Below are 105,351 nucleotides of genomic sequence, written 5' to 3'. Positions count from 1 at the left end.
ACCAGCAGTTAGAAGGGCAATCCGTTCTGAGGTGTAAAGATTCTTTACAGTCGGTAATTGATTTGTGCGTACCGTATCCAGTACGATCACAAACGCTTTTTTGCTGGCTGGTGAAAACAGACCCCACATTTCGCGCTTTCCTGTTGGGGATACGTGTTGGTAAATGAATATCTTTCGCATATTCACCCCACTATTTGTCGAGTTCGTTAAGTACGGTGCAGAAGAAATTGAACGCATTTCGAGTTGTTGTATGTTGAACGAATCTAGATCTTTCGTTGCCAATGCTGCTAGCGCCCTAGCTTCTGATCGTTGAACTGCACATACACAACCCAGTTCCATGAGAGCACGAAATTCCAGTGTCATCTGGGTTTCATAAATGCCCTCAATATCAGGCGTGGCAAGATCAGCAAGCAAGCCCAAACGATTATCGCGAAATATCTGCTCTGGTACCACGTACTGGTAAAGATGACAAACCGGTCGAGCGCGAGGCAACACGCGGTGTACTTTCTTCCACATCGATTTGGATCCGTTCGCTGTTCCATCGTTTTCAGGAGGAGCCGGTGTTCGTTGATTGACGTAAAAGATTCGTGGTACCGAGAGTCGAATTTTGTGCAACTCTTCCCCTACCATAGCCCAAACGGTAAAGTTGCCCAGGTCGTCTACCGGCAAAATCTGTATAACCTGCCAGCTTTGTTCAATTAATGAGCGTTGCGTTTTGCGCAAGAAACCGCCTAAAGTTACAGCTCGAGTTGGTGCTGCCATACCGACACTACCTTCATCGGCAGCAGTACGAATCCGCTTGCTGTTACGAACATCACGATGGTGACGATCGCGTTGAGTTATTTGCCAGCGCCATTTGCGCTTGTGAAATCGCAGCCATTCAATCAACTCTGCCTTATTTGTACCAGGTGATGGAGGATCTCCCAGAGCCTCACGCCATGTTTTCGCAACCGTTTCATTATCTGGACTTTCTTCCTGATCTTCGGAACCTTCGCGACGACGTTTATGTGTAACGGGAATACCCGTTAAGGCTCTTTTGGCCTGTTTGCGAACTAAATCTTCTACGTCAGTAAGCCCACTATTGCTGGCTGATGCTGGTTTTGGTGGTGCTACGCTAAACATTTCACTTATGCGCCGTTGCTTTAAGGTATCATTTTTTTCCAACATTTTCTTATGCAACCAATCGGGATGTTGAACACGGGGGACCGGATTGTTCAACCCCTGCAATGCGGCCGGAATGGTAATGATTTTTTGAATCGTTCCTCCCAAACGTTCGATGTAATAGTTCCAATCGAGTACGTCCCGAATGTCTGCATCGCCCATAGTATTGTCCTTCAGCCAGCGTCGCAAATAGTGTCGCCGTACACTTACTTCCGATTGAAATATTGCCAGTGGTATAGCTCTCTCTGTGACGGGGGCCCCTTCTGGTTTACGCGAAATGATAAACTTACACGCCAGCCCAGCGTCTTTTACCATCTGATCACCTAAAAACTCGGCTAACCGTTTCGCCGTGGAGATGGAAGTAGATTTCTGTTCCCCATAGTCTTCCAGCTTCCGTGACATTGAGCGGTTTTCTGCAATCAGTTCGAATAGTTCGCTATCCGGCATATTGTGCCCTTTGCTGTATAATACATCAAGCCAGTAGTCAGCGATTTTTGCCACGGACGCATAACACTGCTCCAGAGTAGTCCCTTGCAAAAACGCTTCGAAAACGGAGGATTGAAAAATTTTAATCAGTTGTAGCTCTCCTCGTCGCTTCACCTCGAAACCCTTCAGCTCCGCCAATGACCCATCAAAGTTGAATACCGCATACCGTTTCTTCAGCTTTTTACCTTCCTCTTTGGCCGCTGGAAGCACCATTGCCAAGTACGGTCCATCAACCTCGAAGAAGATCGAGTTTTCTGATCGAATGGAATACTCGGCTCCCTGTCCGTCGGCAGAATTGGTTCGATCCAGCACATGATACTGCTCATTGGTAAAATGATCCTTTACCATAGTATTCAATACAGCGTTGGGGTATGACACGTTGAGAGTTTTCTTTTTCTGATGGTTTGTTCGAAGGGTAAACTCTTGAGGAAATGATGCCGGTAAAATGCACCATATACCGTCGGTATCCAGCTCAAGTGGTCTTCCAACGCGTTCGATAATTTCTCGCGCTTTCGTAATAATGTTCGAGCCTGTCAAACAGACAATTCCTGCCATTGGCATACTGTGCCACCGGGCACCCTTACGCATCACATATCCATAGAACGAATTTAGAATGCATTTGTGTGCAAGTTGCAGTGAGTCGTACAGTACTTCACGTCCTTTGGCGGCCTTTACTTCACCAGCATCACCACTCTTCACTGCCGCTGTCACAGCTGCTTTGGCAACCTTCGTTAATGCTTTATATTCATAGCGTCGATCGCGGAACGCACGCACTGTGTCGACGTAAAAACTATTCTCCTTCTGGCAGATGGTAGATGTTCGCGTCTCCAATCTCGTCACTTTTGTTTTCTTGTACGCCTTTCGGCAGTAATCAGACAGCCTTTTTTTCTCGTAATTTGCTTGATCCTCTCGTGACAGTTCGTGAAAGGCACGCTGAGGGCCCCCAGGGAATAGTGGTGGAAATTTTTCCGTCTCTAGTTGCTGCTGAATGCGCTGAAATTCGTTTCGACTCGCTGGTAGCATTTCTCCGCGCCACAACCATTCCATGTCCCGTTTGCAACGTGCACCCGGTTTATTGTAATCGCAAGCTGCACAATCCGCATCGCTCACCATGGACGACGGTTGAAGACGATTTGTAAGGATAATATTCGGGTACATAGCTCCGACATCGAGATGGTAAATGACCGGCTGTTCTAGGCGAGTTGGTATATCGTGTAATTGCTGGAGTGCCGATAGTATTTCTGACTTAACTTCTTCAAAATTAACCACGTCCGATATTGGAACGCCTTCTTCAACAACGATTGCATGCTCCAGTACCTTCTCAACGTTCCCTTGCAGTTGTTTGATCATATCAGGATCGAGTCGAAAGCGAGTGCTGATATCAGCCCGAAACACGCCTGATTCGAGTGCCTCCACGTGTCCTCCGACGTACGTTTCTGAGTCCAGTACATGCCCATCATTTGAAAGCTTATTCAGCTCAGAAACTTGCTTGTTGGGAAATACGATATTAACCTTGAACGCTTCTTTCATAAGTAACGATTCACAAAGCGTCCCTGAGCCTTTCCGCAGGATTTCATCAGGTTCCATCGGAATAATTGTTGCCAATGCGAAGATGAATGGATGAACGTATTTCATGTATAGATAGTACGTGGCCACCGCATCTGAAACAGAATAGTTTGCCAATACCTGTGGTTGCTCGACTGCCATACGACACATTTCCTCAGGGTCCAACTCGACGGGGTCGTATCGAAGCTTACTCTTAGCGACTGCTTTTAATCCTTGCGAACCGACCGGGAGATACGAATCACGTTTCACCCAACACAAGCAATCAAGATGCATCGCCGGCCGACACAAGTAATTACCATCGCGTCCATTTACCTTCGAAAATCCTATCTCTCGCCGCATGTCCAAATCATACACAGCTGCCCGCGTTTCAACGAAAGGCCAATCGAAAAAGTCGCCATTATACGTTACGAAAATGTGCGGTTTCACCTCCAGTATATGGTCGAAGAACTTTTGTAACAGCCCAAGCTCGTTAGATTCGTTGAAAACAATAAAATTGCCTTCGAACTCCGGTTTTGGTGTGTACTCGAAATCATCTACGTCGCCACTGATGATCTCACGGTTGGTGATCAAATATCCTTGGCCGTCTATCATGTAGGAAATCATCATGATTTGATCAGTTTGCGCATCTGGGAATTTTAGCGGGAGCTTTGTTGTTTCAATATCGAACGCTAGTATGACTGGTTCAGGACGATCAAGGATGTCTGGTCGTGGTGTGATAACCGGCGGCTCATCTCCTCCACGACATCGAACTGAATACCATGAGCCGCAGAATATATTCAAATCAATAGACACGCGAACGTGGTACGGAACGTCATGTTCTCGCATATCGATAATATAATCGTAAAAATCCACATTCTGGTTTGGTACGCTTCCTTCGCTTTCAGTGCCGCCGTCGAAGCGAATTGCCGTGGATAAAGACGTACTTAACATTTGCATGTAGTATGTATTGGCTTTTTCACGCTCGCGGTTCTTGCGTACTGCGCTGTTCAAATCACGCTTTACCTTATTCATTTGGGTCATATTGGGAAAGCTCAATTTCAACAAATTCTGCTTCAAACCGCTAAGATGGTTCGGCAAATCAAGATCTTCTTTTTGGATGTGTTCAATGCCTAGCAACTGACCGGAATACTTTTTACCTAAAAACTTGGCCACCTCCAGTGATGTTCCATCGTGCGTGATCAGTAGAAGATAGGGAGCATAAATGACGGTCGTTTTATACCGACTTCCATCCATTTGTAAGAAATACATATCTAACGCGGCTACCAGTCGACGGTCATCGTTCAAAACTTCAGTCTGCAAAGAGAATATGTGGGAGAGTAAAAATTAGATCGGCGTTTTGAAAACATACCTTTTGCTGCTTACCGAGTGTATGTTGATGAGGTAGCCTATGCGTTCTTGCGTATCTTTTACCCGTTCGAATCCATACTTCAGGTCGATTTGATCATTCTCCCGTGATTGCCGATAACCGATCTCGTTGGTATCATCACTGAGGGATTACAACGGAAATGCATCACATACACAGTTATCTCGAACGTAACTGCATATTTTAATCTTACCCGTCCGCTTTTTCGGCATTATATTTTCCAGTGTTTGTAGAGAACATTTTCAGAAGCTTGCGATTTCTGTGTACAAGTAGCAAAATAACACCGTTGCAAGCCCAACATGACAGACACATTTGCGCGCCAAACGGAGGGACAGTTTTGTCAACGTGACTTCTCTGCGGAGTATCCACAACGATTAGCCGCAATATATATTTGGTTGATTAAGTGCGTTGTTCGGTACTAAAATGCGTAAGAAATTAACGTAAGGGATGATACACATTTCTATATTAGTTTTGTTTGTTAATTTCCAACAAAGTCTCCTGGTTGGGGGATTGCTTTTGATTGTCAATGTTCGATGTGAAAATGACAGCAGCGATCAGAATTTTTGACAAGCTGGTGTATAACCAGCTATCAACGCCAAGGCGCGCAAATGGTCGCTTGACAGCGTGTGGATTTGGCTTTGTGAAACATAACAATAAACAAAATGAGCGAAATATCTCGATTGAAATCACAAATAACTAGCCGGTTTTCTCTCGGTGGTTTCCAGATTCGAAGGTAAATTTGTGTATAGTTTAGTTTTACGCCGTTTCAACCTCAGTTCTTTTTTTACAGTGAAGCAAGCACATTCCTTGCCCAACAGCTGCTGCTACTTGATGCGACGGAACACAAGAAATGGATTACGAATGTGGCAAATCATGTGCAAGGTCAATGTTTAACCCTTCCTGTAGTTGAAAGGCAACATATAGAGCTGGCTATTAAGGAAGCAAACAATACGGGGTTAGATGATACAGAGACGATATTCAGAGTTATTAGTGCATTCGACGTGCCTTCGTTCGTGTACTGTGAAGAGAAAAAGAAGTTTCTCCCAGACACGAATAAGAAAAGTTTGTTGGCTTTATCGGATGCGAAGTCAAACTACATTCGCGAACGGTACTGGCTGCTGTGGCAAAAGACATGTCGTCACGATACGTTTTCCCGACGGGTCGCACCGGGCACGGCTGAGATAGGAAAGAAAAACAGAATGACTCTACGTAAAGTGGAGAATATTCTCTCAACGTCTAAGATGAACGATGTTGCCCTTTTGGGACTATTGACGCAGCTCACAGAAAGCCGCTATTACATGGAAGATCCTACTGGGTCCGTACCGATTGATATTACCACGGCCAAATTCTCGTCCGGCTTGTTTTGTGAGGGAAGTTTTCTGCTTGTATATGGGAAGTATAGCGACGGTATTTTGAAAGTAGATGAGATTCGTTTTCCATTTCCGGAGCTTGCGGCAGATAGCAGAGCATTTTTCGGATCCGTCAACAGTTGGGGAGGTCCTTCGAAAACGCTCCTGAAATACTCCAGCAATTTGACTGAATTGGAGAATGCTAATGTTGAGCATAGTATAGTATTTTTATCCGATTGTTGGCTGGATAGTCCGGTGGTAATGGAAAAACTGAATCATTTACTAAGGGGGTACGATGAATTCCCTCCCGTAGCAATAGTTTTGATGGGACCTTTCGCAAGAACCAACGAAAATATGTACTCGTTGAAACCCCTCTTTTTGAAGCTCGGTGAAATATTGACGGAGTGTGAGAAGCTTATTTCGCAAACCGATTTAGTTATAGTGCCGTCCATCGATGACCCTGCTGCGGCGAACATATTACCCCGGCCGCCAATACCAGATGCACTAACAGAGGAGCTAAAAAAGCGATTCCCCAGAACAATTCTTACTACAAATCCCTGCCGCCTGCAGTACTGTACGCAACAGATCGTAGTTTGTCGCGCCGATTTAGTAACTAAACTGTGTCGCAATACAATACATTTTCCCAAAGAAGGACTGTTGGAGGAACATGTGAGTCATTGCAAAACAAATATTACATATATTTCAGCAAACCATATTGATCATGTGTCGCATCACCATTTTGTTCACAGTTTGCCCGGACTATTACACAACAACATACCCTAGCGCCGCTAACTCCTATTGCATTTCCAACACACTGGAACTATGACGCAGCACTGTCTCTCTATCCATTACCGGACTTAATCGTTATAGGCGACCCATGCCAAGGGTTTCACACTACTGAGCAAAACTGTACGGTGATGAACGTAGGATCCTTTCCAAAATCGAAGTTTGCGTTTAAAGTGTACTATCCTTCTAGTAATACAGTTGAAGATTCACAGATACCCGATGAAGAATAAACATAAAGTTCACAGCTGGAGTAATAGTGTAGGCTACAAATATATTTGATAATGTTTCAAAGATTACCATCAGCATTTTTGTTTTCAAACAGCGTCGAGTTGAACCCATTGGATCAACTATTTGACGATTTCGTTTAAAACAAACACGAAATCGATATAGAAGAATTATCTAGAGTTATACAGCTAAATATTTGAAAGTAACTGAACAACTTATTTTTGAAATAGGCTTACAACTGTTTTATCTTTGATTCTTCAACTTATACCTATCGTTATTTGAATAGTTATTACAATGATGTTGTTGTTATCTGGTGCTTCAACCGCTTCGCGGTCTTGGCCTGCTGCAGGAGTCCTCTAAACCGCTCACGGTCGAGCACTTTCGTCTGCCAATCCAATATCCCGCCCTTTCTGACGGGCATCACTCCATCGCAGTTTGGGCCTACCACGCCTCCTCTGTCCATGTGGGCGACCTAACAGGACTTTACGGGCTGGGTGGTCCGGTTGCATTCTCATGACGTGACCAGCCCACTGGAGCCTGGTGATTCTAATCCGCTGTACAACAGTAAATTCATAGACCTCGTTATTGTAGCGGCTCCTCCATTGTCCTTCCATACATACGGGGCAAAGATCCTTTTAAGCATCTTTCTCTCGAACGCCCTCTCGAAGAGGGTTTCGTCAGTTTTGCACAAAATTCATGTCTCAGAGGCGTATGCGAGTACTGGAACTATATAAGTTCTATATAGTCCCAGCTTCGTTCGTCGCGACAGGTGTGTTGAGCCAGCAGCCCTAACGCGTATTTCAACATCAATGTTATTGTCGGTGCTGACTTTTGACCCAAGATAGGAGAAATTTTGGACGACTTCGAAAGACCCCTGCGTTGGTTAGGATGTGTTAGCACGGGCCGCTGGTGGTGCCACCAACAACTTAGGTTTTGCCTCGTTAATCTTCAACCCGAGGTTTTCTGCCGCCTGCTCAATCAGCGTCATCAGCATATGCCAAGATCTGGATTGACTTATAGAAGATGATCTCTGAAGTTTCCACCTCCGAGTCGCGGATGGCACTCTCTAGCACTAGGTTGAAGAGTAGACAAGCAAGCCCATCTCCTTGCTGCAGACCCTTGGTGGTAGCAAAGGGCTCTGAAAGTTTTCCATCCACCATTCCATCCCCCGTTGTGACGTTGGTCAATGTGATTCGTACTAGTCTGGTAAGTTTGGCCGGGATTCCAAAAGAACTCATTGTGTTGTAAAGTTTTACCCAGGCTATGCGGTCGAATGCGTCCTTGAAGTCGATGAAGAGATGGAAGAAGTGTGGCTGCTGCTCCACCATCTTCTCCAAGATTTGTCGCATGGTAAAGATCTGATCAGTGATTGATTTTCCGTTTCTGAATCCCCTCTGATAGTTTCCAACTACTGGTTTCGTCAATGTTAGGTGGCAGTAGCATGATATCATCTGCTAGTGGAGCTTCTAGCAGCTCGTTGAACTGATCGTTTAATAATTCATCAAAATACTGAGCCCATCGCGAGATGACCTCTGGCCGGTAACTGAGCAGATCTCCATCCTTATTTCGACAACAGGTCACCTTAGGTCTGAAGTATTTCGGTGACCTGCTGTCTCTTGGTAAAACATTCTTCCGGATCCGTAACGCACTCTGATTTCTTTAAGTTCCCGCGCCGCTGTTTCTCCCAGATTTGATTCTTGGTGCGGTGAACTTTTTTCTTCTCCCGTCTGAGCCGTGTCTATTCATCTGCCGTGTGCATGCCCGCGTTCTATACCGCTGCTGCATTGTTCGGTATGCGCAGTTCTTACGTTCCGTCACATGTCTGCATTCTTCGTCGAACCGGCCATATCTGACGTTGCCCCGACGTGGTGGGATAGTGGCATTAGCACAGTTGGTGATATTCGTTTTTAGAGCGTTCCACCTTTCGCTCGTAGTTGTGTATGCATTTTCCGGTAGCAGAGCCTCATTTATGGCGGTTGCGAAAGCCTGTTGGACATTGCTGTCCTTTAGGGAGTCCGTGTTGAGTCGGACCTACGTGTTTACTTCATCCCCATTGGCGCGGGGGCGAGCAATTCTGCAACGTATCACTAGGCCAAACAAGTAGTGATCGGAATTGATGTTGGCACCTCGATTTGTTCTGACATTTGACAGGCTTGATTGTCTTCGGCGGCTTATCAACACGTGGTCGATCTAATTGCTGGTGGCTCCATCCGGGGATACCCATGTGGCTTTGTGGATATCCCGACGCGCTAAATTTTGTACTTCCAAGAAACAGATTGCTTGCTGTTGCAAACTGGACCAATCTACTACCATTGTCATTACTGTGCTCATGTAGACTGTGACTACCAATGCATTGGCGGTACATTGGTTCCCCACCGATTTTAGCATTGAAGTCCCCCAGGATGATTTTATGGTCATTGGTAGGACATTGGTCTATGGTTTTTGTGAGGCGCTCGTAAAACAGGTCCTTCTCTTCTTCGCCCTTGTCTTCGGTAGGGGCGTGAACGTTAATGAGGCTGATGTTGAAGAATCTGCCTTGCATGCACAGGGTGCATGGCTTGTCATCAATAGCCTTGATGCCGATGATCATCAAGTTGCTGCCACGTCTGTTCTGCACATCTTTCCCTAGCCACCGGATTTTTTGTAGAGCTACGAGGTCCATGTTCGGTGTGGCTAGGGCGTCATCCGGTTGCTTTAAGGCTCCGGCTCTAGAAAGAGTGCGTACGTTCCATGAGCCCTTACAAATCGTAGTCCGGAGGCGTAGCGTGGGTCGTATTCCGGTAAGTCCGTTTCGATTCTTGTTCCTGTGGCTTTCCGTAGTCACTGTGTTATTTGAGGCAGGGTAACTGGTCCTGCGCCCAAGCCCCCAAGTACCTCTGGAGGGCCTCACAGCTTAGATAGCGTCTGGTTGTCCCCCCGACGTACAGGTAGCCCAGAGAATTGGACCACCCACCCCCTTCTGTTTTGCCATGTGCCACCATCCAGAGGTTGGGACAAGCCCGTGTACCCAACCTTGAATATGCGGTGTCACATGTTACCACTCTGCACGACAAAGACGTGGCGGAATAGGAGTTGAGTAGGAGAGCCTGTGGAACCTTCGAGAGGTTTCGGATCCTACCCCGTTACAGAGCACTTACTACAATGTTGGGGTTAAAATTCTGTACTCTTTCTTTACTTTGTGAATTATTAATTCTGTCAATTCTATAAATTTATGTACTGTATTTATACTTATGTTTTCATGGGGTTTAACCCTATTTGCTTAACTTTGTTTAACACATGTTTCGCCGTGTCAAACATAACATAAAAGTGTTTAGGGATTTCCATGAGCATTGCCCGAAATCGGGTGATGCAGCCTTCAACGTGTTAAAGTTTCTGTGTGCCCTTGATTTATTCGATGATTTCTGCTTAAAGCCGGGGCCACCTTTTTGTTTGTTGTACAACATTTACTGATTTGACAAATTCGCTTCTGAAAAGCTCTTTTTTAAACCGTTTGTTTTCGTGATGAGATTCGTTTGCAGGTTATATTGGTTTTTGAATATTTCCCAAACAATGGTATCGTACTGTTCCTAGCCGAAGTTTCCTATATCCAACGGTAACGGATCGGTTCCTATCTAATCTATCTTTATCTTAATAGTAATTCGAACTAACATAGATGAAAACTAAGAAGTCGCGTTCTTCTTGTGTGTTGAAGGATCATGAAATAGCATGAATTCTTGCATCAAATTAAAATAACCGCGGACGTCTCAGCTTGTAAAGTTTCTTCTGAACGTAACATAACGTTTTTTTTTTAATTTACCGTCAGTCCGACCTGTCAATCTGTGTAGGGCTAGCTGGTATGAGATATGATCGTATATCGTTCGGATTATTAGACCGAATGCTTCAGCTTTCTGTATCCTCAGAGGACAGCCCTGAACTTCTCAATGTGCATATGTGAAAAGAAAACAATCAAGATATGTGATCATTTATCAAGAGTTCCAAGACATCCATATATACAATCGAGTGAAGTGTTTAAATAGTCTATTGATGTTTATTTAAATTGTAAATTGCAAGATTGAATGAAGCGTGAGTTTATTTAATATGAAGCGTTTGATTCATCTAAAATTGTTTTGTAAATTGTACCTTGAACACAGGTTGGTTATGAAATCGATTAATTTTATTTTTTGTTTTGGGATATAAGAAATTTTATGATATGAAACATTCGTTATAAATTATCACCAATTGTTAATAATGTAGATGCAGCAAAACGGATTTCGTAGTACAGAACAAAAACTCAACAGGTAACGTTTTGCCTTCTACCCAGATGTTTAGCACCTGGTCAAACAATTTCTTTTAAGTACATTTTCTGTTCCCGGTAATGTGTCAACTTGTGGATGTATTAAAGTGACGATATGCGTCATCCATCGTCATGAGAAAATGTAATGTAATATTTTTTTTAATTTACAATATACGGTACCATATACGAGCAACCCTGTGAGTTAGCCGTTTAAAAACTTAAATTAAATTTCTTTGTACGGTTTTGAGAGACTGCAGACAAACTTTTTCCTTAGTCACTTTATTTAATATTAGTCCAAAGTGTAGATTCAGCTTGTTTGTAGATAATAAAGTTTAATCAGATGTATCGTTGCTGAAATCGCAGAAAATTCGCCGAAAAGCTTCCTGTGCTAGTACAATAACATGCTGTCCACGAGGGTAAGAATCTGTTCGAAGTATAAAACACCTTCAACCCGTTCAATAGCACGTGTGGCTAGAATAGTAGACACGCAACATCGTTTGAAAAAAGCGCAATAACAAATCGAAAACCAAAAACGGAAAATGAAATTTTTATCCATTTTCGTTGCTGCAGTGTCAATGGTGTCACTGGTATTTTTCGCAGTCGAAACCAGGGCGGATATGATTTGCGGTGAAATTCTACCTTCCGCTGGAGCAATCATTTGCCCTCTGCGATGTAACGATTTGAAATTTAAAGGAGGCCGCTGCGTAAATAGTTCATGTGTTTGCAATTAAGTTAACTGCTAGGTAGCTGCTACATTAAACAGCAAATAAAAAAAATAATAAAAGAAAATCAAACTGTGGCGTTTCAATTCTTTCCCTCTTGCTACTCATCCAGTACATACGGAGTTGACTGAGAATGGATTATCCAACAAACCAGAAACAATGAAAGTATTTACATCGCTAATTGTAACGAAGTCTTATAAATAAATAGGAAGTTCGCTAAAACTTTAGTTAGCGGGTACATTTTCCTACATTTCATATTTAACTGCGTCTCGGATTATTCTTTTATCAGAATAAGTTAGTGCTCTGGGATGCTTGTCTGGATGTGATATGATCCACAATCATTGGCATATTAAACCCAATGTTAAGACAATAGTTCGTGTGTCCACTTCTTGTTACTGGGAACAGTATTTCTACAAAGTAATTGTATCGTACAATTTTCCAGCAGTAGATGTTTCTTGTTTTATTGTCAGGAATGCTCATAACCGCGATGGTTAAATAATTTCGCACGCATATAGAAGGCGATCATTAGCAGTGTTAAATACGTATTTCAAATAAACACACATTCTAGATTCGACCATACTTTCGGATTAACAAGAATGGTTCTAGGAACTGGGAAGAATTAGCTAACGCCCGTATTATTTCACACTGTTATGTAGTTGTATCTTCTTTTAACGCTTTGTAATAATTATATTACTCTTCGATTGAACGTATCGCTCAAAATGACACGCAGCATGGGGATTTTCCATGAGCGACACACTTTTTGCGTGTCTGAAAAGTAGACACGGTTAAGTTGTTTGCACAATTGGAAGCTGGATATCACGCGGTCCATCGGTAGATAAGTTGACACATGTACCGATGGCTCGAACAGTACCATATACGTGGCACTTTCCATACACCATATAAACGGGAGCACTTGGCAGTCTTGAACCATTTGCAAAGGAAGTAAAGCCAGCAAAAGTGCTCCACGATGAAATTCTCCGTCGGTTTTCTGTTTGTTCTCGTGGCCGTGTGCTCGCTGTTCGGTGCAGCAATCAGTGCGGGTGTATGTGAAAGCAAAAATGCAAAGGCCGCCGCTCAGGCCTGCACATTACGATGCCGTGCCAAGGACTTCGAAGAGGGAAAATGCGTCAAGAACGACTGCGTGTGCAGCAAACCCCGTGAAAACTAAACTCCCAGCGAAGGATGCACGACAATAGAATCAGTCTACTCGATGCAATAAAGCAATAAACTACTTTCTCTGGCAACAAAAAACGATCAAGCAATAGTGTTAATTACTTTCCATTGTAATTTGTAGGACAAATTTGAGAATATCGATAAATCGAGAAAATCGACGCTATACTTTTAGAGCTGTAAATTAAATACACCATCTTTGCTTCGCATTAAGATCATGCAAGAATTTGCAACCGTTCGAGGATCACTCACTTAGTGGACTCCATCGATGACTTGCACACGATGAATTGTACAGCTTAAAACGATGCATTATGTTTGATAGTATCAAAATCATCAGTTTCAGCGAATCGAATTTTGTTGCCCTGTTCCAAAAAGGAAGGAAACGAATTGCATTTTTGATTCTCACATATCATAAAATAACACTCCCTGTGCGTCTTCAACTGGGTATAACATGTTGTACTTATATGCAAATGTCTTCTTTTTATCAGATTCTATATTACAACCAAGCGCAGATATAGCGCAACCTAGGATAAAACATTATTTTCACGATCCATTCGAGATTTGAACAAACATTGGGTGCGTGGTTGGGTTTGGTGATCGCGATTTTACTAACTGATCGCTCAGACCGCAAGAAAATAAATGAAACCAAAAGTTTCGAGCTGTTTTACTGTGAGTAAGTAGCTGTGAGTAAGTGTTACTCGAACTCGAACTCGAACCTAATTTCGACTCGAGATATTTTCTTAAGTTAAAATCACTGAATCAATGGCTGGAATCTCTTATCAATGGACTATGTAATCTAGCTACAATAAAGACCGGACAAAGACAATAAAGACTACTTTCTCGAGAGACCCCTTGTGGTACACTTCGGGGCCCATCTAGGATCCGGAGAGGGTTAAAGCGACGATTTTCGGGCCCATTTCTGCCACAATTCATACAGTTTTTCTTGTTAAACAGCTTTTTTTGGGGCCCCCAACATGGCGGGGCCTTAGGCGGTCGCCTACTTCGCCTACCGTTAGATCCGCCACTACGCATCAAACTCATTCATTATTTCATTCATAAAAACACTTGTTCTTCATACATGCAAGTGAGTACCCTGTCAGCATCCGATCTGATCAGACGTATCTAATCGTGCTGCGGCTAAGCAAAGCAAAACAAATAACGAGCAAGGTAATCAAAATCACAGTGAGAGGAAAAGAAAGCCTCCTCGGCTCATCGCGAGCCGATGTAGGAGAAAGATACTACAGGGCGATGCCATCGCCACGTGCTCTTATTCCACTTCTTCCCCGGGAATCAGTACCAGCAACAATTATGACATCCTTAGTGACGAGGAGGAGGCTCCTTCGACGCCCTTACAAGTTCCATCTGCCAGTGCTAAGCTGGTAAAAGCCAAAATTCCTCCAGATGTGCATAAAAAATCACCTCCGTAGGTGTAGTAAACTACACTACGAACTGTACGCGAAAAGGCATCGTGGTAAGCACTACCACATCGAAAGATTTCAAACTTGTAGATGTTTTAGAGAAACACAAAAAAGCCTTTTTTTACTCACCAACTGCCGGAGGAAAGAACTACGAAGGTGGTAATCTTTGGATTACCGAATCATGAAACAGAGTACGTTAAAAGTGCACTCACAGAATGCAAAATCACACCAAGTGCAATAAAAAAGCTCGAAATCAAGAAGAAACGCTTTGACGACCAAACTCTATATCTTTTTCACTTTCCACGGGGATCCATCACTCTAAGCGAGCTGAAACAGGTGAGAGCAGTTGATCACCATCGTGTATACTTTGAGTACTACACAAACAAAATGGTCCCCTGCAGTGCACAAACTGCCAACGCTATGGTCAAGGCAGTGCAAACTGCTACCTTGCTCCTGTGTGCGTGAAGTGCGCCGAAAAACACGTATCTAAATCCTGCCCACTAAGCTCAACCATTACCAGCCCAGATGGCAAAATCGCTGCGTCAAAACTCAAGTGTGCAAACTGTGGTGAACATTACACGGCAAAATTTCTCCGGCTGCCAGGCAAGAACACAGCAAAAAAAAGGTAACTCCAACACTTTCTCGTGTAAGAGACTACAACTATAACAAAACATCGTTTCCACGTCTTCACAACACATCAACTCGACCTTCTCCTACTTCACATCAAATGAACTTTACTAATTTGTTTAACAAACCACAAATGCGCACAAACAACATTGATTTTGACTTGAACGAGATAGGTCAAATCGTAGAAGATGTGTTTTCTAATCTGAGCAAGTGCAGCGCCAAAAAAAAATTATCGCAGTAATAGTGCAAATATCAGCTAAATACTGCTTTCCCCATCTTAAATAGTACGATAAAAATCAATCCCTGAAATGCTAATGGCATTTTAAACAAAAATGAAGAGTTCTTTAACAATTTTTTAAAAAAAGATAATCAAATTGCTGCGCTAAACGAAACATTCCTTAATAATAGTGTCCGCTTTACACATCCGAACTATAACACATACAGACTAGACAGACCTCAAGGCGACAAAGGTGGTGTGGCTTAATTGTATAAAAAATAACCCATGAATTAATGTGCCATTTCAACTTGAAAGTATTAGAAGCTATTGGAATTGCGATTAATACCCCGACTGGGACATTAACCATAATTTCAATTTATAACCCAGGTCCAAACACCGACTACGAAAGCTTTAGAAAAGACATTAGGAAACTAACCAATCTTCCAAACCATTTCATCATTTGAGGCGACTTTAACGCACGACACCGATTTTGGAATTGTAGTAAGGCAAATCAGATGGGAAAAACCCTCGTTGATGAAAACCAAAGAGGAAGTTTTTCAATTGTCGATCCTAAAGAGCATACTCATTATCCAGGTGATAATGAAAGTAAGAGAATTCATTGAAAAACGTAGAACTCCACGGTGCCCTTAGAGGTGTTTGTAAATATTTAGGTTTATTTAATAGGGTTAATAACTTAGGTTGTAAGATAAGATGAAATTATTCATAAAGGTTTGTTTCCTCCAATTTTTTCCAATTTAAACCTTCTATATCTGTAGAAATTATATCACAATTTCGTAATGCGCGCTACACTCCAACATATTGAGTTAAGGTCTAAAGAGCGGTACCGATAACAAATTAAAATTGTAAAACAAAAGCTATCAACAAACATGCACTGCTACTATTACTACTACTGCTACATACATGCAAACAAGATACAATATACAGCACTAAGCCAAACATAAGGAAGACGAGGTCACACAGACAAAACATTAGTTCGGCAACATTTAAAAATCACCCTGATGTAGGCTACATTCGAGCATTTGTAAATTGTTATTCATACTCAATATTTACCTTCAGTTTTATAACTTTTATTCCAAATAGCTTGGTGAAGTTATATGCTAAGCTAGTAGCGACTGGGTTTCCCAATCTATGAAACTTACATAAATGTTATATAGTTATGAAAGAGAATCATAATTTAAATTAAATTTCGAGCCCTACAATTTGTTTTTTTTTTTATGAATACAGAAACATATTAGGTTTCTTTTAATGATTTTTCACTCTCGAAGGAGTAATACAATTAATCCAACAAATTTGTCCTGAATGAATGTATTTCATAGCTGCTGTAGGCTTCTTAAGTGTTTTAACCCTATAAATGGAATTAATAACCACTGACAGGGTAATAAACGGTCGTGTAATGAAGCCGTAAGGATCTCGCGAGCATCAATCAGTGGCACTTGATTATGAATTATAGTTTGAGCCCTATCAACACCGAACGAATGTCATCAACGGACATTGTCTGCGGACCTCGGGGGAAGTGTATTCGATGGTCAGGTTATTGCACAGCAGCACAACAAGTTTGAAGCACGCGAATATAGCACAAGGGGCTATGTGGCAGAGCTTAATTAAATTCTTTCTTCTGGTAATGCAGCAAACAAACAAAAAAACAAACGAAATAGTTCACGTTCCCGAAGGTTCAAATTGGAAATTTCTGAAAACATAAATTTGACATGCTGATTCAAAGGTTCAAATTGGAAATTTCTAAAAACATGAATTGGCCATGCTGATGTATGGAAATGTTAAAAATTAATCCTGATGTTCATTGCGATGTTTTTCGTTATATTGAGAGAAGAAACGCTTTAGTGGCCCGGTGGCATGATAGTAGCGGCGCCGGTCTTCTTACGAACGGACCGGACCAAAATCCCATCCGGACCACAATCCCCCCGTAGCAAGGACTGTGACTATCCGGCTACGTGGCAAAATAAGTGGATACGGCCAAGTCGTTTTAACGAAAAAAAGAGAAGAAATGCTACACGAAACCAACCAGAACAAAGTCGGCGATGTGGCAACAGATTTGAATTGTGGTATGTCTAATATGATTTAACGATTTGATCATATTTTCAATTTTCCACTCACTTTACATCTATTCCGCACCGAGTTAAGTTTGGAGTAGGAAAATATTTGCTGTGTGGATAAAAAAAAATGTCAAAAGTGTGAGGAAACCTTCTAGTACAGTAACATGTTCTACGGCATGGAATCAAATACATGTAAATTACATTGCAAGTTGTATGTTGGCTCCACCGCAAGTGGGGGGAAATGATGATGGTTTCACACCCGCCGAAAGATGAACGCTCTTCCTTTTTAAGTTATTACTGCTTCCGAAGGCATTTCCATAACGGGCTTTGTAGGGCACAGGATGGAACAAGCAGCATCAACACGCATAGCAATTGAGCGGTTCACAACCTCGCTTCTTCGTAGCAAACGCAACCGTATCGCGGCAAGTGAAGAGAAGGGTTTACTTATCTCTCAAGGATATTGCTTGTCGTATCATTTTGGCATTCCATGGTACAAGAGCGTTAAACATGCGTCGTTGTTGCCGCTTTGTGGCAGGGAGTTGGTTTAAACAAATGGAGATAAATTGAGTGGTTGAAAGGTTTCCGAGTTTCGAGTGGTATTGGTACACATCGATTGGATTTTGCATGGTGTGGTTGCTACAGAGACCTTCTAATCTTGGAGTGCCGAACCAGTCGATTGGAAGAGTTTCGGGATTTGTTGAGTAAATAATAATTTTTCCAATGCACGTTCGTTTGAAAGTGGAACGAACACGGAGTGGGAATGAAAAATCTCCTGCATTGGGAAAGTAATTGATCTGAAGCAAGAGATTAAAGAATTATGTTTGATGTGTTGTTTGTGTGTCGGGTTACATGTTCATTTGAGCATGTGGAATATGTTTTAGAACAGCAATTTGAAGCGATGTTAAGTTTTTAAAGTCAAAAATAAAAATACACCAGGTTTTTATGGGAATGGTAGGGAATTGGATGAAAAATGGAGGTGTTTTTCCGAGATGGTGATCGTTTTATTAAAATTGCTGCAACTTCATTTTTTAGAAATAATCCTGTTGATGACGGCTTACTAAAATCTTTTAACATCTTCTACATCTGCCTAGTGGACAACTTTACGCGAATAATTCAAGATAGAAATTTACTGTTATGGCCCACTGACATGTATAACGTTAATTATTCAAAGAGACAAAGAATTCTATAGAAATTTCGGCCTAGTTGATCATATTTGTAATCGTCATACTTACCAAAGGTTCGTGTATGCCAATGAATTTATTAAGTATAAAGTTAGCAAAATAGTAAAGTAACAGAGTAATTTGAAAATTATATCTGATGTCCATAAATTTCCACTCATGAGACACAATCGTATTCAGTCTTCAAAAATAAGTAAATGTAGCCATTTGACAGGGCCATACCTTCATCACGGTTGTAAACGAAAGAATGTCATGTTGGAATGTCAAGAGCAGTAAAATACAGTCTGCCAACAGAAGGCGTCACATTCCTATTGCTTTAAAGTGTAAGCGAGAATTTGTTTTTTTTTTATTATTTGTGAAGAATGGCCAGGCCATACCATTAAACAAACAATTGATGAACGATATTGCAAGTACAGTTGGAATTTAACACAGCATGGACTGAAACGTCGTTTAGTACACAGCATGCCAGAAAATTACTTTCCATCGTTAGATTGTGTCACATTAAATCAAGTATTTGTTTAACAAAGTGTACGCAACTCTTTACACCTAGCGCACCTTCAATCCTTTTTCGTGCTACATCGAGCTTTCGGTTGATAAACGACAACAAGTAAAACATGAATTCAAAAGCCTCATCAAGCCTGCGGCCAAAGATTTCTACGGTTTCACCCGCTTTTGCAACGACTTTGCGCAAGAGAATTCAATCAAGCGAGTTAGTTGCCTGGAAGTGAAAAATAACTCATCAACTTACTTCTTCTGTCATCGTTCGGAAAAAAAAATTATTCGCGCAAGTATGCCGGCAGGATGTGTATTAATTGTACAGTCTGTATTTAGCATCCTGCCAATAATAATGATGGCGTAGACGAAAATCTTTCCAAAAGTTTCGGCAAGTATATACACCGGTCCACCGGGACGGGGTGCCGTTATCTTTACCTGTCTATCTGGAATGTCACTGGAACTATAACCAACCGTAATTAGAGTATCTGCGGGGTAAAAATGTTCATCGCTCATAATTTAAGCACTTTCCATCGGCTTCCCCGTAGCGTGCTCAAAACTTTCTTTCATATTTCTATCTTTTAAAAGTTTTGCCCGTTTCGCCTACGGATGTTAGTTTGGTGATACCTTCGCAAGGAATGCTCACAGAGTCAGAGTGTCTTTGAAGAGTGGAAATTAGTTTTTGAAAGAATTATTCAGTTATATAAAACAAGCTTAGGTTATCAACAGTTGTAATATAACGTTTTGCAGACTTAAAAATGAACAAAGACTGTACCATTTTTTAAAATAACATCCAAAACAAAGTGATATTGTGAATTTATTTGAATAATCTTTACTCTTACTACAACTTTCTTCAAAGAGTACTGTTTAATTTTGGTCGCAAATTTTGGGGTTGTGGTTTTGATTAGACACGTGGTTTGTATATTGAACGAAGCATGAGAAAAACTTGAGCCTGCTTAATTTGCTGGCATTTCAAGCATCGAGATGGGTGATAATGCGAGATATCGTAAAGTTTGGCTGCAAACCAAACGATGGGTTGAGTGTACTTCAGCAAAACTCTTAGTGTTGTCTATCTAACCGTATTACACAATAGTATATCTGCAGTTCGCTCTGTGAGATGAGTACATGCGTTCAACTTATTTGGCTTAAGCTGCTTCATTTTTTCGCTACAGTCACAGTGACCGCTAATTAATTGAAGAACCTTCGTAAAGGATTCGATTGGTGGTGTATGAGCGTTGTTATATCACAGTTCTCAAGGATCGGGAATAGATGCAGGCAACATATAATGATGAGCACGTACGGGGATACTTTCAAGCTGGATGATAAGCACACATAATTAGTTTTAGGAATGAATGTTTTCCTTGATAATCGATTGGCTATATTCAGCAAAAGTGGCACTTTGTGTTTATTATGGTGCTATCGAAAGAAAAGTAACATTACGGCACAATTAGTTGAATTGCGCTTAAATTTTAGTCAAGATTAAGTTTATTTAACGACACCATTTACAAACGTTCTACTACGCTAACACACTTCACTCGTGCATGGTACCACTTACGGATCCGAAGCTGTTACGGCGCGAGTTTAATTCAGTGTTTGGTAAATTAGCATTTTCACGTAGTGACATCTAGAGAAGAAACAATCACAACTGTTTGCCTTCGCTAATTTTCGACGTAGGTGGCTTTTAGTACACATCACCGAATTGCGCCCAATGCTCGCTCGGCGGCGAAGTAACTGTTGCTCGGCAATGGTGGTTATTTTATTTTTTGCATGAATCTTTCTATCAGAGCAGAAATGAATATCATTCCCCTAGGTTCCTTGTAGGACATGGTTCGGACGGACATGCGTACGAGTGTGTCATTCGTCGGGACATTGCGTCGTATATGAGACGTGTTGTGTTGGATAGCAGCGTCATTGGGCCACAGTTTGCAAGGGTTGTTGATAATAAACGCATCTTGTTGTCGTTAGAAAAAAAACCTGACTGAAACGAAAAAATGCAACCCATTGTAAATATGTTGGATGATGGTTATACCTACAGGTTTGTACATGGCATGGTTACCAATCGTATCCCGAATGCCAATATAATTTTATCAGTAATACCTGGCTGACTGACACATACAAACACTCTCGTCATTTGCTTCCGTTTTACGTTGTGCGCGCGACATAGCAATTCGAATCGTCGGGTATGGAACAGACATTGCAGCCGTTAGTTGCTACAGTTTATTTAGTCTATTTTTGTACTTGATGACATCGATATCGTCCATCAGATCGAAGCGTGGTTGGTTTAGCGATGTTGCATTTACAGTGCCCGCCATTGATGCTTGCTGGTAAGGGTCCACGTTAAATTTGGGATACTTTTGACGGATAGCTTTACTGCTGTTGTTGCTAATGCTGCTGATACTGTTGTGTTTTGGCCGCAGTCTGTTTTTGAGCTGTTGCTGTAATTGTTGCCCGTATAACGAGTCAAACGGATCAAAATTGTTCGACTGCTGGGTGCTGTAAGGGTCCTCAATGCTTTCTGGTTGGTCACGTTTTCTGCAGGTGAAAAACTGTCCCATGCTACCGAGTGCGTTGTGAATTTCAACCCCCGATACGTAGATATATAGAGCGACGGCCGATGCAAGGATGAATAGAACAATAAACACACCACTTAGCGCTATCCATAGTGCAATCGTTGCATTCGGCAGGTTCACTATAGGCAATGTTGATGGGTCTGTCGTAGGATTGTCCGTAATGTTGGTTGGATTAGTTTCTGTCGTGGTGGACATATTCCAGGGTGTTGGTGGGTTAGATATTCTGGTCGTGAGCAGTGCGGACGTCGTGGACGTGATGGCACTGATCGGCGTAGACGTTGTACTCGAAAGAATTGCACTGGTAGATGTGAGGGAAGTAATAGGAAGAGCGGTGGATGTTGTGCTGGTAATGGAGCCACTGGTTGGTTTTGTTGTTGTTGTTTGTATTATGGATGTTGTTGGTGTTGTTGTTTTCGGTGTACTTGATACAGTGGTAGTGGTAGATGTTGTTGATACCATAGGAACACTGGTTGTTGGCAACGTTTGCGTTAAATCGGAATAGTTTGTAATAGTAGTAGAAGTGGGCGTTGATTTCTCTGCAGTCGTACTAGTACGTCGTCTTCTCGTCGTGGTGTACATTTCAGTGGTGCTGGTATAAGTCGGTTCAGGTGATTTGGTGTTCGATAGTGTTGTATTTATAATCGATGGGGTCATGTACGTGGTAGTAGTGTTTGGAGCTGCGGGGTTTGTTGTAAAAAATGTAATCGGTGTTGTTGAGGTAACGAAAGCAGTTGTGCTTGTCAAAGAAGAATTAATTGTTGTGAAGCTAGTAGGAGACTTACTTGAGGTAGTAATTGTTGTCATCGGGTTGGTAATGACGTTAGACGTAGTAGTGGTGACCGGTATCGTGGTAGTTGTACGAACTGGGGTCGCAGTGGAAGGAGTTACAGTAGAAGTGGTTATTAAATTAGTAGAAGCAGTCCTAGTAGTGGAAGGAATGGTCGTGGTAGTAGTAATAGTCGAAGAGGTAATAATAACAGTAGTCGACGGAGTTGTTGTACTGATAGTAGTAGAAGGTGTCGTAGTTGTGGTAGTAGTGGATGGGGTCGTGGTGGTGGTAGTAGTGGAAGAGGCAGTAGTTGAAGTAGAAGTAGAAATGGTCGAAATCGTGTAAGTAGAGAAAGGGGTTGCAGTAGTGGTGGAAGGAGTCGTCCCGATGGTAGTGGTAGAAGGTATCGTAGTGGAGGTAGTAGTGGATGAAGTCGTGGTGGTTATTAAAGGCGTCGTAGTACTAGTTGAAGTAGTAGATGGTGTCGTAGTAGTTGCAATAGTAGGTGGAAACGTAATAGTGCTAGGAGGGGAAGCAGTAGTTGTGGTAGTAGTTGGTAAGGTAGTAGTTGATGTGCTAGTGGAAGAAGGAGTAGCAGTAGTTGTAGTAGTAGGTGGCAAAGTAGTAGTGACTGGTGTTGTAGGCGTTGTTCTGGTAGTAGATGTAGTAGTACTTCGGGTTCGCCTCGTGGTTGTATACGGAATCGAAGTTGTCCTTGTGGTAGGTCTGGTGCTGGATATGGTGCTTAGTTCAGGAGTTGTATAAAACTCATCTAACACCATACAGAACTCTTCTAACACCAGAGGATTAAACACTGTTATATACTCTATCGCCAGTTCTCCATCTGCGCTCATGTCTGCCTGGAGCTGTATTCTTGCACGTCTTATTTCTCGTTCCACCTTTCCCACAAATAAACTCCACGTGGATGTTTGGGCGCGTGTTGTCCAATTCTGCGCTAATAGTGGCTCTCCGTACTGATCCGTCATGTCCAAATCGTACACCATGAGCGTTAGTAAGCAAGGGCTTCTAAACATTAGCTGATAAATCATTCGAATCTCCGTGAAAGCGTTCATGTAGAAACTGTTTATCGATTCCGTGCAGCTAATGCCACGCACATCGTTCGAGAGGAAATAGGTAACGCTCTCTCGAAACGGTCGAAACAATGGCGACGAAGCGTATGCCCTCAGGCGAAAGATCTCGCGTACTGGCCCTGAACACTGTTGCACTTTCCACGTATTTATATCGTTGAAGTCTATTCGCTCACAAATCGAATCGGCCGCAGTTGATGTACGCACTATGATAATGAAAATAAGCACTATCGCGATCAGTATAGTTCCACCCCAACGAGTTTGTGTTGGATAGGCACCCATGTCGCATTGGATACGTTTGCGCAACAAACGTATCTTTCTTTTACGTTGGGTCGTTTCGAAGGTTCGCGCATGAACTAAATTTTTGTCTGGGTTCATAGATCCGCAAGCATGGAAAATTATCTTCATTTACTCATTGCCCACCAAAACATGGACGTTGCGATAGGTGCGATCGAAGATGGAAGATGTCAGATAAAATCGGTCAAAACGAAGTGGAGCTATGTTTGCCGCTGAAGTTGTGATAAAATTCTTGAAAGGTTACCCGACAAGAGAAACGGTGCCTTCTAACACATTCATTGCAGAACTGACAATATAAACATGACGAAATAGACGAGCAGCGGTGTCCAACTCAATCAAGAACGTAAGCTCGTGACAGATTAACGAACACATATAGCATAAATTCGGTATATTTTAAGATATTAAACGTAATCTGTAAAATGTAAGTTTGAATTCAATGGCTTCTTCAATGATTTATATGATCATGTCATATGCCATGTATGTAAATATATGGCCAGAATTAATCCGTTAAAGGTTTAAATCGATAAAGTATCGGGTAACAAAATCATTGTACTGCAGCGTGGGGAGTAGAACTTGATCGTTGTTTTGTCTTACTGGTTCTATGCAAAGATATTGATTATCTAGATCTAGGTTCTAGCAAAGATATTGATATTGTACGGACGTGAACTGTAGCGCGATGTTTGATGTGTCGTACTGGCTCAAAGCAGTACAGCTTTTTACTTGATTTACGTTAAACATACAGTACTCTGTGAAGATTTTGATTGTCCAGTTACTGATTTATCGACGTTGAAATAACTTCAAGGCCCACCAAATAAATGGGTGACTTGCTGACCAAATAAATGGGTGAATTTTAGAAGTAAGAATAAAAATTAAGCAAAAAACGGACAAAGGGTTAATGTACCTGTATACCTGAAAGCATTTATTCCCCAATCAATTAATCACCAGCGGAAGTTCAGTTCCAGGAAAAAATAGATTTATGTTTATTTTTTGGTTTATGTCTTATGCATTATGTATGGTCAGCTAAGCTAGATACATTTGACACCTTTGAATATAAGTTTCATTACCTAGGAACTGAAGAACAAATGTGTTTAGCAATCAATTATTTTATTCTTAACACAAAAACGAAAATCTTTCTGCAACTTTCAGCAACAATATAGCAACAACGTAGGAATATTCAAGGTTTAATTTAATTAAAGTGAATTAATTTAACTCGTTTACTCGTATATTTCAGTTATCTAGCATAGATTTAAACACATAAGAATAATATAGGGACCGCCAGAAAATTTATCTTAAACAATTCTTAATTAACCGTCCTATTCATATCAACTAAATTGCTTGTAATGTAATTTATGTTTCCATCATTTGAATGATAGGGTCGCCAGCACTATGTGTTGAACACAATTCAGGATGTGAACTGTTTTAAGGGCTCATATACACATTTACATATTGGTGGTTTTTGAGTGATGAATGTCAAACGCAATTTATCATAGACGTTTTAAGCCACTGATTTGACTTATTTAGTGGCCTTATTAAATGTAATTTTAAAAGTGGTCCAAAATCTTTATAATTTAAACATGCTTGTAAAACAAAGAAATTAAGCGAACAATAATTACCACTATGTAGCTTTGCTAACTGTAAAGCATCGCGATCAACGAGAATTATTTATTGCAGAAAATCTGCTCTAGTTAGCATTATTTATTTAAAACTAAAAATCTTATCTCTGAAACTCGTTACGAACATGATAAAAAATGTATCTTGTTTCGTTCGTGTTCGTTCTAGGTGCACTATAAAATTGATGGATAGAAAAAATAATGGAAGCTACATTAAAAATGATACGCAAGGTTTACGCATACCTTTCTTATCAAAAATGAAAAAAAGAAAAAAAAAACCGCTGAAAGTAGTAAGTTTAGTTGTAGTAAGTTTAATTCAATTTCCTTGCCACTGTACAGCTTATGCTAAAATGTAATGTTGATATTTGTGCTATGTGCATTGCTGTGGCATAGGATTGTGTATGTGCATCTTAATGAGAAGAAACTCATTCCAGTTTATACACAAATCCTCTGAAAATGAAGCACTCCACCCAATGCGTTTCTTCCTTTTCTATCTCACCAGCTGTATCGTGACCGGCAATGTAAAACATGTTCACCCGTACGTGAAGGAAACTCTTGACAAACTAGTGCTTTGTCCTGAGACGTGTAATAAATAATCACACCATCGTATGTGACGTAACGATTAACATCTGTACGAGCGGGTCGAAGGATCATAACAAATGATATCCCCAACACATGAACGTTAACACAGCACATGTGAAATGTTGAATATGTACGACTGTAGTAGAGTGCTGTATGCAATATGCCGCAGCCTGGACGAGGAATTAATTTGAAGGTTGTGTATAACAACACAGACGAGCAAAACGGGGTACGATAAATTATTCTTCATGGTACACTACCAACACACATGTAATTAATATGCAAGATGCGCTAGCATTGATTGAAGGTACTCGAATTTTGAAATACATCTGTAAGGAAGCTGATATTTAACAAACATGGAACGAGACATTTAAAAAATGTTTCTATTCTGTTGTAAAAAGGTATCAAATTACAAAAATTATTAAAACTGTTGCCTAAACACAGTAATAAGTGCCACAAGATGTAATGATCGAGATGCGTTAATGGTGTTTCTAAAAGTCGGAAGCTTGTCTAATGGAAAAATGACCAGAGTAGTAAATATATTTAAATATGGACGGCCTAGTCTTTCTTGCAAGAATAAAATTTGTCTCTAAATAAACCTAGAAAACATGAAAACAATAAATGAAACCATTATACAAAGTTGCACATAAAGTTTTTGCCGCCAAAAATAATACATTGCAGAGTTGAAGCCAAATTTCCCCTCAACGAGTTCATGCACGTGTTCATTGCGTAGTCTTTGTTAGAATATCATCAGTCTTTCTTGGACATTCTACAGCTGATGGTTCCGCTTTTCCAGTCAGCTTCAACATTTCCCTGGCCTCCATTTGTACCGGATTCATTCAATCTTCCTAACAATGTTCATTTTCCCCGACGAAATAACATGTTCACCACCAAAACCCGAACGCTTTGGTCGTTGGACGCCGAAGATCTTGTAAGCTGATGAAGGCAGTTCCCCGTCGCATATGTCACACAAGCAATCGGATGTCCTTCGTGCACAATGAGCCAGTTAGTAACGAGCTTTCGGCAGACGATGTTCCTGGCAGTAACGGTAACGTCAAGGATCGATTATCCTGCGTCGAGTATGGTGTTGCTGACTGTCTTAAAACTGACTCTTTACTAATCCTGACATGCAGCAGGATTCCGTTTCTCTCTTCAGCCTTACCAACCAATAGAGCAAGAAGGTCCGAAAACGTGGAACAGTATGAAGAAGTGTGGGAGTGACCGGGGAGAAAAGTGTCGTTTGTGAATACAGCTAAAGATCATTTTCTGCACATTGTTGCACGAACGCTGTGCACACTAGCTGTGTGAGTTTCTATCGTGTAGCGCTTCTCCATTGAAAGCCACGTGGTGAATGAGGTCTCGGATTAAGCTATAAAACACAAGTGTCACGATTCACAGGAAACCCTTTGGCGTGATGTAGCAAATGTGGCATTAAAACAAACCAACATTACCGTTGTCCTCCAATACCAACACCAGCTATGTCGGTCGCAATGTCTCAACGGACGTCGGTGTCATAAGCTCGGAACTTTGGCAATGTGTAATGGTGATAGGTCAGTGGAGCGGCTAGTGTCGAATGATGCTAGAGAATGTTACCAGGGCGAACTTTGGCGGGAAAGGCTGCGATTGTAATCTTGACAGCTTTTGAATAAAAGATGAGACGCTGTTGCGTGCCCACGTGTCAGTTAGTTTGCGGCGGCCGGGCACAGCAACGGGATGTATACAGTGAGATTAAGGCTCTATCTAGCCGCCAGTATTAACACTCCATAACGATGCGTGTGTACGCGCATATTTGAACAGTGCGTCTAAATTATGTGCGTTCCATCAGTTCGTGCGCCGAACGTAGAGGAGGGCGATTTCACACGAATCGGAAAATTACATCTACTTTGCACTTTTACGATTTTGCCCTGCGAGCATCTCTCGACTATTACCGGGCAGCGAAACTACTAACAGCAACCGCCCTGGCAAAACGGAACAGTATAACAGATGGTTTTAGAACAGCAACACGCAAAGTGCATTGCATCGATCGGAGGAGAACACAAAAGTTTCATATCAATTTATTATCCACAGTGCATGTCAGTGAAACCGATGCAGTTTTTTTGTTTTATTTCTTACTAATCTATCTTTGTTCATGTTCGGTAAAAAGAATGTCCAGCTTCGACGTTTCCTTCTCTGCTAGCGTTCTCCTTCTTCCTGATAGACGACGTATGAAGTTAAGTGAACAAAAAACGCAATATCACGCTAGAACGCTAGGGAAGGATTTTCAATAAACTTGGCAACTACTACTACTTGCTACTACCTTCACATCTAAACGCCAGTTCTCAACTCGTAAGAGTTGTGCTGCTGTTCCGGAAGTAAGCATTGGATCCAGTGGGTGAACAACAGCGCGAGTGACGAAAAAAAAACGAGACTGAAACAGCCAACATCGCTCGGGCATCGAAAATCGACAAAAGAAGACACAACTTTTTCATCAACAGCACATGGTTCTGATACGATGTGACGAAAATGCGATTTCCTCAATCGCACAATCCAGTTTCAAGCGTCAGGAAGAGACCCCCGGGGGTGTCTCGATGTGTGAATGAAAGCAAGTTTTAGTGATTTCCATTCGGCAAAAAGGCTCGTAACGCAAAGTTTGCAAATTCGTGTGTATGTGTGTTTGTTGGTGTGTGTGTGTGTGTGTGTGTGTGAAAATAAAAAAAAAACGGAATGAAACTTTTCGTGCTTCCCGCATCGCTTACCGACACGGCCATACAGGAACAACTGCTGCTTGCGGAGTCATCACAATCGTTTCAATCACGTTGCGTTGTGCCCGTCGTTGTGCTGCCCGACAGAATGCTGAACCCAAGAAAGGGTTACCGCTTGGAGCAAACTTATGGAAACATCAGCACTAACACGAAAGGAAAATGCTTACCCGTTCTGGTGGAAAGATTGTTTCACCGGAAGGCAAAGTTCGACGCCGTGTTGTACAAAGCGTGAAAATCGAAATCAGGAACAAGAAACAAAAATGCCTGCTGGAGCCAGCAATGCAGGCCGGGGTGTAGAAGCAGGAAGCACCCAATAAGACTGCCGAAGTTTTAATTCCCATAGTCATTATTATGAGTATAATCTTTAGGAGATCCTCAATTTGGTCATTTCTGCGATGTTTTGTTGCAACGAATGTAACGATTGGCAAAGCTTGCAACCAAACCTTTGTTATAATGCGATTAAGAATAGAACAGAAAAAAATCCATTTTGATCCATTTTGAAATCTTCTTCTAGTTTTCTTACAACATACTCTCGTCAGAGTGTGCAAAATTTTGATAGTTCTCTTCGTCTTGATAAAATCACTAGAATTTGGCTTAACATTCACAGCAGCATTTTTTAATAAATTTACAGAAGAATCGTGATGGTGAACAGTGCGCGAAACTAGTTCATGTGGTTTGTGAATTGTTAAATAATAGAAAGCAACCATTACCAGAATGTAAAAATGTATACCATTCGCATGATGCATTTCACACCATTTAATTTGGTGTGGAAAATCGCGCCAGTACTGCTACAAAACTAAGGGTGATCGTGTCCTATTTCGATAAATGCATCAGGTTGCATATGTGTATGTGTGTGTGTAACTAAAGCCTCAAGTACATCTGGAGGCAAAGCTATAACTAGCAAGAGTAGCAGCGGCAGTAGCGTTAAGGGGAGAAACGAACCATCATTCGATACGAAGCCAATTCCCGCCAGGATGGACATCGATATCATCGACATCCGGACACTAGGCTACCTTTCCAGTACAAGCACGGTAAAGTTGGATATTTGGTTTTCGATTTGACAGCATCTATGTAGTTGTGGTATTCATATATCCCGGCACAGTGTTATAAGGATGGTTACAGCACACAAAAACGAATGTACCGCCGGCAGAAAGGATAATATTTACTTTTTCCCACTACCCTATCTGCACTTTTGACGTGTTGGCAATACCTGTGCCAATTCAATCAATCACATATTCGGTCGTACAGGCAGCATCATGAAACACTGTTTCGATTCTACAGCTACCCAAAATCCGACGTAAAGCCGAATGAATTTGATTTTATAATTCCATATAATCCTTACGCTTTGCTTCTGCTTCATGAACGCAATTGGAACGCGAGTCGAATTCTATCGTTAGCGATGAAATAAGTCATAACATAAAAAGTAAAACTAAAGGTTTACTGTGCTGTGGTACACAATATTTTACCTATTTATATATGGATTTTCTTTCCGGTAAACACTTGACCCTGGACAGGGAAGTAATATCGAAAATATCAAATGATTTGTTAAAATTAAATTTATTCATCATATCTCATTGAATTGAAATTGCTACGAAAGAAGGATAACAACACGGAAAAAGTCTTTCTTCACAGATCGATGGGAATAAGATCAATATGAAATAAAGTGGAAATCAAGTTAATAGACTCGTTAAAGAGCTGTACATGCTGGATAAGGTATATTGGTAATGTGATTGGAATATCGTCTACGGTACTGTAGTCTTCGTTTTGTCTGTACTACTTTATAAGTACCGTGTAACTCGCATCAATCGTAAAACATTGTAATTTTCATAAATACAATTCATTATATTTGATAATTTAGAAAAGTTTGAACCCTAACAGTAGCAGCAATGTAACGTTAACATGATTTTCTAACTACTTGCGGAAAGTAATGGCTAGGAATGGGTTTTGTCAGACACTTATTTGTCCAATTTGATGAGTGTTTTGTATGCAAAATTAGCTTCTGGCGCCTTGGTTGAGTGAATGAGCGAAAAGTTATTTTGTGAACTTTACTTCACAGGCCCAGTCCCAGGGTATAGAAATCATAATAATTATACCAGGCGCCTCCATGGTGGCTGCAATCAGTGCTTCATTACCATTATTTATTCGATACCGCTATTTCTTTCGGACTTCGGGATAGCTCTGGCAGAATAAAAATGAAGCAAAAGAAGCGGCTCTATGCCACCGTAGTACCACCGAAAGCCAAACGAATGCCGGAACCATGTTGGAGGGTCCTTCTCGATATGCGTCTTGTGAAAATTCTCGCTAATGTAGTAGAAAAGTAGAATGAATGAAAGGAATTATCATCAATTAACTTGCGACTGAAACGATACCGGGATAACAGCAACAGATGGATGGGCGCGCGAAAAAGGGAAGGCGAACAAGATAATTTGTTTATCTGGTTGCGCATAAATCGTGGTCAGATTTTTCTTTCTACAAATTTCTCAGTTGAAGCATGTGATGGAACACCATCGCCACTGGGATGATAGCTCTGCAAATATCCAAAATTGTGTGATGAGAATTGCACCTCAGTTTGTTTCTCGGGCAAAGGAAGAATCTTTCCGAAACGCAAAGAGAAAACCGATTTTCCAGTTCGCACTGTTTTGTAAGATTAAAAGTGGCGAGTGTTATTGGTAGCATATTTATCATCATCATCTCTGACATCAATGAGGGTCATAATTTTGATTCCCTTCGGCTTTGTGACTTTCGCTCCTCTGGATGGACCACAGCCATTGGTTTCGCTGCATCCCCGAGGTCCATTAGCGGAAACGAAAGCACGTCCTGTTTTTAATGGTGCCTAGTGTGGCTTTCTGTGTCCCATGCTAAACATTGCTGGAGGAGATGGTAATCTACGGCAACCTTCATATTTCGCCGTCATCGCCTCTCATGGTTTGTAAAACTACGGGAACCAAAAAGAAGCTCGCAAAGAGGATGTAAAATAGGGCTTGTCGGAGGAAGATTTTTGTTTGTTGGAGATTCTTTTATTTCAAATGATAGCACGCAAATTGACTGTCCAAACAACAGGCGGATGTGGCCAGGTGTTAAACTGTTGCCGGTTACAGCTTAGTTTTATTGAACTTTTAATTGCTTTCTGGCTGTCTGTCCGTGTCGAAGTGTCGTTTTCGTTGAACGTTGTGCAGCCGTTTCGTGTGGACAGTTTTTTTTAAGTTTTTTATAGCCATTAAAAAATGCGCTCTAGAAACTTTCACTTCCGAACTTTGTGTCGCGTGTTTTACGCGCCATGCCATCCACGGCCGGCTATCATCCATCTTCCTTCGGTCTATTAATGTTTATGTTGTAATCGGCTCGAGAATATGTTCAATTGGCATCGATTGGCGATACAGTCGTCAGCAAGGACATAAATTTTCTCTCGGTGCAAAAATGATATACTGCCAATTTAGCACGTGAGGGGCGAAATTTGAATCCATTTGTCATTTGATTCCGATCGTGTTTGCTTAGCCGTCGAACTGTGTTTGTATCGATGGCAATCTGGTTGACGTAGTGAATAGTAAATTAAAGGTCAAAAGTGCTTTATTTGGTACAAAAGGGAAGATTGTTTTGTTCTGTTCTTTTTTTTGCATTGGAGAAGGGTTTCAAAAATATCAAATTACTGAGCTTTTCATTTGTTTGAATTCTCTTACTTTTAGGATAAAACAATACCTCACAGGGAATTGTGGGTAGTAGGGAGCTTTAGCTACCTGTATCTGTATCAATTTAGCTATCTTTAGCTATCTGTAACAATACAATATGCATCTAAGAATAAAAAACCTACCTATTTGATCTGTATTCGCAATTCGTAAAATATTCGCTATTCATTCCATGAAACAACGAAATTTGCTCTGGGTCGTTCCAACCGGAAGACGTCCCACGTAACGAAGTTACGGTAAACATTACCGTGCAGCTGAATAAGATTTGCTCTGTAAAACAGCCCAAACCAAATGTGTCACGCAATAAATTTGCAACCTTCGCATGTTATTTTTTTTTCTCGCACCATTCGCAACGCTCCGAGACGATGAAGGATATACTTGAGGTAACGAGTTTCGTTCAATTCGTTCTAAAGAGCTATTTGGATAAGCAGTAAGTTTTGTTGGGTCGCGATCGTGCAGCGCATTGCCGTATTTTAATCAATCAAACGCAATTCCACTCTTCTGCCCTTCACTCGTACCTCGTATGGTGGATTGCAAAGGAAAGAGGAAAGAAAGCAGCTACGGTAAAAGCAAAAATACCGGTACGACAAACTGTACGATGGCCGACTCTTTGCTGCTACCACCAGAGACCTCTGGTTCAAATGCTTTTAATATAATTTTAAAGCGAAACGGCACTGAATGTGAATGTTTCGAAGAACATTCAACAGAAAGTAGGTCAAACAAACATGCATCAGTTTTTGGGTGGTCTGTTGTAAACGGCTACACCCGTGTGTAACGGTGTAACGCCGATGGAAGCAATCTAAAATGATCCTGACAGCGGTGCTCCGAATGGTAGACGAATTGACGTTTAATTTCCTCCTAATTGCTGGCAGTGTCATGACATCAACGGTTCGCTCGTTGTGGTGGTGGTTTGAAATCCGTCCACCAATGTGAGGTCGACGCTCGGTTTTCGAAGCACGCCCGAAATGTGAAAGAAATTTGAAACGCTCAAACGTCTGTGTACAAAAATGTGTACGACCGAAAAGAAACGCCAAGAATGGCTGTCGAGAACCCACCGGGAGGTCCATTGGAATCTGGGAAAAGTATCTATTGATAAATAATAAAAAAGGACAGTAATGACTTTTCGCTTCCGGTTCGCCCTAATGGTAGATATGTGTGCACCAGGACGAAGAACTTTGCTGAGGAAGGCTTTGAAGCCACACGAGGCAAGCCACTGGTATCCGCTTCACACCACTTTCCGTGATCATATTCTACAGGCTCGATGTGCTGCGCAGTGTAGCGAATAAACGAACCATCAATCAGTGTATATGTATTTTTTATTTTTTATCTTTTATGTGCGCGCTGGAAGCCGGAAGAAACAATGTATGTTGATAGTGGCAGCGCTGCAACGAGAGGCCTAGGGTTACGGTTGCTTTGCCGTTGATTGACGATTGATTAAAATGCGCAACGGACGAGAAAATAGAGAAAACGCTCTCGCTTCACAGCGATTGGCATGTAGGGGGCAGAAAATATACTACCAAACATAAATTACAAAGTTTAGCTCGTTGCCACGCATTGTTTCAAACTGCGGGCAGAGAGAAAGGGTATAAACTTATATTTATCGTATTATATGTGTCTAATTTGTAGCAAATCATGTGATCACCGAGTGGGTGTTCACCGTGCAGCATAAATCATTCCGCGAATACAACTCCAAAAAAGGACATTATTCATTGGTAGTGATTACATTTCGTTTGCCCAAACCATGCTCGTTCTGTAATCGAATTGGTTTCTAAACTGAGTTTTGAATACCGCATCCCATGTCAGACGAAAAGATGATTGAATACCTTTGGAATAAGATTAGTGTACACCGCGGGTGCTACACAGCATACTGTTCAGGCTTACGACTTGGATGTGAATGTAGCAATGCAGTTACAAAGGATTGCACTTTTTCTATCGTGCATACGGATGGGACGACACATTTTGTCGGATTTTAGCAGCAGCTTTGACACTACTGATATACCTTCTTTAGAATACTTTGGTGTACGTATAGAAGTAGCAAGTACCGTAATCCCATCTTTTTGGCTCCATATGTTAATCTCGTAATCTTTTACAACCCCCGAAACTGTGCATCCTTTGCGCGGGTTCCATATTTAGCATGTGGCAAAGTTCCTCGCGCTTATCGGTACAATCCAAATAGTATAAGTGAGCAAACGTTTTGAAGTGAAGCTGTGAGGGCACTAATGCCGGATGGTACACGGCGAAAGAAGAGGACAAATGTTCCCACTTACATACGGTGCTAAAGCATGGTGGGAAAGTTTGCCATAGTACTTGTCAGATACTAGTATGAATGCACTAGGACCGACACAGCTGCCAGCGCAGGTGTAGGTAACGTTTTTATGCACAAGAGCTTTAGCACGGGCGGTTGAATTTGTGAAGTTTTTTTTTTGTATTTGTGCATGGATACATGTTTAACTTTCTTCCTTCAGTAACGTAGCATTCGAACCGCACAAGCATGGGACTTTGACACTAAAGGTAGCGAACTTTTCAATCAGATTAGGCGAAAATTCATTTTGATTTAACTATCGATCGACTTTCGTTTGTGAATGGGAACTCATTGGGGCTAGACACTGAGCTTCTACGTTGCGATTTTTTCCTCTAGGTTCTCACGCTTCTCGCGATACTTCAAGGCGGAAACAATGGAAACGCGTGTATAAACATTGCTTGCCTGAAGCTTAACCAGCGGTTGTCTGTTTAATTAGTATAATGCCGGATAGAAGCATGTCGATAAAAATTTTCTCATCGCATGCTATTTAACTGTAAGTTTTGCGTTGCCTTTACGATGCAATAGAGCGATTGTATCGCAAATTAACATGTACGAAGCCCAGAAGCACTATTTGGATCTATTATGGTTAGACTTTGTGCCATATTCTAACCAAAAAATTTAGAGTTTTTTTCGATTGCTGAGAACTACGAATTTTTGATAAGTGTTAATCCTTTTTTGTTTTTGTAAAACTCAGTAGACTCAAAACAACAAGTTTGGCAGTTGGGTTTGGATTTTGTTTTGTTTTCATTCTGTTTTTTTCAGAAGAACAGTCTCCATGTTCACGCATAATTAACTCCATTCTGTTAGAGATTACAAAAGGGCAGTACAGCGCATTTTTTCCAAACACATTGAACGCGCTTAACTGCAGCGTAGCTTCACACGCGCAGGAAAGCCTTTCGCTCGTGGGCCTTCATCGGAATCGGGAATAAAAAAAAAGGATTTTAATTAAAATTCCAACGTCAAGAGCCGCATGAAACGGGTTGGCATTAGTACTCGGGAAAGCAATTTAGCATAAGATTGGCTCGTTAGCGAATTCACTTTAGCACTGAACGAAAAACATTGCCCTCGTACGTGCGCCAAACATGCGATAACCATCGAACAGAGACACCAAATTTCAGAGTGTGCTGGAGCACAAATCTGGGAAAATGTTTCCCCATTTCCGAAAGAGGATTACCTCCTGGGAATAGTTTCCGCCATTGAGTGAGATTTAAAATCACTAACCGGTCAGTGGGACTGCCCTTGTGTTAGCTTTCGAACAGCCCGTTGACGACGGTTAGCACTTAAGTATTGGTTATGCTGAATGAGGGCGGCGGTAGTTTCCACACGGGGAGCATTCAAATTATGTATTGCACACGCGGTGGAAGAGTTGCGGATGTAACCTGCCGCGAAACGTCACCTAAAAGTTATACCATACGTCATGATTCCGTGCTTGGATAGAGGATAGCGTTTCCGAATTGCTTGCTGTACGTCCGATGCAGGCATGTATGTTTTTCATCACACCCGTCCAAGTCAGCGATGCTTAAAATAACGAATGCACAAAACATCCCATCCAGTCTCAAATGCACCCTTCGAACGGGGTTAGGAATTGATTCAAACGATGAACATATTCCATACACGCACCGAACGTGTGCATGGCGTTGGTTGAGCCCTCTTCTCAATGAGGTCCCTGATGGCGAATAACCATTCTGGTTTCTCCCACGATTGCACTTCATTGTGCCGAAATGGACGAACACTTGGCATGAACCATGCGATACTCTCGCTGTGCAGCAGCCACTTTCGGTTTAGGTTTATTGGAAATTTGTCGAAAATCCTTCCCTGCAACAGACTGCCTGATGAGACAGTCGGTTCGAAAGAGTGAATGTTTCTAGGAAACAAAGAATTTGGAAGATTGACCGTGGGTGGACGATGGGATAGGGTGTGAAGACTTTTCACATTTCCATCGGCGCACTCTCGGTGCACAGTACCAGTTGCAAGCTGATACCGCACGTGCACGTACTGGAAACAGGGTACGAGGACCTCAATGGACTGGCTCCGTATGGTTTGACAAGTGACGTGTAAAGAAAGCTCGCCAGAAACATGCTACCATATGCTTTCACGGGTAGTTTGCGATGTCAATAAGCTAGAATGCACCAATAGATATGGCACATGCAACTATGTCAATCTAAAACACATGCACATGAACGTTGAGGGAAGCTATGCCATTGTTTATACACGAAGGTAAGCACGGGAACATCCAGTGGAAGTAATAAAACTTGAATCGAACTAGTTCTCGCAAATAAGCTTTTAGCGGGTATGTTATAACATAATATATGCTCACTTCGATCGTTTGTTAAAAACATTATAATGTTTTACAAAAAATCGTTCGGTTATACAAAAAATATTTGTTGTTCAGACCGTAAAAATAAGTTGTTTATCCTTTGATTCACAAGTATTAGCAAAATTTTCTCCAATGTGTGCATATAGTGCTATAACATAGAAAATGAGTAAAAAAAAAACAGAAGTAAACATCGATCAAGAGGCAACTAATTTACCATGCCTCGTGTGAGTGAAGAGTGAGCATTGAGATGTTTTGCATTTATTGCAGCATGTTGTGATTCTCATATCAAGTGCAGCTCCTCCTGGGCTGTAGAGATGAGGTTGAAGTGGTACACTGGTGGAAATAAGTGTAGACTTAGGAGGCTGGATGGAAATGATTATTAGAAATCCGTAAAATTATGTTCTTTATGTCTTTGGTTTTAATGAAGGAGAATCCCGAAAGAACTGCTTGAGCCAGAAACTGAAGTCAGATGCATGACAAATGCACCTTTTGTTAAAACGTTATGCTGAAAAATCATGTTTCATAGCATATGTTTCTTAGAAAATTATGTTAGAACTTGGAACAGTGAAATGGTTTGAAATGACGTATGTGCAATTTCAATTGAAATGAATCAAATTCTTGTAGCCATGCTTGCTGAAATCACGAGAGTACTTTCACCTTCATTCCGAATTAGTCCCGTTAGTTATTATCGTGTTTAATCTTCTTGCCATACAAGTAAAAATTCATGCAAGATTTGTTCTATTAATCCTGCGTCCTGTTAAAAATATGTTCATCTAGATTCAATATCTTCCGATTTGAAAAAAAAAACACTTTCAGTGTTGCCTATTTTCTTTCGTATAAAATATTGTACCGACTTCAAGTCGGTTACATATTGTTATATTTTTTTTTATTTAACATATTTCGCAAAGCCATATATATCTTAATAGAACGTCAAAAAGATGCTCAGTAAACTGGGAGTTCCATTTAAATGTTATGTTTATTTTCAGAGTATCAGATGCACAAATAAATGCTGGATACTGTAGTAAACAAAAGTTTCGTTGGCGTATTTTGTACACAAATCTGATCACTTCATGAACTATTCATGTCGTTCATGATACTTAATGGGCATCGCAGATGACGTGTTTACGTGTTTGCTTGTAAACAACTTGAAAAATCTTGGTATTCACATTAACATAGAAAATGCAAGCTATATATAGCATGTAAAAGGATAAATTGCTATCAGAAATGGAAGAAGAAAATTAAAACGATTATTTTATTTTCCGGTATTCATATTTAACCGTAGAGATTTGCAAAACACCGGTGGGTAAGTACAGCATAACAGCAGTATTATTAATAAAGAAAGGGTTGTTTCAACAATAACATTGTCAGAGTGACGGAGTATAAATTCTTCTGCATGAGTTCTGATGTTCACTCGTGTGCGAATTTCACTGTTCAGGACAATTTTAAGATCCTTCTTCAATGTCCTTTATGTGTCAGTGCAATGGGGCATTAGAGCAGATACACAGATATCTTGCTAAACCACAACTACGGAGAAAAGATATTTTGGTTTGTCTACTCCATACGGTGTCTAGTCGAAGAAGCGATAATGCTTCAGCATAATAACATTGTGCGGTTAGATGAGGATCAATCAGGAAAAATCGTAACGTGTTCCGTTCGTTGCTTCCGGTCCGACTCGTATCAATCGACGAGCGGACGTAAATGTCGATGACTGTCCCCGACAACTCGTTACACTCCGGATTCATTGTTCAATCAGTGTTTCAGAAGACGTTTCGTTGTGTCTTATGTTCCTTCCGCGTCGTACGGTTGTCACGTGAGCCCTGCAGCATTGACTATCGACAGCCGATCCATATTTGCTTGGGACGCTTTTTTCATCATCCACAAAACGGTATAACTCTACGTAACCATTCAGTGAAGGCGTTATAGCGTTGTCGATTGTTCGACCTCTTTATTACCTTCTTCGTTTTTGGTTATAATATATCGTAAGAAGATCTTCTGCAACAAAATTGCCACCTTGGGGCTAGCCCGCAAGCCATATCTTTACGAGTTTCTCTTTGCATTCAATACGCCACAGTTTCCGTGATTCACTAGAGGTTATAAATAAAAATAGCTGTTGAAGGCTAAAAGTAAACCAGAAACCATATCTTTCTGCACTAACACTTTGAACGGTTCATAATAAAACTTTATTATATCCAGCAATGCTGGTTATAAAATAATGCTTTGTAATGTTGTGCGTACGATGGACAGGGATCACTTTATCTGCGGTGGATTCATTCATACTCGTACCATGCGTAATTACATAATTGGAGTACTCGTTATACCGATCGCAAAACATTAATACGAGAACGGGATTTATGCATCAAGAATTTGTGTACGAAACTTATGCCAGTCTTGTAAATTAAATGCGTACATATGTAGATTATTTGACAACTACTATTTTCGACGATGTAAAAGCAGTGTTGCATGTTGCGTGCGTGCTAATATCGATCAATTCTGAAACAATTTCCTACCACACCGCAACGTCATTATGTGCGTGAAAAGCAATAAGAGCACGTACCTGTCATAATTAGCAATCAATTAGATGACAATCTACTAATTCTACTAACACACATGTCTTTCGGGTGTTGGGTTCAGCCGATTTCCTCTCTGTGAAAATCTGGTCTTGCTGGTGATTCTTGGTTCTTTGCACCACGGTTGACATTACCTACACAACGGAAATCACTCACTGCTCGGTTAGCAGTAATGTTTGTCCACATCCCAAATGTCGCTGAGTTGCAGACTGGTGTGCGTATGCGTGTGTGCGGAATCCATCTTCATTAACGTAAGTTGTCAACGTTGGGTGGTGGTATTCCCCACATATGACACTTCGTGGCCGCTTGGCACATAACATATTACATCACCAGCGTCAGCATGTTTAATCGAAAACAGCAACACGCAGCGGTGCAGCTTGTGGTGTTTAGCCAATGATAAATTTATTCAAATACGCACCTGTACGAATAGGTTTGCGACCAACTGAAGTGCTTTTCGCCCATCCTCACCGACCAGTATGGTTTCAAATCTCAGTAACCAGAATCACACAGCAAAGGCTTCGGCGAGCTGGCTTTGCACCCAGTGGAAATTTCACTGATATGACGATCATGGTCTGGACGTTGGACGTCCTGTTCTCGTATGTTGCTGTTATTGCGGTCTAATGAAATTAATTACGGCTCATCATCATAATTTATTAACCGCGATCTCAACGCCCGAACCATAATTCCGCGTGACCTGCTAAAAGCCGGCGGTGGTAACACTGTGGTCGAGTGCTAAATCCCCAGATGTCCAGCGCTAAACATTGCATAGTTGAACGGGGTTTCAGTTACACACGACCGAGTAGGAATTGCTCCTTTTAGGTGCCAATCTTGCCGAAATAGCCAAGAGGAGTCAAATAATAAATAAATAGCCGTGCTTGGGGAGACGCGAGAAGAATTCCATTTGCTGTAACGTTGAACCTGGTAATGAGTTTCATGGTTCTTCGGTTGACTATCAATGGCTATCGATGGGAATTGATGCTATGAATAATCCATAACTAAAAGAGCTAACCGAATGTGCAATGTGTGCATAGAGGATTTTTTCTCCATGAAACGAACACTTTTCTACCCCAACATCACAACCGTGTGAAATAGGCTTATGATACTGCCGTTGAATGTGCCATATGGCCGGTAGCTGCTGTAATATTTACAAAAGGCCACAACAGATTCCAGCTCAAAAAACAAAAGCCCTCATAGTGCAAAAAAATCCACAGACAAATCCGCAGGCGATTAGCATCAATCAGCTATGCCTCACTACCGGTGACGCCGCTTCTTTGCATAGGTATTTGGCTCACACTCTGTGTTTCGTTGCGAAAGGAACCGTCCTGTATTGGATCTAGATGACCGTAGAAATTCTTCGTGTCAAAATCTGCTAGCTCAGAAGAAAAAATCACTATCATCAAGGCCAGTGAGGGTGTAAAAAGCGTGTGCTGAAAAATAAACGATTTTTACTCTTATTCTCGCTTCTGCCGTACACAAAAACTTTTGTGCCATGGGTTTTGTTCTTGCTCTTCCTATGTGAGCAAGAGTGTATGTGCATTTGGTTTTTTTTATGAAGTTTGCTTTGGATTTTAGGTAGATGAAAACGTTCATCAATCATTCCCACACAGCCAAAGCCAACATGACAGGACAGGATACCGGGCCAAACAACGAAAAAAGAGCCCGGCACGAACAAAAAAGCCTTTTGTTATACGTAGTAAGCTCCTTTAGGGTAGGGCATATACAACTCCGTGCGTTCATTGAGATTGTTCAGTTAATTTTTGTTTTATGCATTTGCTATCAAGAAAACAAGAACTTTTTCTTCAGCAGACAGGCTTTCTTCGATCGATGCATGAACAAATTACACTTCTATACTACGACATGCTCCAAATCTTGACCTTTTGCGTCCGCGGCGTTTACGCTTGTTGGTTGTTTGTAGTCGTAACTGCTCCATTAGCAGGTCAATTAAACGTATGGTGCTGCTTACAACGTACCAGCCGATGATACGGTAGGTAGGTCACTCAAATCGTAATTACTTATTAATCTTTTCAACACTTTTGTAATTAAAAAAAACATTGATTCAATATGCTGCAACTTTAATAAAACGTCTTAATGGTCTAATCGTGTAACGTGTGATGTCAACATTTACCACTTTTTATATATGTATTTTGTTATACATGTTGTGTTATACATGGTAATTTTGTAATAATGGTTTGAAACAAATGAAACTATCACATAAGTTCATACGGACTCTCTGTTTCATAAAATCGTCGCACTAGGACATGTTGATTTATGGTTAAATTGAATGTCTTCTAACTTAGACAGTAATTGAAACGTGAAATAAAACGAAAATAAAAGACGATTACAAATTGAACTAATGTGAAGCACGCTATTTTGCTCTTAAAAAGTTTGCACTGTTAAAATGAATCATGTCAAGTTGTCAAAGTACTGATGTTTGTTGGATGTCGAGTAAAAAATTTATCACAAACTACCACAGCTTACATTCAAGATTAGTGTTGTAGAACACAGCACGATCCACGAGATATACTGCTGTTCATTGGGACCTTTTTTGGCCTATGGCGGGTGAAAAATTTATTACGGAACCAACTTGGTTCCATCAGGACAATCTGGACGTTATTTCGTTTTTCGATGCATTCATCTAACGAACGACTATATTTGGTTGCCTGTGGGCTCAAATCAAATTGGAATTCTAGTGCACGGTGCAGCAAGCATGAAGCAAGTAGTTGAACGCCTGTAGAGCGTCTAGTCGATATTACAGCAGAAGTATATCATCGAGCCGACATGGAGAAGCATTCACTAGGATGCGACAGCAACGCATCACATACACGTCAGCCCAACATGGTCATAGTAGGTGGTAGGACCCAGCATGTTCCAGCACCGTTTTTCTGGTGTCGGAAATCATTGCCAGTTTTGCTCGTCATTCAATCATAACCACATTAAGGTATTTGACAGCCTGGGTGTGGCAAAGTAATGGAATAACGTTACGTCCTTAGCAGGTCGTACAGTAGAAGCTTACGAAAAATCGTCGATAAGAACCCTTTCACCCTAAGTGCAACCAGCAGACTCATGGGAGTCCTAGCATGCACTCAAATTGAACATACCGGTCTTAATGAATTTTGATGCCAGTTTTCTAAAGGCTGACCAGTGTTTTCTAGTAGCATCCCAAAACGGATGCTAAACTACGTTTGGAGTGAACCTCGGGGACACGGAACCATATTTACACGAAGTGTTGGTAAAAGTTGTACGGCTTACATTTTCCCATCATCACTTCTTTTAACTATCATTCTTGGTGTCGTCATCCATCATTACCATCCATGCACGCTGCTCTGCTAGGATACGCCATGTTTCCCCCGTCCCATACTACTCTGGAATTCAAACAATCGATATCTTTGCTCTCATTCAGTATCAGAAGACGAACGGAACATTGGTTCAGGAGCTCGTTAAGAAAATGTCCTTTAAGTGGCATCAAATATGAATCGCCAATTGAATTGGACATAAATAGCGGCGTTAGTGTGTTTGTACTCGTGCAATTCAGCATTTCACCTTATCTGTTGACAGGTTGTCATACGCTGCATGGCACTAAAGAAGCCATCAATGTACGGCACACCACGAAAGCTTTTAACGAGCTCTTTCAAACCACGAATCATGGCTCCGTTGTGCTAAGTTTGTAGTGATTGGTGCTGTTTCATTGTGCTGCGAAGCATTCACCAAACGAACAAATTGGAGACTGAATTGGCTCTAGTCGGAAATTCTCTGTGCCGTTTAGTTGTGTTGGACGTTTGTTATAACAAAAGGTAACTAATGCTCGGAGCGATAGATTTTCACCACATGGCATGGCAGCATGGCAGATAAAGTAAACAGGGATTTTTCCAATCGATTCGAAGCTGCACCAAACTTACTGTAATGTTTATTGATCGTCTATAAATTGTCATAGATAAATGATGAATTATCAAGTGTACCGGAAAGTTTTCGGCCGTTGTTTTAGCGATGTTTAGAACTTTCTGCATGGCTAATATAAACAAATTATTTTCATCGTAAAGTAATTACAATTTTTTATTAGTTCATCACATATCTAGTGCTTGCTCCATTTTTTATAACTCGACTTCTGAGAGATCTTGACCAACTGGAGCAGTAGACAAGATTCGTCCTCTAGATCAGGGGTCTCCATACTTTTCAGCCTACACGATAGCGTGGGGGCAACTAACGCATTATCTTACGGGTAATTTACACAGATGTTGCGATTGAGATGGTATATTTTTCACAACTATTAGTATTTAATGTAACAGACTATTAAAGTAATGAATATTTGAACAGTTAAAAAATATAACTTTTTTTTTAATTAGACAATTTCTTAAAATGGTAACAACAGCGAGGAAGGCTCTCGAGGGCCGCATTCGTCCCGCTGGCCGTAGTTTGGAGATGTTCTAGATGTCACTGCTCTAGATGTTAGTCTGGAGGTGCTTAGTTCAGTGGCTAAAAGCGGAAAGAGATTTTTCTCGTTGTTCTATGGAAAGATTATATTTGTTGTTCGTAAAGTTTTATATTTACTGTCAGTTCCATACCCAGAAATTCGTAATAAACAATTCCCAAGCCATTGCACTAAATCTGCAATATTGCTTTGTTATAGCGGATATGGAAGTTACTGGAGGAAAGTGGTTAAGACATGTAGTATTTTTCTTAACAAATAGGAAAAAACCCTCAAAAAATGAGTACAAATAAAGACAACTAAACTTGGGCGAGCGAGAAGAGTTTAGACCGGTTGATCTGGATACTATTCAGACAAAACATTCACCTCATCAATTTCTTGATTTGAGCGTCCCCCTACACAAGGCAAGTTAAAAATTTAATTGTTTTTAAAATTTAATTGTAAATGTTCAATTTAGATAGTGACCTTTCCCATTGGATCCAAACCCTCGTACGCAGGACTGACTACCTGGCTACGGGTAAATAAAGTCAAAGAAAGCCAGATATGAACCAGACCACTTGTTTGAGGTTGTTGTGTCGATAAATAAGAAAAAGTTCAATTTAGCTACTTTATGATTGAAGAATGGATGTATCCACAAAGACGGTCCAGATGAAACTCATTTATTCCAAAGTCTATATTGTTCATCGTACTTCATTTCTAATCATTTCCCTTATCCGGTTCTATAGCCTTGTTCCTATCCATAGCCCTAGTTGTTTGAACTAAGAGAAGAGATAAATCTATTAAAGGTATTTAAATGATCGCCTGCACGATAGATACCATATATAATTATGAGTTTGCGAAACCTGTGAAGTATGATCACATGTTCAATAGTGTTACAGATATTATTAGAAATGAAAGCTGTTATACATCATTACGCAAACATAATTAATTCATAATGTCGAAAAAATACCACTGAAAAAATCTGACATTGATTGACATTGATTAGATATACAATTTTATTACACGTTTTGATATTTGTATGTAAAAGATGGTGCTTTCATGTGCTCCCATTCTAAAAATTACACTATCGTTATGTTCAATGTGTTGAGAAATATGAAGGTTGTCAATGTGCCCTAGGATAATATTTCCAAAAAGTTCCTTGTACAATGCACAAGGCTGTTTGCGGTCATGGTCAAGATTATGGTCGACACAAAATGGTTGCGAAAATCGTTTGTTACATTTATTTTACTAACACATCCCTGATAGTTTGCATAATCTGGAACAGTGCCCAACAGCAATGCCTTAAAAATGAAACCGCACGGTATTCATAATTCAAAGAATTTTCCTTGCATCCCTCTCGTACTATCCTTGACCGGTGTTGAAGTATCTCTTTAAGTGACTAGACTCTGGTTTTCATTTTATCCGCCACCATTCCCATGCTTTCAAAAGTCTACACTTCCTGCAGGGATAACTTCATAGTAGCCAAGGATATGAATGTTTGGAAATGTTTTTGTTGGCAGTCGACATCTATCTTCGTTCTGTGTTGAAAACTCTCCCTCTTACCCTCTTTCTCTGCCTTCCACGTTCGCTCTTTCCATTTACACATGGCCTATCAGGACTATCTGCATCGGAATTTCTAGCCTTTCAAGGACAGCACAACCAATATTAAATGCTGCACAGCAACTGAATGGAAGTGCATACTCATTTCAATACAGTTTTTGGGAATTCCCCAAAATAAGCATAATGGTTACGAGCAAATCCGCCTCTCATCTAATTCAACTGTAGTCTCATTCAAATAGAAGCATTATGATATATTAAAAAAATAGATGTAGCATAGTATTCCTAGTTTTTACAATAATTGTTCGGCTTTTTTTCTTGTGCAAAAAATATGTTATGTTTGAGATAATAATATATGTGAAGCAATATCGAAATATCTTTCAAATCTAAATTCATTTTATGCTTGATATTTGTATCGCTATGCTCGTTACGTATGTCATAGCTGTCAGTGTTCTGTTTCGTTGTTGAAGTTTCGATTCCAGAAACAGTGCGAGCTGCCAGCCTAATGGCAAACATGCGCTTCATTTTGCTCAGTGCTGGATTTTCTTCACCAAGCGTAACATGAAAGTACGCAAGATAAATTGCAGTCATGCGTTGTGCCATAAAATTTTAATAACTCAAAGTTTCCCTGCTGATCTCACATAATCGTTCGTATGTCGTCACGCGTTCTGGTAGCTAGGAGAGATGGAGACACGAAATTCTATTTACCAATACCCGATCTACATTTGGGCATGTGAAGAAAACATAAAATTCATTTCTATCAACAGTAATGAAGAACCAAACTTTTTATCAATAATTTTTTGTCGCACGTGTAACATATCACATGTAAAATATAACATATAACATATCAAAGGAAATTTCTGCAATTACAAAGTTCTTCTTTAAAATCGACAATCCAACCAAATTGTACAAGTATCTTCTTCTTCTTCTTCTGGCGACAGTGTTTTCCTCCTATGATGCCAGGTTGGATAGCAACCAGGGTTTGACGTCTCTGTAGAGTAAACCTGTCACTCTATTTCTCTCTTTTTTTTCGTTTTGGTTTAAGGTTATTTGGTGTCTTTTTTCTTCCTGTCTATCTATTTCCTTTTCCGACTTTTGTTTGTTCTATTGGTCTTCTATTCTGTTATTGCTTTCTTTTCATTTGTTGATCTTCTAAATTTATGCTTTGATCTTTTTTCAACTATCATGTATTTTGCTATGCAAAAGACATGTAGTAGAGTATCTGCCTAGCTTTCTTGTTAATGTTTGTTTATTTTTTTTTCATTGTTTATAGTATTTTGTTCATTGTTTTCGTTTGTTTGGTGTTAATGTTGATGTCTTTGTGCCAGATTTGGAAAGGGAATTGGTTTTGGATATCAAAGAATTTTTTTCCTTTGTTTTTTGATAGTGCACTATACCATTTTTTTGGTTCATTTTCCATTTCTGTTTGGAACAATTTGGTGGCATCTACGTATCTAAGCTTGTTTTCTATCTTTTGATCCGATATGATGCCCATATCTGCTAGACTATATGCTGTTTCGTTTCTTTTGTTTCCGACGTGTGACGGTATCCATACTATTGTTGCCTGTGTTTCGTTATCCTTTTTTAATATGTTATATACTGTTTCTTCTAGTTGTAATTCCGATTGGGCTTTTTCTAATATCTGTATAATATAATATATATCCCTCAGGCTGTCTGTGTATATTGTTAGTTTGTTTAGTTTGTATATATCTGCCAGGTCAAGCGCTTTTTCAATTGTTGTTAGTTAATTGTCGTTGTCGATGGTATGTTTTTTAGGTTATATTCGTGGTATATGAGTCTATGTTTGTTTTTTATGTATTGGATATGGCTTTTGAAATTTAGCGGTTTGTTTATGATTGTTCCTAGGTATTTGTACGAGTTTGTTTTTTCGATAGTGTTATTTCGTATTTTTAGATTGATATTATTTGTTAGTTTGTTGTTGAAAATTATGTACTTTGTTTTGTGTATGTTAATTAGGAATTTAAAGAGTTCAATTTCTTGCACGAAATGATTTAGAGCTATTTGTAGCTTGATTTGTAGGTCAGTGTAGGTTTTAGCCACTTCCTAGTATTACGAAATCATCTGTGTATTGGATTATCTTGATATTGTTGTTTTCTATTTTTTTGTGTATGTCATTGGTGTAGATGTTAAAGAGAGTGGGGGACATAACGTCTCTTTGGGGTAATCCGTCTGTGACTAGCATCTTGATTATTTTTTTACTTTCGATTTCAATCGTTCTGTTTTTTAGGAAGGCACTTACCCACATGGTTATTTGCGTGGGTATCTTCGATTCAATTATTTATCCTATTAGTGTTCTTGTTTTTACGTTAATGCATGCTTTTTCCAAGTCTAGAAAGATCACTCCACTTATTTTGTTTTTTCGTTTGTTTTGATATTTTTTGATATATATTTGATATATTGTACAAGTAACTTAACTTTTTCGCTTTCATTATAAGGACAACATGATAATCTTGCAATCAAGTCAAAAGCTAAAGCTCAGCATTTCTAATGTTAGATTGTAACGTGACTAGATAGATACGTTTGTAACATTTGCCAGAGACAGAGACGATAATAAGTGTTAAAAGACCTTCCGTCGTACAAGAAAGGCACATTTAATGCGATTAGTAACGATAGTTTCTTACATTTCTTCTCCCTGGAGTCATAGGATCTAAGGGTAAAGATAAATGAATTTATCGATAATTTTGAAACGCATCGGGTTAACGAGACAGCACCAGCAATTAAGGATAGCATTCTATAATATAGAATAAAGCATACAGAATATCTCAAGCATTTAAGCGGCGTAGATGACCTTAATGGACTCGACGAAAAAACAGCATTACATGGAAAAGACAACATAAATTACATCAAAGTGCAAAACAACAGCACAAGGCACAAAGATGCTATCGCTAACGATTTAGTCAATGAGTTAAAAGCTGTTGCTAAAGTTTGCAAATAGGATAGCTGTTAAATATATTCCAGTTTTAATATATTGTTATAAGGTTTCATAATAGTTATGATTAACATTTGTTACGTTAAATCAAACAAAATAACTCATTTTTATAGCTAGGTAACATTGCAATGAGATCTTATTAGTTACGAATCTAATCTTATGTGTCGCCTTCTAATGAGGAATTACGTTGGCAATATCCATAAGAATGAAAAGAGTGCCAGTACAAACGGCTTTTGCGTAAGATCCATTAAAGGTATCCTCACATTTCGAAATTATTTCATTGGATCTTCAACGATCTTAACGGAAACTTGGACGAGCCATGGTCCAGTTTTACTTTTTTTAACGAGTCAAACACAAGGAAATACAGCAAAAGCATTTTCAACAGTTTGCTTTCGGCTTAGTGTACGTATAAGTTTGCACAAAATGGGACGGTAAAACTTTTTAATTACTCTCTCTGCGCTTGGAACTTTTAAAACTCTAACGCTAAATTGTACTAGGGTTAAAAATCATACAGGAGCAAATGCTGCTCTAATGAGAAGTATAAAAAACTACTGCCACTATTACCCAGCATTACCGGTTTCCTTCACATAAGTGATAACACTTCTCAAAACAATGAAGACACTCTTTGCGTTTGCCATTTTACCAATTATAATCGTCACGAGAGCTACTTGAAAGCACACTGCTTAACGGCCTTGTAGCATACAACTTTAATCAGACACAAAATGCTTAAAAATCTGTCAATTATTCATTTCGCTACAAATATGAATTGAATTTAAAAATTTTAGTATATTCATGAGCATGTATATATATATATATATATATTTTTGTGGTATAGGATTATTTTTATGTTACAACAGTTACATCGTTTCTCGCAATGTACCAAATTTTTACTAAAAACACAAGCACGTTTAGCGCGTAATAGAATTTACGATACCATGAATTGTGCAGCTAGCGCTTTTTTGTACAATGATTGCAAACCTATGGCATCTCAAAACTGAACTAGAATAGCGTCGGCTAACTTCTGTTGAAGCACGGTGTTGTTTGGGGAAAACGAACGCAACCGTTTGAAATGAATGAAGTTTCTGTTTTCTGCACAGTGCCGAACCGTTCGCTCATACATAATTCATTTTTGATAGATCCCATTAGGCAGGTGTAAGCGAGGTAACAGCAACAGGACACACATGGCGGTGGTACACTGCTTGGTATGGGGAATGTACCGTACAGTCCAGCAGAATAGGTTAGAATTCTGTAATACCATGCACGGAAAGGTTTGGGCAATTCTTTTCACGTTACGTAAACTGTTCGTTGAATTCCAACTATTCTTTCACTCCATCGTCTCGTACCACCAAACGGTGCGTGTTAAAGTCCTAACAGTGTTTTATATTACGTTTTTGCCGTTTACTACATGCCACAGCAAACGGTACTCTGATCAACCTGCTGCAACATTGGCGCTGTGGTATAATAGACGCCCACGTATTATGCTGGAATGCAGTGTTGTATGCGAAGTTCGATACGAATCGGTTCCCTTGAAAGTTCGGTTACGTGATGGGAGCCTAACATTGCAGAAGAAAGGTTTGAGAAATGCAGGAATGCGTGCAGCTTGGCATTATAAGGCAAACTGTCAAGGGGCCTAGAGGTAAACTGACTCGGAGTTACACATGATAGGCAGATAAAACATGTCACCAGTTTAGAGTGCACGTGCATGAATAATTTATGAGCATTTTTTCGAAGGCAAGGTTCATGACAGAAAGTCAGTGTAGCAATTGGGCGTGAATGCATATAGAGATTTCGTAAAACACGCCATCAATTAAACAATTATTTAGATGCCATGGGTATAACATCTATCGTAGTAAATACTGGCGATGGGGGTTCTCGCAAGTAATCCCCCATTAAGCACATTAAAATTCTGACTGAAGAAATGTTCGCTAAGTTGGCAATGAATGGAATGTTATGATTATTTTACATCATAAATCAATTAGAATGCCTCACGAGGTGCCAAGTCGTGGAGTGAAAGTCTACCTCACTGCAATCATGTTTAAAACAAATCAACAATGATGAAGTTTTAATATAACATTCTAATTTATTTTCTACAGCAACCCCAAAAGGTGCTTACTATAACCGGAGATATTCGGGCTAACGTTAATGTCAAACCATAGTTACCCTTACGTTTTATTTGAAGCCCTAAAAATCGAAAATATAATCTTCCACTTGGAATAGTTTGAAATCTTTTGATAGACATAATTAGTAAGCAACCGAAAGTAGTTTTCCAATTGGAAATGCAAAGTTTATTTACTGAAACTAGAACGTATAGCAAATGTTGTACAAATTGCCCCAGAGATTGTGCAAGAAAATATTGATTCTGTTTTGCAAGTGTTTCCAGCAGGTAGACAAATACTAGACCTTTACATTGCCAAAGCATGGTACCGGTGTGATAAAGTTTTCTGTGAACTTTCCCGCTTCTACTGTTGATTGAAAAGGCCCCCTACGGTTTTGAGTACGGAGCGAATTTCCAAATCCTTGAGAGCTTCGGGATTTAGGTGGCGAAAGTTTACTGCACCATCATACCTGTCGTCGTTCATCCATGATGAGGAAATATATTGAAATAAGAATTTCATAGTGAACTGCAGCTGTGTAGTGGTAGTGGGAGTAGTGGGTGAATATAGCTAGTGTGGGACTCAATGCGCTGTTAGGATGCATCGCATTGCCCCCAGGTGCAGTCGTCCTGGAAAGTTCGGAATAATCGGCATGTCACAGGGGGGGCAATGTAAATTTCATTAAATTTAGGAGAACAACGGTTGTTCCCGTTTATCCCGTTGTTAAAAAGCATCAAGCTGCTGGTTCTACCACGGCGTGAAGAGCAATTTTATTCACTTTACCAGTTCTTTAAAGTTGAATCACTCGCAAACACGGCAACTACAGCAACTAACATTACTGTCTCATGAATGTATTATACAGTGAACCGTACTCCATACTACAAAGAGGTAACGTCATGCGGGATACATCAGGAAGCTTTTCTGTACGGTTCTTATGTTTAGCTTCCTTTACCTCCCTTTCCATCAAAATACACCTTACCTCTTTCAGCAATTGATTGGTTGAGTAACGTTGTGTACCATTCGGTGCTTTGGACTAGGTGACAAGCAAATGATATGCATAATTAATCTCAAACAGGCAGAAGCTTTGGGGATGCTGAAGTATAGTTGCAGGGCACGGTGACAAACCAAAACCTAACACCTTAGTTTTCTCTCACTAGAGTTGCAGAACATTATTTTGTCACTTTGCATCAAACCGAACCGACATTTCTTTGCATCGAACCGAACCGGAATTCTACTCAATAGGAAGAGCTTTAAGTGTAGGTAGCTTAAATAAATTTAATCCTACCATTTTTCACGTTAGTTACACACACGTTAGTTTACTCCATTTTTGATCGATAAATGTATGAATGAGTTCGTGTTACCAATATCTATAACATTTTTATTGAGTCTCCTACGCCCACGGAAACACGAAGCTTAATAGCATAAGTTGATGTTCTTGAACCGCTATCCGCTAAAAAATGCTAACAAATAGTAGCTTACAACACTCAAGTCCCATCGACCCATTAACGGTAGAGAGTGCATGAGGGTTTACATCGGCCCACGTTCCTATGTTTCCACTAACTTTTACTTAAAATTCACCGGGTTTACCTTCTTCATCAACCTGCTTATCTGATACTCAAGCCGGGATCTAATTACATTTCGTATCTGGTGCCCCCAAAAGCAGCGTGCTTCTTAGATTGAGCGTGTACCTTTGCACGGGAGGAGGGAAATAAATTCTTTAAATCTCCACAACATGATTATCGGGACGAGATTTCAATCAAGCAGCTTCACTGTGGCGAAACATCTGAACCCTCAGCAGTTAACCCACATTGCTCGTTCCCCACTCTTAAATGGCTGACACAAACTGACGGCGAAACGATGGCATTGAGTTAATGAGCTAAATTTATCCCTTCCTTTTGACGAGCGCAGTACGACGACAAGTTCGATCCCAAGGACTGAGTATCACCGAATTGCCCAGAGTGGAACGGGTTTGCAGCGGAGGCAAAATCCGTCCCTGGCTGAAAATGGGTTCTTCGTTCATCGAATCATTTGCGTCCGCCCTTTACTTCTAGTCTTCTCACGCACTCTTGGCTTTCCATCTATCTGGGTACCACCGCTTTCTCCTGCTCCCGCCACGAACCAACCCATTCCATCCCAGCCCTACTGCTGCCTCAAACACACGTACACACACATTCGTCTATCAGCCCTGTAATGTGCTTCAACGCACTGGAGAGTTCCCATGCGTAAGCGACAAGACACGAGAACGATGATTCTGATCGAATCACTACCGCTCAGCAAGCACGGAAAAACTCCTTCGACCGGAAAATGTTGAATCTTTTTCCGGAACCAACAAACGAAGCTAACATGCTGCTATAGTGTTACTGTAGGACGATGTTCTTTTTTCCAGTATCACCCTGTTCGTACAATTTCCATGAACCGGTTGGTCTCGAGCCGGGGAAGGACATTACGGGGTTTTAGCACCACAAATGATCAATATCTAAGCAGTACTTGTCAGAGTGGGAACTTATTGGAATAATCACAACTGCTTATATACCATTGTCAAGCAACAGGAGGGTGGTAGGATTTTAGCAAAAATCAGCAACAATTACTTGGAATTTTTTTGGTGGTGCCAACAAAAACAACGTGCGTGTTCATGTTCATACCTGAGGTGAATTTATGACAGTTCGTTTTTCGTTCCTTTATTGCGGTTGGTCGCACAGCGCTTGTCGCCATTTGTTCGTTTATCAGTTGGCAATGTTCGCCTTTTTCATTTCGTTTCCTAGTTTACTTTTTCAACACCAGCCATTCTTCATTCCAGTAACGACCGAAAGCGACTGTCAACGCTCAGCCGAATGACAAGGTTTGTGGGAAATTGGAAATGAGGAAAGCGTGAAATAAATTCAATCTCAGACTAAACCTACAGTCTTCGTGGATGAAATGTTTTTCATCGCTTCTTCGCACAGCGAAAAGTGAGTCTTCAGTGGTTGAGACTCGTTCATACCCATACTACAATTTCCCTTCCCGTACGCATCGCACCCTTTCCGTTCGACCCTTAGGACAAGCAGACACGGTTAGAAAATAGGCACTCCCGCTCGGCTTGGTTGCGGAAATGATGCAAAGTGGATGGAAGGGCATGCGGCTGAAGTAAAATTTACAAGGTTTCCGACCAATTTTCACACCTGACTAGCGATTGAATTAAAGATGGGACGAGACAGTGAGCCTTCGTACGAGAATGCCAATGGGGAAATGTTTCAGTTCTGTGGATGAAGATACGGCTTGATAGAGGATAGCGCCATGCTCTCAAGCCGAGTCCGTTTGGTTGGCATTCGAGAAGAAACGAGCCAAGAAACGTGTCATGATGATGAAAAATATGCGGGTTTTTTCACTGCATTTTTATTCTCTATATTTTATTCTCACCTTCACCTTAGCATTTTACCATTATTATTACCCTGCCTTTCAACATTCGCACCGATGTTCGGAAGACATAAATTCCTTTGATCAACCATGCGGTGCTGTTCGATCGTCAAGTTTTCTGCATTGGCTTCCTGCTCGAAAGCCGATGCCCTCGGTCGCCTAGATGAAGTGGATGGATGTTTCAAGACATTGAAAAATAGGAAAAATCAATGTCTAGAACGAGAAGAACATCCCGGATACTTTGGAACAAGTGCCATAGCCTTGGTGCGTGCGTAAGGACCTCTTCCAATCGGGGCTTCGATCTTAAGGTCGATTGGGAAGTAGTAGATCTGCTCTGGAATTTCGGGGAACTCGGCAAGGATTTTAAAACGTTTTCGTAATGGGATCAATTTATAACTTAATAGAGTAATGGAATGTGGCACCTTTTCACGTTTTCCCCAATTTACTATCGGTCGGTTCAAGTACGACCAACTCGTTTTATATTGTTTATTCCCCCGTAACTCACCAAGAGATGAGTTACCTTGTTGGCTCTGTATATTGTATGTCAGTATGTATATTATATTGTAATTATTTAACTGCGATGGTTTGGTATGAAGGTTAATTACTGAGAAATATTGTATGTATTTGTAATATTTCTAATATTATTAATACCTTTGTACATGTATTTATTTAACTATTTTTTACCCCCATTCTGGACACCGTGCTTATACTTTTACCTGTGGTGTGTAACAAGGTCAAATTAGAATCAATATGTATAAAGAACTTGTCATGTCAAATAAATCTCTAGCTGATGAAAATTCTTTCGTTACGTAATTTTGGTCAGGTGAAAAACTACGACTTATGTTTACTATGTTTTAATAAATAAAATTCTATTAGGAAGATGAAAGGCTTGAAAGTATGATATTATATATTGAGGTGCGCATCATCATGGTGCAAAATATATAAAAAAAACGTCACGTATAAACGCATCAAATTATCAAATATTTATATTTAATATTCTTCCTAAAATTCGTCATTTCATTCAAGTGAAACAGTTTTAGAAAAAACGTTAAAGAAATTAAAATGAAGGATTTCAGAGAGAAATTTAAAACGAAAACTTGTTTTTATCGACATGATAGTACAGAACAAAATAAATTGACTAACTTTCGTATTAAGTGTACTTGAAATGCGGAATGTAAAATTGATTTTGCTACGATGCTCGCGAATGCTCGCTGCAGTGGAAAATAATAAGATCTATCGCAAATATTGTAACAGCTTTTAAATTCGCACGGTGAGTTGCATGTCATTTTGTGTGGCCGCAAATGCACTTCTTTCGCGTTCCCGTACTCGTACACTTACTCAAGTGGGAGGGCAAATTTAAATTTCGTTCCGGTTGCACTAACAAGAAAGCTGGAAGCTTGTTGGAGCTGTGAAAAAAGTAGTTTGAATTGCTACAAAATGGATTTGAGGTGACGATTGAAATGTAAATTCAGCTGCAAGGATAAATAAAACACTTTGGCACATTCACGCTTACACACACACCCAAACACTCACCAATGCACATGGACACAGTTCCGGGAAAAGAATTCCGTAACCAAAGACGACAGTTGGCAAGATTCCACGGTCATGATGAGACCATCATCGTGCCGTGCCAGCTAATTATGGTGCGACTTCAACTTACAAGAGAGCGGTTTTTTGTTATAAACTCTTCGTCATCTTTGTCAGCACGGTCATTGAGGTTGGCGGTTCATGATGATTGACACCAAATGCTATCGCTTTGCACGCTGGAAACGCTGGAAAAGCTTTCAGTGCTAACCGCATTTGACATAGTTTTTAATTCACTTCCGAAGCCATACCGTATGCTGAAATGTCAGAATCCATTTGCTGTTCTTCTGTTCCGTCTTGTGCACTAGACAATCAAACCTAGGTAAATCGGAGAAAATAATAAAACAACCTCACAGGTCTTAACGAGTCGCGCGGTTATGGTAATGGAAGCAAAAGTACGCTTCATGCTCTACACCCTTGTGCAGCCACCATTTCGTGTCATGAAACATTCTTCAGCGTGTTCTGGTTCTGGTTCTGGTCTGCATCACGTTGTGTGGAATTGAACTTACGTATTTGTAAGCTGCATGTTAAAATTTAGTAGTCATTCTGTACAGCTTGTAAATTCGCCACGACTTTTATTCCTGTGTGGTGCACCCCCACAACCAGAACCAAAACATTTCTTTCCACTCTGTCGAAGTCCGTTTCTCAGCCTTTTGTCACAAGTATATTTTTGTTTTGTGGTTTCAACGTTTGAGGTTTTTTTGTTAGCAAATTTACATTTTCATGTTTGCAATGTTTTGGCAAAGTATCTGTGCAGTGCTTTTTGAGTTACGAGTTAAAAGGTTCGTATTATTTTTACGAGCGTCTGGTAGAAAATATGATACGAAGGATGCGTAAAAACCCATTCAATGCAAATGCATTTCGGCTAAGCCGGTCCTTTTTCTGTGCTCCTTACAGCAGGCAATGCTGTTGTAGATGGTTTATTTTCCTTTTTTGCTTCATTCTTCTTGCAAAAGTTTAACATTTCCGGATATAGAAAAAAAAGCACACCTCATTCAGGTGAATTCAATCTCTATTGGCCGTTCGTTCCACACATTTGCTACATTTCACATGTAGCATGAGGGCAGTTCATGTGTTTCGTATTATACGAAAATATCCTCGCAAGGGTTCTTCTCCGTTTTCGTCGACGAACATTGACTCGTTTATGTTTCCATTCTTTACTTTCTTCTGCCTCCTTATCCACATCAATGTTTATTTATTTGAAACTACGCAAAGTAAATCTATGACTTCTTGTCTTGTTTGACATTGATAAAGTTAGGAAAAAATAAAATTTAAATTTGCATATGTTACTGAATAGAACAGGAAATAAGAGAACAGTTATCTAAAAACAACCACATGACCGTTGTGGTGTGCAATGTTCAACGTATGTGTTAATATCCAGCATACGTTGGACTGGTGTTTGAAGCGTTGGGTTATCTTTTATTCAACATGTTTCCTTTACCGTAACTACGGAATCGTAATGGGCGCTTTATTGCCTCGATTCGAGAGTGGGTGGAAGACCACACGTTCGCAAAAAAGCTACTGAATTTATCAACATCTGAATATCTAGGTAACGGAAAATACGGAAGATTCCGTATCATTTAATCTTTAAGCTGTACGTGCATACTACAAGTAAACATTAATTTGATGGAAAATATATATTTCTTATCAACATTACACATAAAAACTAAAATAATTTAAAAATAATGTCAAATCTCCACAATCTAACAATTTATCAATTTATCAAACATTATAAATTAGAAATAATGGCAAACTCCACAATCTTACAATTTATCAGTCATTGGGAGCATGCAGATGTAACAACACTAAAAGTATTATTACTGCTCTTAGATACAAATTTCAAGCAGCGATAAGCTGCATCCTTTTTAACACGGCTCGTTTTCAACGCTCCTGGCCGCCTTGAGCTAGTCTCTGTATATTTAACGACGCTCGTGACTTTAACTTTTGCACCTGTGCAACTGAAATTTACACAGATAATTATCTCAAAATAATTAAGTCCTCCACGTGGGTTCTGTCTGGGCACAGTGTTGCTCCTGTGAGCTTTAAACGGTCGTAGTATACCGGAGCGCGTTTGACATTACGGCGAAACAGCAACTAGGAGATAGAAGGAATAGGGCCAAACGGATGTATACCTTTGGGCACGGACGGATACACGCAAGCCAAGTATACTAAAGAAAGGAAGCACCATCAACAGTGTTAATGTGAAGCCAACACCCTCAGACGCGACTGGGAGATAAGTGATACTCATCCATTCCCTAACCGTATTCTCTAACTGCCACAAACCGACCGTGACCGTTGGTCGAGTGGAGTCGAGCTAAGGAAAAGGAACGGTGCTCGCTCAGATGACATTGTTGATGCGGAACGGCAAAATCTCAAGTTACCACCCTTACATACATTATGTTGTCTCGTACGATCAAAAGAAAAATCTGTTTTATGCTGTGATGTACCCTACTTAAATGCAAACAGTCGGTCGTTCAAACAAAAGAAATACTGAAAAATCCCACACACTCTTAGCGATTAGTTTGAGAAAAGAAATTGAAACAACCAAAGTTCCTAACTTAAATGAGCCCTGTGCTCACCATGTATTGTGCAATGCTTTAAAAACGAGCCAATTTTTCTTATACTACGGTGTCAACAAGTTTTTGATTTGGAGTTTGTAAGTAAATACGATAAATTTTAGCATATTTGTAACGTCAGGCAGTTGGGCAAAAACCAGACAAACAAACATCAGTCAAATTCGCCTATGTAAGCATCGCAAAGTCCAAATGGAATTTAAATTTCATGAATGAATTGTAGGCGGTTTACTCACAGCAATCGGATACATGATGATATAATCCCAAGAAAAGATCCTTTAAATGAGGCCAAAAGTTTACACTTGTGTACTAACATCAAAATGAGAGAACCCCAAAGTGATCCCCATAAATTAGTTGATGATGCCAATGATGATGGCGTCGTTGATTACGCTACACACGGATGTTGCTGACAAGGAGTGTTGAAAAGGTCTTTCTTTATCTCATTTCAGTGTTGAACGGGAGGGAAAAGTTTGGCAAATGAAAGTGGGAATATATTTTCGTGCTGCCCTTCCGGAATCGACGTTTCTGTAGCAGAACGGGTTGAAAAACTTTTTTTTCACCAGTGAAAGAGGTTTACCTTTGCTACCAGCTTTCCACTTCGTAACTTTTTTAGGTTCCTCTATTCGGCAATAGATCTCTCTTTCACAAACTGAAGGAACCGTAACCATTGAACTAAATTGACTGACACATCGAATTATGATTATTAGAAAAAAAGGATCAGTTTTTTTGTTCGTTTATCAGCAACCTTTCTGTAATCGTTTGTATTGACGAAGATTTTCTGAAGTAAATGAAGCAAGATGAAATCCAAATATTCGATTAATATTTCTGTTGATCAAATTATGTTTCTTATGGGTCTGGCATTGGTTATAAGCAGGCGATTGAATTTTTCTTAATAAGCTCCTTTTAAGTGAAAGCTTGCGAAAGCGATTTCAATGATTTTTTCTGTGACAATAGACAGGTTTTTTTTAATAGAACAAATTTGCAAACCAAGATATATAATACATTCTGAGTTTATAAATAATAAACAAACCACAAATGGCAAGACATCACGGCTCGATTGCGTGATGGAACTATAAAATGTAAGCAAAAAAAATTGAGGAAAAAAACTATAACCATTTCCGTTTTGACATTGCTGATGATCTCGGAGGCTCTTTGGATTCGGAAGATTCTTTGTTATATTTCGAGAACTGTTGTGGGCAGTAGCATGCTTACAGTGGTTTAACCGAGAAGATAGGGACGCTTTTGTTTGAGTCCGTGGATACTTACAGAGTAATGCTATGAAAATGGTTAGAAAAATTGCATGGTAATGTTGTCTAATAATCCAAGTACCTCTATCCTCTACCTCTAGTACCAATACAGCATAAACTCACCAAGGACACCCGAACAGTAACACCAAACACCCAAATGGCCAATATTGAATAGTACATAAGATACGTTTACGACTTAGGCAGGACGGACCCGGTTAAACAACAAAGTCTTACGGACAAAAGATGAATTTCTTATCGCCCATCAAATTGCTCCCTGGTCGCATATTGAATACGATACGAATGAAAAGTGTATGAGAGTGAAAATGTGGTATAGTAAATAAAAAAAATACCACCACAAATGATGACGCACTTTTTTTCGGCTGCAATTGGATTTGTTATGTGTAAAAATGGCTGCCATCTATCATACCAGCTTTCGGATTAACTTTACGATGCAGCACCAAATATTTTTTTGATGGCATTTGAATCATTTGAATTACGATATGAAATTGATGACATGCGTTGGTTGACTGACAAAAATGGCATTTTGTTGCATAATTTCGTGCACATACTATAAACTACTATAACTACTATAAACTTCAATGAACTATAATATCAACTTACTACGCTTTTATCTAAATATTTCCACGAAGCAAATCACGCTCTCATAAGTTCCCAGAATCATTAATATTATGGTTAATTGCCACAATCGCTCTGTAAGTGACAAATCGTTTCTAACACAGCCACAGTTACCCATTAGTGATGCTGTCACTGTGGGTTAACGACAGTTGGGCAATGATTGCATTCTATTTCGTTGATGCTTGATGTTCTCCACACGCTTCAAAATTATTCTCTGCCTTCTTGAAGGATGCAGTTCCATCCATCACTTAGACTGCGGCTGTGCCAAAACAAAAAAGGTCGCCTCCCGGTCTGTCGGTGTTACGATAAATAATTATCCTCGAGCTGGTGTGACTGCAACATTAATTAACGCCGAATGGTTGAACGTTTGGGCCCAACTTCCTGTGCTAAGCAGAAATGCAAAACCTCCATCTCCTGTTGTGCTAGTTTTTTTCTTTATCTTTCTCCCTCTCTTTCTCTCTCTCTCACTCTCTCTCACACACACACACACAACCCATTGAAGCATAACACTATTCCGTCCTCGTTTTTCATACTCGGTATCTTCCTCGTGAGCTTACAGAGTTCTCCGCTGTTAGTTGGTGCATTGACTAAAAATTTTATCCGTTTCCTGACCCGGATAAGACAATCAAAAGGCACCCACAATCAGAATTCTGAAGTTCATTGTCAGCCATTCATTTCTCACTCTCGACGAAACTTCCCACTGTTACAACGGGCGTATTTTTAATGAACCTTCCCAGATTTAGAGCAGCCAACAGAGGGAAGCGAATCTAGAACGGAAGCAATTCTATCTTTAGGGTAGAACAAATAGAGTGAATGCTCCTTACAATGTATGCTTCATGGGAACAGACACGTTTTCCTCGTCTGCTTGTTTGTGTTTGATTGTACGCATCTTTTCATATGACATTTAAAATCGATGATTGTTTCCCCGAACTTAATCTGCAGCTATTACAATGGATTTGTTGTAAACTGTAATTCATTCCAGCGATTTGAAACACTTTCAGCATTTTTAAATCATATTAAATATTGTTTATTATTGTGAAATAGTTGATTGAAATATAGCTTTCTCTTTAACTAATGCTTTGTTTCTAGTTCATTAAGGGTTCCGGAAATTCGAACAACAAATCATTGGTTTCGTAGAATAATTTATGTGAGCTTCCAACAAATTATGCAATAGAAAAACATGACCGCTTGCCAATGCATCCTCAACCTGTGTTCAACATTGTTAAAATATTATAAACATTTCCCTCGTGAACAATGTTGCTGCTAGCAAAACCCTGACAAAAATTCGCCGTGATTTACGGTTATTGACAAATACTGCTGCCAAGGGTGTTTAAATGCCACCCTATACTACCCGACGGATCTACTAATAGAGCAAAGTTATTGGGCTTTTGCCTGAATGAGACGTTTTTAATTCCACAAATAGTCTCAGTAAGCTTATTTCCCATCCCACTCGTGGTCCGTGGCCACAAATCTAAGCATAAACTTTTACGCTGTCGGCTGAATCCCATGAATAACGGTAGAAGCAACAACTGTGTTGCGATTTGTCTCCGAGCAGGCTGTTTAATGTTGTCCTATTTATTATTATGAACCGACAACGTCGTTGCCACGAGCTTCACAGTTCGTTTATGTCACGCTACGGTGCTCCAAAAATGTTCTGCGGATATTGATTGTCCCTTACCGACCACCGGTTGCCGGTTGCGCATGAGGGAAGGATTGCACAGGAAATGAAGTAGCGGAAGAGGTGCTGTTTCCATTCTAAACAGATCCTCACCAACCCGTTGGTCGGTATTTGGGCAACCTGTTCAATGGCATTAATTTATCACCCCAAAGGCATCATCGAAAGGTTGAACGAGGGCGACACTCTAACCACTTAAATAATATTGGAAAACTTTTTAATATCCTTTCTCACCCTTTTCATTTTGTTGCGATTTTTTTCTAGTCGGTTGAACTCTGAAGTATGAAGCCATTTATACCCCAACACGTAGAAGTTATTTGTTGTAGATATTTCGCTTGCTCTCCACACAAGACAATGCTCCCCAGTAGAACCGAACAAATGAAAGCAGTTTTGTGTGTGTGCCCTTTTCTTTTACTCGATATATTTTCCCGAATCTCTCAATGTTCCATTGTCGTATTTTTTCAATTACATCCAGACCATAGCAAAAAAGAAAAATAGAACCCTCTGCGAATAAAAATCTAAGCCGACTTACCAGAAAGGATTTTAAGAAGTACAAAAAATCCTTTAAGCTCTAAATCCATTGCACATCCATTTCATGGATAAAAAACCGACTGAGCACTGCGTAGCGTCCCCCAAGTGGTTCAGGTTGGGCCCCTAACCATCAATTTCGTCTAACAAGTCCAAGGAGACTTCGTTCCCGATGACTTCATCGTGTACGCGCTCCTTCCGGCGCGCCACTGGCTGCTGATTTATTGGCCTTTTGGCCACCGCTGCCGTCAATGGATCTTTGCACGGCACACCTTTGCAAATGCCTTTGACCGTCTTTACACCTTTTGTGTCGGTTGCTGCCCTTGGTGGGGACAGTTTTACGCTAGAAAACAATCCACTTATCACGGTATGTTTCATTTCCCTAACGCTGTTTCTTTTTCTGGTCCTCTACTTTGCCATTGTTAAATACGCCATCCGAATCGGTTCTGTCCCTCGGGATGTGAAAGTGAATAAAATCCTCAATAATTTATGATTCCAAAACAATTCACCGTCAACCAAGGTTAGCTAAAAGTAGCACTGGACCGTTGTAATGCTGTCGGGTTGCTGAAACTGTTATAGTGACTGTTGGCTTTTTTTCTTCTCTCTTGTATCCAAGGTGTAAACATTAGTTGACCACGGACAGAGTTAAGTACAAACACACACGACAGAAACATACCTCCAACAAAATATGTTAAACCCATTCATTAGCCTGAAAGGGGTTTAGTTTGTGGTGCTTATTCCTCGCTACTCGCTTGCATATCTCATCCTTTTTTGCTTGTAAGCGAATGCGCTGAACAAATGTTGTAATATTTTACAACCATAATCCTTGCTTGCAAAGCAACGTGCCGCTCATCAAACACCAGGCGCCTCCATTTCGATGGAGACCCATAATTAAAGTCGTCCTTGAAACATTGATACTTTAAACATTAACTTTGCTTTTGATTTCCTTGTTTCGTGCAGTCGGCAAACAGCAACGTAGTCATCTCTGCCACCGTCACAGATTAGGTTTAGGATGTCATTCCAGCAGAGACTGCCGTTATGTTTGTGTCATAAAACTCATGTTCATGCGTCCTCACCGCCTTAGCATCCGTTGTTGTTGCGTGATCCCGAACGATGAAAACCACATTCCGCAGTAAAACACAAAACCTTCGCTGCAAACGGACTGACTGCGGTGTAAGTATGGCGCTAGTAAGGAAACACATGGTTCAAACAAGATGACCCCCCTTTGCTGCTGGCAGAAAACTTAACTGCTACGACATATGCTCGTCAACCGAGTCACCGTGATGGGCTGGTGCGGAAAAAGGAAAGCCAATTTCGTACCACAGGTTAGACGGAGCACAAAAATGAAGCAAAAACGTCCGATTCAAAGAAAATCTACGGGTATGGAACGTTTGGGCTACTATCCATCCCACATAAAGGCGGCCGACAGTTGACTGGACTGCTGACTGACAGAACGCAACGACTCAATAATTCTATCGGGACGAAACGCCTCAAGGAAGGATGGAGAGTTTCGCAAAAAAAGCTGCTCTCAACGTTCCAATGCGAAGCACAACCTTCCACTTTACGTTATGATGGATCACTGTACGGGCCAGTCAACAAGGTTGGCATATTGCGAATGTGAAAGAGGCCGTTTATGTGCTTTTCTCGTGTGTTATCATAGAACAACACTCACACGCAACCGGATGAAGTGAGGTGAGCTGCTGCGAAAAGATGAACCATTATTACCACACGCTAAAACTAAACACAACCTACCGAGTGCAGGAGTTTTCACATTGCACAGATAATTCTGGCATTCACTGCCGGTTTAAGCTTGCTGGTGCAACATTGAAGATCGTCAAATTGAACATAGGCCACTCTTAGTATAAACAAGAGTGAACTCACTGATTGGGAGTGGTGTATGGCTGTTATGTAAAGTAATTACGTTGCTTTAAAATTTCAAATCCATTTCTAATTTAACTACGATAGCCTTTTACACAAACACATTACGTGGGGCGTGTTTAGTCTTCCCGAAGGCTGCAAATTGAATATGCCGACTGAAAGGTAACGTCATGCCAGTAGGTAGGAAATCAAACAGCAACGGTAATTGGTGCCATGTGAACCCGTACGTGTGGTACTAATCGTTTCCAGCATCAAAGATGTCCGACTATTTGTCTTTATAAATTCATGCGTCGTTCCGCCATATCTCAACCAAGCGCCTTTTCTTTCGCATGCTGGCTTTCGGGCTGCTGTGAAAACGGATGTCGTAAATTTAACTCGGCATTGCCCACTACCTGGAGTTTGGATAGGTTCTGACTTTCTGCTAATGTACACAAACGCGTCGGGTGCCATGCGCTATTGATTTCGTCATTAGTGATAATTGATATCGATGGTATCGAATGTGAATCGAAATCGGAATCCCGATCGTTGCCTGCTGAATTGAATCGCTTATCATTATTTTTGGCTAAGCTGGGTAGAATAATAACGGAACATTTTTCATGCCCGCTCTGAGATAGCCGGTTGCTGATGACAAAGGCACCGAAAGAGTAGAACACATTAATTATTACATCATGTCCAGATTGTGACACATATAAAGTTGCACCAGATTTTTATTGTTCCGGCAATACCGGCGAATACCGTGGACACGTTTTCATTTTTGGGTCACCTCAGCCCAGAGAAACATACGGTTTCATCTGTCAGCAAATTACCGAGTTTGTCAGTATGAAAGACTCGTTGGGAAATTGGGTGAGCCCGCCGGACCCATCAAACGATCAATTAATTATATTTTGCTTTGTTGTCGAAACTTTTCACCCACGCTGACACTAACGACGTTGGAGAGGTTTTACGACCAGGTAAAGCTTAACGGATTTCTTTCTGCGGTTTCTTTTACCGGTCGCATGTACCCGGTTCTACTAATACGAAAAGCTCTTGAAGTCCCATATTTTGGCATCCTTCTGCACTGTTCCCAACAACCGTTCGCGGTGTGCGAACAAAGAATGGAGGTTTAGTAAGATATTTCTAAGGTGGCGAATAACCGACTCGGTTTCGATGCAACGAGGAGCAGAATGCAGTACCCGTATCCATTTTGTACCATTTGTTCCGAGCATTTTGTTTGCGGATTAAGATTGATTATTGATACTTATTGTACTTGTAAAACCAGTGTAACAAACTAGAAGGCGAAGTGTAAAAGTTTTTTTTCGTAACCCATAGCATATCAGAAGTAATCTGCAAGATGCTACGAACTGTGTTGGCAAGTAGTAAATATCCATAAACTTGGCGTGGCTGGCATAACATAAATATTTTTCATTTTCTGCATGACTGGATTACATTTCACTTTCCATGAAGATGCACAATGATGAATAAATAATAATTTTGAATGATCATATCAAGATATATTTGATTGATAATTGAGCGTAGAATGAAATAAAGAACAAGAGGAAATAACCTTCTTGTTGTTCAATTCTTTTCTCCAAAACATGAGGTACAAAACAATTACAAGGTCTAGGAATGATTTATCACGAAGTAAGACAACCTCACCTATCGAGTGGAAGTTCATTTTTTACTCCGAATCCAATCCAATTCCAAGCAGAATCCAATTACAATATACTCCATAAATATGCATGTATGGATAAGCAAGGGCATGAAGGGGTTTGTCTTATACAAGTGACTCTGTACAGGTGCAAATACTACTCAAACTGCATAACATTTGTTATCCATTTTGATTTATGACAATGATATAAAATGTTTGTTCAATACTGACAAATTTCGTAAAAAATTACCGAAATTAATTTAAAAAAATTTATCGTAAATTAAATTATCGTAAATTTACCCACACACGATACAATTTAGCGTATTTTCACGTGTATAACAACACTTTTTGTATACACGCATAAACGTAGCATTTTCTGTACACGGAGATTTCGTTTTGTAACGAACTTAAACTAATTTTTCTTCTAGATTTGAGCCAATTGTGTGTCTAGATCTGAATTTTCGAAGTTGTGTTATAAAAGGGTGATGCTATACACATGAAAATACGGTAATTTATTTAAAAAAAAACACACCATTCAGTCAGAGAAATAGTGTGTGAAAAGGAATGCAGGAATGTTTCGCAATCAAGTGCAATGAAAATAGTTGCTTCAGTTTCAGCTCTCACGAAACCCATCATGTGCAATCCGATAATCAACGATAACGTTACAACACAAAGCTGACGTAAAACGTGGCTTGACGTAAGCTATCTACTCGAACCAACTTCCGGATGAAAATTTCATTAGCATCGATTTTGAATCGTTTGATGTACGAATCAAGCTTAAGTAAAATTTATGTGGTTACCGCTCCACACGTTCGACGCCATTCGTATACAATCGATGCTATGTTTGCCTCATGCATAGCAAAGTTGATGTGTTATCGTACATCATCTACCAAACTTTACAAACGAACCGCAATAGTGTCAATATAGAATTTCACTAGCTTTTCTTTAGTATACCAGAAAACTTTCGGCTATAAAACATTCTCCGTTTCAGACACAAAACATTCAGTGTATTAGGTAGCGTTCTTGAGTAATCATTTATACTTTTGTTCATTTATTTTTGAAAAGCTTGTTTATTTATCCATCCTTACTACATTGGCGAAAAAACTAAAAGTGAACTATAATTTGTAGATATTAGATGATCGTTTAATGAAGCTCTTTTTGTTAGTATTAAAGATATGCGTAACATCGACTGTTAATTATGTTTATTTTAGTGCAAGTTTCAGCATACTGTTGAAAAAAGGTACAATCAGAACCTAGCTATAGCTCAATAATACATTACTGCAAATATTGAATCAAATCCTTGGTATCGTGGACGAATTGACAATATTGAAATGTTCAATGTAATTTGTACGCTAATAGGTTTTTATTATAGTTTTCTGTAAGTCAGGTTTAGTCGAACTTTATTTTCTTGATTTCTTGTATCTCTTTGATACATTAACAAAGGTAAGTATGTCGACAATTAAATAACTTCTGATGATTGCTAGATCAACTTTTTTATACTAGTTACCGTTTTCAATCAACTATTATACTTATTGTTATTTTTATTTATTTTTTGAGAAATGAATTGAATGAAACGAAACTAAATAATCTTCCATTCTGAAAAATAGAAACTAGAAAAATAATAAATAGAATAGACGATGATAACTTCTTTTATTATCACTGTTCACAGTACCGGTGGCCTGACGGTTTGTCAGATGAAACCGTTATGATGATTTATTGATGCTATTCTATTCTGGGAATTTAACGAAAAGTCGATAAGTCTCAATACCATGAGCACGAGCATGTAAGATGTACCGTGACTAGAAAGTTGACGCAGAAGTGAAAATACCCGTCCTGCTCAACACACATACATTGCTTTGCGTATTATCTCACATACAATCGATTTCTTACAGAACGTCTTTGAAGCTGATTGAATATAAAGCTCTTTTTCATACTGCAGATATCGATCTAGACTTGTAATCTTTGTTCTAATCTATTACAATAATCTGCGTTATTTGATTCTATCTTCTTTGGGGCGGTGCTTTGTTAGCGGTGCCGGTCTTCACACGACAGGACCGGTCCAAAATCCCATCTGGAACAATCCCTCTTACGCAGGACAGACTATTAAGCTGCTGGTAAATAAAGTTAGAGAATGTCAAAAACTTCGGGCTAAACTTCTTTAAGTTATTGTACCGAAGAAGCGGATTCTCTCTTTTGTTTTGGCTTAACAGCATTTTGATTCGTAAATGCTATAACATCCGAATTGTCAATGTGTTAAACGGAACGCAATAAATTAAGAAGTGTCTGATTCATTAACTCATAATCTATCCATAACTTAGAAATATAATAATAGTTCAATATTGTGAACGACAACCCAATGCAAACACCTTTTAAGCATTAAAGAAAATTTATAATATATAAAAATATTAACTCATATTGAACATAGGAATGAATGGGATTATTGATTAAGGTTTCCTCCATTTCCATCTCCGTTTATCTAGGTTTGCTTTTATTGCAAGGCTCAGCGGGTACTTATTTATCCAGACCATTGATATCACTAAATGCAAAAACACAAAACAATTTTGTGTACAAACATTGGCACATTATCGATGGGCCCTTAATTTTAACCTGACGATATTAACTCAACCAGAGACATCGTCGGTTGAAAACTGAACATGTGTCCCGAAAAAATGAATTTATTTATTTAATCCTTCAACTCCGATCGAACCCTCAAAAGGATCCTGAAGGACTAAATTGGCCATTGAATCGTACGCTTTTACCGTAATCCAATTAAAGATGATGCTTTAGTCCATTTTAGCACACACTGATGCAAAAAGTGAAGGTTTACATGACAACACAATACACCAAACAATTCAATCGAAATTTTAACTTCACCAATGAAGAAAATAGCTTGTCCCTTGAACCGCACTCGATGAAGAAGGTACCCATTTTAAAAAGATCTGTTTTGATGTGGTTGACCGAATTCCATTTCGGGTTCAAACATATTTATCCAATTATTGTTGATTTTTTGCTGATGGTACAAGGAGCCAAACAATGCACTGGTTTGTTGCCTAAATACAAAACCCTGTTCCAAAAGCTAAGTGAGGTTCGTTTCAAAACATATTGAATGGGCACAGATTTTGTTTGTAGTCCTCAAAACTTTGTGAAGTGGTCAATAGTGATCTATTTGCTTTTGTACAAAGAGCAACGTACGATGTATGTTTATACTTCATTCTTCGGAAATAACTTGATACAAGTAAGACGTTCGTACCAGCTACCTCGGCAAACGATTCCACAAATGATACATATTGTTGATATTGTGTGATAGAGGGCCCTCTTTGTTATCTTCAATAGTAAATACGTCATGTTAGAGTGTGGTTACACCAAAACACAATGCATTTTAACATCAAACCTACACTTATTGGGCACACGGCCATAAATACTGTGTAAGAGTTTTTTTAATTGTGTCACATACTTAAATTATCCACAATCCATAAATATGACAAGTAATCATAACTCAGTAGTAATCCATAATTGTAGAACGTCCAACTTGCTACAAGAAATGGGAACTTATAGAGTTTGAACTGCATTTTGTTAATGTATATGCAAACTTTGTTGATTGTTGATTATAACTTCTTTGCACAATCAAAAACCTTGAAGATCTTCGCTTGCCATTGATTTGTTTTTCCTTGATTGTTAATAATCGGACAGTGTAGACTGGACGATGCAACGGACAAAATAGGATTTGGTGCTGGCCAAGTTGTATAAAGACCGGGACACCGCGGCCAATACACCACCAAGCCATACGATATTAAATACACTTTATAAAATTATGAGTTACACAAAAACCTTGTCAACGGTGTTTGCTTTTCGCTGGATTTTTAATTACAAAAACCCTTGTTCTGACAGCAATGCTAATGTGCTAATGTAAACAACAACACTCTTCACAAATTCACGTTCGAGAGTTTTACACAGGATCTTGACGCTTGGAATTTGTTATCGTTCGACTGTCCTGAGAGAGAAAAGGCCCGATGGAAATAGGCCAATCCAATGGAAGCTTGATTTTTGCTGAGTACAGTTCGCCGCATAAACTTTCTCAATTAACCGTTCCGGTTGAATTTAAACAACTCATTTTATCGGCTGGTCTGCTGGTCTGATTGCCTTCACCTCACCGGGACATAACTTTGCATGTACGAAAAGTGCTTGTAAAAATGTTAAGATTATAATTCTTCATAATCCGCGCAATTAATTTTCTCAGAAACACTCCATTTGATCCACAACAGTAGGAAAACTGACATTTTTTGAAATCCTGGTAATATAAAAACTGTGTTAATATAAATCTAATGTTAAAGTGTTTGATTTGTACTGAGCAGCAGCTTTAAGATGATTTTAGTATCAGGTTTAACAAACAATCAGTTTTAAATATGTCATCCAAACTGAGAAACTTTCCAAACTTTCTTTTTTTGTTCTTATACTTTCACTAAACTACACTTACTTTACACTTTTTAACTTTCTTACTTTGTTCTTTGTTGTTAGAGTCAGCTTCTATTTGAGCTGGTTCCAAACGGTGCGTATGATTCAGTGTCTATGTGATATCTTGCTAGTTCTATTTGAATCGATTCAGGAAAAAGCTCCGACGTCGCCAAGTAAACTCATAAACCCTGTAATTCATATTTTACATTCACTTGTCAATGTTGGAATAACAATAACAAAATCAATCTCAATCTGTTTTTACATTCGCCAATACTATGGAGAGCAGTATGTTTACTCTTGTACAGCAGATATTGTAGTTTCTTTATATCGAAAAGATTAATTTCAACAATTAAACATTACATGCACTGCCTCTGAGATCAATTGTATAGCAAATATTTCATGTACACCAATTGTGACATTGCATTAGAAATAAATCAAATTTCACAGCATCATTCATTTTCCACATTTGAACGTCATTAGCGTCTAGTTTGTGCGCTATAATCGGCTTTGTTGATGTGTAATTATTATTTCAGAACAATAGCTCATTCAAATGAGGTTAGATACGCGCAGCATTCCCAAATTTGTAGCTGCATAGTGGCGATCGAGGGCCCATGTTCCTGGCATGGGACACGTATAATTCAATTTTAATTGAAATGGGACGTCTCAAAGCGCAACGCCAGACCTAACCTTGCTGGTAGCATGAACTAAATGCCTGCACAGGGAAGCCGCTGGAACATTCAATTTCAATTTGCACAATTGATAATGCATTCATATCTTTTACCATGGCGCAAACAGTCGCATTCTCTTGCTCTCTCTCTCTCTCTCTCTCTCTCTCGCTCTCTCTCTCCTCTCTCACGCTCTTTCTCTCACATTCTACATAGATCTTTCACTCGTTTATCCATTCTGTTAGTTTCCATCGTAGCTCTAACGTACACACTGTGTTGAGCTTTGGAATTAGAAGACAACCAAACGGAATAGTATTCCAACATCGGCAGAAGCACTAGTATCACTTACCGGAAATCATTATCTTCTAGCGGCACGTGAGACGACGAGAACGGAGTTGACGATAATATTTGCTCAGAAAAGAAGCCATTATTTACGAGACCGGAATAGGAAATCGAAAGTCAACCCGTACATCAACAAACGGTCATGGTTTGTTGGGAAGAGAGATATATCATTTGCAAGATGAACAGTGACAAAATCAATACCTCATAACGTTGTTCGACGACGATTCGCTTTCTGGTTGAATTCGATAAAGTCATTAAATCTACATCTATCAATGCAATATCTTTATCTATCAATACATTACTAGCAATAGAAGGAAAATAAAACGCAGTGGCACAAATTTGTTACTTTGATTTAGCAACATAAAATCAAATGATTCATGAAATAAACAAATTTTCCATACATATGTACATTCTATCAAGAATTGCTGGAATGTGTACTTGTAGCAACTTTAATTTCCAATTACGACTACTAAAACTCTGATGCAACGCGTTACTGCTATATCTATCTGATACATTTACAATGAAATGTGATGGTACAGCTTTAAAGGTACCTCAAATAACTGCTAATTGACTATAACATTACTAGATAGGATTATTGTTGTCTTTCCTAAAACAACGATCCACACTATTATGGACACCATTTGCAACACCTCAGATGGCACATTAGTGCTTTGTTGATATTGGTTCCGTGTGGGGGTTATGTGCAACTTCAGAGCTGAGCGCGAAAAAACTAGGGAACAAACCCTTAACTCTTCCCTTGAAACCGAGCTGTCGTTTAGTTGTTGTTCTCATCCATTCCATGTCGGTTGGAATAACCAGCAACCAGCGGGGATTAAAGTAACGCGGAAGCACAGTAGCTTCAAGGAAAAGAAGCACACCTTCAGCGGCATTTGGGCGGGTGCGGTACCGGAACGAAATGATAGCTCTCGCTTATTCAATTGAGCTCAAGAGGCTCAAACGCAATCTACTTTTCCAATTGAGGAGAATTCGTACAAACGATTCTTTCGTGACCGGGTCCCAATCCCTAAAACCCCCACCATCGCAGATCTGCAAGGAGATGAGAATCCGCTTATCCGTGTTCTCCATTCTGCTCTGGCACGTTTACCCAAATATATGCACGTTGGCGAACGGATTCCGTGATGAAAAAGACCAACAAGTAGATGGTCATCTTCAGTACACTTCTGAACTCAATAATGGTGCGAATATCCATAAACCAGGCTCCAGAGCGAGATCAGTTTCAACCGGTATCACGTTTACGATTGATCCGTGCTAACTCGTTCCATTTGTACCTTCGATCGGCTGTGGATTTAGCTTGTCGCTTTTTGCGCTAACTGTGTCGCTTTTTATCAAAGATTGGTGCGATTTGTAATGTGAAATGTAGGCATGTTTCCGAATCTGAGTGATGTTAAAATACGAAATACGAGTGATGTTAATACGAAAGAATGTGTGCTATTGATGTTTTTTATTTCGTTCGATAATGAAGGTGTTATCAGATAAGTGCACTTTGCCTAAGACTGAGTGATACAAGTGATACAAGTCAGATGCAACGTTTAGCCATTTTATGGATTTGAACTGGCACACGGTACGTACACTTGTAAGGTTTAATGCTGTAAAGAATGACGCAAGGCAAAACTGTCCCTTACTACTTTATACATACTTTAAGCCAATTTTTTTTTGTATGCGTTTTGACGTTTTCAGACTTATCAGCTTTCAGCTCCCCATACGAATGGCAAGCCAAATTAAGCCTAGAAAAGATTGTTAGATTGTTAGGATTCGATTGTTTTCCTAATGAAAGCAACTAACCCAGGTTCGATAAATGTCAACACAAAGAATTTTCCGGCGCCGCTACCATCATGCCACCGGGCCGCCCCGTTTGGCCATATTTCCCGTGTGCGAAAAATAATAAAAAAAAAATTATCGAAAATAACTGAAAAAATATCATTTTAATGATCGGACTCACATATTGTTTCAAAAGAATTAAATTAAAAGCTAGATTTCTAAACTTCACCAATTTTTCATAAATTGTAATTCCGCAAAAATGATCCCTTGTGTCATACCTTATGTCAAAATGATGTGTCCTTTACGAATATGTACATAATGATACAGCCCGGTGCATGGATTATTTGATAAATACAGGCCAAAAGTTTAAACTTTCTAACTTATGGTATGATCTGCCCTTATAATGGGAATAAAAATTAAGCCACACACAATTAATAAATTATGGGTACATAACTTCTAATACAAGAACTGTTCTAACACATAACGCCCAGACCTTTTTACAATTAGAGAATCAAACATCATTTAAACATTTAAAAATTAAATTTGTTTTGCAATGGTTAGTGAACATGTTCCAGTCTCTGAAGTCATCAACACATGACACAAACGATGACGGCGATGGCGTCACGAGCGGCAAATTGTTTAGATTCCCGCAGAGTCAACGCATTGCTCTTGATGTCCATGTTAGAAGTACTATTTCCTTGAGCTCATCGAACAGGAAATGTTCGGTCCTGTAATTGATGGCGCAAGAGAACTTGCTTTCGTAGCACGGAAACATCCACACAAAAGAACAATGTCGATCATCTATTGAAGCATCGATGCTGTCTATAGAACCAACGGCTGCTGCTGCAACGAACTGATGCTCATTGTTAGCTACTTGCAACATCCTGCAATGTTTTGCATTGTACTATCAGTGCAGTGCACACCGTTTCGCACAGCGCTTTGGTGGTCAGTGAGAGTTCATTCAATTATATACAATGAATGTATCGTACCGAGCGCTTGTCGAAGCCCGTAGCACTGGTATAAAAATTAACAATGAGCCCGGGGTTCGTAATGCCATGTAAAATCAAGATAGCATGAAATAATCATGGCCAAACTGTTCCGGTCCTACATGCTGCTTTTGCATTTGATTAAACTTGCAGTTTTAGGGCTTCCATTGAATTTGATGAATTTAAAGTTGCATTGGTAATGCAACTTTATGGACAAATGGTATCTGTTAAACAGACTTTTTAATGGCTTAATAATATGCAACTTTAAATTTTAATCCTGCCTTGCGTTGTTTGAAAATGGGAAATCGTTCAGTTAAAAATCGTGACATACAAACTCGGAGAAAGTAAAATGAAAAAATAGTGTTGTGAAATGTAAAATGAAAAAACGGAATGTGAATTACAACGTGCACAATCTTTAAACCTGTTCATCACATAATTGCTATTAAATTCTCGTGTTATTTAACTTCCTGTAAACATATAAGTATTTAAAATTATATATGTAAAAATTATGTTGCCGCTTAAAGCTTGACGATCAATTTTCTTACTGAAAAGCATCCGTACTTTCGGATTTAGAACTTGTTTACTAAACAACACAGTATCAACTAGAATTTACGATCCCTTCAGCAAAAAGGCCTACAACATCGCAACCAGTACAAATCTAATAAAAAGGGCGGTGTTGACACAACTCGGTAGCACAGTTCGACAGGCGCTTCCTGTTTTTATTTCTTTTTAAATTACATCACCCGTTCGGACATTACCGCCCGCTGACTTAAAAAGGGCTACAGAATCTTTCTTTCGCAGTTGGGTGTCAAAGGCAGTTTTTTTCTCATTTTCATAGTTCATAGATTACGTTGCTTAGCCTGTTGCCTTAGGCTGGGCAAAAAAATTAACTGGTTTCAGCAAAAAGGTTTAAATTTGATGATATGATGATGTTTTATTACATCCATATTTAGAGGAATTTATTACCACATGCTCTGTTTCTGTAGTCAGCTTTAACGAAGGATCAAAGATTTCCTGAACAGTTTTTGGAATATCAAAAGAACCATTTTTGCTCTTACTCCAGAACATCAACCACTATACTTATGTAGGCACACTGGAAAATATAAATAATTTCAAAGTTTACCATTCTTTTCATAATATGGACTATTTATCGTACTTTTTCGTGCATAATTTTTTATCTTTATCCGTTTCCTTTTTTCATATTCTAGTTTTTTTACTAATCCACTTTTTTCCTTTCGGTGCTTCAATATCATGGCTACCTTACCAAAAGACTTACCAGGCTTATTTTACCACATAGATGATACCAGATGAGATCAGTGTATTAAAGCATATGCTGAAGTGTTATTATTATATATGGTTTCCGTATGTAAATCGACAACATGTTATTATTATATATTTAATGGTTTATTTCGAATTGTCCACACAGTAGGTTTAACAATATTGTATCTTCTCATATTTGAGACTAGTTGGGGATAAAACAAAATACTTACATAAAGAGGATCAATAAGGACGACAAAGTATCATTGTAATTGTAATTATAATTGGTTTATTAATCATCTGATTGCAGGGTGTCACATTGATCATCTGACCCTTCCGAAAGTACAATAGATATACATGGAGCTCTGAAGACGACGCACGAAGTACAAAATAAACAAAAATATATAAATTCTCGCCAAGGACTACAAACTGGCATGTTTTTACTCCAAGCATTACTACTCTGATTGATTAAAGCTAACTTGTATTTGCTCTTGTAAGCAATCCTATTTTTTTCTTTTGTGAACCAATAAAGAGCAACATTTATCGTTAAAGAATTCAGAAGTCCATCATTCAACAAAAATACGGCAAGAAAATTAACCATTCGCTTCAACTCAGTATTCCATTCGTACACATCCAAATCCAGTTGGAGGTACCATGTTTATCTTACCAGCGCAGTAGTATTTTCTAAAGTCTATTTAAAAATGGATGTCTACAAAAATCTTACCACCACATTAATGCCTTGCGGCGCTGGAAGGTTGGGTCGAAACCCTATTTGCTCCACTTTTTTCCTTCATCATCCACCGCAGATAAATATTTGATTTTAGTTCGTCTGTTTCCCGTGTCCCTTGTTTCTGCTCCGATAATTTTCTGCACCACATATAAATCCTGCACAGTTAACAGCATACGGAGTCCATGAAAATTCATTTAAAGCATATTTGGAATGACATGACGTAGAATTGAATCGCACATTTCGGTACGAGACCTATCAAAATAGACTTGTTTACGGCATGATTAGGTGGCTCGCTTATAGAAAACATCGAAATCGTTTTGTGGTTGACAAAAATTGACAAACAAAACCTGTCTGCCAGCAGCAAAAGCCATTCTAGCTTCAAATTCCCATTGCCGTCAAAACGAACCACTTTTACTGTGCTGACAGCGAGAACGTATGTATTCGCGAACATTTCACAAACGGTTACCATGCATCACTTTGCGTGCTTTCAAACCCTACGGGAGTCAGTGCACAGATTGTGTACAAATGGTAACTGTTTTTACGATGTCTACTTGTACGTAGCTTCAATAATGTGTGCTTTCATCCCGAAAGGAATGTGTGAATGTCATGAAGTGTTACATATTGTTTGGAACTGACATTGTTTCCTAATGGTCTCTTAGCGTAACCATATCAATGTTTCAATACGTTTGCAAAAAAAGAAATACAACCATTTAACGTATGCTACCAAAAAATCTTAAGTAAGGAAAATATGAATGGCTGTGCGTAGGCGAAAAAAGGCCCCCAAATCATCCTGACGTTTTGACAGCCAAAAAATTTTGGAAAAGCATTTTGGCTTCGTGTCACATTGAATCACATTTGCATGGTGCTTTTGTCACGGGAAATCCATAACAGTAAGCATCGGTGTATAGTAACGTTAAGATTCGCAATATAAATTTACATCCCAACTTATTTAATTCCTCCAACCCCGAAGTTGATGTTTTACTAACGTGGATAGATTATCTGCACGTGGTACACTATGTATCTCAACACGTAGCCACCACGTTCCGTGCTACACTTTCTTGATCCTTCAGCGCGGATTAGCACATTGTTTTCGTTCTTCCAGATTAAAGCAACGCGCTCCCGTTTTCTCAAATCACAACGTAGCATTAAACTTACGAGCGGTAAATTGAAATTCGTATCTTGAATATAAAACGAGGATATTAATTTCGCATAAAGATGGTTGGCAAAGCTCTAGGCTGCAGCAGGAACGCAAACAAGGTGCGACGCTGTATCCCAGACCCCCTGATCCAACGGCATTGTTTATCAGTCTCAACAACCCAAAAACAAAACAAAAACATAATCATAACTCCCCTGACCGGGTGAAGCATTCCTCACATACCGGTTATAAATATTGATGAAGTTCCAGCTGCTGCACCTGAGCATTTTCCCTTTTTCGAATGATGGGTTTCCCTCACTTGGATGCTGTTGCTGTTAGTGTATTCTGTTTTCTTTCAGTACCTTTAAGTACCTTGGTGCTCTACTTATCGACTACTGCCCTACTCATACTATGACGCTCACTTTCGCTTTTCCACAGGTTGTGTCCGCAACGACGATCGGCAATCTGACGTCGGTGAATCAAACCGACGGGTCGGGCGATGGCAGTGGGAGAGGTACGGGTGCGGGCAGTGGCGCAGGAATTCCGGGTGGAGCCGGGGAGGACAGCGATGATGACGATGTTGATGTCCTATCGCCCCTGTCGATGTCATTTCTCGGTAAGTAAGACACGTCGTCAACTTCCGGACTTTTAGTCCTGGGAGAGTTGGCAGTATTGAGGCGTAAAGACAACCAGCCAAACCCATTCGTTTCGTATGCAATTGCAGGTGTTTTCCTTTCGATTGTGATATTTCTGTCAGTAGCTGGCAATATTCTAGTGTGCATTGCTATCTACACTGAGCGAAGTTTGCGACGCATCGGAAACCTCTTCCTAGCATCTCTGGCCATCGCAGATCTGTTCGTTGCCTCGCTTGTGATGACTTTTGCCGGTGTCAACGACCTTCTAGGTATGCTGCCTAAGCTACCATAACTTAATACACGATGTACAGATTTAAGCACTTTTGTTTGATTCATGTCACCCAACAGGTTATTGGATATTTGGGGCACAGTTTTGCGACACTTGGGTCGCATTTGACGTGATGTGTTCAACTGCTTCCATTCTAAACCTGTGCGCAATCTCACTCGATCGATACATCCACATCAAGGATCCGTTACGGTAGGTGAACTTTCCACTAACTCCATGCTAAATTAAACGCAGATACAATGTGTCCGGCGCTAGAGTAATTTCCCTGACAAAATTCCCTGGATACATATTGCATTGCCCAGAATTCAGGCAGGCAGATGGCAACCTTTACTCTGTTGGTTAATTAACCTAGCTCATTCGAAACAATCGTCTGTCAACCGCAAAATAGACTGATCCATGCGAGTTGATTGAGCAATTTGCTGAATGTCTCGTTGGGGTCAGCCAGAAAAACAGCAATCTAATGCAAACAAATCGCATTGCAAGAGTGCTTCAGCTTCCATTATGTCCATTACCTGCAGTGCCACCCATGGGAATGGTACCATCACACTAACCATTTGTCGGCTAATAGTGCTGATGAACGGGTACGTGGGGTGTTTGTAAAAGCTTTCAATAACAACATTTCTGTCTCTCTTTGGTAGCTATTTTTTTTTTCTTATTTTGTGTAACAACATTTCGGTTGGTATGCTACCGTAGCCGTATCCGTACGGCTAGAGTCTCATTTGCATATTGTCTGTTGTAACAAAGGCATCTCGGAAGGCTTCACCTGCAACCTTCGGATGGTTTGTTAATCCGGAATCATTTCCGGATTGATTGGATTACACCCAAAAGTGTTTATCCTGCTTGACCACAAGGTCGTTTTGATTGTGGTAAGAGGTGAACGGGCGTCTGTGCCTCGGAGCCTATTGGAGATCTTCGATGGTCAACGATCAAGTTTTTGTTTGATTCTGTGGATTACGATATAAACAAATATTGGGTTTGTCTTCCATTTTACCCAACAGTAAAGTTTATTTTTTATTTTTATCCGCCCTTAACCCAATGATGGGACATCACCTAAACACATAGGGATAGAACACAAATATGTCATGCACAAAGAATGGACACATGAAAGAATCGTTACATCTGTCCCAAAACAATAACAAAACAAAAAGGGACGCGTACGTTAGTATCCCTTGCATCGAGCTACAACTTGTGGCCGTGGCCTGCCAGCCATGTATCTTCTCGGTCGATAGAACACCAGTACTGAGTCGCTTCCGGAAGATGTAATTTACATGTACCTGAAAACCCTATCGTCTGCACGTCAACCCTTTCACAACCTGTCTGCATTCTCGTGAAATTATTTTAATTTGCATAAATAATGATACAGCACAAAGATGGACGACGATCCTCTTTATGTGCCCTACATCCAGAACTCTTCTATTGTTTCATGACTACATAGATGGGACGCAAAATGAAAATTCCGGAAAATACAAGAGAATGGTAGTAACAGGAAAATATTGTGAATGGATATTGCATGGCTAGGGAATGTTTTAATTTGAATGTATAAGAAGTTTTAAACAAACAACAAAAAGCATTACATTAAATCCGCTTACATTTATCAATGACCTGTAAAGCAATGTTGGTCTACATAAACAAAAACAGCCCACTGTTTTCTGTTTTATGATAGTACATAATGTTTGGAAAAGGGTGAAAATAGTTTTCAATTAAGTTTGCACAACAAATTTCCCGACATTCTTATGAATAAATAATAGTTTCAATACAGGTTACAATTTATTTTCCGCGCTTTGATTGGCGGATATTTTTAAAAAGCTCCTATAATCATTAATCATGAACAATATAACGAATGATGGAATGATATGAAATGCAGCTTTTAAGCTCAATTAAAGCATTATAAACTTAATCAAAGAACCATTAAGTAACCAAAGCAATAGATTATCCATAAACAATGGGAATGTATTGCAAGCTATTTCTAAAAGACTTAGTATAGCATTATCTTAAGTAACTTAATTTTTGAGATTCAATGTACCTTCCGAAAAGTATTCCGAAGTATAATCTAACACTTGTTAATTGAAGCTTCAGTATTTTCCACCTCTCATCATCAAGTTTTAAAGCTCAGGAAGTCTAACACAGACTTACGCTCAGAAAGTACGTCTCGAACATGGATTGTCTATCTTCATGACCACTCATACTAGACGTTACTAGTTCTGTGCCTGGCATTTCTATTTCATCAGGCAACTATTAACCGTGAAGTGAAGTGACACCATAACAATAACAACGACAACTTTTGACCCTATCTTTTCCCAAATTCTGAGTTAAGCAGTAAGAAGAGCTGTACTATCTGAAATATTTTTGCACAAACAAACAAAGAACTATTGCTAGTCCTGGGGAACCCTCCTATTCCAAATAGGACAGGTTTTCGTATCGTACTGATTCCCACAAACCTCGGCAGTCAGATACCCGAACGTAGTGCACCCGGATCGTTTCAATAAAAGACAACATGACCTGACGCAACCCTCCGTTCCGAATATAGGTAGGGAGTGAGTAGGAACAGTTTCCGGAGGTCAAGGGAAAGGTAATATACACCCAGTTTAAAATGGACAATAGAGGATAGCTTTAGTACGGTTGGTCGTGCACTATTCACGGGCATGACACGTTGAGGAGCACTCGGAAAAGTGTAAGGAAAACAATTGAATTAATTAAAACTTTCTCCACAACTTCACAGTTGAAACCAACCGACAGGCCAATCAAACACATCGACCAACAAGGCTATAGTAGGGTAGTGTTTAAGTATCACACAAAAATGTGCTGGTAAGTCGCATCAACTTTACGTCCGCTCAAAAACCACAAACAAACAAACTTAGATTAACCGGAAACCTCACATCTTCAGCTTACATTCTATTGAAGCGTGATTTACATTTGATTCTATTATTAGCTCAACAATGCTTAAGAGTTCTCAGTAGATACCACAAGAACTAAAGATTGTGTATAGATATATCAACACAAAGCTTTTTGAAACCACCCCAAGATGTTGCAGTAAAATGTAGCACAGGGAGGAAATTAATTAAAACTTTCCATCATTCATTGCATTCATTGTCTCGTGGCACTTATGAGTTGTAGTATTTTCTTATACTAAGCATTCCTCCCCGACTTCAAACGTGCTTTAAATAAGGCAAGAAAAACATGTTTCAGCTCATTTGCTGCCCACCACATCCTTGAACCTAATGCTTAGGATGCTTACGACTGTACACGCTTGAACTACCACAGATTGATCGTAAACTTTGTTGATGTATGCATCATACCCGTCTGTCTCGTCCTACACTTATCTCATCTGCTGCGGAATGTCGAACACAATTAATCACAGGGCAATGTTGGCGGTAATCTTATCGTGCTACTCGTACCGTCTAGTCCAACCCGTTGTAGCACGGCAGTATGATTTTAGAACCCGGCGCAAACCGTTCATCGAGCACGTTACTTTCACTGACAGTTGACAGCAGATACTTCCTGGGTCTGCTTTTGAAACTGAGCACGCTGTTCAAAAGATTATCACCACGTCGGACACGTTCACGTGCATCCATCTGGCACCCTTTTCAGCAAACAATATCGGTCGCTGTCTGTTGCTGCTTCGTTATCATCCTTTTCTATTTGGCAAACCGCTCGTTGTTCGAGTGGATGGATGGAAAAATATGAAAGGATAGCATTATATTTTCCAAAAAGCGCAAGCAAAAGCGAACAAACTTCTCTGCCAATGCTTGTCAAAACGGAATACTTTTCCTTTACACTCGATGGATGCGATATGGGTAGGAGAAAAATGAAAAGCCAACATTAGGTGAGAATGAGAACGCCGGAACGACCATAACCTAACCCGAATTCGGCAGAAGAAAGGCTCGAGTATTCTTGAAGAAATCACTTTGCCTACTCCTTCACCGCAACTAAGGTTAAGTCAGAACGTCAGGCAAACAACACCGGCAGGAGTGTGCACGAAAATTTTTCCTTCAGCTGCATTATTCCTCGATATCGGAAACCAACTTCGGTGATGAACTTTCTTTTTAGTGCGCAGTAAAGATTGCTGCCATCGTTTCGAGCACTCGCAAAGCCGGGTGGACTCTATGTTTTGCAGAAGGATGACTTTTATAAAATAACTTCCTCTATTAACTTTGCGCTGAATGATCGAGCATTATCCCCTGCTTGACAGTGCATTGTTAGCTAGCGGCTTACGGTTCGCTTCAAGCTTGTTTTGCCTTTGCGTATGAAATGTTTCATAAAGTCTCATTCTAAAATTGTACTAAAACCCGTGCATAAATGTGATTGAACATGGTGTTCTTCACAAACGCATCGTACCGTACATCCCAAAAGAAAATTCTTTCCCAACTTTCAACTCCTTAAGAAGAGACTGTCGTACGAACGTTCAATAATATACATGAAAATAGTGTTTCACTTGTGTAGGCCTTATCACCGAATCTGCAGTTCCAAAGTTCAAGGCAAGCATTTTGGACGCGTCGTGCCAACCCTTTTTCGTATCATGTCACTTTCGATGGGATGTAGTTCCGTGTACCATTAGCTAGATTAAATCTCAACCTGCTCCCATACACCTACAGTCAACGTATAGTTTGGCAAGTTCATCATTTTACTTTGACAAGCAAAATTTATCTAACCAAGAATGAAACGAATTTACTACCTTTCCAACAGTTCTGAAAGACCATACATTTTCATTATGCATCCAGAAAATGAATCTTTTCGAGCTATAGTTTTTCAACATCCATTTCTGTATTGCGTATGTATTGTTTGTATGTATGTGTTGCGTATTGCGATGGTATATTTATCACGCTTCGTATGATTTGACGAGTAACACAATGTATAACCTTAATTTGAAAACATTGCTTCACACGAACCCAGCGTACATACTGTACGAACCCTGCCGTGCGATAAAATTACCAATTTAAAGTATTTCATTTTTCCCCATTACTTATGGTTAGCGTACACGTTCGTCAAAATTTAACCAAACAACTGCCCACCATTAAGTTCGGTGGCGCGCGATACGCTCATACGGTTCACAACAACACTTGGTGAGGTCCGGTTTTCCGTTATGGAGGGGTCTTGTCTACTGCAATGAGCTGGTGGTAACAAAGAGTCGAACCTAAGGTCGATCGATTGAAGCTTCTGCTCGCTACACACTACATGTACATTCAATTGAGCTGTTCGTAAAGTTTCCACCAGCCATGCTAGGCTATGTGTATTGATGTGGCCAACGGTCCCGACCGTTATGCTCCAGTTCACTTCATGTATACCGCACGGTAGCGGACGTGCGGTTCTGATGGCACGATAATCCTTCTTCTTCGGCAGCCAAACAAGACTTCATCTCGGCTGGGTCCGTGGGCGATCATAAACATAAACACCACATCTCTCAAATAACCTGCTATCACGACAGCGAAAAGGTGCTACACCGGAACAGGTGGTGGCCCTTTTGCACCAACATTATTATCAGCGTTCTGGTGGTGGGTGAATGGGAACTGCGGCTACCCTGAAGCATTAGTTATTTTCAAACTAGCTATTTTTAATAATCATCACCGTAACACGTACACTACGTATATACCCACATTGCTAGAGAGCGCTCAGTGTAGACCGTGTAGATGATATGGTGGCGAACAAGTACGGCAACATTAGTACGAAATTCCCATCCATTTATGTGCCACATATGGTAAGCGCGGTACATAAGGAGCGCCATCAATCGATAAACAGTTCTTAATTGATTTATAAATGCGCTATTGAACTACACTCGCTTCGCTGAATCCCTGTTTCTCGCGCCAGTTTGAGAATACACCAAGGTAGCGTCCTGCATGGTATTAGTTTTTTATTTGATTTCATGATGCCACATCCATTACATTATTCCCCCGTTTTCCACAATTTGCACCAGCAACAGTGTGACGGTTACATTGTTTGCGTCGATCGTAAAAAATGCAAACCCTCGAACAGCAACTTCCGCAATTTGATAGCACTTTTGGTATCGTAGCGCTAAGTATTCTATGTGCGTAATTATAACTATTGCTAATTTTTAAGTAAAAAATTGCATTCATCATCCCAATGACCAGCGCTCCATTCGATCATGCATTCGTGTGCAAGTGCTGGTGGTCATGGTCGGCACTTTAGAAACAACTGTATCGTTATCACCACCCTTTTGCAGAGTTCCGTGTCGGGTCGTACGTCTGGGGTTTTGAGGTTTGTGTCAACCTAAGCACATTCGCACGCGAGTGCTTGCAATTCTGAAATAGAACAACGCGCTCATAAGGATGGAATTGAGAGTGCACATGCAACCGCAGTGGTGCACCGCCGTATGATCGGACCATACCGATGAAGCCGGAGACCAAGGAAAATGTTATTGTTTTGCCGGCGTTTTGCTGTAGCCGTTTGTAGTAATTATGATTAATATCGATCGATGTAAAAGCCCCCGACTCAACCGTGTTATTTGCAAACCTGGCAAAAGTCCACCAGTTCGTGCTCAGCAAATGAAGGAAACCACTCCAACGTGAATATTCGGAACAAATGATTTGCAATGTGCTACACAAACAGAACAGCATTGCCGCAGTTACGTTTGGTTTGAGTAACGCCGACAGCTTTATTCAATTGTACAATTTTATCTAATTTACCACACCTGAAGCAGTATTTGTCACGGTACTTTTCGGTTCGTGAATACCAGCAAAACCCTGTATTTGTCCTTACCAAATTAGCTTTAGTCAGTGGCCGAAAAATATTTGAGTCACCTGTGCGGTAGCCACTGTTGACGGTGCAAATTAGAACGGTACAAGTTTCGTCACCTCGTAAATTACGCAGTTGCTCCGAGAAAAACTTTTCCCAAATCGTAGTAACTCTTGTGAAATTAACTTAATCTGAAACCAAACTACATCGTTGGAATGGCCGTTGTTTGGTACAACACTAGGAACTTCAGAGTGATTCTAAGCGAAACGAATTGAATCAAAACAATACGTGATTGTGAGAAACAAAATTTATTTTATGTAACTGATAAACTTGTTAAAAAATCTGCAAAGTTTACTTACTTCTAATTTCGTAACATCCGCATTGGGTTTTAAGTTCGTTCCTTTTTTGTGTTTTTTTGTATGTAGTTCTTCATTTTAATTCTTGCTGTTACATAGTAGAACCAATATCAAAATTAGCAAAAGTTAGTCTAACTGGAGAACATTGTCCCATATCTTTCATACCTTTTGAATCTGGTGACATAGTAACACTAACAAATGTCACTTTTTCCATTTCTACAGTATACATCCAAGTTTTACGTCTAATTGATTGGCTTTCTCCCTCGCAAAAAAGATCGTAACGGTCTGTTTCTTTCTGTTGGGCCGTGTCACGGGATCTTGTATATCCACTACCGGATCATAGAAGCTTAACTCCTAGGCAAACCTGATAGTATTTGGTAAAAAGTTGAACTCCCTGCGTCGTATTTTTGCTTTTAAGGGAATTCGTATGATAGCCAACTGGGTGGTTCGAGCAACCTGAAAGCATTTTTCTCTTTTCGCACAACCATTTCATGGTGCGCTACAGATTTCATGTCATTTATTTGAGTCAAACTAACAGAACTGCAAACTTCAAACAGAACCTACCTGCCAGAGCGTTACATAAAAAGACACGTTTTCGCAATTTTCGTTTTGCTAAATTTACCTTCTACCTCCCTTGGCGGTTTCGTACGATTGTGTTTTTATGTGTATCAAGAAATCCCCGGGGTACCCCATAGATAGGAACCGGATGATGCAGGAGGCATGAAGGAAAAAAACGAAGGAAGGGTAAGAATGGTTTCTATTCCTCATCTCCCGGTGCGATTGCTGTCATTCTCGACGGATGTAAATCAAATATAAATTAATTTCCAACATGCCTTTCGACCCTATGTATGTTGCAGTGATGTTATCATGATATTGTAATGAAAGCCGTGAAAGTAAAAATGTATGGAGTATGGATCCAGTGCTCCTACTCGTCTTTGCCATATGCCTAGCGGGAGCTACTGTTGAGGCTTCATCATCTTTATTCGAACTTCACGAACAAAATGAATTATGCTCGCTTTGTCAAGCTTAAGAATATTCCCAACCAACGTCTCCAGCACAATGAACAATGATAATTTACAGAATTTCAATTTATTATCCTGTTTTGCATCAATCCTCGCACGCCACCGGTCTGTTGTCAAGATAAGTGAGAATCCCTTCTTCCGTTACCGTGCGGAAGATGATGAATCTTTAACAAAGTGCTGCAAATATGTCATGTATTCCATTTTGCTCCAGGACCATTCACCATGTACGATTTATATGCAGTATTTTACTTTTTTGTAGGAGTGTTGCACACTTCATTCTTTAAATTTAACGCGCTATGTTTGTTAAGTAATGTACAATTTATGAGAAAAATTATCGTGGGGGATGTTTCAGATTTATTTTATTTTTTAACACTAAATTTAACATTTTACTCTAAACTATACTTTACTTTACGCTAAACTAAACCCAAATTTACCTCGAATCGATTATATTAAAGGCTTTACTACGTATATGAAGAGTATTTTTTTAAATTGAATTAATGTCGCATGGTCTTATTTCTTCTTTCACTGTTGCAATTCGTAATAAGTTAATTATATTCTTTATACGCTAAAATAGTTATTTATGTACAATTTGCAAACCAAAAAACTATTCAAACCACACATATTACTCGATGGAAGTTGCCAAGCATTCACCGAAATGATCCTAACTTTCATTTGTTTATCAGCTGCGAATCCTTAGCAGCTGTACTGTTTATCCTTCACCCGAGTACCGTGGATACATACGCCTTATCCATGATAATCTTAAACAACAAAACTGCTCGTACCAGTCGAAAGAACCACGGCTACGCGGGTTGAGCTTTACAGACGTTGCTTAAGGCTAGAGTTTCAGCAACTTTACAGGCGCAATGGAGCAAACTGTATCCAGCTACCGGCGTTACCCGCTGTGGGAGCACTTACATTGCAGCAAATTTCACATCTAAATGATCAGACAAGTACAAGTGGGGTCGCGCACGTGGCCTATAAATTTTGCACACTACAACCGCGGCCTTTTAAAATCCAGTTCGGTTTTTGCAGCCTTCGGATGGATGGCGTTTCATTTCTGATATTAAAGCTGCAAACAAACATACCTCATTCAAGACATTTTCAACAAAACCTTCGACCACCTTTCCAGCGTTGGGAGAATGTTCAGCATTTCTTGCAATGGTTAATTTGCTTTTCTAGAAGTAAACACCGTTTTCCGTTCTTTCCTAAAATGGACATATTGTGATGATGTGACTCTCATGCACGTAAAAATGCATTTAAGAAAAATGTAATCATGCACGTTTTCTATTCTTCTTATAAGACGGAAGCAAAGTTTGCTTAACCAACGTCTATTTCTCACATTGCTCATGGTGTAATTTGTACATTCCACCATTTGGTAGCTGTTTATGGTAGAATATTTTCCCACATTCCGATACAGCAGCTATAGAACAGCTTTTATTGGATTCATAGCGAATGTTGCTGTTATAGAATACGATTCCGTGACCCTTTTTTCAGACAATTTGTTTCAAAGCATCGTTTCGACGCTGGCTTTGGAAACCGTTTGGTTCAAGCAAAGCTTATGTTCAAGTGTTGGATACAAATGAATTCTAATGCGCGCTGCTTTAGCATTCAGCGTGCCACCTGGTCGCGGAAAATGGCACGGTTATTGAATTTTGAGTTTGCTGTCTGCTTGGCACGAGTTAGCGTCGAGTTTTTTTCAATATTCAAAAAGTTTTCTGTATCTTTAATTGAATTTTTAAAATATTCATTCCTTTGTTTTCGAAATTGGTCTGGTTCCGGGTGAATTGAATGGTGTTATTCATACGGAATTATAGGATGTTTCATATTACATGCATGCAGTCAGCTTTCTGATATCACTGAAGATTTTTGATTCTAAAACTCCAATCGACAGCCACAAAGCAAAGGAAATAAGTTTACTTTATTGGTTAAAAATAAATTTGGGCGTTAGTGGATAATTTAACTTTCCGCTCGCATTCAATGCAGTGGAAAAAAAATTAATTAACACTTTTCGTGCAAAACAATGCAAATTTATTAACTTTCATCTTAGTAAATAAAATCCGTCTATTGTTTACTGATGCAGGCAATAATGTATGCTGCTTAACCAGAGTAAAAGTGCCGTAGTTTTTCCACATCGACCCTGTAACAAACAAGCGAATGTGGAATTTATGCATTATTTCTACTTGATAATAATAATTTCGCGGCAGATTAATGCAAGCCCCATTTACATTTTGGACCTTATTTTTCGTCGGCAAGCGCTATCCATAGCTTGATTAAATTAATAAATACACAAGCACCCTTGCCTGATTTTCGCGGTAAATATATAATCATTTAAAAGCATTTGCCGACTCATACATGCAACACATGTTCTACCATTGTGCGGTTATACAATTTCACACGATAGTGTGTACGAAAAGCACATACTCTCAACATTATGTAAAGTTTAAAGAACCATGTGCACAAAACATATGGAATGCATGAGTAGGGTTTACATCGTGAAATCATAGCAACGGCATTTTAAGTTAATAAAAGCTTTCAGATTTTTGTCATCAAGCATACAAGTGCATACGATTTCATTTAGTGACGGTATGACGGTGACCAACAAAAAAAAACGTATTGTGGTATCAAATTTACTGTAAAAACTGATTACTTATGTATCGAACCATGTAACCCAGACGATCGCATCTTATACCACCTGCCATTACTGTTTTCAAATTTTTATACACACTGTAAACCATTTACAGTCAAATGACGCATACTCAAAATGGCTATACTTTTTTAGACTCTCAATGGTCAGTTCATTAGGAGCCAATATATCTTCCTGTCGAAACGCCAGTGGGTACCGCAAACTCCTAAAAACCCCATTTCTACAAAGTTTTTTTAAAGTGTTTATACGCCCTTTGTAATACTGGTTCATGCGAACGCAATAGCACACATTTTACTAACGAATAAAAACGTTTTCTCTATCCTATTTCTCTTCCAGATACGGCCGTTGGGTTACGCGGCGTGTAGCTATCGGAACAATTGCCGTCATTTGGCTACTTGCGGCACTCGTTTCTTTTGTCCCTATATCCCTCGACCTGCATCGAGACAAAAGAGACAAAACGGACACATCGCTCAAAATCAACGGCATCAAGTACGAGACCTGCGCTCTTGATCTAACACCAACCTACGCTGTTGTATCTAGTTGTATAAGTTTCTACGTACCTTGTATAGTTATGATCGGTATCTATTGCAGGTAAGGTGCAGCAAATATCAAATGTTTCATCTTCATAAAAAGGATAAAAAATTTTTTTCTCAATGTATTGTTTGCGTTTGGATGGTTTGGGTTCAAAATAAACCTGTTTGGAAGATATTATTTTATAATTTTTCGTGTATTAAATTATTATTTTTTCTTAATTCTACAAATCATACGTGGAAAGGAAAAACTTTCAATTAGATAAATGAAATACTTTACTTTATTGCAATAGCTTAATCCAGACTAGACGCTTCATAGTAGAAGTTTTAATCTTTAGCCGAATGATGGTATTATATGATAGTCGACGCGTTGAATTAATCCTGTCCCGGAGTTAAACGTTCGCTTAAGCATCCGGTCATTGCTTTACGTCATATCACAGCACCCGAATGCTTGTGGTCAGGTGTGCGGTAATTCATAGAGCTTCGCAGAACGTTTTAATTCCACATACCGTCATTGCGTTGTGATTGGCCTACACAATTTTACCGCAGTACATTGCTAATACAGTAGCAATGGCCGTAAAAGGGATTCACTACACGCTTCTGTCTGTTGCCAATGGTCTGTTTGTACAGTTCAAGTGCTAAAGCGGAAAAAGTTGAAATTAATTTCCATCTTCCACCTTAATCGGTTTACTAAAGTTGGTTGAATAAACTTTGCCAAGTTGTTTTAACTTTATTACCGGAAAAATGATGCTTCCCTTAAACAACTCATTTCTACTCATTCTCATTTCTACCTCGATTACAACTTTCAACGAATGCATTTTTTTATCTGTTGATTTTTTTAAATAATAAATAAGTTAAAAACTAATGTATTTCATATTAACTAAATTTATTTTTATGCAATATTTGGTATGTGTGGTCATTATTTTCAACGTAAAGATGTAACACGTAAATTGTTTAAAGCTTTCAATGGACACTTTTGTATCGCCAGACATTATCAACAACAAATTTGGTTTGATATTTCTAGCTGGGAGGAAAAAATAGATAAAACATCTACAAAAGTAACAGACCTAACCAAGTCATCAGCTATTATTTAACTTCAAAAATAATAAATATAAGATAAAATCTTCTAGCATTATCAATCACATACTGTGTCTCGATCGTAAATGGCACCAGGCGATGAAAATCTTTTTCCGACCGGAAATTCGGTCTCTCAACACTAAACCATCACAAGCCATTTAAAATAACCAAATTTCTCATACTCTTCACATACTCACATTTGTGCGTGTGTATGAGTGTATGTAAACGGCATAAAAGAATGAGATCGAAAAAATAGCAAACCACCTAGGTGGCAGAAAAGTTGACAAAGAATCCTTATTATTTCCTTTGAAAATATTCAACGGAACTGGTACGATGATACCCAAACAAAGCCCTTGCTTCCAAGAAGGTTCAACAAAATCATCCGCCTGTAACGATTCTAAACAATGTATATCCCAAACAGTGGCGGGCGGTCACCGTTTGTGAAATATATTTTCCAGTCAGTCATCGGTTCACCGTGTTCGTTTCCGGTCTTTTTTTTTCTCTACCCCGCAGGCTATACTGCTACGCCCAGAAGCACGTCAAATCTATACGTGCCGTTACGCGTCCCGGAGAGATTAGCGAAAAACGATATCGCAGTATACGAAGGCCCAAGAGCAGCAAGAACAAACTCAAACTTCGCCAACTCGCCCACCACGCGTCATCGCCGTACCACGTGTCCGATCACAAAGCAGCGATCACCGTCGGTGTGATAATGGGTGTGTTCCTGATCTGCTGGGTGCCGTTCTTCTGTGTAAATATCATTGCCGCGTTCTGCAAGACGTGCATCGGCCAGCAAACGTTCAAGGTGCTGTCGTGGCTCGGGTACTCCAACTCAGCCTTCAATCCCATCATCTACTCGATCTTCAACACCGAGTTCAGGGAGGCCTTCAAGCGCATCCTGACGAGCCGGAGCTCATGGTGCTGTGGTCAGGAAATGGGTAATATCTATCCGCGAAGCAGCGATCGGTATGTAACGGACTATGCGGCGAAGAACGTCGTCATGAACTCGGGACGGTCCTCCGCGGATCTCGAGCAAGTGTCAGCAATTTGACCTTACTAAGCAACATCAACAACCTTAGTAAAGCACTAGAGCCTCCCAATCCCTTACCTGCATCAAAATCAGCTGCATTCTCAAGAGCTTAATACAGAACCATTCCAACGCATTTCGAGGTAGTAGTGTCAGTGATGTAGCATATTTGTAGCCAACTCGATACGCCTGCAGCAATACGTTAAAAAGCAATCGCCAACTGCTAGCACCCCTACCACCAGAGAACCAATGTTTGATCGCACTGGTGAAGCAAGTGATTGTCATTAGGCGGCGCCCAAGGGTTGTACTTTACAATGCACTCAAAGAATGATTGGTTTAGATCCATCGGATACCATACACAATGCACAAATACACAGATTGCACCCCTCGACAGCTAGGGTTTAGGGATTTATGTTCTCGCTGTTGTTGATGTTGAAATTGTAGATGAACATACCAAACCAAATCAATACGAAACGAACGGAAAAAAGAACGAATCGCCATGTATGCATCCTTGGTGGTGGTACCGTTTGTTTGGAAACCATTTCGAGGCAGTTGCAGACGGACCATTCATACACCGAAGGAACCCAAAACATTAATAATAAACTCACATATCTGCCAACCTTTTCGATGCTAGACACATTAGTTAGAGCGATAAGCAGAGACGGAGAACGAGATCGAAAAACAAAATGTGTAGGTAACTTAGAGCTGTAATGATAAACTAATATTAGTACCCCCGTGATAGAAACATTTTCCCATGTTACCGTTTTGTATATTTTATGCATTAAATGTAAGATGTTTTTTCTTTCGAATAGATCACTCGCTCGCAACTGACAGCGCGTGTACCAAATTCCATTTGTAGCAAATTCTCGTACAGCTTCTTAGATGTACCTTTTGATGTTGGTGTTAGAAGGGATCCACAATTGTGAAGCCATGTGAGGGTGTGCATTACTCATTCATTCACTGCAGGAATGCAATGAACCAAACGGTGACAAAGTACTTGGGTTACATTGTTTTATGTTCGGTATACGAGGCAAATGATTTAATATTGAATGCATTATCATGTTACTGAATCCTTCCATTGGTGCATAAATCGTCTCATTTCTCATCCCGCCAAAGGCTTCCTCTGCATCCTTCCGAACAGACATCCTTTGCACAACCATTCGCACACACAGACACAAATAACACAAACATAACGTACGTCTAAAAAAATTAAAGTTACTTGATGATAAGACTGATTACTAATTATTTATTGAATCATAAGAAGATGAAGGTTATTAAGCAAACAAAGAGAACGTTACCGATTGAGCGAAGAACTGTACAAAACGCGATTATGGTCATAACGCTAGGGTTGCAGGGTGAGACAGTAATACTGCTGCTACCGCGACCGTTACAACAACAAGAAACAAAACTTTTATAGCACCGCAATGTTCGGATGAAAGCAAAAACTAGACAACAATCCAACAACAATTCTCAATCAAGTGCACCAAACTGCAGTACGAAAATGACACCCCGTACAATCATGTTTCTTTTTCGTACTAACTGTTACTCTTTATAAATTTTATGCATGCTACACCGAATCCCCTCTCATCATAACCACTATAAATCATATTTTTCTATCTCTACGCTAAGAAATGCGCTGTAATTTGGTGGTATGTTGGCAGATAGTATTTATCTATGTGAATGTGTCAAGAAATGGTATTTATATATAGGTCAGAATAACAGTGTGTATGTGATAAATAGAAGCATATAACCAAATACAAAAAAAAACAACCTAAAATCAGAACAACTTTGGCTCCCTACTTTAAAGGTATGGTTAAAATCAACAAAAGAACGAATTATCTTTTTTCATAAAAATCGATCCGTTGTAAGCATTATTGTATTATCAATATTAATATATATATTAATATATATTAATATTAATTACCTGATTGCTTTAACCTTTCCCCACCAATGCGAGGGTATGTGATTATAAATAGCTTTTCACTAGATATGTTAGTAACAATAATTATATCAAATGTTATTTTTCTGTATGTAATTAGTAGTTTATTTCCATATGTTACCGGTTACATTTGTAACTCTGTTAAGATCACTCTACCGAATGGCACTCCCAATCGATGCCACTTCCTAATTCTAAATGAAGTTCAAATATTGCTCAACCTAGAGCCTCTTGGGACCGCAAAATGAAGGCATAGATTTGTAAAAAGCACTCACATACACACACACACACAAATGCTTTCAAGATACAAGATACAGGATTGCGTTCTAACAATCTCTTCAGAAACAAACGAACCTACGCGTAATAAATGCGCACTCGTATTTTCGAGAGCAAATCAGTCAAATCAAGGTAGCACAATAGGAAGCATTGCTAATAGAATACATTTCATATTTCATGTAGCAAGAACGACAGCTACTGGTACCAAAATAGCACAACAAAGTAAGAGGAAAAACTCAAAATAACTGAGTAGCGAGGTAAGATCCAATGTTTCCATAAATAACATAGCAAATGGCGTATTTGCTGCTACCCGACTAGCGCGTAAGTTACTACCCCCTTCCTCCACGACTACTAGCAGTGTCCTTATCCTTCGCCGTTCACCGTAACATCAAATAACATGATTCCCAAAATTCCAATTAGGAAAACAAAACGATAAAAACTACATTGAAAAGTAGTGAAACGATATAGTAGGTACAGCAATGCATACAAAATGTAAAAAATAAAACCAAAAGCATAAGTTTGAATATGACCTTCAACCCACAGAAACACACATTGTAAAAGGTATTTGTACAACTAACAGGGAGCGTTAGCGAGTGAAAATGTCCACTAACGCCGTTCTGAACATGCAAACGATTTGAATAAATATGTTGTCTTTGGATGATCATAAAATACTATCAAATTCGAATGAAAAACATAAGAAAATAAGAAACCTGCTTTTGATGCGAATAGGAAAGAAATAAAGAATACTAATTTTACTAATACTGGAACTAATTTTTGTTTAGATTATGGTCATGTCCTAATGCCTCCGAACTACGTTCTCTATGATCGCTGTCCATATAAGTTTGCTCCCATCGTTGATGATGCATGATGATACTTTATCTGTTGTAAAAAGTAGTACTACTTCTTTATCGGCAACAACCTCAAGAGGTCTAGAGCAAGAGGCCATTTCTGGGTTTCCGTCATTTTTTTTTAACCCGTAGCTAGATAGTCAATCCTTCGTATTGGGGATTGGGCCAGATGTGATTTTGTTCCGGTCCGTTCCTGTGAAGACCGGCGCCGCTACCATCATGCCACCATCAAAAAGGGGAACTTCTTCCTGTTATTATTGCTACCTGCAAGTTGCTCATTTTCGTACTTCCAAACTTGATACAGCTGTTGTTATTAGGATCAACAGTATTCCTCTCTCTTTTTGCCTTGGAATACCTCAATATGGCTTGACATTCCCTGTATGCGGTAATTGCTATCGTCTTGCTATTAGATTGACAATACCAGTAGTACCAATCATCACTTCATTGTGATGAATGAAACTAACTATTTGCACTTCAACTTACAATTAAAGTACAACTGGACTTTACACATGTAATTAATTGAGACCTAGTTTAAATATTAGACTCTTTTTACATTAAAGTGTGTGATCTGGTTAACATACCGTTTACGTCATTTAAGTAGTGGCTATAATCTGTTACTAATTATTATTATTATTGTTCAATGGACGAATTTAACATTTTACATTTTATGTTTACATTAACAATCTTAAATAACTACTATCCTATCCTATTCGTCCACGTAAGTAACCCGTTTGTTTTAAATGCATTTGTGCTTATATGAAAGTCATACTGGTTGCAGAACTCATTAAATGTTTTGCACATAGCGAACAATGGGTCATCATAAGAATAGTTTATGCTCGCGAATGGGATTTGTAATAATTCCCTAATTCTAACCGTTCGTTCCGGTGCGTAAAAATAAAGTTTCTGTAACAAGTATGGGGCGTCAAACGTTGCCTGGGCTATATGTCGTCTGTGATATAGTGGCTATAAAACTCAAGGTAACTTATTTGTATTGTAGGACAAAACCACGAAACAATATGAAGTGTAAGCCTAGTAAACCTGCGCTGTACCGACTATAGTATATTAGTTCAAACTGCGCTAAGTGGCGTCCAGGTTACAGAATTAAATACCAATATTGAGCGTACTAGCGAAGATTTGACTGCATTTGGGAATATTGGGTTACTGAAGTTTTTTGAATTTCTGATTACGAAACCTAACATTCGATTTGCCTTATCTATCACGGTTTGTAGTGTTCAGTAAGTGTTATTTCACAGTCAAAGATTGTTCCAAGGTCCCGAATTCCAGATTTTCGTGCCAGATCGTGGTTGTCAAGAGTGCAGTTATATAATATTAGGTTCTTCTTACGATTAAAACTCACAATGCTACATTTATCGACACATAACTTTAATGTTTTAGACGCACACCAATTGGAGAATAAATTAAGATTTTTTTGCAATTTTTAGCTGTCGCTCGTTTTATTTATCACTCTATAGATCTGTATGTCGTCGGCATATAAAAGCATCGGTAGGTCAGGAATAGCTAATTGCACGTCATTTACGAATAAAAAGAACTGTAAAGGCCCTAGATTACTGCCTCGAGGGACGCCCGATGAGCTTTGGAATTCTTCAGAAATAGTGCTATATATTTTCACTCGACATTTTGATACACGATAATTGGATACTTGGATCCAGGACCTGTTTTCAGAATCTGCCATGCTGCCGAAAACGGATGGACATACTGTGCAGGTTGCTGTGGATGACTGTGGTATCACATTTTTCCAACATTCGGTGGCTGCCATTAAAATACAGCATATGAAAATAACAGAGAATAACAGAGTACCTCAAGGTCATCTACATCATCTTAACATCTTAACAATCATACATCTTAACAATTATAGCTTCCCAATCAATATGACAGATCCGGTAGTTTCAGCATTAAAGCGCGCTGATATGCTTTAAATGTAAGTTAAATTGTGTTAACGCTAGATCTTTTAACCTATTGGCTTTTTTCCGTAGAATGGCCTGGCCGTATCGACTTATTTTACCACGTAACCGGATAGTCAGAACTTGCTACGGGAGATTGGTCCGGATGGGATTTTGGTTTGGCCATTCGTGTGAAGACCGGCGCTGCTACCATGATCCCACCGGGCCGATCTATTGGCAATTACGATCAGCAGATAAAGATATAGGTAAAAAGTCATAGTCATAGATAAACAAAGGATAAGCAATCGATAAATGTGTTGGTATGCATCTACACAGGCCAAAATCGAATATGAGAAATGAGTAAGTTTGTGTATAAACACTTTTTAAAATAATGGTAACATACATATTTCCTTCATAGAAAGAATAATTGAAGAAATCGAATGCTACAAAGTACTCTTCATTGACAATCCAAACGCAAATCTCGCACAGACTGTTGGTTAACTCACAGAATCACAGGAGCTTACCATGAAGCTTGATTTAATTCCCAATCAAACTCGGGGTCATGTTAAATCCAACGAAAGGCCTTCGCAATCCTAGTTTGCATATTGAGTGACAGAAGATTTTGAGGGACAAAAAATGCACACACAAAAAAGATCTCTCCTTCATCGTTTTACCTACATCAGCGTATTCGTAATTTTATTTTTGAAGATGATTTGAGTGCACAACCGAAATGAATACGGATAGGAAAGACATTCGAAATTTCGACGGGCGAGGAAAATTGAATTTCATGACCATTCGTTTGCATAGGACCGTACTAAAACAACCGAGAGTAGCACGTCGTGCGCTATCCAGCGGGACGGTACTTCATTACATGGGCAGCAAACCAGTACCATCGATTAAATTGGTGATGCTAGTAGATAAGTAAAAAAAGCAAACACTTTTAAAAACAAACAAAAAATGCTTCACAGCTACGAACGGTAAGAATGACAATGTAAACTGCTGGACGAAGAAAAGGTAGTCCAATTTCGTTTCTTGTGTAATTTCATGATACATGGTAGTAGAACAGACAACTTTTAACGAGTTTTCGACACTGCTAAAACATCGTTCTTCTGTCGTTTTTTCCACCTTTCCTATCAAACACGCTTCACGGTGCTCTAATTCATAACCGTCAAGCAACACAACAAATGTATGTGCCATTTGGTGGTTATAATGTTCTTACGACGTCATTGACCTGACGGTTCGTTATTTGTCATGTGATTAAGCTCCATTTGTTACACCTGTTCCTATCCCACAAATAAAACGCAACGTAAATATGGGATTCTTAAGCAAAATTATTAGTACGTAAAGGAAGTACATTCAAAAACTGACCTTTTTATATGGAAAATGGCGAATTAAAGATCTTCGTTTGGTACGAAGATCTCGCTATTCCTTTGTAAACCGAATTGAAAGACCTGAAAGTCATTGCTGTCACAATGATGAGATACGACTTGCTGGGAAATATACTACTCATGAACTAACGGATATTTTCTTGAGCACACTTAAGTTTTGAACAAACCTGTAGAACCCTTCTCATTAATATCAACAATTTGAAGTGGTGCATTATGCTCTACATCAGAAATATAAAACATGCCGACCCAATCCGAGAGAAGCGTTAAGAACCTCGTCTGCTATGTTCGCGCATAGGACCAGAAGATGGATACTGGATCAAGAGATTTTACATACAACCCAGTCTGCAAAAAAGTTCTACATGCAAAAATAGCCAGCGGGTCAAAATCATTTGACTTCACTGCGCTATATTATTCGTACTCTCAGCACATATCCATCAGAGAACCAAGAGCAGACTAGCTCTGTAAGTTTGGTTTACCTTTCAAATGTTGTTTTCGGAAGTTTTCGAAATAAACCATGAACTGTGTTTTTCTGTGAATAAATTTGCAAAGATTCTTTCAATTGCAACACTTATACTATACTAACAATTTAGTTTCAACTATTCTTCGATACGTCCATATCGAGCGAGTGAAACATAAAATAATTTTCGAATACACAGCCGACGTTGGATTGTTGTGCAAACAACACCTGTTTTTTTATTAAATATGGTTCATTCCACAAAAGCAGATATTCCAGAAAATGCGTACGGGAGATTACAGCAACGTAGAGTTTTTCCTTTTTATTCTCCTTACTTATTTTATTTTCCTTACGTATTCTTGTCCATCTGTTTTGATTCGTGGCAAAGGTTGGTCCCATAAGTGTCACCAAAGGCTTTGCACCTTTTCCTATTTCATTTATTTTTATTTTAAAAAATCCTGCGTTGAAGTTATCTAATCTAATCCAAATACTCGTTACTTCCTCATTGAATCTTTACAACAACAAAAATCAATTGAATTGCTCAACCACTTAGTTGCTGTACCAGGAAGCTTCAATTTCTCTGTACACTTTATAGTATTAATTTGAAAGCTTTCCTATTTGCAGCTCGCCACTTCGTTTGAATCATCAGTCATTCAAACATCCCATGCTGTTTGAAATGTAATTAAGTTACAACCAAGACACGGTGCACTCGTTTTTCACGAATCGTTTTGTACGCAACAGTACGCGAGATCATTTGCAAAGAAAGCGATACTGACTCTGTTTTTTTTTACTATTTTCTATTACATCCTCTATCAATAATCCCTGCTTTCATAGCAGCTTTTTTGACCGATTCTGCAAAACGATTTGAACCGCTACGAGATACGCACCAAAACAGCTTTGCGTACCTGTCTACGGGTATACACACTTCCCCACCCCCCAAACGAATCGAATGTAATCGAATTTTGATACTATTATTGCGACTGAACGAAAGCCCAAAGCATGATTTCCATCGCATATTGGTAGAGCAGTTCAAAATGGCACTGTGATCGAATGCCATGTTAGAATAAAACACGAAAGGAGGAAACACTGCTAAAATTAGCAATCAAACTGATAACTTTAAAATGTAAAAAAAACTAACAGAAATCAATACTGGCAATGGAAAATATTATTACATTTTTTAAAGTTCCAACCTCCCACGGTTATATCTACTACCTATTAATAAACCATCAGTCGTAGTCACTAACAGTATGCATCGACGACCTTACAACTTACGAGTATCAACAAACATTGATGTTCACGTTATCTAAAGCTAGCGTGCAAGACGAAACACTATTGAACTACGGATGATCAATATTTTGCTGGCTGGGTCGTCCGGTGTCATTTTGATGACATAATCACCCCTCCAGATCGGGGCGCCTCTAGCTCGCCATTACATCCACTTTCCAATTATTCTCCCGCACGTACGGAGGTAGAAGCATGTTGGTCATTTATCTTTGAAACACTGCTTCACTTTTCACGCTGTCATTTTTCAAATTGAACATTGTTTTTCTTTGTTTCAGAGGTGATCGCGAGTAATGGCTTCGATCGTTGCAACACATGTTTCAGTAAAGAAGTATCCTATGCACCGGTGAGAACGCTAACGCGTAGCCCAACTCCAGTATCGTTTTGGGTGTTGACTTTTAATCAAAAATAGATTAAATGATTTTTGTTAGCCAGGTGGATGGTGATCCTCCATCATGTTGGTGTTACCTCTTTAAGCTTTGAGCATTAGATCAAAATTTTGATCATTTTCTACGAAGAAGAACCGTAAACGAATGATGTATATGTCATAAGCCTATGCCAGGTTCTGAAGAAGTCTTAGAAAATGTTGCGAGCATTGCATGGCCCAGCAATATATTGAAAAGTACACCAATCTTCCTGGCGTAGAATGTTGTTGAGCGGAATCTTGAACAGGCCCCACGAAGAAATGGCCTCCTAGCACGAGAGTATCGCTTCGACGAGAGTATAAAATTGTAAGGGAATCTGCCCGCAGGTCTTGCAGCGTTGATCTCTAAGGAGGTTCCAACCTACTAGCTGTTCTACTCCTGTGAGCAATTGATTGAATCCGGTTTATTATGTACAAGTTTGGTTCTTATATAGTAAATTTTCCGTAATCCTAGTTCTCTCCTTCCTTTCTCCTTTCTTGTTCCTTCAAACTGCGCATCCTTCATCCTTTTCGATATGCACATAGGATTCCAGTTTTTGTATGAATTGTTATTTTAGGCTATATCCTGATACGAATGCATGTACCTAGATTTTGAATGGCTGTTCCTGGAATCCTACCTAAACATCCTACATCGGTGTTGTTGTACCGACTCTTTGTACCGACGCACTGGATTCCAGTCTCGTATGCTTTCGATGTTCATATGTTTATTTGGGCAAACGTTAACGATCCTTCCACAAGTTACAGGTATTAACGATTTTTTTTTTTCAAACCGACCCATTGCGTTCGCGACTCAGACCCTTGTTGGTAGCAAAGGTCATCGAGTATATTCCATTCAACATCACTTGGCTTGTGACGTTAGTGATCATCATTCTTTAAAGACTGACTGAGTGACAGTCTTAAGCGGGATTTCAAGAGAGCTCTTTCCAATTGATGAAGAAATAATGAAAGTGAAACTGTGTTCCGTCCTTTTCTCTGGGGTCTGCCTCATGCTGAAGATTGATGGTGAAGATAATCAGTGGTTGGTTTCCTTTTTGACCGTTCCCAACTTTCTCTACTACGAATTAGACATTTCGATCTTGTAGTATTTGGGAGAATACACTTTTGACGGTATTCAATGCCATAACTCATTTTATTTAACTAATGTTTCAACCAGCTCCTTCAGTGTCGGAGCTTTATAGTAACGGTAGCATGTATAGTAAACTATTCTTAGATTCCAACTATTCCAACCTTAAGACTTGCTATCCCTTACCCGTATAATAATTTGATGTATTTCATGTTGGAGATTCAGATTCTGTTGTATCGAATTCTGGTGCGTAGTATTGCGGAGTATCCAGCATATTATGATCGAATGCCTTTGTCGTCAGTTTCGGCGACCAACACGTGGTCGATCGGCTTGACTTAACTATAAGCAACTATTATAAGTATATATGGAGCGCTCTTTCTCGAAATCAACCACTAGCAATTCAGAACTCAAGAGTTTCAGTTTAAACCTTAAAAACTATCAGGGTTGCTTTTCGCCACGGGACGATTCGAAGTGCAGACGAACTCAGATCCTCCCACTTGTAGCATAAGTTCCCGATCGCGTGGAATAAACTAGCGGAGAGGTATAGTAATTTCGACTTACGAGACGAGAACGTCTGTAGTGTTCAAGTTCGCATCCCTAGTTGCCGGTAGCGGCAAAACTCAAAGGGACATTTCCTGTGCGTGGCCGAACAAAAGAAAAAAAAATAAAAGCCGCCGAACAATAGGATGTGGTACGCGTGTACTCTTGATGAAAGCGTTCAAGTTTTTCACCATATCTCGCTTTTGCTGATTCTAATGCAATGCAATGTTCAGTATTGCTAGGGTATCATCCCGTTACTGCAAGGTTCTGGCTTTATACAGAGTGCGTACATTTAACAAGCCCTACAGTTTCTATATCGGAGGCATTGCTGGGTCGTTTACCATCAAATCTGTTTCGATCTCTCTTGTTCTGTTGTCAATAGAATTCTACAGGCAGGATAAGAGATGTTCCTAATTATTTCGTCTTTTTATCAGATTACTCGATGCTATTTGGCCTTTGCTCTGATCTTTACGCGGCAATTCCTGTCAAATCCTATCCAACCTAAGTACGCAAAACTGAATATGTTGCTTCAGGCAAGGAAAGCTAGAAATTGTGGCAGCCCTCTTCTCAAGACTTCTTCAGGCTATATTACCAGAAGAGCAGAATCAGAGATGATACTTTCTCTCTCATGAAGATATCAGCAAATCATTTGTGTTATCTACAACCTCTGTTATAAAACTAACGTTTAAATACTAGTTATACGTATACATATGTTGATTATATACGCGTACGCAGCCGTACACTCACGAGTACTCTCCTCGAGAAGTCTCTTTCCGGGTGATGAACACGACTGTCCAAGGATTAAAGGGCAGGATGATCGGGATCGTTATCTCGTCTCTGGTCAAGATGCGTAAATAGTCGGGTTTAAGCAGCGGAGACATAACGTTTGGTGTGAATGTGGCACTGCACGTAGTTCTAGTAAAATATAAGTATTTGTTTATTTTATTTTTTATTCAACAAAAACGGCCAGGCCGTATTGCTTACAACTAAAGGTAGCTTAATCTAAGATACAATTCACATTCGTTTGAAGACATTTCCTTCTTCAAACAGTGAAAGGTCGCCTTATCCCGGGAGTATTTGTTTTGTGTACACATGTGTACATGTATGTAGTTTAATTTACGTGGTGTCCTCTGTATCACTTTCGGTTACCAGAACAAAAGCAACAAAAAAGCAGAATAAAAACAAAAGGCATGTACCACTTATCGCATTTCTGTTATATATACAATATATACAGCATATCATTAACCTATCCAATAATCTCATTTGGATAGCTCGGGAAAAGCACTTTATTATGTTTGCAGAACAATTCATAACTATCCACTTCAAACTTTCCATCGAAGAACTATGAGGATATTCGTACAATAAATGAAGGTTATGAGTGTATGGCTGCTATACCACGACGAATACTTTTACTGATGTTATTAGTGTCAGCTGCCACTGCCTTTCAGCATCACCATCATCATCATTCGCATCATACAAAACTACCTGTAACTAACTTCGTTTGCTCATCTCCGACGAGAATTCACGTCGTTCATTACGTCCGTCAAGCTCAACACTAAAACCGGGTCGTGCTTTAAGAATTAGTTTAGTGCTTTTTGGTCTTCCGAGGTTTGCTGATAAAAATGAAACGTGGCTGATTATTTCCCACGAGGGTGTACGAAGATAGTCACAAGTCCAAGTTCAAACGAATATGCTCCAACTAATTCTCCAACGGTCCTTGTGATGATCGATTTTTTATGAATCCAATCATGCCAATAAAGTACTGCAGTCATGTATCATGTGACCAGTGTTATTTCGACGATAAATTTGATTTATTCTTGCTGAATATTTTCGATGATTGAAATGGTATTCGGGGAAATAAACCTTGTTTTAATTCGATGACTTCGTTACATTGACAAAAATTAACAATATTTTCCCTAATGCCATATTCATGAATTAAGTTGCAATGCAATTGTAGAACATCTGTGAAGAGTTACCCAAAATGATGTAAAGAAAAAAATTAAAACTCCATGCTTATCGTAAGGCGAGGAAAGCTGTTTCACGTGACCGGAATAATATACGCGCAGCTCCTGAACAACTATGTAACTAACCATAATACCCTTTTCCCGGCGTTTTTTGCTCGGTTTGGTAACCGTCCAAGGATCGTCAATATTCGATTGATAGTCCATTATTCTTCCCTCCACGCTCGGAGGCGCAAAGGTATGGGTCGCTAAAACTTGTTTTACATAGCTTTGAATCGCTTCGCCAGTGCCGATAACGAAATTGAAGTATAAAACCTACAAAAATGTTCTACGCTCATATTCCCTACGTCCCTCTCTAGCACTCTACCCGTTGCCTTCCGGAAGTAGTATGAAGAAATTGAATTTATCTATCACCACCACGCTTTGCAGCCAATATCCCTTCTTTACATCGCATTCTTCTTCCGTTAATACCGTAGATCTGCCACAAGAGGGATCTTACGCCTTTCGTGCCTTCCAAAGCCTTGTAACTTTAGTCGGCCTTATGCCAATTTGACTCCACGTACACATACACAACGAGCGGACCAATTTTGCGTAGCCATGCCATATTATTTTCCCCTCGGTTCACCGGCAGTGACAATGACAATAACCAATGACAGATTTTGGGATTTTCCGCGATGCAAATTGCTGTCCACATGGCAACGGTGGTGATGTCCTCAATTTTTGAATTTAACATTTCCAATTTAAACGCACAAAGGTATAATAGCACCTACATGGCTACATGTGCAGAAATGAATATTTCGCAAATGATATGACTAACATTTTGAATTCGTGGACTGTACCACTGATCATTCGTTGGAAACATCCCCCAATCAGTCAAACATCGGTAGCATAATTTTATCGATATTTTTTACTCGGGACATATTTCGTGGTTCCCATTTTCCAGGTGAACAGAAATTTTTCAATAATTTCGTGTTCTGTTCGGTTTTTAAACAACTAGTAGCAGAAACAGTATTTTATTTGGAAACGGAAAATTAATCATTTTGTCGTTAAATTCCATACATTTCATTCTGGATTATTTATTTTTACCGCGTTCTCTTTACTTCACCTTCAAACAGATTAATTTTATTTGTATTTTTCTCATTTGACGCAGTAAAAGCCTTTGACGGGGATTTTTTAAACATTCAAAAGCAATTCTGTTTTTGTGGCTTCCAGCTTAGTTTTCATCTTTCGTTTTTGCGACTCGCTTCGTGACATTCATGTTCTAGCCCAATGAAATGTTTCGCTACCTAATTGACTTTTTAAGTTAACTTTTATGTTATTTTTTCAAACTTTTTCGTTATAATAGAACTATACGACGTTTGAAATGTTTCACGGTCCCTTGGTGTTGACAAAACATCAAAGTGAATTCCGTTTTGTTTTAATTCAAAATACATATAAGGTTTCTTTGCTGCACTGTTTTCTTTGTTTTGATCAAAGCACAATGAAACCATCAATTTAACACTGTTTAAATCGCTTTACATTCCAGCTTCCAGTTGTTCAAAAAAAAACCCGTCGCGCCATACAGAGCAGACTCAAATTCCTTTCGGAAGTAATCAATCATAGAATAAATATAAATACAACTATGAAGGCAGCCATCTTTTACCGGAACGACGATGGCCAATTGCCGCAAGCGGGTTATAGTACTCAACCTCAGTCTCAAGGCAGTCTGGTGAAATTGATTTATTTATAGCATGTTTCAGACGACCGCGCACCCTCCGGAAATGAACCAACGATTGAACACACCGTAAGATTTATTAATAATCGTTATCAGTTGGATTTGTGTTTTGGTTTCTGCGTTCGACACCATCTATCGTTTGCACCTAATCCTTCGCGCCACTGTACATATACAACAAAAAATA

The 105,351-nt window shown here is 39.6% G+C and overlaps 4 protein-coding genes across 4 annotated transcripts in view; 2 read left to right on the top strand and 2 right to left on the bottom strand.

The window, feature by feature from the left end:
- Positions 1 to 4,816, bottom strand: part of LOC128706860 (DNA polymerase epsilon catalytic subunit 1) — a 6,808-nt gene extending 1,992 nt beyond the window's left edge. Inside the window, exons 1-3 of the mRNA XM_053801803.1 lie at positions 4,770 to 4,816; positions 4,576 to 4,699; positions 1 to 4,506 (exon numbers count right to left, since the gene is read on the bottom strand). The exon at positions 1 to 4,506 is cut by the window's left edge and continues 1,992 nt beyond it. Of these exons, the coding sequence (XP_053657778.1) occupies positions 1 to 4,506; positions 4,576 to 4,699; positions 4,770 to 4,816 (4,677 nt within the window). The remainder of the gene's footprint in view (positions 4,507 to 4,575; positions 4,700 to 4,769) is intronic.
- Positions 4,817 to 5,102: 286 nt separating this feature from the next.
- Positions 5,103 to 6,941, top strand: LOC128707509 (DNA polymerase epsilon subunit 2). The gene is given in 5 exon segments (XM_053802465.1): positions 5,103 to 5,165; positions 5,168 to 5,198; positions 5,201 to 5,309; positions 5,367 to 6,594; positions 6,675 to 6,941. Coding segments are annotated over 5 exon segments (1,698 nt in total).
- A 14,374-nt stretch (positions 6,942 to 21,315) lies between these two features.
- On the bottom strand, positions 21,316 to 23,814 carry LOC128708240 (mucin-2-like). The gene has a single exon (XM_053803199.1). The coding sequence runs from the start codon at positions 23,812 to 23,814 to the stop codon at positions 21,316 to 21,318; it is 2,499 nt and encodes an 832-aa protein (XP_053659174.1).
- Positions 23,815 to 29,733: 5,919 nt separating this feature from the next.
- On the top strand, positions 29,734 to 91,405 carry LOC128709355 (dopamine receptor 1). Its single transcript, XM_053804353.1, has 6 exons — positions 29,734 to 29,790; positions 77,556 to 77,733; positions 77,842 to 78,021; positions 78,101 to 78,230; positions 89,084 to 89,338; positions 90,868 to 91,405. Exons 1-6 carry the CDS (start codon positions 29,734 to 29,736, stop codon positions 91,403 to 91,405), a joined length of 1,338 nt encoding a protein of 445 aa, XP_053660328.1.
- The last annotated feature ends 13,946 nt before the right edge of the window (positions 91,406 to 105,351 follow it).

Source organism: Anopheles marshallii, chromosome 2 (genome assembly GCF_943734725.1).
Source record: "Anopheles marshallii chromosome 2, idAnoMarsDA_429_01, whole genome shotgun sequence".
Classification (NCBI taxonomy): domain Eukaryota; kingdom Metazoa; phylum Arthropoda; class Insecta; order Diptera; family Culicidae; genus Anopheles; species Anopheles marshallii.
Note: the sequence above shows the minus strand (reverse complement) of the source record. Positions and strands in the feature narration are given on the sequence as shown.

Excerpts from the sequence above, each read along its gene's own strand:
- LOC128708240 (XM_053803199.1), bottom strand. The coding sequence starts at position 23,814 with ATGGGTGCCTATCCAACACAAACTCGTTGGGGTGGAACTATACTGATC.
- LOC128709355 (XM_053804353.1), top strand. The coding sequence starts at position 29,734 with ATGGACATCGATATCATCGACATCCGGACACTAGGCTACCTTTCCAGT. Across the intron at positions 77,734-77,841 it reads CCTGTCGATGTCATTTCTCG|GTGTTTTCCTTTCGATTGTG; the intron begins GTAAGTAAGACA and ends ATGCAATTGCAG. Across the intron at positions 78,022-78,100 it reads CGGTGTCAACGACCTTCTAG|GTTATTGGATATTTGGGGCA; the intron begins GTATGCTGCCTA and ends GTCACCCAACAG.